Raw genomic sequence first — 121,797 nt, forward strand, 5'->3', positions numbered from 1 at the left:
TACAAGACATCTGCCTCTGAAGGAGGTAGTGCACAGCTGCCGCCACCAAGTATAAACTCCAGTAGTCCTTCGCCAGGAAATAATCCTGGATTTCACTCTAGTGTTACTGTGTTAAAAAGGGCTTTTGAGATTGCTAGCTCGCAAACTCAGGTACGGTTGATTGCTTAAGATGTGCCTATATTTGTTGTATGAGCATGCATGGATTTGCTATTGCTGTCTTTCATGTTTCTGCATCTTTTTAACGCTTTTGCAGCTATTGCATCAGATGTGCATAATTTTTTGCTGCTAATATAGAGAACATTACAGCAATGCATTTAGTATTGACAATACATTTCCACTTTCTAATTACCATTGGCAGGTTGAGCAACCACTTTGTCTGGAATGTATGAGAGTTCTTTCTGATAAGATGGATAAGGAGATTGAAGATGCTAATGCTGATATTAAAGCTTATGAGGCTTGTCTTCAACGTTTGGAGCAGGAACCCTACAACATCCTCAGTGAAACAGATTTTCAGAAGGAGAAACAAAAGGTGGCCATTCCTATTGCATGTGTATGGTTTGATGATAAATTAATTACTGAGGTTACAAGATGCAAAGTTTACTGTTTACTTGATATACTTGGTGCATGCCTCCCACCCACATATAAGAGATCTTTTTTCTTTTAGATAAATGGAATAAACTCCTGGCCTCTGCATCATGAGATGCACGCAGCCATTATTACCATGTTGCAGCACATAGCTGAGAAGCATAAAGCTAAAACATCAAAAGTTTAACAAGCCATACAAGTTTGAAAATCAAATAGCACTTAGACTGTTACTATATTCCACCTACATAAAAGATATCCTGAACACTTAGTAGCAGTATACTAGATCCAATTTGATCCTTTGACCCTGAAGCTATCATATCAAATAGCATGAGATGAGAATGTATATTAGTCCTGTGATCGAAGTGTATAGTAATGCTCAAGCAGCTTTCAGACATATTATGGATCAATCAAACATAAGCTATCAACTATAAATGCGACTCAATTCTGGCACAGAATTTGTAGATCTTGGTTTTCATCCTGAAAAAATGGGAAGACCTGATAACCTTTATTTCTTTCGAAACATCATTACAAGAGTAACAAAGAAAGAATAACATAGAATAGCATTGCTCTTGTTTGTCTCTGAGCTGGAACATGTCCATGTTACCAATACCAACCCTATGACAAAAGTTGCTACTAATATTTATTGGTATGCGTGATACTCTTACAAATTTTATTTGTATTTTGTGTGTTCCACAATTTCAGATTGAGGAAGAAGAAAAGAAACTTATTGCTGCTATTGAAGAAGCTGAGAAGCTATATTCAGAAGTTAGTTCCGAGATGAAAGATCTTGAAATAAAGTCTAAACAATTTGAGGATTTGGAAGAGCGGTTAGTATTTGTTCTTCTTTCCATTTTTCTTTCAGGCATCTTCCTGTTATTATTCTGCCGTCTGTCTACAGGCTGCCCAGTCTTGAATCATTTTTTATTTACTTGGTGCTGATACGAGGCTCTCCACATCATGGACTCGTGGTTATGCTTACAGTGTTTTTTTTTTAATGAGAAACTAAAGAGGAGGGTGCTCTTTTCTGGAGAACAGTATCACAGAGATACAGTTTTGCTACAACAATCACACAAACTTTTTACAAAAACTGTACTATTTGTTTGGCTCCTATTATTTGTAAAGCTTCAAATACTTGATATGCAAAGCTGATGTGTCATATATTTGGATTAGGTATTGGCATGAATTCAATAGCTTTCAGTTTCAGTTGACATCTCACCAGGTATGCTTACTACAGGCCATATGCATACGGGCATCTAGTTGTCAGAATAAAAATACACCAGCTTATTGATGTAATACTTTGAACTTGTGTTCTTGTTGACATCAAAACTTATAATATTTTCCAATGGAATGTACAGACAATCAGACATATAATGATTTTGTGATCATATATTTCTTTCACATCAATAAATTGCTGACAGAAAGCCATGATGTTTATGCCACATGCATACAGTCTAAGTTGTTATATTTCATACTGCCTTCTTGTTTTGAAATACCTTCACAAATTTTTATTCCTTATCTATCTGCATGTTTTTTATGCTTAAATTGTTTGCCAACATTTTTTTTTTTTTTTTGACATTTTCAATTCATTGTCTTCAAATCGCCACCTCACAATTTAGGAAGAAAGAGATGCAGTTTTTGCCAAGATAGAAGTTTCTCAGGTTCATCTGGAACTATTGAAGCGTACAAATGTTCTCAATGATGCATTCTATATTTCACATGATGGAGTAATCGGTACAATAAACAACTTCCGTCTCGGACGTCTTTCTAATGTAGATGTAAGTATGCAAATTGCAAAATGCACAGATACCACATTGATTCACTATATTCAGTCCTTCTCAAAAGAATGTACAGGTCGAGTGGGATGAGATAAATGCTGCTTGGGGTCAGGCTGCACTTCTGTTGCATACAATGGCTCAGTATTTCACCCCGAAATTTCAGTATCCTTGGCACAGAATGATATTTTTCTACTAGAAATTATTTACTGGTCATTCTTTTGAGAAGTGTCCCTGAATTGTGGCTCCCTGGATCAACTAATTCTACGACATGCTTTGGTGCACTTTAGTAGCTTAACCATGTTATCTGTGCTTTCTTTGTTCTTGTTATGTTGCTTTGTATATTCACGATATGTGTTGGCTTGAAGAACTTATGTCCAGCTGCTGTGTTCTCTGTTGTTAGGGGTGTATTACTGGTAATGGTAGCAGTGTAATAGTATGTGTGTGTTAATGGTAGTTGTGTGGTATTGTAGTCTCTGTCTGGGGTTCTGTCTCTTGTACCTCTATTTATACGTATGCTCATTGAACCTCAATACAAACTGTCTCTTGTACCTCTGTATGTAATTATACTCATTGGATCTCGATACAAATTGATCCATCTGTGCAATCTCTCTCTAAACATAACAATCTGACTTTGGTCTGCAAGAGTGGACAACCAGAAAGATCAGTTATTGATTTGCAAGATCAGAAACCATTAGTGCAAATTAAAAGATGGTGCTAGGCGGTGGGTTCAATGCATATTGTAGCCATAGCATCATAGAAGGCCCTTAGGCTTTTTAGTGTATATTCTTGAATTTTCTCTCTCAGCAGCATTAGCATTGTAAGTGCATATACTTGATTGCTAAGTTGCATTTTTTACTTCATTGAAGTTATTATACATATATCATAAACCTTAATACTAAGGACACTACAGTTGTTCGTAAATCAGATGTTTCTATCGAGTTCCTGAACATTTTCCTAGATACCGGATCAAGATTCACCCTATGGGAAGCTATCCAAGAGTCACGGACATCAACAATAATACATATGAACTGTAAGCTTTCTGCTGGAAAACATACTCTGTTTTTTCCCTCATCCAGATGATATATTGTACTTTTGTATTCCTCACTTTTCTAAGGTTCATAATTTTATGTAATTAGCAAACCTTCTTGCCTTAGTAGGACATGTAGGGCATCCCTCATAACATAGGTGAATATGCTTGTTTTTTTTTTATCAAGGCTATATATGAATTATAATGATGCAATCAATTTTTTGGTTTGGTCATAAAATCAATATGAAAAATTTCGGAAAATAACAACGATGTTGTCTGTGGGGTGTTGTATACCTTAAATTTTCAACCGAAAACTCAAAATATGTTAGAAGAAACCGAAAGGTAATATTTTTTCCTCGTAATATATCATTTATCAGAATTTTGCCATCTTTACTCTTTAACATGTAATGAGTTTGAACTTCGAATTTTGTACATAATTAGAGTAGATCTAGAAGTGCATCTATTTTTATTCTCCACGAAATTATTCATGCTGAATCAGTGCCTAAACCTAAAATAATTACATGATTACACCCTGAAATAATGATTGCACTTGATTCCCTTTTACCAAGCATGACACATATATTGCGGTCAAGAAATTGGTTTGAACATGGCTAATAAATCAACAGACTTCGATTGATTAGTTGCCATTTCACTTTCACCAAGCATGCATTATGTGGAGCCGTGCAATTTTGTTTGTATCATAGAGAAGTTATAAAATTATCATTACTATTTGTTCACAGATTGCCTTGTATTGGGCAGTGCAAATTTATCATGCTGGGGATGTTAATAAGCCACACTGTTGATATTCAGGTTTGGTCCTGTGAATTTGTTCTGGAGCACCAGATTTGACAAAGCCATGACATGGTTTCTGACTTGCCTGCAAGAGTTTGCTGAGTTTGCCATAAGTTTGGATAAAGAGAACAATGTTCCACCTGAGAAGTCATTGAAGCTCCCCTATAAGTAAGATTTCTTGCAGCTCTGATGTTCTCGTATTATGTACGTCCATGAATCATGTCATTCTTACATCTGAATTTCATGATTTACGCTTACGATCTTTCTTTTGCAATTTCTCTTAAAGAAATTTTTTTCAACACTGAAGATTTCCATCTGAGGTGAAATTTGGTTTTGGTTGCACTAAAATACTTAAGAATATGATTCCTGTGTTTGATCCTTTAGGGGTTTTTTGGGACAATTGTAAATTTGCCACTGTTTTGAACCGTTATTGCAAACTTGCCACTAAAAAATTACAAAAATGCCACCAAAACTGTCATTCGAGTGGCATTCTTGCAAAAAAATAAAAAACCAGTGGCAAATTTGCAAAAGCCCCGTAGTTTTTTAGTTCCTACTACTATGGTGTAGTGTGCATGCAGGAACTCTAGTATGGTGACAGTATACAGTAAATTGGAAGGTATCTTATTTATTAAATGTTATCTGCACTACCGTCAATTAAAATTACTTCTTTTCACAGGATTGATGGTGACAAAGTAGGGAGCCATACAATCGTCCTAAGTTTTAATAAGAACGAGAACTGGACGAAGGCACTAAAGTACATGCTGTGCAATCTGAAATGGGTTCTCTACTGGTTCATCGGCAATACAAGTTTTGCACCACCCTTGGGGTCACTGCAGACACAATCTGCGAAGAACAAGACCTGATGTTGTGTTCACTTAAATTGTATTTAGTTTAAATACAGGACCAAGTTACTGACCCTAGAAACTGATTCTAGCCATAGTTACAATGACAACATATTTGATGTATTGCCTGGTGCTTGCAATCCGCCGTTGTTCTGTGTGTGCCATTGTGTATGCGAATTCCATTTGCTTGCGCCATTTGTGCAGGCAAATTGGAACGGCAATAAATTTGTAATACTGTGTTGTATCCCCTCCGTGAAGTCCTTAAATTCAATTCAAATTATCATTATTCATGTTGTGGATTAGCTAGACACTTGTCTAAACAGGTTAGGTAGGATTCTTTAGAATCGGTATAAACTTAAGTTATTGTGAAGATCCCATCTATGTACTTCTGTATTTGAGTAGGACTCCTCTCCGCTCTGCTCTTTATAGGGAAGCCTCGTTGTACTAATGCTACACTTGTGTTCTTGTTCTAACTGATTAGATCGTTGTGATTCTTCTTTTTTTAACATTTTCTGTGCTTTAGTGAAAAGTCATTCTCCTAAATTACAATATGTTCGGGTCAAATCCTCACTGATCCAATCAAAGGTTCAGCACGCCCCAGAAGGTCGGACAGCACGAAAAGCAAGTCTCCAGTATGTGGACAGGATTAGGAATGCTGGTATTTAATCAAGATCGATAGATGCTCTCAAATTCTATGGTCCAGAAAGAAGAGGGCAGTAGCACTGTTCGATTTCGATCCATCTTAGATCTTGGCCTTGTTCACCCTGCCGGCTTATGTGACCTCTGCGATGCTATCCAGATTCCACATCTGAAACTGGAAAAATAAACTAGAACATGTGATTTTTCTGATCTAGCAGAGTCTGACTCAGAACAGCACGATACCCTATTTCCTGACACCTCTCCTGCTGTCCTGCCATGTGCCCGTGATCTGCACACAATATTTCTTGTGATCAAACAGCACAGCAAAAAAAGATTGTATAAAAAAAAGGATTGAAAGTGGACAGCACAAGTAATGGTTCCAGGCTCAGGTACAGCACGAGAGCTGAGAGATCAATCAATTAAAAATACCAAATTAGTGGGCTACCAATATCCGTAATCCCTAGGTAAAAAGACAACATTACTAGTCCCATCGAACAGAGAGAAAGGAAGGTAAAAGTAATTGTGATGATCCATATCTGCACAGTTGATGATAGATCATCAACAAAAGTATGGACAAAAGTTACATTTGATGGTCTTCCCTGTTCTGTACAAATGTCTATCCTGTAAACCTGAGGGCACCGATACAAAAAGAAGCCTCCCTAATTTCAGCTACATCTTCTGACAAATTTGGTAAAGTAAGGCTAAGGAAAAGATCTGGACAAAAAAATGGAGCCATGGTACAAAATTTTTGTGGAATTACAACGAGGTGAGCATGTACACACAATGGCGTAACCCATGCATGTTAATCATCGCGAACGATCTCACCCATCATGATCCGGTTACTGTGGACTTTGAAGCCAAGAAGAGAAGGGTCAATCTGCTTTCCTTTCTTTGTTTTCTTCTTCGCACCTTTACCACCCGGGCCCCCGTCTGCAGATTCCGAGGCATCATACTGCATGGGCGGCTTCTTTGTGCTCTTCAACGCTTCGCTGAACGACTGACCAGAGGCATCAAGATTGGTGGTGGTTGATTGCATGCTATACGCCCCCGTCTCTTTGCTGCTCGGAACAGAGGCTTCCATAGCCTTGGCTACTGAGGTGACTACTGATTCCATCTTATTCTCTGCACGGCAAGATTACTGCATCAAATGTCTGATGGAAAGAAGGCATCAAATACAATAGATCAATAGTATGGTTATCAGGATCCTCCGGTTACAACAGAAAGCAGAACACTTCAGGTTGCTTCTGATTGTACAACTACGGCACTAACATGGTGCTCGAGCAAACTACTACATGGATGTAGCTATCAAATCCACATTGAAGTGGTCATCCAGTTTACGCTCTAGATAGTTTATTTTTATCAATTATCAATTGACAGCAAATTCGCCTTGAAGCAGCTTCAGTTAACGTTTAGTAAATGCTCGCAAAGTAAATAATAACCAGACTAAATTTAACAATTTCATTGAACCAAACATGCTTCGAGAAAAAACATACCATCAGAAGATGAAAGGCCTGCCTTCTTCAGCCTAACAGTTGAAGATAAATCCATGGAAACTGCCTGAGATGTAGCAGTATGTTGGCTCGTTGTGCGCTTTAGCAAGGAGTGAGAATTCCCTTTTGAGATGCCAGTATCAGACCTGCAAATGAAACACAAAGCACATCTATATATTATAAACACAGTAGAAAGCGAACTTTGTGCACCTACTCAAGAAAAACTTGGGCATGCAAAAAAAAAGCACTGGTCAATGAAGCAAAATAATTAAAATTCAATGCATATGCCTTGACAAATGCTAAACAGTCACAACTATTGTACAGAAACAACACTTTCCAGAAAGCTAGGTTTATTAGTGATGGCAAATCTCACAAGAATCATAGTACAGACTACAATAAGCCAATGCTGTAAGGTATTACATCAGAACAGAGGATTACGCCAAATAAAATATAAGAATGATAAATTCAAAGGAAAATTAATATAAGTGAATAAGGTCCATTCAAGAAAGATACTATATAACAGGGTGGCGCAGCTATAAGGTTCAGAATAGTTACCAGCTCCTAACAGCTTCTTCAGCAAAATCAGTATCATCTCCAGCCAAGTTCACACTAGAACCCTGCTTTTTCCCCCTGGTCAACTCATTGACACTCCCAACAAATTGATTAGCAGATGCTCTGCCACCCGTAATATCTGAAAATTCTCCCCTTTGAACATCATCTGTTGCAAGAAAATGTTTCTGCTCAAGCATCGATGAAGAGTTTGATCTAAGGTTATATTTCCCACTGTTCTCAATACTATTAAGATTGACTGATCCCTCCTGCGCTGACTCCCCTATTTTTGTAAAAACTGACCTTTCTGCAAGAGACTCCTCCAAAGTCAATCTGTTCACTGGGGATCTCAAAGGGTTCTCTGCAACAGGCTGTGCAAAGTGTACAGAAGGATCTTTACGTCCAAATGATGCGGGCACCGGAACATCAGGAAATCCCAAAGATTGCTGTGATTGAAGGACAAGTTTATTACGGATCATATCACTCAAATCTTGCTCCGTGTTCCTCTCTTTGTTCATAAGTGCTGCCCATGCATGCGGATTGTCAACAGAAAGGTTCATTTCCACATTCCTCCTCTGCTTCTCTGCTTCAATCTGCAACTGGTTAATGCGTGAAGATTCCATCAGACTATTTTGCAATTGTCCATTGGCATCCAACCAGTGCCTTTCTAGCCTTCCTGCATGAGAACCAGAAAGCTGCTCCTGAAACCTATGTTGCTGGGGATGAACCCCTGAAGCAAGCATAGGCATTTGGCCTGAAGAATAAAAATCACCATGTGTTTCCAGTTGACCAAGGCCATGCTGACGTGCTAGGGCATTTATAACATCTGGATTTGGTAAAGGACCACCACCAGGCAAAGAACCAGACCGCTCAAGGGAGTGAATACCTTGACCTCCCCTATGCAAACGCTCGTGCAAGGAGAGGCTCCGGTCAAGATGTTCATGATGTTCGAAGGAAGAAGATCTCTGAAGAGTATCCAGAAGATCAAAACGACCTTGCCTAGAAATGTGGCCTTGATTTGGACTGGTTCCTGAGCAAATAAACTGACCAGCATCGTCCATTGGCCAGACCCCACTTAAGTGCCTTTCTTCCTCCCGGCCTGAATGCTGTCGTAGAGCATTAGCCAATTGTTGTGACTGAAGCTGCTCGTGCTGAAGACCTAAAAGAATTTGCTGCTCTAAAGGAAGCATCTGCCTCTGATTTGAACGTGGGAGAACATCCAACATATCATTGTGATGCTCCCTATGAAGGCCATGCCCAAACTTTGCTTGAATAAGTTGTTCAATTGCTGCATCATGCTGCCTTTGCAAATGGTGGGGTTGGTGATGCAGGTCATTCAATACATGCTCCCGAAGTAAGACTTGATCGACCATGTTATTTGGTCCGAAATTTGAACCCTGCAGCTGTTGTTGCAACAGTTGCTCGAGAATCATCTTTTGCTGCTGCTGTTGCTGCTGCTGCAAAAGTTGGGTTTGCCGTTGCTGCTGCAGCTGCCTTTGGTGCTGCTCTTGTTGGAGCTGTTGACAGCGTTGTTGTTCAAGTTCAAACTGTACTCTCAAAATATGATCCGCATCAGGAAGTGGTTGATTCATAGGCTGTCGGTGTTGGTGCAAAGAATCAAACACCTGCCCTGGAAATGGTCCAGGAAACTCCAAATTGTTACGGGCCATCATTTGCTCCTGCTGCAGCTGCTCCCTTCGAATCTGTTGAAGAAGCAGTTGCTCCTCAAAATTCAAATGATGTTCAGCTTCAACCTGAGGGATTCGGCCTGAAATGTTTGCATCATTCATGTTGTCCAGCTGCCCAAAGTTAGCAGGCCACTCGTCACGCACACCAGAAGCTTCATTCATCCTGCTAAGTGGCCCATGCCTCATGTTTACAGCTGGAATGTCCTTGGGCGCTGTAGGCTTGGGATTTCTCCGCTTATTTACACCAAGTACATTCGATGAGAGAGGTTGCTTTGGGTGCATCCCTTCCAGCTCAGACCAAAGTAAGCCAAGAGGACTCAGATCACTCTCTCTCGGGCCATCATGCTGAGGCAAATTAGCTTCTCCCACCCTAGAACGGGGATCACGTGATGCCAACTGGAAATCTGCACGGTCATTTTCGAGATCCCTTAGGGATTGACCCATGCTGCTATTAGGCCTCCCAGTGTACAACACTTCTGTCATAAACATGAAAAAATGAGCATGTACCTCAAGAAAAACAGAGACAAGACAAATGAGTTAAGAAAAAGACAAGAACTCTTAGAACAAAGAAAAACTAACCTTCAGCATCCTGATTTACTGCTTCAGGAATGTGTTGTCTAATGTTTGCTGAATCCTTTTGTGTTTCAGATGAAGGTAACCAACTAGTTTGAGACTGAACTGATGCTTCCTGCTCACCTCTTTTAGGATCAACTGCATAGCTTTCAGAGTCCCATTTAGATGCTTGATCACTCTTCCCAGAAGAAGCAGAAGTAGGGATTGCAGCTTCAAATTTACTTTGAACAGAATCCAGAGATCCAGCACTTTCATCACAGGGTACAGGCGGGTGTGATTGGGGCTTTCGTCCAAGGTGTGGCATGACTTCAACAAGTGGGCGGAAAGGAGCATCGTCTGGAGCCTGAGATAAACGAACAGGTAACTCCAAACCAAAATATCCATCTTCATACCAGGAGATTATGTCAGCACCCAGAAATGGACCTTGAACACCTCCTTGGGGATCCAGATAATATAACGTCAGCTCCTCTGGGTAACTAACCTGGCCCCTAGCTTTCATATCCATGTCACTGCTTTGGTATGACATAGTGGATTCTGGAGGATGCTCGAAGGGTGGTACATCAAACAGAGTGTTTGAATCGTCAGGTAGCTTAGTGCTAAGATCATGATCAGCACTTGACTTGACTTCATCAGTTTTCAAACCTTCATGAATGCCGGGAATCCCAGATTGATTATCACGGGCATGTTCCTCTATAAATCTCATTGGTGCAGATGTACTAACAGCACTAGAAAACATCCCTTCATCATAGAATGCATCCTTCTCCGAGATTAAAGCAGATCCTTCGTGACCCAACCCACCAAATGCAATAGTGGTTTTAGCCTTGTTGTCATCAACACCACAAGCTGGTTCTGAAACAATAATTGTATTTAGACTATACCCAATGGATAAGAAGAAGCCATGTGATCGATGGTAATATGTGAATTTTTAGATCTACAAAATGATGATCACAAGTAACATCCAAGAATGTAGATATACCTTCAGGATCTTGTGTCCTCTCTTTTTTGTTTCCAGGCGCATTGATTGCTTCGCTGCTAATGATTTTACCTTTCCTAATATCTTCCAGAAGAGCCTATAAAGTATACAGGCGGATAAATATACAGAAAAATAGAGAGGAAAAAACTTACATATGACAAAGAAAATAATCAAGGCATTACCTCTTCAAGAGTATTGGGTGCAACAAAGGCTAGTGGTTTTGCAGAAGTAGAGAGTGTGATGGAAGGAATTTCCTCCAGTTTAAGGTGGGCGTCATCAAAGGATGCCATCATATTTTTTTGCCTGTATATATCCAGAAGCTTCCCTCTTGGGTAGCGAAAAGTAACAGCAGTTTTTGCACATTTTCCGTGCACAGGTGGAGCACCAATTGGTCCTGCAGATGATGGCCGGTTGAAGGATGGAACTAAGTTTGGGTTTCCCCTGCCTCTTCCAGGGGCAAAACCAACATTCGAGTCCTTTACACGACCTTTCTCAGATCCAAAGCCTGGAGCAGCACGGTATGTAGCTGTCCCGACAGAATGACTTTCCTGCCGGTGACGAGGTCTCCATTTATCACGGGAGTCCGACTCAGACAGCAACCTTCCCGTAAATGTCTGTTTTTCAGCATATGTTTCATCCTTTTCTGCGTCAATCTTCTTGTCCGACCTGGAGTCCTTCTCCTTGTCATCAGGCCCCCATCTTGATGACCATTTTCCATCACGCCGTGCTTCATTCCCCAAACTACGGGTGGAACCATCACTCCACCTTTCAGATGTAGGAGGTGCACGTGAATCAATGTTATCCCTTGCAGAAACATTGTCAGATCGGCGATCATTTTTACGATTCTCCAAATCCCGGTCCACTTCCTTCTTGCGCTCCTTCCTCCCAAGTAAGCTTGTCTCTCTTTCCTCTTCAAGCCAACGAAGACCACTGTCAGCATCAAACACATTCCGCCTGCGTTCTTTCTTATCCACAGTTCCTTCCAGCAGCCTCAGCTCCTTTTCAGCAGGTTCAAGGGAGGACCCATGAGGCAATGAAATCTGCAGAGGAGCATCCAGCATCATGAGTAAACACTTCTACCAGCAAGTAATCAACACCCAAGTAGACTCACGCCTCCTAAAAACATTACACTACAGCAAAATGAACGCATAGAGAGGACAGTGATTGCAAACCTTTGCATCAGTCGGTTTAGCATAGAGCCACTGAGGAGACAGAGGAATGCTGTTTTCCAGGTGCTGCGGATCTGCATAGCAAGGTACTTTCAGAGTCAAAGTCTCAGGAAAGCATGCTATGTTACACACGACAAGCCACCCACGCACAACCTCACACTCCTACATACACGCTCGCACAACTTCACACTCCTACCTACACGCACGCACAGGCACACGTGCGCACACGCGAACACACTGCAACCGGCAAATCTTACATACCTATGCGGCACACACTGCAGTAATTCCTCAACTGCTAAAGCACACTATCGGAACTGAAGCAGGAAACAAAAAAACATGTGGTTTTGGGTTAGATAATACGGACCTTTGAAATCGTCGACGAACCCCATGGCGGCGGCGGCGGCGGCCCTGTCCTCCTCGATCCCAAGCGACAGCCCATCTGCGCAACGCAACAACCACACGTCAAATCGAAGGCAGGCACCAATCAATCACAGATCTGAGGTGGGCCGATCCGCGGGAGCGGTAGATCGGATCTCCCGCGGCCCGGGAGCGCAGATCAGGCGGCTCACCTTTCCCGAGCGCCGCGGGTCGATCCAGCTTCCTCTCCGCCATCGGATCCAAGCGTGGTGGGGAGTGAGCTAGGGTTTCGGGTGGGAGCGGGCGCGGCGCGATCCGAGTGACCGAGCTGGGGCGAAGCGGCGGCGGGGAGGGGGACGAGAGCTAGGGTTTTGAGAGCGAGACGTCGAGGTCGCCGGCGAGAGCGGGAGGGAGAGGGCGAGCAGGGGTGGGGGGGGGAGGTTGCCGGGTTGGGTTGGTTTGGAAGGCTTTTTTTTTTCGCTGCTGTTTTCGCGCTGGGGTGTTGTGATTGGGAGGGGCGAACCAGCGAAGGGATAAATCATGCATTTGTTTTATTATTATTACTGAACTCTTTTCTCTCACTCGATTTGTTTATCTCTACTCTTTTCTCTCACTCGATTTGTTTATCTTTTTTTTGGTATGTTTATATTTTATTATGATTCTAAAAATCTTATTTTAGATGATAGATTCTAAAAAGCTAAATTGTAAAAAAAATAGATTATAAAAAACTAAATATTATCTATTAACCTGGATTCTGAATGTCTTAGATGATTGTTTTTTATGTATTATGTCTATAATATTCATAGCTGTTGAACTCGGATATTAGATAGTGCGACGTTGCTCATCACCGTTATGAGCAATGTGATACATCCATATACGCCACGTGATCCAGATTACAAATCAGGCTGAAGGAAATGAAAGATTAAATAAAAAGGTGCATGCATAGCGACGGTGCACTATTGTGCGATCCTGTAATTGGCCTGATCTATCGACGTGACTGCGCATATTGGAATCCTGAACCATCGATGAACCGTTCGGGTGTTCGGCCATTAACGTAGCTAGGGCCCATGATATTATCCATTGCCACATTAGTATATTGATAGAGGGTTAACTTCTATTATAAAGATTCTGAGGGACTTCTTTTTAAGATTCGGTCGGAGATGATCTGAATATATTCGTCAGAGAAATAAATAGGTATGAATGCGATAACCGGTGGGGTGGAATGATCTAGTGCGGAACGAAGTAAATACGCTGGTGTTTAGACAGGTTCGGGCCGTACGGAGGCGTAATACCGTACTCCTGTATGGATACTATAAATGCCTTGAGGATATCCCCAAAGGATATTGCTAGTTACAAGAATATTTGTCTAACTTAGAGCCTGAGGCTCCTTGTTCTTCAGTCTGTGTCTGACTTGTCAAGCTTGCTCAGAGATTTCAAAGCTTCAAAAAAACTTCTCTTTATCCATGCTGCCGGCTGCTTTAAATACCCGCCGGTAGTAGCGTGCCCCGAACGGGAGGGGGTATGAGTTTCAAGACACCATAAATAAAAAGGGCATCATCATAGCCTCTGTGCGAAGTGAACGGGGGTGGAAAATGCGTCCCACGCCAGGTCATCTGTCACCATAAATGCACTGGCAACGGGCGTCGTGGAGAGGGCCCACCGGGCAGCCGCAAAGCGGCCCGGTGTGCCCGTCCTGTCTTGTTCTCCTGCCACAGCAGCGCGACAGACGGAACGCATCGGCCCTTACAACATTATCCCGAGACGGGCCGGATGGCACGTGATGGGACCCGTGCATTTAATGACCCCACGCCCTTCTGCCAGAATGTAGCAGGAACTGACACCGAGCGTGGCAGGAGCAGTTGGAGGTGACAGACCACGCGCGCTCTTTAAATACGGCTTTAGGCCTTTGACTGGCTGACACCTCATTAGTGGGCCCCTCGGGGGCCACTGTCAGGAGGCTCTCTGAGTCGTCAGGAAACCGAGTGCTCAGAGGTCACTGCTCACCTCCCCGAGCACTCTCTCCCGAGAATACACTTTCTTGATCCTCGAGGAACCGAGTGCTCGGGGGTACTGTTCACCTCCCCGAGCACTCTCTCCCGGGCATGCTTGTACGGATCCTCGGGGGACCGAGTGCTCGGGGGCTGCTTCACGCAGCCCCGAGTACTCTCTCCCGGAGCTTCCTTCAGTGGGTCCTCGGGATACTTGGGTGCCCAGGGGGCCACCGCTTGCGGCCCCTCGGGCACATTCCTCCCGGTACTTAGCTTTCCTGATCGTTGGGGGACTCGGGTGCTCGGGGGCCACCGTACACCTTCCCGAGCACTTTCTTCCCGGCACTTAGACTTCACAGATCATCGGGGGACTTGGGTACTCGGGGACCACTGACTGTGGCCCCGAGCGCCCTCTTCCGGGACTTAATCTTTTTTACCTCGCGAAGAAGACTCCGCGGGATGGCATCACGTGGCGGATTGCTGGCCTGGCCTCGGGATTCGGGAACCCCCAGTTCCCGATTCACCGACAGACATGCTGCGTACATATACATCCCATGAGTTTTTTTTTTGTTTCCTAGATCACACTAAATAAAGATAACATCATTAATATGGTTGTACTTTTATCCCTAGAACATATCCTCTAATAAATATCAAAAATAGTAACAATCTACTCTCTCATAAAAAAATGAAGCGTTAGCAAGATTATCGCAAAAGATATCCATGTCTCCATCTCCTAATCCATTGCCACCACCACTTTGAGATAAAGATGATTGACCCTCATTTAGGATATAGTTTACGTCTTGATCACACATCTCAAAGCCTTCATTTATCAAAGCGCTTTCTCAATTGAAGTTGTGAAGAGTCATACATGCAATAATTATTTTTGTTTGCTTATCCATATGATAAATAGGCGAGTCCAATAATATTCTCCACTTCATCTTCAAAACTCCAAATAACTGTTCGATCACGTTACGAAGAGATAAATGCAAATTGTTAAACCTTTTATTCTTACCACTAGACGTGGGTCTTATCAAAATTCCGGTAAATGGTACTTCACTCTTTTGAATGGAGCTAGATACTCCACTCGATTAGGATAACTGGAGTCAACGAGAGAATATTTTGCTAAAAAAGAACATATAACATGGTAAATACTTGACAATGCTATAGTGAAACGAGAGTGGATAATATACAAATATACCTTGTAGTGGATATGGAAACTTGTTATCATATTTACGTAAAGCATCATTGAACATCCTTATATCATGTACCGAGCCCAAACATCCAGCAACAGCAAAGGTGAATCTTATATCGAAGCCACATATTGCCAACATATTCTACATTGAATATCCATAGCGCCCTACATGTACAACCACCCTAAAAGAACATGGCTTAAAGTTATTCCTAGCTCATTGTACAAACATTGTAAAATAGACCCAAGAAGCATGCAACATGGCTTCAATCCCATAACAGCTGAATATTTAACTCCTAGCCAAGGCGCAAACCATTTACAGATTTTACAAGGCTGAATTACACAGCATATCATGGCTATGTCGCATAAGCAATAATACACGGATCAAATTGAGCATATGTTGAGTCTCAGTACGACCATACCTAACACACAACCAGCACTACATAGTCGATGATGGTAGAAATGCTATTTTAGAAAAAAGATGAGGATACAAATGTTATGATTCTAGGATGGGAAAATTGACGCGAGGATGGCATGGTTGAACATGCGAATTAAAACTATCCGTTTGAACTCATATTTTTACGTGCAACACAAAAATTGCATTTTACGTATTTCATATTTGTTTCTCATTGAGGTTATACAGGAAAAAAGACTAATTGCAGAGTATATCAGAAAAGGCTTAACTACTTTAGGTTTGACTATTTTTAAATATAGTTGATGGTGATAGAAATGTTCTTTCAGAAAAGGTAATGATACAGGTGTTGTGATTCCAGGATGGGAAAATTGTTTTGATACAGGTGTTGTGATTCCAGGATGGGAAAATTGTTTTGATACAGGATACTTGATTGAACATGCGAATTAAAACTGTCCGTCTGAACCCATATTTTTAAATACAACACCGAAATTGCATATTACCCATTTCATATTTGTTTCTCATTGAGGTTATACAGGAAAAAAGGCTAAATGCACAGTATATCATAAAAAATGCATAACTACTTTAGGTTCGACTATTTTTTACTTAAATCATCATGTATTTTGCACCTTGTGTGGACTATATCGTCATTCACATACTAGAAATGCGTACATCACTTTAAGATCTTCTCTGTAATTATTGTGATATTCATATATGGTTAGACATAAGTTTTCTTTCAAAGGTCAATAAATCATTACCAACAGCATGAGGTGAGTTTCCGGTAGAGATATTTGTTACAAATGTCCTTTTAAGATGAAGGCACTGGTAAAAGTAAAATCTATCACACAATGCATCTTATTAACTAAAAAACCCATAAGAGCTAACTTTTAGAGAGAAAAAAATGAAGAGGGGTAAATGAGATTGGACATATCATTATTGTTTCTGTCTTCCTTTGTAGGCTAGTTTTTCATTATAGAAAACATTATAGATCCACATTGTCAGAGTACTGAGTAAGGGGATATTCTGACTAATAGATCCTACGAGAAATGTGGCGATCGGCGGGGATTTTTTTTTCCTGAAACCTAGCCTATCGAGCGATTAGACCTTGGCTCGCACGAACAACACAAGTTTTGCACGGCCACCTCCTTGCAATATAATATGGTCCCGTGACCAAACCTTGCTGTTCACGGGACGCCTATACCTAGTATATCTAATCATATTTATTGGTGCCTACTCAAGTATTTTTCATCTCAAAGCATCTCCTTCAGCGAACAAAGTCGTAGCCGGCGCAGATGGGCAACGCCCTGTCTTGTAGCATTAATTGCAATAGAGTGAGGCTCAAGAAGTGCAGGGACGGGACAGCTTGGCAGACGAACCTGAGGCGCACGACGATGGGACAGGCCGGGCGACCAGGGGAGGTAGGTGCGGCGGCGTTCCACAGATGGGACGAACAGGCAGAGCTCTCAAGGCAAGTTGGGTTCACATGTTTATCCATGATAATGATCTAAGAGTAGAATATCTAGTCAGGCATGGGTCTGCTAAACAAAGTTCACTTGTAAGTTCTCATTATTTCTAGTATATAAAGAAAGGAGGACCTGGTTTGTAAGGGGAGAGAGAAATGAGTCTAGAAAACTTATCTATAACCAATTCACAAACACTGATAATAAAATACACATGATGTAAGATTGTTATTCTTAGGGAGATCTGAACCTGGATAATCCCTGTTTTCTTGAGTTCATCACAAACATATGCACACTGCAAGCATCATTCATGCGCCCGATATCAGCAAAGTCTCAGATGCTATCACAACCACAAGATGTAGTGGTTGTAGGCGACCTTATCCTTAGGCAAATTCAGAATAAGGCTAGTTAGAATAAACTCTCCCCCAAGTGGGAAGGGTCCTATATAGTGATCGATGTCACCCGATCTAGTGCGGTCAAGCTAGCTATGGAGAACAGCTGTGAATTACACAACTTCTAGAACATCGTCCTGCTATGCAAGTTCTATGTATAGGGTACTTGAAGATGTGCTTGTTTCTATATTTTGCATAACCTTCTTGACGAGTGTGGAATATAACTTGTAAGTTTTTTTTCCAAAAAAACTAGACTCTCTGTTTTGCAGTATTTCACGACCACTAGCGGACCCCCGTCAGATTGGCTCTCCAACCACTGCACGCGACATTGCTCGACGGCCACTATGGGACCTGGCGACAAGTAAGTTAAAACGACCAGATAGCTGAAGGCTCATGAACGGTGTAAGGTCGCTGCTTGCACAATGTCAAAGGTACAAATAGCTCGGGGCAACGACCACAAGGTCACAAGTCCTCACTCGGGTCGGGCGCTGGTTGCCACTGAAGGACTTGTCGTGCTAAGGATCGTCTCGCACTTCGAAAGTCTAACTAGCAAACAGGGTGAACCAGTCGGAGCCTACTCGCCACGACATCATAGGAAAAACTCTCTAAACACTCCGAACAATAGATAGGACCAGACGGTCGAAAACCCGCAGGGCTCTTGGGTGGTCTTCCAGCCATCGCGAGGCCATTAGAAAGAGCTGGAACATTTTCATTCATGAAAAAGATTGGTTACAGGTGGGTCAATTACATTCGACTGGGATAACTATCTGGCTACATGCTTGTTCTCTCCCTCTCGACCCGGGTGGCTAGAGCCAGGTTGACTGAAAGGTTCCTCCTAACTCTGGTATATCATGAAGATTCACCACCTTCAAAATTTCTGAAGTATGTGTACCCCTACTTGCCCTTGAATAATTCAAGGAACCTATTATACTCTTCCTTGGGGTGGTAGCTGGTCACCTCGGGAATCAGACGATGGCCTACGTAGGGGCCAAGGAGGGTGGTCGGTGCGAAAGACCCTGCCGGAGGTGCTGACTGGTGCCAGCAAACCCAATTGACCCTCCTTCTGCACCTCCTTCGCCTTCTCCTCTTCGTCGATCTTCTCATCTAGAAGGTCACAGTCGATATCCCCCTCGTTGTCGAAGATGTCGATAATCTCGACCAGGGCAACCGCACAGGCTGTAGATCGAGCGAGAGCGACAATAGGAGACCCTCTCTGTAATGAGGGAAGCACGATGGCGGCTGGCTCCAACCCTGCAAGAAGGACTTTGAGATTGTATAACCTCAAGGGCACCATAGCGAGCGGAGCCGGTGTCAAAGGCAACTTGGCCCTTGCCAAATCCTCTAAGATCATCAACACTCCCAGCGAGGAATAGGAGGAGGACGCCATGATCCACAAGAAAGAGTTACCTTATCGCCTTGCAAAAGCTTCGATGGGTGGCCGACTGGGTGAACTCCAGCTTTTATAGTCCGGCCAACCATTGATTCACACCTGAAGTGAAGGGTGGAACTACCATGGGGAATATTCCCGATCCTATCATTTACTACCCTATGGGCTTACGCCTGCTTCCCAGTCAAAAATCGTGCATGTGTGGCTACACCTGGACACCAACATCTGCTTCTTATACCTATATCGTCTTAAACACCTCACTCTCGGAAGTACTGAGAAACCTCAACCAATGCGGCATTTGAAATGTTCAAAATCCAAGGGGGCGTGCATGGGGAGTCAAAATTTACTTGAGCCTAGCGGCAATCAATGTTTCTCTCTCTTTCAGGACGCTTAATCTTCCCACGTGATGTGAAGTTCATAGTCAAAATATGGAAGCTAAACGGCATTGAAGACCACTCTCTGGATGGACTATATACCCACGAAGCCCAAGTGGTGCGACCAGACCTGACCACGGCCACGGAGAAGTTTGGGGGCTCATGTCGGAATATTGAGTAATTGGGCATTCTATTTAACAGGCCCCATAAAGAATGTGACGATCGGTGGGGGATTTTTTTTTTTTAACTCTGGCCTATCGAACGATCAACCCTTATCTCACATGACCAATTCAAGGCTTGCGTGGCTAGCCTCCTTACGATATAATATGGTCCCGCGACCACCCTTTGCTGGTCGCGAGACGCCTATATTTAACATGTCTAATCGCATTTATTGTTGTCTACTCAAGTGTTTTTCTTCTCGAAGCACCCCTTCAGCGAACAAAGTCATGGCCGACGCAGACGGGCAACATCTTGTCCCGTAGCATTAATTGCTACGGAGTAGGGTGTTACGGACCGATTTGCGCCACATACCGGATGAGACAGGATCTGCAGAACGATTTGACAAGTGGGTGATTTTACAGGTAGACTCACGGAGCGCAGGGACAGGATGGCTTGGCAGATGAACTTGTGACGCACAGGGATGGGACAGGCCGGGCAACCAAGGATAGGCCACATCTTTTTGATCGCATGATTTAACCAGCATACTGATTCTGCATCAGAAAGGAGCTGATACATAAAACAACATGAGGTAAATCTCCCGAAGCACGAACAGTCATGACAACAGAAATAAAAAGAGTAAATTTTAAAAACCTACAACTATTTTGACACATAGCTCTCAGGGCAAGTTGGGTTTACTCGGTTCCCCATGATAATGATCTAAGAGTAGAATATCTAGTCAGATATGGGTCTACTAAACATGCCTCACTTGTAAGTTCTTATTCTTTCTAGTATATAAAGAGAGGAGGACCCGGTTTATAAGGGAGGAGATGAATGGATCAAGAAAACTCATTTATAACTAGTTCATAAATACTGATAACAAAATACACATTACATGAGACTGTTATCTTTAGAGAACTTTGAACCTAGATAATCCATGTGTTCTTGAGTTCATCACAAACATATGCACACCACAAGCGTTGTTCACGCATCCATCGACTAGTACATCATAAAATCATTATCAGGGATTAACCCTCGACACACACCATTCTCACGCCGCACCACACACATCTCATTGTTATTAGCTCACTAGTGCCGCCTTTTACACGTAATTATGTTATCAATGTGTCCCCAACAGCCATAGAATTTAACCAATGTGAGATATAATGAAAGTTGGTTAATATCCTAACATATCCAGTTGTACCAAGTGCTATGCAATTCGCGGTAACACATTAAGATTGGTATAAGCGATTTCTGGCCGTGTGTCAAATTGGAGTGCAGTTGGTAGTTTTATATGCTGTAAGGCCATCTCCAGCAGCTACTTCAAATTTTCATTTTTAAAAATACTATTACAGCATCCTCTATCACTATTACAGCATCCCTTATTTTTTTCATCTCCAACAGCTACCTCATTTCCTATCTTTCACTTCTCTTTTTCTCTCTCTGGGCCCGCTGTCAGCCTCTGTGAACAGTGTTGCTACATCACTTCTACAGTACTGCTACAGTACCAGACGCGTTTTTCTGGCTCCGGGTCCACTGTCAGGCCCTGTGAGCAGTGTTGCTACAGTAGTGCGAAATTGCACAGAGTACTGTAGCACGTTGGAGTTGACCTAACACTACTTGACTTTGTGGACCGACCAAGCCTTGTTTGTGAGGGTAACAATAAACCAAATGAGCCATAAGAGTTACATGCTTAAGTGAAAAAAAAAGGAGGTTTTAATGTCCAAAGCGCTCTGGTATGCAAGGAGTTATTTGTATGAATATCTGCCTAAACCAAATAGCAAGTATACCTGGCTATACAAGGAAACATATCAACTGTATTTTAGTTCGTCAATATCTCTTATGACAAGGACAATGGCTTTTGTGTAATCTTTATGCGACTTAACTGGCAACTCTTACGATAAATAATCTTTTTAGTTATCTTAGAGTAACTCTACATCCCCTTAATCTATGAGTTGGTGGAAAGAAAAAACACATCCAAACACAACCAATACGGTACAATGTTGTGTGAGTCATCTTGTAAAACTAAATTTTAGCTTACAAGGTAGTTATTTCGTGAGATAACGATTGTTTTCTCTCTCCGCCACATAACCTAAGAGAATAAGACACGGAATCCTTCTCCTTCTTGGTTGTGGCTACACTTTACCTACTTCTAGCTCATGGAGAGTGAGTATCCCCCACCTCCTATATATATATATATGTATATATGTATATATATATATATATATATATATATATATATATATGTATATATGAGGTGGCACCCATTATAAACACTAGTTATTTATTCTAATAAAGAAAGAAGTTTTCACCAGATTTGTGCTTTTTATTTTTGTATTCTACATTAGGTTTAGGTTGTGCTGGAGAGTTGAAGGAGGGCTCGTAATGCTGATAATTTTATTCAATAAGAAAAAATAGGGAAATGAAACTCCGCAACGTGGGACGCACGTAATTCTAACTCAGTTATTCATCCATGTTTTTTTCACCTAACACTCCAACATGGATCGAGATAAAAAGTGCATACACATCATATTATGAAATTTTCCCTTAAAAAACTGAATAATTACAAGGGCGTTGGGCTGTTCCGGTTCCCCCAATCTCGTGTGGTCTCTGTTTGTTCATCGTTTCTCACTTTTGGAAAGAAAAAAAAAGTTTGTCCAAGAGTGCAATGTGACGAGTCTACTATAGTCAACCCGACAATTAATGAAATATTATCCATACAATAGGGAAATGAAACTCCGCAACATGGTACCTACGTACCTTCTCACTCAGTCATTCATCCATATTTTTTTCACCTAACACTCCAATACAGATCGAGATAAAAAGTGCATACACACCATATTATGAAATTTTCCCTTAAAAACCTGAATAATTACAAGGGCGTTGGGCTGTTCCGGTCCCCCAATCTCGTGTGGTCTCTGTTTGTTCAGCGTTTCTCACTTTTGGAAAGAAAAAAAAAACGTTTGTCCAAGAGTGCAATGTAACGAGTCTACTATAGTCAACCCGATGATTAATGAAATATTATCCATACAATATTGTTCGTTTGTCCCAAATATGCTAAGAAAACAGACCACCACATCAGGAATAACGGTTAGAATATATAAACTTGGCACATTATATTTGTATAGTTTTAAATAAATTTTAAAAGTCTAACTATATAGAGGTAGAATTATATCTTTTAGTCTCACATTGCTGCTAGTGAAGGATAGGAAGAGCAACTTAAAAGAGATTCTCCCTTAGTTAGTATGTATGGATGAGATGGTTAGCAGAACACGCGCGTGCTCGCTGGCCTCAGCTCGCCAAGCCGTGGCTAGGGCGAAGGACGTGCGGCACTTGCATGAATGACCCGTTAAAATAAGGTCTAGTTGTTTCCAGAGGTGCGACTTCTTTTTATAATTTTATACCTTTTGCTATGTAGGTAAACAAGTAAGTATATAAAAATTGTGTCGGTTAAAAGTTTGATCATGATGTGTAACCGAATCCGATCATTGCGCGCTTCAAACCGCACAATCTTCCCTCTATATATATCTAATAGTTGCCGCCACAAAGTGATATACGTAATTAGGGTTTTTGCCAATTTCTCTCTATTGTGCCATCGCATGTAATCTACTCCATCCTGCTACGCCGACGTTCACCTACGAATGGAGAGCGGATTTCCGTAACCCATCACTCTTGAGATCCTACACAGGAGATATCGAATAAGGTTTTTAGGAGTGCTCATTGCGATTACTCATAATCTGCTTACTCTATATCATTGCGATATACTTCTACTACTTCATTATCTTTGTCATCATCTACTACTTTGACATCACGAGAGTCTCTGCATCACACATCGTAATCGGATACGTACATTGCTATCCAGTTGAACCCTACTCGAATAGTAGTCGAATCTAGTTGAGACTCATCGGAGCTAGTCGAGCCCTACTCAAGTGATAGTCGAGATTCGTCGGAGCTAGTCGAAACCTAGTCGATATTAATTATATGCATATGTTCTTGTTATATTATATCATGAATTAAATTAAATCAAACCTGAAAATGCTATTTTTCCAACAATGACATATACAACAAGGCCAAACCAAATACTGCATCACGCTATATATCTACCTATCAAGGATGTTTATGGTGTTTTCTGAGACAAACATATACTTAACAGAGTAAGGCACTGCTACCTTCTAGCAACCGTCTACGAATACAGAACTTGAGGCACTGGATCGCTGAGATTTGACAGCCAGTTAATGGCACGTCTGATTTCCGGTCGGTCCTCGCGATCCAGTTGGACACACCGGAGCCCGACGACCAGCACGCGCTCCATCTGCCTCTTGTCGAAGTCGCCGTTCAGCCGCTCGTCGGCCATCTCGAGGACCGCACCCCTGCGGTCAGATTCCCGGACAGCGTTGACGAGGGTGTTGGAGCCTAGTTCGTCCCACAACACGGCCGGATCCTTGCCGGTGGCGACCTCCAGCAGCAGGACCCCGAAGCTGTACATGTCAGACGCGGTGCTCGCCGTGTTTTTGGTGATGCATTGGGGGTCCATGTAGCCCAAGCTCCCAAACATGATGGTGCCACTCAGGGAGTTCTGTCCGGGGTCGACCTGCCTGACGAGCCCGAAGTCCCCGAGCTTGGCCTCGAAGTCGCCGTCCAGCATCACGTTGCTGGGCTTGATGTCCCGGTGCAGGATGGTGTTCTTGCAGAGGGTGTGGAGGTATTCTATGGCGTAGCCGATGCCGAGCACGATCTTGTACCTCTCCGGCCACGTCAGCAGCCTCACTGACCCGTGGAGGTGCTTGTCGAGGCTCCCGTTCGTCACCAGCTCGTACGCGAGCAGCAGCTTGTCGTTGCCGCCGCCGTCGCACCAGCCGACGAGCTTCACAAGGTTGCGGTGGCTCAGCTGGCCCAAGGTCATGATCTCGGTGACGTAGTCACTCCTGGTTTGCTCCAGCACCAGCGTCAGCTTCTTCACCGCCACCGGCTGCTTGTGTGGATCCAGCTCCCCTCTGTACACTTCCCCGAAGGAGCCCGCGCAGAGCTTCCTGTCCCTGGAGAAGTTTTTGGTCGCCGTGGACAGCTCGTGGTACGTGAATTTCCTTGCAACTGAATTTTCCCGACGAAATAAAATAAAAGGGTTTGAGTTCCGGCGCAGTTAATTACTTTAAATCCAACTCGTTTGAACTTTAAAAAATTATAAAGTAGGATGAATTTACCTGGCAAGGCTATCTCCATTGGGCCACGTCCACGCGTAATAATGATACAAACCAGAGCAACCACTAAACCGGCTAATGATGCAATTGCAACAGCCACCCATATCGCCCATAGTAATTCGGTATTAGATGGATCTGTCAGCGGAACAACAATTAATAGTGGTATTAGACGGCGAGAGATTGACACTTAGTGTCTCGGACACATGACGAATATTGCGAAGACACCACTCGACCGTGATGCTCGAAATTGTAGTAACACTTGGGAGTTCTTAATTACCTGTTGAGCTGAAGGACCAAGAGAGGAGCTGGTGCGACTCGGTGAGAACCCCGGTGGCCGCCGAAAACCCGACGCTCGCATCCTGTGGCACTCCGGCTTCCCTGAAGTCGACTTCCGTTTCGACTTTGTAAACACTCCCGTCGTGCAGCTGAAGTGTAACGGCCATCATCTTCGAGCCCGCGCTGTACGTGATGTTTGCCGACATGGTATCATAGAGGCCCGTGCTCCTCACCCTCTGGAATTTTGTGGAGGTGATGTTGTTGACGTCGATGCCGATGTGGTCAGTGGTGTTCGGAGGGTCATAGCCTTCGTTCCAGTTCGTGTCGAACTCCACGCCGACGGTCTCCGGCGGCTGCGCGTTCGGGTTGTTGGGGTTGTTGAAGAGCCCGAGGAACATGCTGCGCGAGTCCCACGGCAGGGGGGCAGGCCCGATGAAGAACGCCATGCCATCCCCCCGTCGGTTGGTGTCATTGCCGCCGATGGCGAACGAGAACCTCGTGGTGAAGCTGGCTCTCTTGCGGCCGTCCCACAAGCGCACCGGCTGCTGGTGGAACACACGGCCGGTGCTATTGTGCTCGGTTCCGTTTGTAAGATTGATCCTGTCGCCGGCGCGAGAGGAGTCGTTGATGAACTTGAGGTCTGGGCTGTTGAGGTGCTCCGGTTTGGAGAAGTCGTAGTCGAAAGAGAGCGCAGCGGCGTGAAGAGGCATGAGGCAGAGGTAGGCGAGGACGAGCAGGTGGGCTCTTGGATAGGCCGCCATGGCTGCAGCAGGAGAAGATCGAGAGCAATCGCTCGCTTCCAGCTGTTAGCTACTCCACTTAGTTAGGTTTCTAGTGCATGCAAGAGAAGCTAGGGCTGTCCAAGTGTTTATATAGGAGGCCCGTTTCGACAGTACCAGGATGTTGAATAGTGCAAAATGAAACAACTAGGATTTTCGTCAAACTTCCTCAGAAATCGGGCACGTGATTAACTGGTTACGCACATCATCGATCCAGCACGGCCGACTACCGCTTCTCCAGTCAACTCCAGTGACTCGTGTCCACCAGCTGTCCAGTCTCTCCTGAGCCTGAGGCCAGCAGTCCATGCATTACCTTTCAAAATGCAAGTTTGAAAATCAAATGGATCTTAGGCGAAAACGAAAAAAAGGAAAATTGTTGTCCACGAGTAGTGCCCGGTTCTAGTGTGTTTTTTTTAACACAAATATATTCCAACATACATTTAAGAGGGAAGGTAATACATTTAAGGATGCAACTTCTTTTTTTAAATCGTATTCTTCACGCATCTTGATTTTCTGATGAAACCAACCTATGCATTGAAATTTCAAGCTAATACATTAATATATATGACTTAGACATATCCTAGTACCAAAAACAACAATTAAAGATTTAAACTGTTCACATAGTGGACTTGTCAAAAAAAAAAGTCTCCGGTCGTTCCCTTTGTCCAAAAAAGCCTCGCTCTCAGTTGAACGTCCCCAAATGCTGTCCATGTATAGAACAGCGACGAAGGTTCGGCCACGGCGACCGCTTCTAGAATGAGAATAGTTCAACATATTATTAGCCCTGTCTACATCAGGGAAATGTGATGTGCATCATATCAATCATACGGGAAAACTCCGCTTGCAGCCCTTGTCTGCGATTCCTCACACACAAACTCCCGTGTAGCATTTTATCTTATTTTCTCACTCATGAATTCGATTAACCTGCCTATGAATTCTCTTGATAGCTATGGGATCACCTGTCACATTCTGAATTGAATGAAGATCACCAGGTCTTAAAAGATTGCTTGGAGCCCTGGCTACTATGCGATGGATGTGGAACAGGAGGGTTGACCATTGGTGAACCATTAATTCTATGAATTTGTAAAATATATAAGGAATATTTTGATAGATGAATCAAAGGAAAACTTAGAGAGATTTTTATACAGGTTCGAGTCTTTCTTAGGATAATAGTCACATGTCATATTTATCTTGTATTGAACAGAGCATGTTACAAGAATGTGACTAGTTTAGATTCATCTAAACTTAGTCGGCGACTTTCTTGTTTGGCTGGCCCTGGTTGTAATGACTTGTGTCTCTTTTTTCACTCGTCTTCAGTAGGGGCCTTAGACTCTGTGTATATATGGAGGTGTCGTACGTCTTCTGTAGCCTTACTTTTATTCTTAGAGATAAATTTTTCTGTTTACGAGATACATTGGGCTCCTACAGGCAGTTTCTTTTCATCCAGGGAACTCCTTTTCGTAGCACTACATAAGAAACTAGCAAAGGAGACACCACATTAGTGATGGCTCCTCAACACGCGTCACTAATGTTCTATTAGTGATGTGTCCAATAAAGACGCGTCACTAATGTCCTTTCTGATCGGAACCAGATATAGACCCATCACTAATTAGGGATCATTAGTGATGGGTCGTAGCATTACCTGGTACTGATGATAATAGTGATGGGTCAAGTTGTGACCTATCACTAATAACTATCATCAGTGACGGGTCATCCTAGGCTAGTCATTAGTGATGGGTCATCCTAGCTCAGTTATTAGTGACGGGTCGTCCTAAGCCAGACATTAGTGAGGGGTCACAACTTGAGCCGTCAGTAATGATCCACTCATTAGTGACGGGTCATTCTATGTCAGTCATTAGTGATGGGTCAACTTGTAATCCGTCATTAATGATCAACTCCAGTCACTAATGACGTTATTTACAAATATTTTTTATTTTTCTTTTATTTTTCTTTTATTTTTTTCTCACCTCAACAACACTAGAATATAAATCATTGTATATTTTTGCTCAAATTTGATATAAGGTGTGACGGCTATAGACACAAACACGTATTCTGAAAACGATGCAGAAACTTTCAAGGGCGAGAACTCAATCTTCCAAGCTATTTTTGGCCTCGAAACATTCTCCAAATCCAACAATATTGGGGAGAAACGGATGTAACTTTTTTTAGATGTCCGTAGAGTCAAAAACATCAAAATTGGAGTTCATATGCAAAAGTTATACCCGTTTTACCGAATGCACTTCGAGTCACCTATCAAATTATAACCATCGATGAAATTCAGCAAAATTAGTCATTGGTGATGGGTCATAATTATGACGTGTCAGCAAAATTAGTCATTAGTGATGGATCATAGTTATGACATATCACTAATAGCATTCGGCAAAGAAAGTTGAAATGATAAAATATTTGGTTTTTATCACAACTCAGTGATAGCAAAGGTGGTAAGGTGTATACACACGCGAGGAGGAAGTCGCGGGTTCGATTCCTATGGAACGCAAACATTGAAAATAATGTGAAAAAAATGTGACTTCTGAGGCTTATGGGATGAGCCTATATTGGGATGGCTCGGATGAAAAAATATATTTTTTTCATTTTTTTCGTGTCCAAAAAATACGAAAAATGTGCATCGATCATTAGTGACGGGTCAAGATTACAACATATCACTAATGTTTAATCAATAGTGATGTGTCATGGTTACAACCCGTCACTAATGACTGAATATTAGTGACAGATCACTAATGACCTACCATTAGTGACGCGATAAGAGTGACGAGTACGGGACCCGTCACTAATGTCGATTATCACCTGTCACTAATGACTTTTCACGTAGTGTAGGTAAATATATGACCTAGAGTTACAGGAAATCTTGAGGTGTCCGGATATGGTACTTAACCAATAGTCATCGTCAAGGACACAACCTACGTAAAACTCCCTTGTTTTATGTCTTTGTCAAATTGAAAGAGCAATAATGTCATCTAGAGGGGCTAAATATGCGTTTTTTGAAAACTCTGTTTCTTTATTTAATAGTTGGCATAAACTTACAGTGAAAATAAACTAACGGATTTTTCACAAGTGGAAAATCTTAATATGCTAAGCTCAACTGATGCACAATCATCCTAAACAAATGTGAAGATTACAACCATAATGTGACAAAGATTATTTAAATCTAGCAAGATATGCAAGAAATTCTGATTGTAAGGTCCCATCCTACTGATCGGATATTCTGATATTGTTCATCATATGTTACATACGGCTTATCGGAAGTTCCTTTTTATTCTTTAAGCCATATTGAGCACAAATTAATTTGACAAATATATTGCCAATTTCATCCTTTTAAGAGATTTTTTTTTATTGATAAAGGAAGGCTTAGAATGAGTATCTTGGGGATATGATGATGAGTAATAACCCTTCTTACGGCATGTATAGCAAATTTTGCCACTAACCTCTTCACTTGATGAGAACTTACTTGATCTCTTGATGATGAATGGGCTTATTCGTTTATAGACCTCTTTGTCTTGTTGTTTCTTGATTAAGCCTATTTTCTTCTTCTTCAAAGGGCAATTCCGAACATGATGACCCTCTTTCTTGCACTTAAAGCATGTGATTAGTGCGGTGATCTTCTTTTGACCTTGACTCTTCTTCTTGGTATGGTTGAATTTGTTCTTCTTGTAAGAATTGAATCTAAGGCCTACCCGGCAGGTTGTTCCACCGGACAACCTAACCTACTCTAAGGGCCACATGAGGGCGAACCAGCGACAGCGGCGACGGGACCATGATGGTGGGAACAACCGACGACAGCGGGGGAGACAGTACTAGGATTTTATCTTTGCTTTCGTAACATAGATATTTGTTTCATAATACATGTTTGATTCACAAGCTAGTCTTATATATTCAGACGTGTCTACTTTCTACGTACTACATGTGACCGCACACTAATGCCTTTTCAGATTAACGAAACCGTCTTTTATGAGCGATGTGACCGCTTGCTGCGGAAAGGTATCCAATGCATGCATTATCTCTAAATTACATACCTACACTTGGTGCATACACCATCGATCCCTGCTTATAAAAGGCGAGGCCGAGACAATGAGAAGGTTATGACATCACAACACCACTACCATCTGATACCTAATACCAAACCATGGTTGCCTCCTCAAGCAGACATTTCTCGTGGACATCTAAATTATCAATGATAGCCCTACAGACTATGAGACCCAGGCAAAAGGTGACGATGTGTACAAGGAGGAGAACCTGGATAAAGTGCCATCAAAATGGTAGATCATGACATGTTGTCCCTGTTTCACCACGGAGGAATGACGGCGAATGATAAGCTTTGTGACCTCTATGGACCTAAAGACGCACTTGTTAGAGTACCGTCAGAGATATATCAGGGTGTGCAAACTAGCCGACATAGCAAACTGTTTTAACAAGCGAGCACACGATATTATACACCCTCAGCAGTACGAGGAGCACATTACGGTACGTTTATCATTATTACATGCTCTAGTTAATTGTTATGTTGCACTTCTAAGACACGTTTATATTTTTGTATGCTATTTTTGTATACTAGGTATTCCCTCGTGATGAAGAGTTGCCGAACAAACCAATCAAGAACTTTTTTGGACTACATCTACTCTTTGGTGATGGTTGCCTACCCGAACATAACTAGAGATGCAGAGGTGGTGATTCGAGACTTTCATGCTGTTGTGAAAGAGGCGGTGGTTTGAGTTGCCATGAAAGATGTGGTCGTTCGACAATAAACATAAGAGGACATGCTTACCACTTTCGTCACAACCGAAGGAGTTGGTTCCGATGATAATGACTTCGTGCTTACTCCTCAGAAAACTCTATGTCATTGCGAATTCTCTGACGACGGGGCAGATGACTGGGATCCTAACTTTTATTATTTTTCGTATATACCAGCACCACGTAGACCAAAATTCCTAGAATACGATTACCATTGGATGGAACGGGAGGTAATGCACAGACAGGTTCAAGGGCCATTTCGTCTGTAATATTTATGCTACTAAATGTTGTACTTGTTGAATTCAAGGTAGTTATATCATTTTTAATCTATTACCTAAGTTGTATATATATCTTAGATGTAGCCTATATACTATTAGTAATATTCAAATTTCATACTCATCTCATTTACACATTCTATTTAACATTCAGTGTAGTTTTTTATTTCACTTATATGTATTTACAATCTTCACTTTTAACATTTTCTAGAATTTTTGTTATTTTCAACTTAGATAAATTCTGGGATTTTATAATAAAAATGGGCTAACCACCTCTGAGAGGGCGGTGAGGGGCGGGCATATGGAGTGGGCTTGGTATGGATGATAACCGCCCTCTCAAAATGTGGTAAGAAATATCCATACTACTGTGCAACCTTTTTAAAGAACGGTATGAGATAATTTATGTAAATTTTTTCATCAAAAATCTATTTATTTAAATATTAATTTTAGAAAATATAAAAAAACTCGAATCTTGTCTACCGCACTGGATAAGAGAATGGGAGGGAGGTCCCTGCCGATGTTGGAGCTCATTGAGAAGCACAGCCAACCCAACGAGCCCAGCCCATTCAGATCGCAAATGAAACCGGAGCCCAATTAGATAAGGCTCGGCCCATTCAGGAGTTGGCGGGCGGGCGGGCGGGATGCGGAGGCGCGCGCCGCGCTGGGAAATATTTTGGCTCGGCTCGTGGTGGCGGGGGAGGCGGAAAGTTTCGCCCCCCAAATTTTGAACCAACCCGCCCGGCCGCGCCGTTGCCATTTTCGCCTGCCCTGCTGCCCGTACACACCAACAGACCATCAGCCCTGTGGTCCCGCGCAGGCGCCGTTTACCATTTTGCCCCCGTGCCTAGCATTTCCAATGAGGGCCAGTCTGCATCCCATCAATTGGGGCAGGAATCTCGGAATTGGAAACTGATTACACATACGTGTTTGGCTAGCTGGTCCCTAGAATCGAGATCAGACTTTCCATTCTAAATTCCAAGTGAGCTGATCTCTAATACTAGCATATATTACGCTTTGTTTGTTAGAGTTCTAACTGATTCAAGTTTTTTTTGTGGCAAGTGACTTTTTGAAGAAAGTGATTTTGTATCTGAAACTAACTCTCTAGTGATTTTCTAGATTAAACTATATGGAGAAAATTATTCTATGCGGGAAGTGAATCAGGAGAAGCTGCTTTTTTCAGCTGTCCAGCTTTTGGTTTATTTCAGAGAATCACTCATACGGATTCCACTTAAGGAGCTAAAAGCTGTTATTTGGCAAAGCTCCCCTAATTTCAGCTGGAAAGTTGCTCTAATAGCTCTGTCAAACAAACTCTTACTCTTCACACCCCTTCATTTGTCTGGAAATTGAGCTCGCTCCTGACGCCCCTGAACCTTGACGCGTGTGATGGTTCCTCACGAACGACGAGGTCATCACCATTGATGAGTTGAGTTCCTCCCATCCACTTTCATCGACCTCGTGCCTCATCGGCGACTCCGATGCCATGGTCGTCCACAGCCATGGCACCACCCTCCCTATCACTTTCAATTTCATGGTCAGGTACTACAGGCCACTCCTCATTGGGGACCTCCCCGTTGGATGCAACAAGATCTCATCCGTGTTGGTAGGTGTCGCACGCCATGATGGTCCCTATCTTTCTTCTCCTCGATTTGGTTCTATTTGGCTCTTGCTTAAATATGTAGAACCGAAAATAACAACTAGAGAGGGTGAATAGACGTCCTATAAATTTCTTACGAAATAGATGACATACTACTTATTCATCCAACGCACCTCAAAAAACGTACACACGAAAGCATAAACTTTAGAGAGAAAGTGAGAAAAAAAGTTCTAAGTCAACATGACTTCACGGGTGTAATATAAATAATATGCTCTATTCAAGATAATTTCATGTGTCTTTAAGCACAAAAGCTTGAAACTTGAACGAAGAATAAAGTAAAAAAAACAGTCACCAAAAGAAACAGCTCTCCAAGTTGACAGTATAGATACAAGAGAATTCAAGACTCTCTCAAATACATGAGTATATGAACTTTTATGTCTCTATTAACAAGAAGAACAACTTCCTAATATTAAAAAACCATAGTTCAAAGACAAAAACAAAATTCAACAAGAAATTTTTTTAAAAAAAAACTTACAAATTTGTAAGAGAACCAATAGAGATATTAGAGGGAGGGGAATTCAAATATAATGCAAAAACATAAACTTCATTACTCAAATAGGTCGATCCTATTTTAGACGGATTAAAATGATTTCTCTCTCAAAAACTCGCAACTATTATCAGGTCCGGCCCTGACATTTCAATGGCCCGGGGCGAAATTAAAAATGGAGCCCCATTATTAAATATAAATCGTCTAGATCTATTTTTTTCAGTTTTCTTTTAGACTAATATACACAGTATACATATGCATATAGGGCCTCTGAGTTTTGAGGGCCCAGGGCGGCCGCCCCGCTCGACCCCCTAGGGCCAGCCCTGACTATTACATAGGCTAATCACTAATCCTTCTCTCCTATAAACCCTAGCACTAGGCTCTCAAATAGGTGACACAAAGGCTCAAGTGGTTGGTTCAAACTCTTACATAACTCTACCTTTCTATTTATAGGATTAGAAAACTTGACTCATAAATTTTCTAGTTTGTTACTAAAATACCCATCTCTCGTAGTATACTCCTACCTACCACTAAAGGTATTTTGATCCATTTTTTGCTCCGTCGAGCGAACAGTCGTGATGTCTTCACAACTTAGCTTCGTCTCGATGCAAGCTTCGCGATGTTGTCATATACTCCCCCAATCCTTCTACGATTTTGAGATACAACCATTAAACTCTCTGCACGCTTTTTAAAGCATGATTGTCACTTACAAGCGCTTTGATGTCGACACGTGTATTCAATCTTGCGACCCTGACAGCCGGTAAGTCTCTCCCGTTTTTGATCCCTCGGACCATCTTGTCACTTGCGTCGATATCCATTTTGCTTTACTTTGTCAACACACTGTCTTCATCATCCGTTTTATGTTTTGTTTGATCTCCATGTGTACAACTAGGATCACTCTTGACTTCGTACAGCCTCCTTTATCGTCTGATACCAAGCACCCGTTTAGCCATGATTACCTGCTGACGATCGCCAAGTTTCATTCATTATCTGCACACTATAAGACCAACAAACACATTTCTCCAACTCCAACTCTAACTCCAATTAGTTCATAATCAAAATACTAAAAAAACTTAAGCAATCCAAAACTTGACAAAACAAATCAACAATCATGTCAATCACTCATAACATATAAATTAAGATATATTTTAACTTGATTTTTTAAACCAGATCTATCTTCTATCTGGACCTTGAGCTTATTTGAAAGAAGAATTTTTATTCCTATTGCTTCTCTTATGTAGTAATAAGTTGGGGATTTGGGGATTTGGGGATTCATTTCTTCTTAGAATTCCAGATGGGATGCAAACAAGAATATTGAATTTTGTATCCAAGTTCTATTGGTTTTGATTCATCTAGAAATGGAAACATAATCTAGAATTTCAAATTTTTGGCATCCAAACAGGGCCTGGAAGTATTTGCATTGCGATTTGGGTCTTGTCATCTTTTTGCAAGGTGCTAGTACTTCATTTGGGTTCTCACTTGATGAATATTAAAACATAGCTTGCTCGATATCGAAAATCTTCTTTATTATGGATAAATTGGCAAAACTTCACCAAGTTTCTAAGGGAATATCAAATCCCCTTTGGAACTGAAAATTCACACATGATTTTTTGAGGATTCAGATTCCTAATGATTCTTTCTTATAGACCCCTTTGGTTCACAGGAAAGGGAATAACATTTTCATATGATTGCATTCCTATGGCTTAATTTCATAGAAAAGTAAGCAAGAGGCCAGATCTTTTGGATAGTTTCCTGACGAAAAAAAAAACTCTCGCGTGTTGCTCGCTCTCGTTCACGCCGCTTTTGGGTGTTGCAACTGTGTCACTTCATGCTTGTTCTGGAGAAAGAAAATAGATAGAGGAAGTAATAAGAATCGGTACCCCATCCTCATAAAGAACAACAGTGATGCCTACATCTTTAAAACAAAGGAACGAGAATAGCGAAGGCCTCCCTCCTCTTCGGTGCAGGTTCTATCTACTTTGCTTTAAGTCAACTCCAACTGATCCCTTCAAATCGATTGGTATTCCTGTTTGTGCCCTATGTCGATAGAAAAGAATACCAGTAGCTGCTCCAGCAGCTAACGTATCCAGTGGTACAGTGATGCTACATACTTCATATTTGGGGGCTGTTACTATATATTTGGGTTACTCTCTCTCCTCCCCTCATCACTATTCATAGAGATTGACCTGTGGATCTAAATGGAGTAGAAGAGTAATATAAGGTAAAAAATAGAGTAACTGCTGTAGATAAAAAAAATACGAAATACTGTAATAGAATTATAAATGATGAATTTTTAGAGTATCAGTTAGAAATAGACTTAGTTTGGAAAGATTTGCCTTCGGTTGGTATGACGTGTGAAACTATAAATTATTCCTCCCCATCTTCCAATTACCATGCGATCTACTTGCTTTTCCTTTTTCCCTGAGAATGGATAATTTCCTTCGGCAAGATTTCACATTCTACGGGCCTCAAGCATGTTTGACCAAATTAGTATAATTCGTAGAGGATCTGGGAGGAAGTCTTCCCGGGTTCCAAATGGGTCTAAAAACCATATGATCAAAGGACAAAACGGTAAAACGCAAAGCCAATTCCAGCGGGTTGGGCCGCGGACCCAATCCACCCCGCGGGATCCATCCCATCCCATCGCATCGCACGTCACCCATTTATTAGCTCCAATTTCCATTTTCCCGTCCGCTCCGCCTCCCCCGACTTCCTCCTCCACCTCCCCTGCTTCCTGCCCCACGGGCCTAAAACCCTAGCTCCGCCTTCCCCCGATCCTTCCCGCCCATGGCCTCCGACGACGCCAAGCGAGCCTCCTCCGCAGCCGCGGATCCGCCCGCCGACGACGCCAAGGACGCCGACCCCGAGCCCGAGGCGGAGGGCAAGCAGGAGGAGACGCCGCAGCAGCCGGAGAAGAAGCGGGGGCGGCGGAAGAAGGGGGAGGCGGAGAAGAAGACGCCGCCGCCGAAGAAGGTAGCGCCCGTGATTGAGCGGCCGTCCAGGGAGAGGAAGACGGTCGAGAGGTACGCGGAGCTCGCCCCGCGCGTCACGCCCGTCAAGAAGTCCCCCGCTATTCTCCAGGCGAGAAATTCTCCTCTCCTTGCTCGCTCTTGCGCGTTTCGCCCTGATTTGTTGTTTTCGGATGCGATTATTAGTTTTCGAGCGTCGAAAACCTGTGATTTTCGTGCGGGCTAACGCGGTACAATGCTAAAAATAGCTATTTCTGGGATGGTTGAACACCCCTTTTCCATTCTTCTGCCTGCTTCATATTGGAAAGTTTATTCATTTGTTCACGTTAGCTTATCCTTTGTTACTGTCTGTGTTGCAGGGCTCTGGAACGAAGCTGAAGGACATTCCCAATGGTAAATCCAATATATTGTTGTTATCACCAGGTGTCCCTGTTTGCTTGTGGCATTTCATTTTGTGGTGACAGACTGTTTAAGCTCTACCTAGTCCTAGCGATATCTCTGTTTGACTGTGACAGAGTTAATGGTCCGTACACTTAGGAGTAAAAATTGCTTGAAAATGGTGTTGCGGGGTTATGCTTTTGAGAGCACTTCTTTTATGGGTATGACACGATCTGTGGCAAGGTGGAAATTTCTAGACAATAAAGTGGCTTTAATTGGTATTTGATGCTGAAGCCATACCTGTGGAGTTTGGGGATGGATTCACTAAAGATCTGGATGAAAACTGTGATACTGTTCTCCTGTCTGTTTACCTGTTTATCAGCTAGATACATCCAATTTGAGCATGGCTTCTAAGGTAAAAAGCTTATTTGTAGATGCCTCTCTTGCTTGTAATTATGATTACAGCTTAATAAGTGTGTTACATGGACACGGGTGCGGGTGTCGGAGTCCGACTCGTGTCGGGGCGTCCGATTTGGCAAAAAAATTTGGGACACGCCAAATACCACTTGGAATCCGACACGGGTGTCGGAATACGACACGGATACGCAAGTGTTCGACTTGGCAAAAATTTTTGGACACGGGTGTCCGGGTAACATAGCTTAATAAAGGTTTGGTACTAGGAATTTAAACTGGTGTGTGGTGCGGAAACAATAAAAAGGAAACAGATACCTGAGTTACATATCACAAGCTTTAATTCCATGAGTTGGAATGGAGAATGTGCTGCCATTCCCACAGCATGATAATAAAATCTCCTGCTGTAAGCTTAAAAATAATAGAAAATGAACTAATATAGACTGATACAAGCTACTTTGTTTACATCGTGAAGTTGTCAATAATGTTGTTATGAGTTATGTAGGCATCATCCTTGCCTAATTGGGTCTACAGTTCTGTTATGTTACCCAATCATACATTCTAGCATGTCTGACCTGGACCTATTTGCTACAACCTTCCTTTCACATATTCATCTGGTTTGTTTTCTTGACACATAGACCTGGATAGAATAACTATGCTGTGAAATTTAGATTCTTGTTTTATGTCTGGATGTTGGATAGCTTGTCCTACTTTTTTGTAGTGTCTATTCTTCAAGTTGATCCGTTTGCCTCACTAGTGTGATTACTTATTCTCCCGTCATGTTGAAAATCTTTGTTGAATAAATGGAAATAATTATAAACCTCTCTTATATTTTTTTAGCTTATACTTAATTGTCCATCAGATTCTTTTTGGAGTCGACTAAGTCCTACTCCAGAATTTCGAATTAATCATCTGTACTCTTGTTCATGCCATACCAGTTTCCTTCAAACTATCAAAGAGAAAGGCAGATGAGAATCTTCAGAGTCTTCATACTCTAATGTATGGGAGAAAATCGAATGTAAGGCTTCCACAAGTCTTTGTAGCTCTAGTATAATTTGTTTCATGTACTTTGTTAACTGTAACGATTTTCTACAGGTCCACTTTCTGAAGAGAAACTTATCCCAATTTTCTGGGTTTGTTTGGACTGACAATCAAGTAAGTTTTTTGGATGGTACCATCTTATGTGAAACAAGTCATAATTATCCGCATTATGTGTTTAGCTCTATTTTGTAGTGGATCACCTTTGTGTTAACACCTACTGTGCCTGTGAAATTGTAACATACATTGACATACATAAAACACATTGCACCAACATGTTTTATTCTTGATGGTTGCAGTGGTGGTTGTCTCATGCACATTCCATACTAATGTAAAATCAGGACGTTATTGTTGGTATTGTTATAATTCTAGAAAAATTTCTGCTGTTAATTTTTTTATAGATTATTTGGATTTTCTTGTGCTGTTGGTCATGTTTACCATGCTGTATATTGATCAGGAAAAGCATAGGTCCAGGATAAAGGAAAAGCTCGACAAATTTAACAAGGAGAAGTTGCTTGATTTTTGTGAAATACTGGACATTCATGTTTCAAAAGCAACTACAAAGAAGGTTACTTGGCTGAACCTTGTCTTTTAATAATATGAGCAATGAAACCTGTAGTAACAGCTTGCTTTTTGCTGAACTTCAGGAGGAAGTTTCTGCCAAGGTGTTGGAGTTTTTGGAGTCTCCTTGCATTACCAGGGATGTTGTTCTCACTGACAAGAAGGTATAACCTAACAAAGTTGCTATGCATACTATGTTTTCCATGCCATGCATGTACAATTAGGCACATCGCATGAAATTTCTATATGCCTGGGGCCTGCCTGAAGCAATTCGATTATTGGCTCAGTGTTGTCATATGTGTGTTGTGCGGGCAGTGTTGTACACATAGCAGTACTCAACCTCTAATTAGTGCTGAGCTTGCTCTTCTGGAGTTGTTTTAAGAGCCCTTGGAGACTGAAGTGCCATCCCTTTTCACTGCTATTGCAGAAAGGGAAGAAACGAGGGAGGAGATCTAAAGGAAGTGGCCAGGCAACTTCTGAAGGTGCTTCTGCAGAGAAGGTAATGATTTCTGGTGCAGAGCACAGCTTAAAACCAAAACAACCATCTATCTTAGGGATGCATTTTGGGTCAACCCAAAACCCACTAATTAAACTAAAAATGCCCTCCATTGCATACCCACTTGCATCGCTAATCTGTCTATAGCACATTTATTTGTGTCCTGGAGCCAGGTGCTTCATTCTAAATAATCACCACTAGCTCTTTTTTTTTCTTTGATGTTGTTTACGTGTAATTACCATCATGAACTATCTAGAAATTACCATTTTGCCATTGTTTCGTTGCACTTTGAGAACCTATGGAAAATTACCTTGTTGATTGTTTTGGAAAATAAGCTATGGAAATTTAGGGATCCATCCCTGAAAAAATAAGGAAATAGATTCTCATATACTAGTCTGAAAATCTAATAATTTGCCATGCCACCTATACTATCAATGTTGGTTTTTTTCTACCATGGATATTTCCCTTGCTACCCTTTTCAGTTTGGTGCTCAATACTTTGATTGTGTATATTCTTTTGGGGCAATTTGCTGGGTACCATCGCAAAAATCACAAAAGTTGTAAAATACCATCGGTGTGAGGATGACATATGGGCCCAGCCAATGGTATTTTCCAATATGGACACTTCGATGGTATCCACCTAATTTTGCCTATTCTTTTTCCTCTCTTTGAGTACTCCATAGTCTTTGCAACTATCTAGGCAAAGAAATAAGTGCACATAAAATGGGCGATATCTATCTGGTGATTAAAACTGGCACTTGTCCCAACACTCTTTACTGATAGAAATGAAATCCTGATGTCTGCTTTTCTTAATAAACAGAAAAGGAAAAAGAGCCAGAAACAAGCAGCTGAAGCTGAGAAAGAGAATGATGATGAAGACGATGCTGGTCCTGCTGGTTCTGAGGATGAATCTATGGGAGAGGAAGGTGATGGGGATTCTGAAGCAAATGATAATGCCGTGAGTGATGAAGAACTTGACGAGCCTCCAGCAAAGAAAAAGTCAACAGATGTTAAGGAGGCAAAGAAAGAATCTGGGTCTAAGGCAAAAGAAAAGGATGCACCAGAAAAAAAGTCTTCTACTAAACCTGCAAAAGGTGCATCAAAGCCTTTTCAAGACACTAAAGATGAGCCTGATGTAGAGAGCAAAAAGGTTGGCAAGAGAGCCAAGAGTTCAAAGGAAAGTGATGTGCCTGTAGATTCAAATAAGGCCAACAAGGAAGTTTCTAAATCCAAAAAGGATGATGGAAAAGAAGGCCAGAACAATAAGGCACGTGCTAAGGATGGTGCCAAGATATCCAATAAAAATAAAGGTAGAAGATCTATTATACTTACCACAGGCAGTGTCATATTAATTGATCTTGTTGTCCTGGTCCTTCCAAATACATATCTGATTTTGTTTTTGATGAGAATATGCTCATAGCACGGCGGTAGGTCCTCCAGTTGTGAGGCGACCGACCAGGGCTTGAACCCCCGGTTCTCGCAAAAAAGCCCATCTTTGTGTGTCGCTTTCAGTGTGGTCTTGGGCGGCCTTGAAGTTGCTTTCAGTGATGCCTTTGGGTGGCCGGCCTTTGGGGTCTTTTCTCAACCTATAGCTGACAATGCCTTGGACGTCTCTCCCTTAGGGTCGAGTTTTTTTTGGATGCATTGTTATATTATGATCATACTAGTGCAGTTCAAGTTTATTTGTTCTGGTTTATTTAAGAATATGATAAAGTTATTTTTTCTGCTCTCCAGAAATTGATTTCAGTTGAAAGGCTTGTCATCAGTCATCATACATAAGGGTTTATTTAGTGAGATGCCATTTAGTGTTTGTATAATATATCAGATTGTAACGAAGTAAACTGTTGTACGTCTCTTCTCTGCAGAAAAAGGCAAGGGTGGTGCAGATGCTGGGTCTGCCCCAACCACTGAACAGCTGCATGCTGTTGTTAGCAGCATTTTGAAGGAAGTTGACTTCAATACGGTTAGCGTTGGTTATTTTATGCACATGATGCATCGTTTTTCCTTGCTTTGTATGCTGACTCGAATGGTTATATTGTCTTCTGTCTTGTAGGCAACTTTGGCTGATATCCTCCGACAATTAGGTACTCCTTTTAGGTTCTTGCTTAATTTTATTATAGTAGATAATGGAAGAAATTGTCAATGTAAGGACACTATAAACTAGATTTTTTATTTATGAATGTACTGACATGCCTGCTATTACTCTAAATCCAGGGGGGCATTTTAAAATGGACCTCATGGACAGAAAAGCAGAAGTGAAGCGCATCATAGAGGAGGTGATCAATAATATGTCTGACGATGATGAAGGTGATGAGGATAACTCAGAAGATGAAGCAGAAGACAATGGTAAGGTGGAGAATTCGAAGGATGATCCCAAAGGAGGTGAAGAAAAGTAGTTCAGCGAACCAGATGTGATGTGGTCAGATCAGTTTCTTGTGTCAGTATTATGGATGAGAGGACTATATTTCATGCCAGTGTTCCTGTTTGGGAGGTTTGGTTCTGTACAATGGGGCACCGCAACAGTGAATCGGTGACCTGGGTAGTACAAGATTGTTAACCATTTCACAGCCGTACACACCTAGTTGTGCTTGACTTGTTAGTGATCTGTAGTCTAGTTGCTGGTCATGTACAATAGCTGTGCGTTTAATAGCTTTGTTGCTTAGCTAGCCTGACTGTAATATGCAGAATAATTCTTGGGTTTGTTACTTCCATTTCTTTATGTAAAACGCTGTATCCTTCAGAATCATTTCTGCTTCGTCCATTTCTTGTCTGCCTCACCCCATTGCAAGGTTAGCGCTGCTCTTCTCTGATATGCGAGCTGTTCGCTTCTCTTTCCTCAGACATGGATCCATCTCGTAGTCCTTGGACTAACATGTTCTCTCTCGGTCTACCGGTTTTCCAGGTAGTGCTGTGTGCATGGATTCTCGGAGACGCAGAAAAAAGTACAGGTGGAGGCGAGCTACAAATTATCAGTCCTCAGCTATGTTTCATAATAAAATTGCTCGAATATTTTTTCTAGGCAGATAATGCTTGACGCTGCCATCTCTGGAATCTAGAATACCATGTTAGGTGGTCTACCTTCTTTGCTGATTCGTTCAGTTTGCTATCACGCTTGTTCTCGGTTGTCCTCAAGAAAACAAAGCTGCAACTCGCAAATGGCATAGCTGTTCTTGTCTGACATCCTTGTTGTCTCATTTTCACTTTCTATCTTCAAATTCGGGCACAATGTATAATATGACCATGTTGGTCGGTTTAGCTAAGACCATCTTGAATACGGTACGATGTTGCATTGGATAGGCCGTTCCGGTTCTCACCTGCATGGATAACAATATACATGCTGGTTGCGTTTTGTGGTTCACTCAATCCAAATGTCCCAACCAACTCGTGCACACGCAGAAGAAACCCCTGTTCTTATACGCCTCTCCTCTGTGCCAGTTCCCCTCCTGGTTCTTGCTCGCACTCGCACTGCCACCTGTGCTCAGCAGCTGATCCAACTCCAGCAATGGTAACGGGCATCAAATTCTCGTCATTTCTTACATGGAATCACCATGTTTTTGCCTACACGCATACAGGTGCAAGAAACGGGCGCCGTTGAGCTGCGCATCAGGCAGCAAGGGGAGCCGTCGCTGGTGCTGCCTGCAGAGGAGACGCACAAGGGCCTCTACTTCCTCTCCAACCTGGACCAGAACATTGCCGTCATCGTGCAGACTGTGTACTGCTTCAGGGCGGACGACGGCAGCAGCGCCTGCGATGTCCTGAGGGAGTCCCTGGCGAAGGTGCTCGTCCCCTACTACCCGCTCGCTGGACGGCTGACGATCAGCGGCGAGGGGAAGCTGGTTGTGGACTGCACCGGGGAAGGGGCCGTGTTCGTGGAGGCCGAGGCGGACTGCGCCATGGCGGACATCGGCGACGTCACCGAGCCTGACCCCACGGTGCTCGGCAAACTCGTGTACAGCGCCCCCGGCGCCAAGAATATACTCGAGATGCCCCTCCTGGCTGCTCAGGTAACGTACGTTGGCTGGGGCATGCTACGCGCTTGTATGCTGCTGTCTAATTAAGACCCTGTTTAATCTCGTGTTTAGCTCCAGTTTTATTTTAATCTCGTGTTTATTAGTTAATATAAAGTGATTTATATATTTATTTTAGAACTCATTTAAATACCTCTAGTATATCATTAGCTCTAGCTCTATGAACTTTTGAAGTTAGGAATACTCCGTTTCAAAAATCTTAGAGCTGGTGTTCTGACAAACAGGTTGTAAGCATATACTATTTTTTATAACAAGATTAATGATTAGATTAAGCAGTTGCATAGAACACTAGTGTTTTTTTTAAAAAAAAATCTGGATCGAGTTTTGTCCAATTCAATATGCCATCGAATCGAATTGATCGATTCCTTGTGCTGATGATAATCAACAAGGTGACCAAGTTCAAGTGCGGCGGCTTCGTTCTTGGCCTGGCCATCAACCACTGCATGTTCGACGGCGTCGGCGCCATGCAGTTCATCAACTCGTGGGGCGAGACCGCGCGCGGCCTCCCGCTCTCTGTCCCGCCGGCGCTCGACCGCGCCGTCCTCCGCGCGCGCGACCCGCCCCAGGTCGCCTTTCCACACCACGAGTTCGCGCAGATCGCCGACGATGATGACGAGGACTCCCCGCCGCTCCTGCACCGGTCGTTCCGGTTCACGCCGGCGTCCATCGCGCGCGTCAAGGCGCTCGTCGCGCTGGAAGGGGCGCGCGCGTGCACGACGTTCGAGGCGCTGGCCGGGTTCGTATGGAGCGCGCGCACGAGGGCGCTGGGGATGGGGCCCTCGCGGCAGAGCAAGCTCTTGTTCGCCGTGGACGGGAGGCCGAGGTTCTCGCCGCCGCTGCCCGCGGGGTACTTTGGCAACGCCATCGTGCTCACCAGCGCGACGTGCGCGGCGGGGGAGCTGGTGGCGTCGCTGCCGCGGGCCGTGCGGCTCGTGCGCGGCGCTGTGGAGGCCGTGACGGACGCGTACATGCGGTCGGCGGTGGACTACTTCGAGGCGACGCGGGCGCGGCCGTCGCTGGCGTCGACGCTGCTGATCACGGCCTGGTCGCGGCTGCCGTTCCGCGCGGCCGACTTTGGGTGGGGCCCGCCCGAGGCGTACGGCCCAGCGGCGCTCCCCGAGAAAGAAGTGGCACTGTTCCTGTCGTGCGGGGAGGAGGGAGGCGGCGTCCGCGTGCTGCTGGGGCTGCCAGCCGCAGCCATGGCCGAGTTCGAGCGGCTCGTGGAGGCGGTGATGGTGTCCTGAACGACTACGTCCGCATGCATGGTAATGGCATCAAACGAGAGGACATGCGCAAGCTCGCTCTGCAAGGAAACTAAATTTGTGTGATCGAGTATCTATCTATACATTTTCCTCTCTTGATCTATCTCTGTAGCACGAACAAGTTTTATATGTTACCTGCAAAGTATGATGCCTGATGTGATTGCTAAAATGTCGATCGGTTCACAAAGCAAGACGCGACCGATAGAAACTACAGTTAACTGCAACTGGCTAGCTACAGTCCGGATCAGGAGAGCTCAACATTAACCGGGAAATTCAAAGTTTTGGCTCTCAAGTCTGAACTAATTAACTACCATCTTCTGTTACCATTTTTTGATGGAAAATGCTTCACGTACGGTACGGCTGCCTGCCTTTCGACCGGGCATGATCTTCCTCCCGTGGTTCCTTGCCTTGTTTCAGGCAAGTAGATTCGAAGTTATATCATCGTATCATAGAGTGACTATGCGTACTTTATTTTTAGAAGGTTTTTAGAAAGTTATGTCATCGTATGATATAGTGAGTCACATATGATACGGTGAGATTCTCATAAGTTCAACATTGAATTTTGGACCGTTGGAAAGGGATTCACCACATGATACAATGATGCCACTATATGATACTGTGACTAGGAATTCTAGACAAATTCCTCCAACGACTAATTTTTTAGTTAGCTCTATAAATACTCTCATCCACTGCCTATTTAAAGTTGCCTACACACATACCAGAGCGGGTTTGAGTCATATTGGAGTTAAAGTTGAAGATCAACTCAAGTAGCACAATATTAAAAACTTGATTAGTACTGGTTTAGGCCTAATATGATCTAGTTAGATGATTAACCTAGAATTGGATCAAGTATGATGAGGATTTAATAATTAAGTAATTACTAGAAATACTATATATCCGAAGGATGGAGAATCATCGTGCATGTATCTGTTATCTTAGACGGTAGATTTAATAATCACTAAGAGATAAATAAGGCATACACGGATATTTTAGACAGTTTATCATATTATATTCGGAAACTAACTCCGGATTAGAAAAGAACCCTCTAGATATCACAATCCAGAAAAGTTACGCTTGGGATTTTGAGTATAATATGTCTCTCCGACCCAACTATATAACGAGGGAGGAGGTATGTTGAAGGGAGAGAGGGGAAGAGTAGCCAGAAAAGGAATTTTTATAGGACTCTTTACAAAAAGACCTCTGCGAGATCTTAATCCATGCCGTCCTTCCCCTGATCTAATGGTTGGCGCGTGCAAGAGAAAGAAGGATGATGGCACATGTCATGTTGGAAGAGCATGTCTTTTGGAGGACTCGGTCGTATAGAATTTCCTTCCCAGAAAACAAGCTAGAAAGATAGCCAAATATAAGCAAGATGAGGTCAGATAGAAACAAAAATAACCCATTAAGACTCACATCAAATTCAAGCCATGATAAGAATGATCTGGCAAGAGCTTCATTATTTAGAATACAAGAAAACTCACTGAGATTTTTAGTAGTAGATCTAGACACGCCCACATTATAATTATCTTCTCCTGAGATTAATCAAGGAAGCATATGATGTAGGGTTATTAATCTAATGGAGACGCAAACCTTTATACAATCTCGTGCCATATTCTTCTATACTCACAACCGATGACTAGATATCCCTATTTTAAATAAGTATTTGCATAATCGATTTCACCGATCGTCGATAAAGTAAGTGGTAGTGGCGAGTCTTGCGAGACATACCAACCGAGTTTGTGGCGAAGCCGCAAATATCATGAGAGGAAAGCGTGTCGCGTGCCGGAGCGATGAAGTACTACCTTAGTAAACACGACGGTCGACGAGGATATAAAATTATTTATTACATATTCTATAAATACAATATATTTGCAAGGGGTACCTGCACCATATGTATCTTTAGTCGTTCCTGTATGACTCATAACCACCGTAGAGTAAATAAAGCATGCGGATAAATATCGGGTAGGCATCAAGAAAATTATTCCCATATTTTGTAAGATTTTCCTAGATATCTGGGGATCGACAATTCAATAAAGATATGCTGGAAGTGTAACATCCTGTATTTTAGCATATTAATTAACAAAAAAACTCACTGCAAATTAAAAAATTATAATTAAATAAACCAAGAAAAATAAAGGAAATATATATTTAAATATATGTATATACTTATATGTATATATACATATTCAAATGTATTAATTTGGCTAAGTATTCCAAAGTGTACTAAAATTATTTCAAAATTAATCCCTGCATTGGTTTGTGGTATTTATGGTTCTTTGGATGGAGATTTGAAATTGATGTCTCTCAATTTCAAATCTATTCTTAGATTCCCTTTAGCTCAAATCAAATTGAATTCAAATAATTTGAATTCAAATCCTCTCCCAAATATCAAGATCCAAATCCAAATCACAATTCAAACATTCCAAATTGAATTAATTCCAAGTCCAAAGTCAAATCCAAATTCAAATGCCTTTAATTTAAATTTAAACTTAATTTCCTTCCTTTTTCCTTTTCCCTAGGCCGAATCTCCCTCCTCTCTCTGTTCCGGCCCACGTGTAGGCGGCTCGGGATTCCTTTTCTTCCTCCGCTCCCTATTGACATTCCTGGGCCGTGCTGCCCCACTCAGCCCAGCTCGTGCCCATGCCGCGCTCGCGCACGCTCACTAGCCCGCTCGCTGCACCATCCACGTGCTGCCCATCCATCGCTTGCCAGCTCAAGCCGTCTCCCTCCTCCAGTGCAACGCCATGCCGCGCTGTCCCGCACCATTGCTGCGGCCGGCGACTTGCCTCTCTCATGCGCTCCGGCTCTTTCTCCATCTCTCAGCTCTCTCTCTCTCTCTCTCTCTCTCCCGTAGCTCGAGCGTCTGACACCCGCGGCTTTCTCATCACCGCATGTGCGGCCCGGTGCAGGGCCGCCACCCCCGCTAGAAAGATCGTTGGTGCCGTTCTATTCATCGTGGACAACACGATGCATCACACCACCTTACTACTGTTCTGCCTTGCTCTATAAATAGAGTAGCCCAACCTATCTCTCTCTGTTTCCTCACTTCGTCGCCACCATAGCACCGCCACCGTGCCATTGCTAGCAGTTGTGGCTCAGCCATCGCCATTCTGTCCCCCGCGAGCTGCCGAGGAGCACCAGGAGGTCACTGCCGTCCTTGTGTCACCGTCCATCGACCAGAAGCTTGACGAGAGCACGCCCGCATTGGAAATCGAGCCACTTCTCCACCATTGCTCTGTCACTTCACTGGTAGCCATCCTGCCCATCACCATTTTCAAGCTCGGTGAGCAACCCCGCCCACTCGTGCACCCCATAGATAGCATGTCGTTATTCTAGTACTCTCTCTTCACGTGGCCACATGCAGCCGCTTTTTTTCTTTCGCTGCCGTGTCAAAATCTCACTACCAGCATGCACCTGCCCTCTGTGTGTGGTCCAACCATCGTGTCGTATAGCCTAGGAGCGCTAGGCTCTATTTCTTTGTAGGTTGACCGCGTGTAGTATAGGAGAGGTGTTGTCTAGTTTCTCCATGCCACCATTGTCTTCTTCGACCGCTGTTTGTTATTGCTTTGGTCACGGCCTGCCGACAACGAACCCATAGCCGAGTTCCCCATAGCGTGTAGGAGACCTGCATTAGCTTCTCATCGTGGAACTCCAACGGAAACCTGACTCTAGCAAGCTCTCCGGTGAGGCTCCACCGCCAGATCGATCCCCTTCGCTGCTCCGCTGCATCGTGCGCCCGCGCGTGCGTGGCTATGCCACCGGTCACGCCCGTAGCCCAGCTAGATGTGACCAGTGAGGAGAAAGTTTTGATTGAACTGTCTGTTAGCTCGAGCTTAGAGAAGGTGGGGAAGGGGGGTATCACTGCTAGCTCATTTAACCAGCTGATAGTGATGTTACGCTATCACTGCCGGTTGATGGATTAAGCCGACAGTGATAAAAGAGCAGATCATCACTATCAGCTCAATCCATCGATCGATAGTGATGACACTTATCACTGTCGGTTCCTAATGGGCCTATAGTAATGTGGCATATAAAACTAGTTTTGTAGTAGTGTATGAAAAAGCAGGAAACTACTCATTACCATTAGAAGAAACAAAGAAAAAAAATCGAAAAGAGCCGGCAAGAAGCGAAATAAAGTATAACACTATAGACAAAGAGGCTCGTCGGGACCATCTAAACTGAACAAAGCACCAAAACACTGCTCTACTATTGACAGAGCTTAGCGTGTGTCATCGTTGATAAGCTCACCCCTATACGACAAAACAGCTTCGATTTTATCACGACGAGCCTTAAACTTTGCCTCGATATGGTTTCACCTTACACGCACGATCCAAAAAACAAGGCTGCTTCGCGTCATCTTTGCTAAGCTACTTGAGCGTGAACTAGGTAGATCGGTATATCTATCTAGCCTGCGTCTTAGATCGACTTGATGCAGAGAGTCGTGACTTCTTGTAGAACAAGGCTGCTGCTCATGTCATGTGTTAGTGTGCTGCTGGCCTTGTTAATTTTTCTTGTACGCATAAATGCATGGATGTGGAGATAGACGTGGATCTTTCACCACATATACAACCTTTCTTCCTTCCTTCCTTGGATAAGAAATAAATCTCGACGTACACACACTTTTTCTTTTTCTTTTTTTTGCACCAGATCGAGGAAATGTCAGCGAGTAATTTAGTCAGCATTTTTCGTTTCATCTTCTTGAATAAGGACTCGCAGACTGCAGTGCATATACTACTGTAGTCCTTCCTGTATGTGACACTTCTATTCTTCTCTCGTCTCGATCGGTGTATAGTACCAACTTATTCTGCAATATATATATATATATATATATATATATATATATATATATATATATAGGACTATATATATATATAGTCTACAAGTCCTTCGAGAAACGAGCTGCTGACTAATTACGCGCTGTCATTTTCTTTTTCTTGTCCAAAATGTGAAAAGCGCGTCGAGGTACGTTTCTTATCCGAAGAAAGTAACTTGATTTTTACAGGATTGCCTGAAGGGGGAAAGAGCTAGGAAGAAGAAGATCAATTGTGCATTGAAAAGTCGATGGGGCTTAGCGTCTACCTCCACATCCATGCATGCATATGCATACAAGAGAAAGGAGACCAAAAGAAGATGTGATGAACACTGCTCACTCCCGGGATGTCGTCCTTTTCTCTCTTGGTATAAAAGTCATATATTTCATCCCATCGTATCAATTAACACTCAACAGCACATCAATCACTATACAGATTAATTCAATGGCTGTAAAAGTGAATTACACTTCAGGAAAAATCAGATAGCTAGAAATAGGAAATCATTGTAGGGGATAGTATTCTTCATGCATGTAAATATCTAGAGTCGGTTATGAGCTGTAGTTTGTTAAAAAAGATCATTATTCATTATTAGGCGATTGGCGTTTATCATAAGATCGAGCAACATGCATAGTACCATAAAATTATTCGATTCCTATAACTCAACGTCTCAAACTAACTAATTAACTCTCAAACTAGTTAAATACCTGTGTTTTAAAGAAAATACAAACATTCGATAACATCAACCACAAACTTAATATCACTGTTTATTTTGCAAATAGTATTATTGCGTCATTGTTCGTGGTCGCCGCCGCTAGTCGCGGGTAAGCCACACATCGACCGCATGGACCCATGTCGCGGAAGATGCCTCGTGCGGCCTGGCTGCGACATCACTGACATCAGCAGTACAGTTTGTTTCTGCAATTTGCTACGCACACCTAACACTATGCACCAGAACTTCTACGCAGGCTAAAAATTGCTAGTTCACCCACAACACCATGAAGTTTATTTTTCTGCAGAATCTACCATATTTTTTATATGCAAATTTTCTTCATCATATCATCCACTAAATTTGACATTGAGAAGTTTGATGATAAAATCAATTTCTCAATATAGCAGGTTCAAATGAAAACTATTCTCTATATGCTAAACCTACGAGCATGTCAAATGACAAATGAGAGAAATTTGATAAAAAATCTCTCTCCGCCATACAATTCAGTTTGTCTATAGATGTTCTGAATGAATTCATTAACTAGTTGACAGCTACCTCATTATGGACAAAGTTGGAGATATTGTACATGAAGAAAAGTCTAGTCAGTAAATTACGTATCAAAGAGTGTTTGTACATGATTCACATGGTAGAATGTACCTATATTCAGTCCCATCTTAATGAGTTTAATTTTCTCATCATTGATCTTGAGAAGTTAGATATGAAAATTGATGATAAGGATAGGACTATTCTTTTAGTTGTCTCTTTGCTTGCTAACTTTAAACACTTTGAGAAAATTATGCTTTATGGCAATCATGATACCTTTAGTTTTGAGAATGTTAAATCATTATTTATTGTCCAAGGAGAATTTTGATGTTGATTCTCATTCTAAAGTTAATGGTGAGGATTTAATTGTTACATAGAGATAATCGCATAAGACAATTCTTCTATACCAAAGTCTAGATATAATCAAGAGACCATAAATCTAGATTTTTTTTGTCATCACTGTAAGAAAGACAACTGTGATATTTCCCGTGCTTAAAGTCGAAAAGGAAGGAAGGAAGAAGTAAAACTCAAAAAGAAAATATGTCTGATGTTAGGTTTTTGAAAATAAATCTGATGGTGAGGCTCTAATTAGCGCTACTAATATGAGTAATCGAATTGCTTGGATTGCTGATTCAACTTGCACTTTTCATAAATGTCAATATATAGAGTGGTTCTCTACTTATGATCCTGTTGGTAGTGGTGAAGTTGTGATTGATGTCGAATCTCCACTTGAAATTGCTGAAATTTATCTGTTCAAATCAAAACTTATAATGGCACTGTTACAACCCCTATAAATGTTCATCATGTTCCTAAAATAAAAAAATGAATCTTATTTTTTTAGGCACCATAGAATCTTTGAGATATAAATATATTGGTGAAAATGTTCTTAAGATTTTGAAAGACAACCTTATTGTGTTAAAAAAGCTAATAGAATCAATAGTCTTTATCACCCACAAGGATCTACAACTATGATATTGTAGCTAATTCTATTATTGTATCGGATCCTCACATCACCAACCTTTGGCATTGCGCTTGGGTCATATGAGTTAGAAAGGTATGTATTTTCTATGCAAGAAAGGTATTTTAGATAATATTGACAACATTGATTTTTGCGAGCATTGTGTTTTTGGCAATAAAAGAGTGTCAGTTTTAGTACTGTAACTCATCAGACTATAGGAATTCTTAATTATATTCATTTTGATTTTTGAGGACAAGTCTAATTTTCTTTCTCTTGGTGGATGTGAGTACATGATAACATTCGTTAATGATTTTTCTTGAAAGTTTATGTTTATTTCTTGAAACATAAGAATAAAGCTATTTCAGTATTCCGGAAGTGGAAAGCTTTGGTGGAAAATCAAACTGGTAGAAAAATTAAGAAACTTAGAAACGATAATGGATTGAGATTTTATAATGGTGAGTTTGATAAATTTTGTGCTAATCATGATACTGCAAGATATTTGACTATTTTAGTAACTCCTTAGTAAAATAGTGTGGCAGAGTGTATGAATTACACTCTTCTAGAAAGAGTCTACTGCATGCTTCAAATGCAAGCATATGGAATATATGTGCTTTGTGGGCTGAGAATATTTCTATGGCTTGTTATTTGATCAATCACTCTTTAAATTCCGCCATTAATTTTTATATTCCAGAAAAGGTTTGGTCAAATAAACTAGTTGATTATTGCAATTTGAGAATTTTGGTTGTCCTGCTCATGTTCATATTAGTACTGGGAAATTAGAACTTAGAGCAAGAAAATGCATAATTATTGGATTTGGTTCTGATGTCGAAGGATGTTGTTTATGGTGTTCTGATTCTCACAAATTGATCATTAGTCATGATGTTACTTTAATGAAGATGTTTACTCTCAAAGAGTAGTGATAATGTGAGTATTTCATCTACATTTGAATATGAAATTTCTGAAGTTGTTACAAGGAATACAGAATTTGAGGCAGTTTTATCTACCGTTGATAATGATTCTTTAGTTATTCCTACTCCACAACTAATTTCTGATCCATCATGTTTTGACAATAATAATCATTACATTGCTCGAGATAGAACAAGAAGGAATATTCAATTGCATGATTGATATCATGACACTGATGACATGGTCTCCTATGCTCTTCTTGCTGTACAAGATATTTTTGATACTGTTGAACATTCTTTTTATTCTGAAACTATCTCATGTGAAAATTATTCTAAGTGATTGACAACTATGAATGAAGAAATTAAGAGCCTTCATAAAAGTTGTACATGTGACTTGGTTGAGTTTTCAAAAAGTAACAAACCTTTAAAGTGCAAATGGATTTATAATAAGAAGGAAGATATTTCTGGAATTAAACCTACAAGATGGAAAGCTTGTTTAGTGGTAAAAAGTTTGACCAAAGCGAAGGTATCGACCTCAATGAAGTTTTTCTCCCGTTGTATGTCACTCTTCCATTTGGGTGATGGTTGATTTTGTTGGTTCATTTGATTTGGAATTAGAGCTACTTGATATTAAAACTTCTTTCTTATATGCATATTTAGAAGAGGAGATTTTTCATGGACATCTTTTTGTAAGGGTTTTGAGCCAATGTGAGGTTCATTAGATAGTGCCTCAAAGATATAAAAGTCTAATCCTAGTCAGATACATCTATAAATATATGTCTACTATTGTACTTGTACTCTATACTATTATAATAGAGATTTATCTCCCGTGATTTTTATCTCCGTAATGAAGGATTTTTACACATTAAATCCATACCTCCCATATCTATGTTTTTTTTAATAATGAAAGTACAACTTTCGGTCTCTACACCAACAAAAGATGCACACAATCTTTTTTTTAAAATAGTCACTTAAATTCACGTCCAATAAGAATCAAATTTAGATGGTCTAGGAGTACATCCTTGCTAACAGTCTACATCAGCATGCATTAGCTGCAAGCTGCTTGCATCGTCTCCTTATAATCTGATCCTCACCTCAGCAGCTCATTATGCATCAGTAGCAGTTTTGCACTGATCGATCAGTCGTCTTTCTTGGACAAGAAGTGGCCTGTGGCGCCCATATAATTAAGTAAGGCTGCATGGCGACGTCGAGCAAGGGCGCGAGGAGGAGCCTGATATCGAGGACCCTGCACCAGTGCAAGTCCAGGCTGAGCGCTGGCCGCGCTTCGTCCCCGGTTGCGGGGTGCTTCTCGGTGTACGTGGGGCCCGAGCGGGAGCGCATCGTGGTGCGCGTCGAGTGCGCCAATCACCCGCTGTTCCGGCGCCTCCTGGACGACGCCGAGCGCGAGTACGGGTACTCGGCGCAGGGCCCGCTCGCGCTGCCTGGCTGCGACGTCGACGCTTTCCTCGACGTCCTGCGCCAGATGGAGGAGCACGATGGCGCCGACGGCGGCGGCGAGATCCCCGCTGCCGCGTCGTCGCCGATATGCGGCCTGCAAAGCAGCAGCAAGGGCCGAGCGGCGGGGTACCGGATGCTGAGCCCGAGGTCGTCTCCAGTGGTTTGGTCGGAGGAGGTGATCAGGCAGCATGCACTCGATCAACATGCGGCAGCTTATGATTCTAATCATGATTAGTAATTGGTGCTTAATTGATTTGCTCCTATACTGCTGAGTAAACCATCCATAGCCGAGCAAGAGAGAGTGACTCTTTCATTTAAGTTGGAGGTTCCTGCTCTCTCTCTCTCTCTCTCTCTCTCTCTCTCTCTCTCTCTCTCTCTCTCTCTCTCTCTCTCTCTCTCGTATACAGAAGTGTGTGGTGATAATTAGCAATACATGTTTAGTTTAGATCCATAGCTATAGGTTCGTACATATAGTTGAAAGAACTCTGTGTGCTGAATTATACAAAGAGAATCTTCCTGTCATTTTGGGCAGTGTTTTTCGACAAACACAGCACATCTGTACGTAACATATGGTTTATGGTGTAACAAGCTACTGCAGCATGCAGTTACTGATCAAATACGAAGTGCCATCAGTTGTATCAATTGCTAGTCTGCTGCTATGCTAATCTTCTATGCTCACCGGCCTGGAGACTGGAGTGTCCTAATATCTTTTCTGACTATAGCTAGCTAGCTAGCTCCTAATTAACCTAGCAATCAGTCCGTTCGTAAATTATTGAGGTGATTAACGATTGCTCATCAGTATTCAGCGCATTCTGCTGCATGCTGGGTCAGTTTTTTCCAACAGGGCCGGGTCTTTTTCTGCTTTCGTGATCGGATCGACGACTCAGCAATCATGAGGTGCCGATAGAGAGATGCGTTTCGGAACCCTGCTAATCCTCGCAAGCGCTGCGTCCACCGGCGTGACTTCACACAGAAAGATATCCGTGTCATCCTCTTACCCCGCGCGTGGCAAAAAGTTTGCATGAGAAAATTTTGATTCGAAAGTATTCTTAAAAAAGTTAACGAGGAAAATTTAGCTCAAAAGTTTTTAAAATTCTTCTTAAAAGATTTAAGAAAAATTAAAAAAAGTTTGGATAAGATTGCTTTTACGTGAGCCCCACGCAACAGGTCGTGAGCCCGAGTGCATGCTCTAGAAAAGAAAGAATTTCTGTTCAAGCGCGTGGGTTGGGACTCATGATTTGGGACAACACACAGTTGTCTTTCACGTGCCATGGGGCCCACCAAACTTTTCCCTGTTTGAAAAAGTTTTAATACCTTTGTTGTAACTTTTTTTTGCAAAGTTTACAATAAATAAAAGTACTAAAACTTTGTACAAGAATATTTTAATACTTTTGTTGTAAATTTTTTTATAAAACTTGTTTCGTAAAGTCATACATAAAATTAGTTCACTGCAACTTTTTTGGGTTAAGAACCTGAGTTTTAGATAACCTTTTTCATATAAACTTTTTGTTCACTTAATATTGTTGGCTAAAAGTTTCAGCGGTAGAAGTATTGAATGAAACTTTCTACAAATTTTTTTTGAAAGTTATTCACGAAGGTTTTGTAGACACAACTTTTTTTATAAAAGTACTTACAAAGTTATTCACGAAAGTTTTATCGGGTTGCTGTTGGGAGATGCGCGCGGAGCCTATGAGTGCTCGCGCGCGAATTAGTGATGGCTGTGTTTCGTATCTAAGCTCTAAAATAAGAGTTGAAATGTCACTGTGGCGACCGTGTGACCTCCACATCCACGCACATGTATGTCAACGTGCTTGTACTGATCAATTGGTTTGTCATGCCTCGACAACTGTAAAACCCTTACCTGTAATCATATATCATGTAGAAATTAGCTCAACAAGCACACAATTACATATGCATGGTCGCACGTACAGTGAGAAATATAACTCCATAATATATTACGCAAGCACAATCTACTTCAACCGTTTATCATTTTCCCTAATACTCATATATGTATATATCTCTTTGATATAAACCTCAACGTAAATGAGTGCCCTTAAAAAAAACCATAGATTCACATACCACTGTGGAAATTTCCAAACCAGCACCGAGGCTTGTATCCCTAGCAAAAACAGCCACGGAATGAAGATGTAGCATCATTTCATTCACGGGGCCTGCTCAGATTCGGGCCTGGATCCTCTGCTATAATCGTGATTATTGCAGAGAGTTACTGTTTGAACAGTGTAATGTGTCTGATGCTACAGTACCCTGCATCAATTAAGTGCGATTACTGTAGTAAAGTACTGAAGCAACAGTACTTCCGTTCGCCAGATACTGTAGCATTTTCATTGGGTTGCCAGCTTTCGATCCGACGGCTGTAAACATCTCCTAATGTACATTACTGTTGATCATCTGCAGTGCTCCTCCACTGCAGAGGATCCCGATCCCTCAGATTCCTAGGTAGATTTGGACGTGCGTGTTGTCCACCAAAAGTAGCGCGCAAGCTTTGACCCCCCGTCCGATCACAGGATGGGGTCGCCGAAAGGCCAACACGTGCCGGGCATGATGAGCTAGCATTGACCAATTCTAATCAAATCCAAGAATTTTAAGTGGCGTAGCTGCCGCCGCGCAGGAGAATGTCAATTTTTCAACGGATTTGATTGGATGGTCCTGCGCTCGTGTAAGGTTGTCAACGCGTGCAAGCGATGTGCAGCGCAGGAGCCCTTTAGGTTCAACGCATGATTGTGCAACCAACAGAGAGAACGCTGCTGCAATGCAATGGAGAAGAACAGTTGACGGAGGAGGGCCGTTGGATGGTAATCGGATGGCTCATGGTTATCGAGTGTATACAGATGGGAAGAATTAGTCGGTTGAAGTATAGCATGTCCCTTTTCTTTAAGACCGGAGACTATTGGCAAGAGTATTTCTTAGAGGAGAGAGAATGCAAGAAACACATGATAAGAAATAATCCTCATATTGCATAATGTTTATAGTTTGTATCTAGAGAGTTTTGTATGACAAATAAATATCCTTCGCAAAAAAAGTATGATCAATAGATAAATACGATAACATATACCAATTACATTATTTCTTCCCTAACGCATATTTTATTGTTTCTTACCTCTTAGATTTCAAGCCTATCTTGTTTCTTTTATCATTTAATTTTTTATCACATCAGATTACATCCTATATAGACGTGCATTTAATATCTAAGACAAACCAAGTGGGATATTAAAAAAGGCATAAGCCTTATAACCTCAGATCAGGGGATTAACTCCCCAAAAAATCAGAGTGCAAAACCCACACACAAAAGCCACCCGATTCCATTTGGTGTGAATCAAAATGTGGCCTTCGGCCGAAGAGCCGAAGAGTCACACGGGAAGGCAATAATGGATACGAAAGTGTTTGTTTGATTAGCTTGCGTGACAATTTTTTTAAACATTGGACTTGTATTATAGGTCGCTGTCGCCGACTGTGACACTAGACCATGTTGTCGTGGTGGTTCTGGTATTGTGCTATGGCGCTATGCACCTCGAATATAGAAATCTCGTAGTGAGACTGAGATTATGTGTTTGCCTAATCGACAATTATGGAGTCATCTAAGAACGCAAAGAAGTGTTAAGGAAAAAGAAAAGGCAACAGAGCTCACGTAATGCTTCTTTCCCTCGATTCCCAATTATTGGGTTCACTGACTTGCGAGTGTTGTGACGATGAAGCCCTCCGGAATGTGCACATGGACAGACACATCAGGTAGATATCAGGCCCATGAACCTACAGTGTGAAATGAAATATTTTTCTCTCAGATTAGTACTACGGACGGTATTGGTCTGTTGGGTGACATAACTGTGTGTATGTCTAACACTCGACAGCGACGCAACACAATGCACTGTGATATTGGGTAATACAGCTGCTCTATATTGACTAAGAACATCTCAAGAGACTTCTAAAACTCACATTTATATATTGACTAAGAACATATCTAAGAGACTCTCTAAAACTCACATTTATATCCTCATATAAGGAGTCATACTTAAAAAATTCACCCTCTAAATTTTCTGGTTCTTCAATAGATTCTCTATTTATTGCCTCCTATACTCCAACATGCTGGCATTTATCTTTACACCTGAGTCACAACCAGCCCATCTGGCCCATGTGCTATACCCCATTCATCTTTCTCCTCCGCTTCAGTTTCTCACTCCACGGCTTCATTTTCTCATACAATAATAACAGCCGAATAATCTACTCCGTGGCTCGACAACGACAACTTGGACAAAGCTCAGACATAAACAGGTCACAAAAGCCATCGCATCACATAATAGAAAGAACATGGCTCAAAGCCCTCGTTGTCTTGGCCGATCCATCTATGATGATGCCAACCTCATCATCCTTCTTCATATGGCCCGAAGCCGTAGCCTGAAGCCGCGCCGCCCCTACCCAAAGCCGCATCGCCCCCTCTGTGCGCTACCCCAAAGCCGCATCGCGTTGCCGTCACCCCATTGACACCACCACCGTGCCGACCGCAGTTGTGTTGCTATGCTACACCATCACACCACGCCAAAACCCATCAACCAAAACAGTTGTCGTCACCCTCTCTGTATCGAGCAGATCTGGCCCGACCAAGCCCCGCACGCCCCCTTGATGATCCGCAGCCACTTCCCCCCGTCCAAGATCGATCTGCACTTCTCTCCACAGCACGAGAGGGTGACGCGGGACGACATGCTGACATGAGAAGACGAGCATAGGACCAGGATACATGATAGGGAGTGGACTCTCCCATCTCAAAAGTAGGTAAAAATAGTGAGACAGATACAAAGTTTGTTGAAAAATGATTTTGACCTATAAATCTCTAAATTTGACTATAGAGAGCTAAATAAAGAGGCTCTTAGTGATGCTCAAACAAGTGATTTGCGTCGCTCATAGATGGGCATAAAAAGAAATTGCACACAATTTTTAGAAGAAATTGCAGAAACAATAGGTTTGCATTATGATTTAAGCCATGACACCAAACTGTCTGCCTGCATAGATAAGTTATACATTTTCGGACTAGTCAGACATGGAGCACTCTCACAGTGTGTGGGGCTCCACAAAGATTCCTTAAAGCAATGCATTATTGTTCCTATGCTTCGCTTGAAATGAGGCAGAGGCCGCCAGGTTGAAATTGGATGTTGCTTTTGTAGTCAATATTAATTATCAAAGGCAGGCAAGTGCACAAATGCCTAAAGTCTAACAACCAACCTCTGGAATCTGCACAAAACAATGGAGTACCTAATTGCAACTGATACATCCCTACCTCAGTGCAGTAGGCGAAAAACAATGTTGTATCACCAGAATGTGGTAATCTTATTCTGCATGGAAGCGTGACATGCATAATTATTTGGGATACATACGACCAATAGGCACAAAAAATATTGGCACTAGCATAGCAGAGAGGAAAAAGGAAACTAAAAACACAGCAAAAGATTCAAGCATCAGCAGCCACTAAAGTTGCATCTTACACCAAGCAACAGAATTACCCGCTCAAAACATCACAACAACTATGTATTCTTGGATGATCTATCAAATAAATAACACAGCTAATAATAAGTTACAAACATGTCATGCTACGACATTTGCCATGGGCAGTCGAGTTCCATATTCTCTCTAGCTGTCAAAGAATTCTACAGTTTTTACTCTATTACCAGGACCAGAACAACTAGAACGGTCAATTTAACTGTTGAAGCAATTTGCGCTCAGCTGTCAGAATTCCATATTCTCTCTAGCAGTTGAAATCTACTGGTTCTACTCCACAACCAAGACCAGAACAATTAGAACGGTAAATCAACTGTTGCACGCTAAATCTAGCTTACTGACTAAATGTACAACACTACAACAATCTTCTCGGCTCCACAACACCCCTGGTGAGGCATCACCACAATCATATTCTTCAGTAAAACAAAGTCTATGAGACTTACCAATGTAAAGCTCCATGTCGTACAATCCCATGGGCTGGCTGGCGCTACTGATCTGCAGGTAAGGGACTACTATTTCCTGTCTGTTGGTGGGGGTGCTGTGGGGTATGGAGGAGGGCCATAGAACGTTCCCCCTAATCCCTGAAAAGCTGGAGGTGGGTTTGGAGCACCGGGAAAAACCGGTGGCATGTTGGTCATGGTAAAGTTAACCATAGGAGTGTATGATGGAAAAGTGCCAAATGTCATTCCAGTCATTGGACCAGGAGGCCCAACAGGAAAGGGTACAAATGCACCTGCTATAGGTGGTACAGTTGAGATTATTTGGGGTGGCATTGAAGTTGGCGGTGGTGGTGGGATTATTTGGGGTGGCGTTGAAGTTGGCGGTGGCAGTGGGCTAGGCTCTGGAGATGGAGGATACTCAGGTGGCGGTGGTGGTTGAAATGTATCAGGATGTGGGAATGGGGGTGGTGGTGGTGGTGGCTGTGATTGAGGCTGAGAGATATATGTGTCACCCTCTAGCTTCTGCCTCTTATTAACAGAAGAGTACTCTTCGATTTTCTGTGAAATGCTGCCCCCATTGGCTCGTGAAGATAAAACACCACTGAGGATATCTTCTGAAGCAGCACCTGCAGCAAACTTTGTCACAACATTAGCAGCTGTGGCACTGCGCTCATCACCATCTCCCACCTGTGAATACATCACTGCACTTGATTGTCCCTTCTGAAGAGAACCAGCGTTAGCTGAATGTGTGGCACCCGTGACAGGCATTTCAGAGAGACTGGACTTCTTAAGCCCTTGATTAGATGGCTGATGCCTTTCCACATCAATTCCAAGCTCTTGGCAGAGATCATTGGCTTTCTTGTATTGGGATTGAGCTGCCTGATTCATAATGGAAAAACATTAGTAATATAGGAAACATTTCTTTTCCTGCCTCTAAAAGGTTTACAAAAAATTCCATTTTATTATAGGGACTCTACAGTCTCATTCATCCCAATAGATGGCCCCGAGACATATTAGTACACAAGCACATGAGGATGAAGACATGCATTTAAGTATTTCTATGATACAAAAGTTCGATTCCTTGAGATAAAGTGATATCGCTTCATTTAAAAATTGTTTTCTTCATAACGTGTATTGTGGTTAGAAACTCAGCCAAATTTTATTAGAAAAAAAAAAGTCAATGCTGAGCGTAGTAAAATACCTGAAGCTGGCTTCTGACTTGTTCCGCTTTCAGCTCCTGAAAACAAATGAAACATTATAACCACCGAAAGATCCATTTAACAAACACTTGCTCAACCAAATAAAATAGACCTTACGCAACCATTTGCTTTACACACCTGCTCATTCAGTGCCTCCTTCAAATGATAAATCAGAGTGGCCCTGAGTGATTCTGACGTTTTGAGTTGTTCAATGGAGTTTCTGAGAATGTTACGTTGTTCCTGCAGCTCCTCCACAAAGCCAGATTCATTCCTGCTACCTGCCAATATGCAAGAGAAGACACTTAAGCTACAGCAGAGAGAAGACAATCAAAGCTAGCTTATAATTAAACTGCAGCTTTGTATACAACTGGATCTATGAAGGTTGGGCTGGTTTTAGTTGGAAAGGGGGAGCTAATCGACTGGTTGGGTTGTGCCAGGCCTTCTGAATGGGTTGACTGACTTCTACTAAAAGGCCCATAGCCCAACTATGAATATATTATCCATAGCACACTAATTTGCACAAGATATTCAATTTCTCTGCTCCAGATTCTAGTGTGTTGCCCTCCAAAGCCAAGGTTTGCATCCATTGCAGTCACGAAGCTGAGCTTGAAGCTGCTAGTGACAGGCCTATAGATTCACAGTAAGTATGAAAGGGTTGGTCAATAGCATAGCTCTCTTTTTCTCTCATTTGAAAGGAAAGGCTGTGATGCCTCCACCAGCCGCCAGATCTAGTCAAGGCTAAAGAAACTCACCAGTCACCGCTGATGGAGAAATCCAATTGCTACCTCCACTGCCAGAGAAGTCAAGTTCAAGATACTACTGGGGAAGTCCCATTGACACTGACGAAAGATGAGATGTTGAAAGAGGGTAAAACACAATAAGTCTAGTCACTGCACCATCTCTCGCTTGAGATAGGGATGAGGGTTTCAAACATAGGATACATCTCATTGAACAAATCATCTGGGCTCAAAGGTTTGTCAGTTGTAACCCAAGTGTGATGTAAGTGGTTTGCTCATTAGCTAATTCAACCTAGCTACGACATACCTATGCTCAGATTAACACAAACGAGTATGGCTGGATGAAGTTGCAGAGCACCACAAAAGCTCATAGAGGTAGTACTTGCAGACCACCAAAATAAAACTGAAACTTCAGATAATCACTACTATCTGCATACTATGAGCTATATATTAACTACTAAATACTAAACAGGATGTGTGACAATGTCTTTGTGAATATATATCTTACCTAAATAAGAGTTATTTCCATATGCTTCGTTGAGATTGTCAAAAATGCTAAGAGCAGCTTGGCATTTTTGCATCAGATAGTCCTCGTCTATAGGAGCATTCAGCACATGCTTGTAGCTAGAGACAACCTTCTCCAGCAACTCTCCACCAGGTTTTTTCTGTATGTGTGAGACTGTAAAAAATTGTACACCGCAGTACCACCAACACAGATGAATGATGGTATGAACCTCAATCGAGGGTCATGAAAATAGAAATAAATCAAATCAAGTCACTTACCAATTTGTTTCTGAGGTCCTTTAACCTTCTAAAAAAGTCATCCTTAAGACTTTGTCCTTGAATATCAAATATTCTACGATCTTCCCATATGTCAACCTGCAATGTTCAGAGAAAAACCATGAGATCAAATTTACATGAGTACACTATCACTCTCTTGTTTTTGCACCACAAGGCTTCACCAGGGCAGGCACAACACAAAGGAATGGAGAAAGTAGATGGGCACTAATAAAGGCAGCCAAGATTATGTAAAACTGCAATGTTGAAGCAAATTGTCAATGGGTCTCCATATACATCGCCTTGTGTAACTCACAACAAAGCGCGCCCCTGCATGCTTCCCTAGGTGGGATTGCTACGGACAGCAGTGGATATGGTACTTTTACATATGGGATAAACCCATAGCTTCGTATTTTTTTTGAGTTTTTCTTATAATCATTAGGCTTTATTGAAATAAAGTTATTTGTTACTTGCAAGGGTTATTAACAAACCCAGCCAGTTCATGCTCAACTAGACTCTCATACCAAAGAAGGTGGATGCTATTTTGGCCAAGGATTTTCGGCCTATTAGTTTAATTCACAGCTTTGCAAAGCTTGTGACCAAACTTACGGCTAATCGGTTATCCCCATGGCTGCCTTCCTTGATATCCTCTAATCAGAGCGCGTTTGTGCGAGGCCGTTCTATTCATGACAACTTTGTTTTGGTACAGCAGATGGCGAAGATGCTCCACCGCCAAAAAGATCCGTGCATGCTGTTGAAACTTGATATTTCTAAAGCATTTGACTCCGTTTCTTGGTCTTTCCTATTGGAAGTCCTCTCTCATCTGGGCTTTGGCCAGTAGTGGCGCAATTTAGTGTGCAATTTGCTATCTTCTGCGACCACCAGGGTTCTCCTAAATGGCAAGCCAGGAGATGAGATTGTGCATCGCGTGGGCATCGCCAAAGGTGATCCACTGTCTCCTATGCTCTTTATTCTCATCATGGATGTTCTAAATGCCTTAATTGCCAAAGCCAATGAAGAGGGCCTGCTGCAGCCGCTGACTACTAGGGGATTGGGTCATCGAGTATCTCTCTATGCTGACGATGTCATTCTTTTCATTCGGCCAAGTCCCGGTGAGCTGAAATTGATCATGGATATTCTCACTCTTTTTGCGGAAGCTTTGGGGTTAAAAACAAAACCTGCAGAAGTGTTCAATCTCTCCTATTCAATGCAGCGGCAATGATTTGGAGGTCTCTCAAGCGGCTCTGCAGTGTGACATTGCCAACTTTCCTTGCAAATATCTAGGCTTGCCTCTCTCGATTACATTACGAAGGCTGATGTGTTGCCGCTGATTGATAAAGTGGCGGACAAACTACCAGGGTGGAAAGCATCGCTTTTGACGAGGCCTGGTCGAGCAACTCTTGTGCAGGCGGTTTTGACTTCAATTCCTATATACTAACTAATTGCTATGGATCTCCCTAAATGGGCTCTGAAAGCCATTGATAAAAAACGTCAAGCATTTCTCTGGAAGGGCCGCAAGGAGGTCAATGGCGGCCATTGCCTTGTCCCTTGGGACAAAATTTGCAGGCTGTTGGAGCTTGGTGGGTTAGAAATTCACAACTTGAAAATACTTGGTTGGGCTCTGCGAATGAGGTGGCTTTGGCTTCAGAAAACCCAACTTGATCCGCCTTAGCAAGGATTGCAGCTACCTGTCCATAGCAACTCAGCAACATTTTTTGCAATCTCGGTTACCACACAAATTGGTAATGGTCTCAAATCTTTTCTGGTCGGATAGGTGGCTACATGGGCGTTCTATTGTGGAGCTTGCTCCATCCTTGATCGCTACAATTCCAAAGCGTGCTCTCAGGCGGAGAACGGTTGATGAAGCCCTTGAGGACCGATGTTGGGTTGGGTCCGGGACGCTCAGGGGGGCTTTTGGTGCCCGTCCTCATCGAGTTTATACACCTGTGGGAATTACTTGATGATGTGGTGTTACTACCTCAGGAGCAAGATCAATACTTTTAGATTCATTCTGCCTCCAGACAATTCTCCACCAAGTCTGCTTATAAAATGCTTTTTACTCGATCCACCACGTTGCAAGTTCTTTCTCTAGTTGGCCACCCGGAATAGATGTTGGACATCAGATCGACTTCAGCGTCGAAACCTTCCCCATACGAAATCATGTCCTTTGTGTGACCAAGCAGATGAAACGATATAGCATATCCTAACAAACTGTGTTTTCGCCGGCGAGTTTTGGTTCCATCTCCTTCATCGTGTTGGCCTGTAGGAGCTTGCACCAACCCAGCACAATATTGTTTTTGCTGATTGGTGGAGGGAGGTGTCAGGTAAAGTAGACAATTCTTACTAGAAGGGGTTGAATTCTCTAATCATGTTGGGCGCTTGGTGCTTGTGGAAACTCCAGAATGACTGCGTTTTTAGTGGAGCAACGCCACGGATTGAGGTTGCTTTACAAAAGGTTTCAGATGAAGCCAATCTGTGGTGTATGGTTAGGACATCGGGTCTGAGTGCTCTGTGGCCTGCTTAACTGGTTGTTTTGGTCGGGTCAAGTTTAACTTTTTAGTGGCGAGTGCCATGTTTTTGCTTGAGGGTGGGTTTTTGTTGTTTCTTCATGCCTTTCCCTCTTAGGGAGGTACTTGTATTCGAACTCTTTTCTTCTTAATACAAAGATACGTAGCTCTCGTGCGTGTTCGACAAAAAAAATGCTCAACTAGAACCACGTTCAAGCTTAAATGTCGACTCAAGCTTGTGCTTGGAAGTCAACACCCAAAAACATCACCAAGAAGGTCAACACCCAAAAACATCACCAAGCATATGAAAAGGAAAATGAATCCCATTTTACGGATTCCTGCAGTTTTGGTTTTCCTAAGGACGCATTTGTTCACGTGATTCACCTGTCCGACAATGATCGATTGTTCCTATTCCTCGTTCCATTTCCCCGAAGCAACTATTGCCAAAAGAGGGTGGGGATCCTAGATAAGAGCCCATGGAAGTATGTAATGCGATACCCTCCACTACAAAGGCACATCCCTTTTTTCCTGTACGTGATTGCAGTTTCTCCTCATGTGAATTGCTTGTTGATGTTTTTCTCTGCACACATTATGAAACAGATGTGGAAATTTATAAGACTTCAAAACGGATCCACATTTTCTCGAATTTATTTGGAATTTACATACAGAAAGTTGTGTGCTTCATAAATAGAAAGTTGCTCGATGTGAGATGAAAGTTCCTACAACTTTGATGAGTATGCAAGAATATGAATTTTTTTTACAACTAAAATGTAGTCATAGAGTTTCAATTTCTTTTAGATGCCTTATAAGAGGGGGGGGGGGAATAGATTTCGCTCCAAGGGGACCAAGAATAGATCTACGGTCATTGGAGACAAGGGATCAACCCATTGCGGGGTTGAATTTGGAGAACTTGTTGGATGGGGCGAACTAAGGGAGAGAAAACGAGTATGATTTGGGAAGGCCGAAGGGTTATCGGACAGCCATAAAACCGGCTCTCACCAAAGATAAAAATAGATATCGCCGGAAAGTGTAAAAAGAAACTTATTTAAGTAGGTGCTGGCATGTATGTAAAAGAGTTGGATTTTCAAGGGGGTGATCATGTTTAAGTGCAAGGAAACAAAATTCTCAAGGGATTGTGATATGAGAGATGGATGGATAATATAGAAGACCTAGTAACATGGAAAATTAACTATTCAATCATTTATTTAGGATTGCAACACTCGAAAAAGTCAACAGATATTAGTTTATGTTTCAAATGGAGATGCAGTGAAGAACAAGTACTAAACGGTCATGTTGTACATACATTTTGAAAGCTTAAAAAGATATAGATGACACTGTTGAAAGCTAGTAAAAATATAGATACTGATAGATACCAATGCGAACAAATTTTCATCTCGTCCTGACTAGAACAAGAGAAAACATGAGTTGCTACGGAGTGAGTTGAGGCGAATCTGTTTGCCAACTAAACCTGTAGTTCTTCAACAAAAAAAAAACAGTTATTCAACTCCGAAAGAATAGATATGAGGGCCCAAATCCACTCAAGACCTAGTACATATTAGAGATGGAGATAGCGAAGGAACCGGGAAAGAAGTCTCCTTAGTCCTTCCACAACTGATGCAAATAGTGCCCATACCGAAGATGGTCATACCATCATTATTCGCCACGGTCGTCAAAACGAAGTTACAGCTACATAAGAATTATTGCCTTGATTATGATGTCCATGCTGCCAAAGTCATTTGTGGAATCAGAATCCACAAAAGCAAGACATATGTGACCATAGATTGGTACCATAAGATGATTGCCGATGCTACTCTTGGTCAAAGCATAGCTATTAAGATTGGACTGGGTTGACGGTTTGACCGGAAAAATCCGGAACCAAAGCCACCGCCAGTAGACCGCCTATGCTATTGAACCGCATTAAAACTAGTGAAACCGATTGGATCGCCTGATTTTGTTGAAAACCTTATGGAAAAACCCAACCATTGGAAGTTGTACCTTGCATGTGGGCATGGAGGCGCTAAGTGCAATACGTAGTTGGAATAAAAAATGGTTGGTCTTGGGGTTCGAAGTCCAAACACGACCGCACCCTTGGAGGCATGACTCCCTACCATTGCACCACATGCTTCTTTGCTGAGTTTTATATGAAACTTAATATCTTTAATCCGTTTTGAGATGGTAGTCCAACCGGTTGAACCAAGCAAACCGTGAACCGCAGCTTGTCCGGTTCAAAGTTTGGTCCAGCTTCAATACCTATGGGTCAAAGTGTGCAGGTTCATCTGATGAGGATATACAACGCTAATCTATCCGTCATGTTCATGAAGTTGTGCGCACGTGTACAGAGGATTCAAGGCCAACAATATTGATATTTAGAAAGGAAATCAAGTCTTCTTTCCAACATATCAAACTGTACAAGATTTGGAGGTTCCTACCAAGAGTTATGGCGGTTTCATTGGATGTTGCGCAGGCTGTCATGGCAACGCGCCGGGATTGCTAAACGTGGAAAGTCCAAGGCTTACAAGGCATTATTTGAAGATATCTAGCTGTTCTACGGACTTCTAAATATTTAGCAGACTTACTTTTCGTGATTGACACGGATTCAAGTTGTTCCTAACACGGAGTTTGAATATTAGGAAAGTTTGAATTCAATTCGGATTGATCTCGTCACAACAAGCAAACCTGGATTAAAAAGTCCATATCTCTCACGTACGAAGTCCGATTCGAACGTGTGAGTACCCGTTGGAAAGCTTATTTGATGGCCCACACAATGGATTTAGTCCCACCTTTCGGTTGCACTGCAATATCAAAGAGAAACCAACGACAGAAGTTTAGTCTTTAATTATTCGAGTCTAAGTCGTGTAATGAGTTTGTTTCCTATTTTAGGTGTATTAGGAGTCTGTATAAGTTGGAGGTACGCGTCCATGTAACTCAAACTTGAAATTATGAATATATTTTAGCTACAAGCTACTCGCATGATGAGGGTCTCATGCTCGTTCTTCCTATGATTAGGCGTAGCCAACATAGAGGGGAATAGGGTGTTCCAATCAAGATCGTGCTTCCTTTTCCACTAGGAATTGAGGGTTCGGTAGTTATCTTTGAGAGTGAGATTTGATGAATCCATAGAGGTGCAAGTCCCTGCAATGGCAGCGGGTGAACATCTATGATTTGTCCTTGTTTATCTTCGGTGATCCTACATCGAGAAGATTTGTCGTCCCTTCCGCATCATACGGTTCCTCCCATATCATATGGTTTCAGATTGCTAGGTTGACTTGGTAGGATCTTGCAAACTTGGTCTGCATTTGGATTTCAATTTCAGATTGATGTTGGTCATACACTAATGGTTTAGGCCTAGGGTTGGATGATTCCCATCAGGTTCTATCGATTATTGGTGTTGATTCACATTAGATGGAGTTATCTCTCTATTGTAAATCAAGTTTGTAGTTATGAGTTATCTCGTTGAGTCTGTATTTTTTTGTGTGTGCGCATATCCATGTTGGGATGGCAGCACGGTTAGTCACAATTATGAGTTCTTCAGTGTCGTCATCAACTCCGCCATCGACCCAAAGCTTCAACCACCAGCACGAGTCGAGGACGACATGTTGTGAAGAAAGGGAGAATGATGAGGATATACAACGCTACTCTGATTGTCATGTTCATGAAGTTGTGTGCACATGTACAGAGGATTTCAAGGTCAACAATATTAATATTTGGAAAGGAAATCAAGTCTTCTTTCCAACAGATCAACAATATTGAATCCATAGGGGAAGTTTGTTACTAGTCCTAGAACACCATCATGGTCATCCATCACCATCAACCTGATTAAGTGCTTGCACCTATGCCCGCATACAAAGGTAAGGTCACAATAAAAACAAACAACCTTGTAACTGATCGGGCAATCTTAGTCGGCAATAGGCGGCGAAAAGCACACGCAATAGACAACAAAGCTTGCTTTTGAGTAGCGTAGATGTTTGCGACCCTTCAAGACGCAATACAAGCATCACTAGCACCAAGATGTTGGACGTTTGAAGAAAGGCTAGGTATCACATCTTGACATCCAATAGCAATCCAAACAACCCATAAATTACTTGCTACTGGGTCAAGATAAACCAAAAATGGAAGATCAAAGCGCGAAGTGTTTTGTGTACTCAAAACCTTCATATCAAGGTGCATTAATTTGCCCAAGGTGTGAATGTGCACCGGTGTCCAAATTGCATTTGGCGATACTCCCTTGAAGAAGTGGTATGTCGAGCCTCCCTCATGACATGGCTTCATCATACCACTTATGAGCAACGCCAGGGTCCTGTGGTATTTAAGCATGCCAAAGCTCTTCTTCAAAGGTGTGTTGTGTGTGAAAGAATCTCGATGAGCCATCTCAATTGACCTTCTTTACCAACAAGTGGGTAGAGATAGCGTGATCAAGTGCTACTACCAAATAAAATTAGTGATGTCCTTGACAGTCGGTGTCTATGGAACAACGCCCAACACCATTACGTGAGCCTCTACTTGCCTTAAGTAGCTATTGGAATATGTTGTGGCTACGAGACCATACAGTGAGTGTTGACCTCTGAGTACGACCAAAATGTGTAGAGTTTGGGGAGAGTGAGGGTGGAGAAAATGGAATGTATTCAATATGAGTATCAATCTCGTACATGGGCCTATGGATAGGTATTTATACTCATACCTCCCCTAGCAGATTACACAAATGCCCCTAGAAAAGGGGTGCGATGAGTGTCGAAGTAGTAACTTGCCACCCAGATATTACAGTTGTGCCCCTACTTGTGAGCGGCCCTAGACTAGGGGCGTCGGCAAACATTGTAACCCATGCAGGCTACCTACCCCCACACTTGGTTGACTTCATCCGGTCAATGTCTTGGGCCCCATCTCTGTAATTCTCGACGTAATTGGAGGGAACCCAGGAATGCTTCGAGTGGGTCCCACGAGCAAGGCCGAAGGCTCATACTTGGTTGACTTTATTCGGTCAATGTCTTGGGCCCATCTCTGTGATTCTCGACGTAATTGGAGGGAACCTAGGAATGCTTTGGATGGGTCCCACGAGCAAGGCCGAAAGCTTTCTGCTCTTGGGATTCTCCTCTTGGGTTGCCTTCGGCACACGTGGGGGCTTTGGTAAGGTCGTTCACTACAGAGGTTTCCCGCCATCCTTCGGTGCTTCAGCCTTTGGATCGCATTCAATGTCACCCCAAGCCTTCTCAAGCTATGCCTTTGGGTTACCTTCAACGCACCTCCGAGGCTCCGAAGGTCTTCTCAGGCAACGTCTTCGAGCCACCTTCGGCAAATTTTCGAAGGTCTTCTTGTGTTTCACCTTTGGTTCATCTCTGGTACTCTTCCGAAGGTGGTGGGGCTCCTTATGGATGATGACTCATCTTCTTCGCTCAGGCCATCGGGGGCGAGGTAGATTATCAACAAAGTAAGATTTTTTTTATATGTATCCCTATGTCATTGTGAGCCACGAGGAGTAAACTTATCTTGCAATTGGCTTTGATAAGGTCTTCCATCTTTTCGGCAAGGGAGGCTACAAGATCGAAACCATGGAACATGATAGTTTATACCAAGATGTTGTCAATCAAAGTGTTGGATGACAAACACAAGTTGCAACTTGCAAGGGTGGCTAACCACTTGGCAATCCAACCGGTCGTCCACAAGCGATCTTGATCTCTTGTGGCTAATTTCGCAAGTGAATAAACAAGAGAGGAACCAGAACATTTTCTTATTGTTTGATCTGTCCTCCCTAGTACAATGTTATATAATAGCAAAGCAAACAAACATGGAAATACTATATATGGAAACTTTGATATGTGATCCGGGAGTTTATGAAACAAACAGAAGGGATAAGAAACTATGGAATAGGTAGCTAATCTTTTGTTAATATGAATGAGCCCCAGATACTTTCGAACTATAGATTGGACCCCCAGAAAGAGTCCCTAATAGTACCCCTCTTGTTTACTTAGACTTCAGCTTAGCAAATGGTGATTGCCTATGGCATGCATATTAGTTCCATGCACCAATTAATCACAGGATACTAAAATTAACAATCTAGCAACCAGTTCCCTAAGGTAAACACACAAGTAACATGAAATAGTTATGAACAAATTCGTTATGCAATGAAAATTAAAACACAAATCTGAAGGAACATGAGCAATTAGGTGCTTCCATGAATATAAATATCAAGAATATATTCTACATACCAATCTTTTTACAACATTCCGCCCAAAATCATCGCCGTTGGTGAAGACTTCATTCAAGGCAGCAGGGATGACCCTTATGAATTCAGTTATATATCCACTACCTTCCTTTCTGCTATTCTGCATAATGTCATTTGCAAGGTACAACAAAGATACCCTCCTCTCACAAGGAGCTGAGCGAAACTCGCAGTCCCATGTTTCAACAACTTGTCGGCAGTAACGATGATGAAAGACACACCAATGTGACAAAGCTTTTCTTTTTGTTAAGCATGATATTATGTGAGTGAGTAAAATAATGTAGCACAGGAGGAAATAATCACACAGCAAAAGCAGCAGAGTAAGCTGTCCTTGTACGCAGATCAGGAAGCCGTGTACTGGAGCAAGGGCCAATGAATGACTAGCATAATGCTATTAACTGATCATAGTGATGACTGATGAATGACGGCCATCTACCGAATGAATAAATTGCATTACAACAGTTCTCTGGAATGGTAAGATTAACAACACTAACCTTTTATAGTTTTATGTAAGCTGTGAGACATGACTATGCACTTAGCAAACCTTATAAGCCAATGAATTTTGAAATTAAGTCATCTGAGAAGTTATGATGAATATTATTAGTTGGTTCTGTTTGTGTATTGTCCTGAGAGTAAATAGAAAATGTCTAATCCGCCCTCTTCATTCTGAACAACAGTTAGGTCACACCGCCACAGTTACACTGAAGCACATGAAGAAAAAAAGCACTAAGTTAATTGTGATGGATAAAATTTGCAGGACCACGCCTTGAAACTATCAATAAGGATACTCTCTATACTCTGTTGTGAGCTGTTAAGCTTTGCAAGTTTCTGAGCCAAGATCTGCTTGTTGAAACCCGCGCTCATTTTATTTCTCTGGCTTGCAAACCTGCAGAAATAACATTAAGCAAGTACATGTTACGAGGGAGCCACAGTCCACAAAGTACTACGTACTGAAATAATGTGTGGAAGACAACGAGCATGGAAAAGGTGGACAGGTAAAAATTCTGAGAACACCCTTGTACTTGATGAGACACTACATGATCAAAAATATTATGAATATCTTCACTTGGAAACCGTACCATAGACTGGCAAATATATTACTTAAAGTCCATGTTTGTCATTCCTAAGATTGCAATTGCACATGATATACAGTTTACCATATGCCGTTAAAAAGGAAAGGAGAGAATCCACAGAGAGGCACCTGGAATCCACTTTAAAACTGTTTCCTAACTCAACAAACTAGCATTGGTTGCCACACACAGAGACTCTTACTCGGCCTTTCCAAAAGAGGGGCAACATAAATCCGACCTTTTTGCTAAGGTCGTACTAGCATCTCCAGATGTGATGCAGAACAAAGCAAGCGGTAAATGAGAGCTACCTCTCCTTACCGGCCATCATCAGGAGGGGCTGCAGCAAAAGGCTGCCGGCATGGATAGCTGCAGGCTGTAGCACTGTCACAATCCGAGCAACTCCTGACGGGCCTCGATGCCCAACCAAACCTTGCAGGCACGGTTATCACCGAGGAAACGCACAGCAGCACAGGTGTATGTATGTATACGACATTGACGCAAACAACATCACCAGCAAACCAGAGAAAAACAATCCGCCGCTCAAAACTAATGGCAACCCTTCGCGACTCCGAATCAATTCCGGTTTCCAACCATCCCCAGCGCTGCAACTATCGAATCGGGGGAAATTTTCCATGCTTGAGCATGAGCACCCCCGAAAAAAATCATCTCGCCCGCTCGTACCATGAAAGCAATAAAAATAGTGAAACCCACCAGCGACTCCTAGAATCCCAGAGCCCGCGAAAAACCTTAGAAACGCAGCGGCAGAGCGAGCTCCGAGCTAGATCAAAAGTAGCGCAAGAGGAGAGAGGGGGGGAGGGGGCGAGAGAGAGATCCCTGACCTTGGTACGCCGGGCAGGTGTGCCGAATTCGAGGGCGCCGCCTAGGGAGCACGCATTGGAGGGAATTCTAGGGTTTAATCAGGGATTTGGGGGGAGGAATTTGCAGAGGGGTGGGGGGAGGAGACGTTACTGCTCGCTGCAGCTGCTGCCTGGCTGTGACCCGGCAGCGGCGACGAGGTGCGCGGGGAACGTGAGCTGGATGACGACGCGAGATGACGTGATCTGCCCTCCCCTCCCCTTCCCTGGTCTCGTCTGGTCGGTCAATCTCTCTAGTCTCTACCCTCCAGGTTCCAGCCGTCCGCGCTTTAGTTATTACTGCTCCTATCGGGCGTCACCGTATGAAACATGGGGTTTGCACCCGCCGGTTCGCTACTGCTATTGTGTGCCGTTGCGCGCGCAGGGTGGGGCCCGCTTGTCACTATTACTTGTACAAAACCAAAGTCATGAGTAATGCTATCCAAGTGAGCTGTCGGGTCGGTCCGATACGGGTCCAACTAGATATGATCTGGTTACAGCCTAGTTAGATAGTCGCATTAAGTTTCACGAGCTGGATCGCGACCTGAGTTCACGGCACGGTCTGTCAACCATCATGTTGTGCCATACCTAGGTCGGCTTGGGCACGATTGCGGCATGACGGCTCAGTCGGTCCGGCAGCACGGCGTGGTCCGGTGGTACGGCACGGCACGGCATGGCCTGACGGTATGGAGGCACGGTAGCGCATGGCCGACATGTCAGGCATGGAGGAGGGCAAAAATAGAAAAAATCAAAAATGATAGTTACAAAATTAGAAAAATAAAAATAGAAAATAGATAAAAATAAGTTTTATTGATTAGTTGCCTTGTTAAAAATATTTCTATAAGAAGGAAAAAAGAGTACAACATATACTTCAAAAATTACATAGTTTAAATAGACATCCCAGAATTTTGTTTGCAATATTTAATATGTTTCCTCAAGCGTCCTATTCCATCTGTAAACCTAGCACATATTTCACTACTCATATATTATACTTGGAAAATCTTATATATTCTCCGTTAATTTCTCTAAAGATATTTTCAAAATATTACCACATAAATAATCATGTATATGAGTTCTCGGCGTTTTGATATATGAATAAAAAGATGGAATTGTTTTGTTGAGAAAGAGATATGGGTGGGCAGGTGACCGGTAGGATCATTGGAAATTTAGGGATTAGGATGACGGCTACCGGCTATTTATAGGCTAAGAGAGAGGTGAGTAGTGACGGTCGCTTTCGAAAATAATAAAGAAATTAGAAATAATATGGACATGTAATTAATTCTAAAAATGAACTTTATTGATAGATTGTCTCATTAAAAACCTTTCTAGCAAAAAAAGAGAGTACAATTTAGCTCAAAACATTAAAAATTACACGTTCTCATCAATATCTAGATACAAATTTTTAAATGAATCTTCAAGCTCAGTGTTTTCTGCAGTGTGTTGCATTCGCGCTTAGCTTGTTCCCAATCTTTTACGATGTTAAGTATTTCTATCATATTACTTGTGAGACTTATTTTTATCTCTTCGATTATCCTTCCAGTAATACTGAAGACAACCTCTGAAGAAAATATAGATACGAGGATCGTTAACAAATCTCGAGGCAAACTTCAGAATACTTTGTTTCATATTTACTATAAACATCGAATAACTTAGAACAAACATTAGTATAATAAGTAAAATAATCATGGCCAAGAATATCACTAGAATTGTAAGAACTATAGAAAACCGCAATATTTACTCTAAATCTAAAATAAAGGCAAATGTATACAATAAAGAAATTTCTCTTCAATATTTTAAAAATTTAGATTTTATAGGAACTACAAAATCTCTTAGAATATTGTCATTTTTATAGGAGTTTAAATGAGTAGCAATTTTAACAATATTATGCACTACTAAATAAGATGTTGGATAATAAACTCATAACAAACTCACAATTGAATCATAAAAAAAAAATCAAGAAACTCAAATATCCTTTCGGCAACATACCAATACACTTATGTGAGTAAAGTTTGACCCCATATTGATAGTAGTGTGTATGAATAAATACATCAAATATGCTCTTATATAGTAGAATATTTTTGAGCATCAAGAAAGTAGAGTTTTATCTTATCGGAATGTCCAAAGCAAACTTATATAGACGTACACCAATTGCAATACAATATTATTTATATGCTGCAATTCGTTGGTTAGAGGAATTCATAAAATATATTGTTGTATGAAAATCATTTAGGTATTGCTCCAACCTCTTCAAACCAAAATTTACTATAAGATTGATAATATGATAAGTACGATATTGATATAATAAAAAAGATTTAGCATATGTACTAAACAACAGTGTAAGAATATTCATTGCTCTGGAGTTTGTGACGGCATCATCTAACATGATAGAAAATATTTTATTTGTTAGCCCAATGTCTTCAACTACTTGAGATATTTTTTTCAGCAATATTTTCACTGTTATGCGCATTATCAATTAACCGGAAACATATTATTCTCTTTTTTTTAGTTTCCAATTATTATTAACAAAATGAGCAACCACGCTAAGATAATTCTCTCTTGCCCTACCTGTCCATATGTCTGAGGTCAAAGTAACTGAAAATATACATATTTGTAACATTTCTTTAAGCTTGCTACGACATGCACTGTAGTATTTTACCATATCTCTAGTAGTTGTCAGTCTAGAAACATACGTGGACTTAGTATTATGAGCTTCCTTAATGTAATCTTCAAATACAACAAACTCACCAATGTTGAATGGTAGATTCGCTCTCACAATAAAGTGGCATAGCTCTTTTCAAGTATTGGCGGAGTCATACTCCCAATGACAAACAGAACCGTTGGGATTGTACTACAGTATTATCTGTTTCATGACTGTTCCACTCTTTCACTTGCAAGTTGCAGTGTACCTTTTTAAGTGTCTCGTTCCACCTGAAGATTTTGCAGATAATTCATGTTTACAAATATAACACCTAGCATACTTGACACTTACCTCGTCTTCCTCTTTGTAGATTCTTTGGAAGTCTTGCCAAACTTCAGAAGCAGTGGCTCTTGATCTTTTAGAGTCGGTGCTTGCTGACATGTGTGCACTTATAGAGCCTAACAATAGAGGTGTTGTTGCATGTGAGACAGATGGAGGTTCACCATCGGGTCCTTCTTCATCTACAGCACTGCTATCAAAGGGTCAGTAGTCCCTTGAGAGTCCTTAAAAAAAATTAACGTACCATGATCATAATCGATGAACGTATCATGATCATGATCATCGGCGTCCATGATCAATATCGAATAGCACTACAAAATAATTCAAATATTCATAGTTATAAATAATCAAATAATCAAATAAAGATTGGAAGAAACAAGAAAGAACAACAATACAAAAACATCACCAAGATTTCTTCAAGATAGCAGGATAATGGTGTTGAAATTTCTCAGATTTTTTGCAACAATTCAAACTAATTTTGCCAAATTTCATAAATTCTCAAGAACTTTGAGACAAGAATGAGAGAGAAAATGATGTTGCTGGTGTAGAATGGAATGGCAGGGTGGTGCTTTATTTATAGATGAAAAATGATGATTTTTTTTAGGCGCAACAGTCACAAAACGGCTACAAAATTAAAAAATCAGGTTAACGAGTTAAACAGGTCGGGTGTAGCCCATTCAACCCGTTAATCAGGCGTGCCCCGCATGCTTTGTGTGCCGCCCATGCTCTGGCCGTGCTGGCTCTACGCTCAATGGCTAGCGTGGGCCATTAGCGTGTCGGACGTGCCGTGCAGGCCAAGCCGGCTGTGCCGCCACATGCCATGTCACCTGTTGGCATGACGTGCTGGGTCGGGCTAGTCGTGCCGTCGCGTGCCTAGCCGGGCCGCAGGGGCCTGTCGTGTCATGCTGGGTCGGACCAGTCGTGTCGCTGCGTGCTTAGTCAGGTCACTGTTGTGTCGTGCTATGCTGGGCCAGTCGTGCCGCCACGTGCCTTCGTGCCGACTCGGCGTGCCACGTACTCGTCCCAGGCACGACCTATCACACCGTGTCGTGCCTATAGTGACGGGCCTCGAGCTGGCCCAATAGGCACGACCCATTTGATCAGATCTAGTCATGAGGAAAAACCTAGTTAAAGGAGAAAAATAAATGGTACAATAGTTATGAGAAAAAAATATAACTAATCTTCCATTCCGAACGATGAACTATTTGATGTGTTTAACAAATTATCATACACCTTTAAGATGTCTTTATATTCATTCCATTGTATTTTAGCAGGTCAACCAATAACTTCTTTATTAGTTCGTGCACATCCTATAAGTGCATTATATTTTATTGTAATTATTAAAAAAGTAGATAATTATATGATCAATTGCTTAATATAAACTACAATACTGTTGAGAACACTCATAGTGCAAATCAATGGTTGTACTTATTTACCATTCCACATGCACACGAAGTTCATAATGAAAAAACTGAAGTCGAGTATGTAGAAGAACAAATTGTAACATCTACATGGATAGTTGACCGAACCGATGTTTAAAAAATTTACCAATCTTTTATCTTTGAAACACAAATTGGTACTATACGACGCCAATCATATATGTCGTCAATCCAGAGGTTTGCTACTTATAAAACTAGATTAATTTATTGAAAATTTTGAGAGTTTTCAACAGATAGTGCACTATATGTTCATATATTCTAAACCAATCCGGTACATGCAGTGAGTCTAATACCGATACAGTTCTAACTACCACGTCGAATGCAAATAACATAAAATACCCATCGTGATATATCGGCAATAGAATCTGCAAGCAATAGTCACTATCGTTAGGAAAAACTAAACCACGACACACCTCTGTTATATCGTGTTATAACTTTTGATAGTCACTATCGTTTGATATGCCATGCTATAACTTTTAATAATGTACAACTCAATATGTTCTCGATCCCTTCTAAAGATTTCAGCATCAGGGCTTATATCAGTTCTTTCTAATCCCAAAAGAATCCATTATGTGACATGCATACATGTAGAAGTTTAATTATTACGGTATTAAAAAAGTGTATCATAGCTAGCTATGTCAGTACGATCTTTTCACGGCATCATCAATTCGCATCGCAACGAATGAATACCTTAATATAATCAATCCTAGCTAACCAGGTATCAAAGCATACTTTATAAGATTAGTAGATCGATTTATTTACCTATTCAGGTTTGTTCAATCTTGGCTTTGGCTAGTTGGCTTCTTGCGCACTTGCAGTCACCCATGTGCACGTGCTAATTGGCTATCGATGAAGCCCGTGCGGGCTTGTGGCTGTGCCCGTGGCTTGCTTCTTACAGTTTTGCAGTTGGAGAGAGACGCGATCTGGGCGGCCGACAGCGGCGCGAGCGCGACGCGATCGCAAAGACACGCTCGAGAAACGCGATCACACGATCTGGCAGGGCAGCGGCGGGCGGCAGGATCACCAATTCACGATGCATGTCATTGTGCCAGTTTTATGGTCGATGGGCTGCTGGGCTGCCTGGCTTATTGGGCTAGATACTGCCTGCCTGTACGTCAGTTAATTGCATGGAGATACGTCGGGTGTTTGAACAAGAAACAATCCAGACTTTATCTACCGTAACGTGTTTGGACTCGCTCTATCTCCTGCAAACCAGCCTAAGCACGAGCAAAACAATTTGCGTACGTCAAATCGAGAGAGTCAGCAGGTCTAGGACATTTTCTTTTACCGATAAAAAAGATTATAGAAGAAAATTAATTGGATTTATAAGATAAGTGTCGTACTATTAAGAGGTATTGATGTGTGTTTATGTGAGACATATAAAGTGTCACAATTGTTCAAACTTGCATTTTATATAGAGTGAAAAATTTAGCTTGAGAGAAACCAAAGAAAGACAGCCTTTTAATGTTTTTGAGTTGTAGTGATCTAACCGCCGGAACGACCGGTCTGGCCGCTATATAGAAAAGGATGTTCTTTTCAAGTTTCAAGTGTCGCAGTCTGACCGAAGGACCTTGCCGGTCTGACTATTGTATAATCATGTTTGAGATGTGTTCGGACCTCAGTCCTGATCTGATTGTGACGCGACCTGGTCTGACCACCAAGGAACAGAGGGGTTCAAACCCTGTGCTCTGGCTAGCGGTCCTAGCGATGCTTCTGTGTCATGCTGCTACTGCTGGTGGTAGAGGGATTGTCTTCAGGGGTGATCTGCAAACCATTTTGTGGCGAGATCGATATCATCATGGCTGGCTAGTTCAAGATCCTGCATTTTCTCAAATGACCTAGCCATGTTCTCATCATTTCTATCTAGGTCAATGATGTTATCACGGACTCTTGACTATACATAGATTCATCGTCACGCACAAACTCGTGCTCGGATGTATCTTCTTCTTCTTCAGAGTTACCTTCATACAACTCATCATCCTGTTCTGCTCCCAGAATTGGTGGAGGTGGCGGTGGCACTGCAACTGGTGCTGGTACAACCCTACCTGGTACAATTGCATTGGTGACTCCTGGAGGAATGAGGGGAACCCCGAGTAACTTCAAGCATTTGATGTTGTCAATCGGGGCAGGTGAAAGGTTTTATTCCTTCTAGTTAGTTTGTGGTGAGGTCCACTGTGAATCTTGTGATAAGATAAGTAGGTTTTATTGAGCTCCTTGACATAATACTCAGAGGTCTCTATCAGTGCTCTAGTAGTCTCCTCTATACATTTTTCTACAACTGCTGCTTGCTCTCGAACCTGTTGTAGCTACATCCTCGGGGCTCCCTCTCTAGTTTCAGACTCTTCAACTCTCCGAATGCAGGCAACCCACTCAAAGTTAATAACAAGACATGACTTTAACAAGCTAGGTCATAACTATCTCAATATTTTAAATTATAGTTAATAACTTAAGCATACATATGACTATAGTTTAAAACAAGGCTCTACTTTTTGTGTTTGAAAACATGGGTGCAATATGATTAACAATGTAGGAATTACCTTTGTTGAAGTCATCACCCACTCCTTCTTTAAACTCTGGGTCCTCTGGATCCTCGAACGCTCCTTCCTCTAGCGTATACAACCAACAACAAAAAGCGCACACAATCAATCAATAATTAATTGCTAAAAACAAATTATATTACAAAATTATGAAATTGATAATGTTGGGTAGATCTCAAATTTAGATGAATATTGGTGGGAGAATTGTCGAAAACGGAGTTAGGATGGAGGAGAAACGGGCTTCGAAAGTCTTGTGGGAGATTAAATTAGAAAAAGAATAAGAAATATTTCTAGAATATTCCTCAGCTCGGCTGGGTTCATGGCTTGGCTCGACTTAGGTGAAGTGGCTCAGCTCGGGGTGAATTTTGGCTTGGCTCACTTAAGTGGCTCACCTTGGGTTTTGGCTCACGGCTCGGCTTGAGTGGCTCAGCTCGGTGTCTTTAGAAGGCAGCTTGGCTCAGTAAATAGGGCGGCTCGGCTCGGGCTTTGGCCCGGCTCAACTAATAAGGAGAGGAGCGTCGGTTCTGTGGCTCAGAACAAATCGAGAGGGAGGGAGAGAGAAGAACAGAGAGGAAGAAGAAGACGGGGATGATGGCGAGCTGGGGTTGGAATAGCTCCGGTGACTAGCAAAACAAAGCGAGGTTGGCCTGATATACACCATGGTGGAGGTATCGAAGGGGTGGGTAAGGTATGTGGCTCGGATTTTGGGATTTTGGGCGAGAGGGACGGCAGTGGAGCTTACCGACGGTGGCAGCACTCTGGCCTTGTGTGGTGGCGCAGTGGGAAAGGGAGGTTCCAAGTGATGGTGTTGTTCGGTGGAGTGAGTGATGTGGTGCGGTAAAGGAGAGGGAGCTCAGCCCATTTTATAGGCGGTCGGGGGAGCTCGGCGAGGACGACAGGTATGGTGCTGGGACGTGGGTGGCTTGGCGCCGAAGTGGTCCAGCCAGGATTCGCGCAACATATGTATTGCATCCCACGAGACAAGACGACACGACGACAGCGAGGAAGGGTTACAGTGGCGAGGTAAGGTGGTGATGCAAGCGGCGATGAAGATGGTGGTGACGTTGGCAACGAAGTGGCGGAAAGGGGGCAAGGACGGGGTAACGTCGGTGGTTGTGAGGTCATGGTGATTGCAAGGACGATGAGAGAGAGATGAAGAAAAGTTTTTTTTTCTAGGAAGGACTAGGTGTGCCATCGTCGGTGGAGTGTGTCTAGGTGGCTACCCAATTGGATTCATTTTTGTTAGGTCGTTGTTGCTCGCGTCGTGAGGCCACCGCTGCTTGCGTCGTGAGGCCTCTGCCTCCTGCGTCATGCAGGCCATCGTCGCTTGCGCTGTGCAGGCCACCGCCGCCCGATCAACCGAGCTATGTTGGCAAGCTTGCAAGCCCTCACGAGCTGGCTCAAGCCAGCAAACGAGTCGAGTCGGGCTGGGCTCAGCTCAGCTCGTTTCTAGCCCTAGCGTTAGGGCATGTTTGGTTGGGCTAAGATTTTTTTTTAAAAAAATTGTTGTTGAAAAATTGTTTATAGAAAATCACACCCATTCACACCCATATGTATGCTTGAACATTGTGAGTCTAGCGACACACCACATTATGGCGATCAGCAGCCCATGGGCATCCTCAAGTTACCGATGTTTAGGAAGTAGAAGAAACAACGCATGCTGTGAAGGTGACGTTGTCGACACATGAGACCTTGTGGTGGCAAACCTTCTCGAGCTTTTCCTTGTCCTAGTCCATCACCTCGAAGCTACGTATGCCTTGGTGATCCAGCCGTTGAGAGTGGCGAGCGTGCAAGATCGATGCCGAGCGTGAGCACATGCACTTGAGTTGCCAGTTGCTAGGATGCACCATCATCAACCACATCTCCACTTCTCTCATCAACCATCAAAATGGGTTCCCTTTGTCACGTTAATGGTTCGCCCCTCCTCGTCGCTGGCTGTTGACGGAGCTCGTCCGCTACTAGAATACACCATCCTTCATTGCACATCCTCATGTAGATAAGTTTCCTCTTGAAATATCAGTGTAGGAGCTCGCCCGCTGTAAGAACAAACCATCCTCCAACGCATCTCCTTGAGTAGATGGATTTCCCCTCCTTGTTGTCGATTTATCGTTGCTTGGGCCACACTCCCTTTGTCGCGTAGACTGTTTCCCCCCCCCCCCCCCCTCCTCGACTCCAGGCCTGACGCTTCCGACTGGTCCATGGGACTAACCGTCCGACTAATCGATCTTACCGCCGCTGTTAGTCTGTAAATGATCCTTCCAGAAAGGAAAAAAAAAGACCCAAGCCTAGCTTAGCAATGATAACAAGAACAAGAGAGCAAGAGAGCCGAACGTGACGACAAATCGCTCGCGCCTTCCTTCATATCAGCCGCAACCACCAGCGAGAGTTTTAGCAGCTGACCCCACGCCACAGCAACGCAATGGCCGGCGGCGACCGCGGCTCGTCCGAGGCCGAGGCGGAGCTCCGCCGGGGCTTCGAGACCCTCGCCGTGTCGCGGCCGGACCCCTCCGCCATGGTCTACGAGATCCGCCTCAACCGCCCCGCCCAGCGCAACGCGCTCAGCCCGGCGGCCTTCGCGGAGATCCCCCGCGCCATGGCGCTCCTCGACCGCCTCCCCTCCGCGCGCGCCGTCGTGCTCTCCGCCGCGGGCCCCCACTTCTGCTCGGGCATCGAGCTCGGGGGCCCCGGGAATCCGCTCGCCGCCGACTCCAAGGGCGCCGACCCCGCGGCCGCGGCCGAGGGCCTTCGCCGCAAGATCCTCGAGATGCAGGCGGCGCTGACGGCGCTCGAGCAGTGCCGGAAGCCGGTCATCGCGGCCGTGCACGGCGCCTGCGTCGGCGGCGGCGTCGACATCGTCGCCGCCTGCGACATACGGTACTGCTCCAGGGACGCCACGTTCGTGGTCAAGGAGGTGGACATGGCCATCGTCGCCGATCTCGGCACGCTGCAGCGCCTCCCGCGGATCATTGGGTACGGCAACGCTGCCGAACTCGCGCTCACCGGGCGCAAGATCACCGCCATGGAGGCCAAGGAGATGGGGCTGGTGAGCAGGGTGTTCAATTCCAAAGAAGAATTGGATGCCGGCGTTGCAAAGATCGCCAAAGGTATAAAGATCTCTATCTGTTCTTACTTTAGATACAAGTTATTATGGTTGTTGTCGTGCTACTCCTGTTAAAATGTGTTAGATGTACTATACAATTCGAACTGACTGTTATGAAGCTCTAAACTTTACTAGGAGTTGAAATGCATTTGGATCCTTATGTAGTCCATCATGTGTATAGAACTGACAGCAACAAACTACAAAAGACCAAAAAAGGGTATCTAACGGTGCTTTGTTGACATATCTTTTATTTTTGTGCTCTAGTAGATGTACCTAGGATTGACAGCCCTTTTGACAACTTTTGTAGCATCGGTACGTCACATTGAATATAATCGCTGACTTCCTGGTATAATCATGTGATTTAGCTTTAACTAGGTTTCTAGGACTTTCATGCCCCTGGAATTCATATAGGTCCATCTCTAGTCCCATTCTCTGCCTCCTTGAATTTGTATTAGTGTGTCGAAGGGGCACCCATGTGGCCTAGTGGTTGTGGTGGTTCAGTGATTGCGGCCATAAATTGAGGAGCTCATTCCCCTTCTATAATGCGAAGATATATAGTTCTTCTACTTATTCTCGGTTTTGTGTTAGTATGTTTTTTTTTTGTGTATTAGTGGTTTTTTTAGTTCATCTTACTTAGCTTAAACTGCAAATTGTCTTGAGCTCACTCATGCATGACCAGTTATTCTCTTGATAAGTTTGGACTGAATTTGGTTGATCATTTCAGAAATAACTGAGAAGTCAGCATGGGCTGTGATGGGAACCAAGGCTGTTTTGCTGAGAAGCAGGGATGTGACAGTAGAACAGGGCCTGGAGCATGTGGCGACATGGAATGCGGCGATGCTAAGATCTAATGATCTGAAGGAGGCCATCAGAGCCTTCCTGGAGAAGCGGAAGCCTGTGTTCTCCAAGCTGTAATGATCAAACACCAAACTTTCACAGGAGAACAGTGCTATGTATTTGAGGTGAAAAGAATAAGTGAAGTGTTAGAAGTAGACAAGAAGTACCATCTGTGGTAGCAATTGGCAAAGCATCCATTCTTGTCGATGGAGCTTACGTTGTTGGGGATTAAGTTGAATTGAATTTGTTTTCGTTGATATATGTCAGATGACCCCTGGGTGTTCTTGCTTTGTTACCTGTTCCAGCTTGTACGCACCAGTCCTTTGTTCTGCACGGTATATGAAAATGAATCTCCCAATTCGCTCAATCCTTCAGTACTTCAGGTCGGTCGCTGGGACGATCGTTCTTTGCTATTTTGTCATTTCCAGCACTACAAAAAGGATGTTAGTCTGAACCTTTAACTGCTGTAAGTGTATACTGAAGCAATATTATCTGACAAGCGTAATACACTGATGTTCTCAAGTTATTTTATCAGAAACTTTTGAGCAGAAACAAGACTGCAGCATATTAACTCAAGAGATGGGTGCTCAGATGGAGCGATGTTCATTTCCTGCAAAGGTTAAATATTGTTCACAACCATTAACATCCAAAGCCAAGCAACTCAATTGTTTTAGGTTTACCGCTCCAATTATATACTGACGCAATCATATGCTGCAAAACCGGAGACGTCACAAACCAACTGCTTCAAACAACATACAGGAAAGATATCTCAAACTAAGAGAAAGGTGAAAGAAAATGCGAAAACAACCACCGCACAGGTCATGGGCCTAATAACATTAATGACCTCAAATCTCAACCAAACAACAAATCAGAAACAAGCTGGCACTAACATCCCTGAGTTTCTCACTATAGCCGTTTACAGGGTCATTGCCATCATCGACCTGCTTCGACTCCCCAGCTTGTCCGCCCAGGGTTCAACACTGAGGAGCCTTGCTCTTCTAAGCCTCCAACTGCAAGGGCGTCACGACTGAGATCTGGAGATGCACTACAAAACCTGCCATCCTTGTCTTCCAACAAGTTGCTCAGACCTGCACCTAAATCACCAATCTCAGCTGCCATCCGTGGCTCATCCCAAGCCACTGGTTTTCTACCCATCTCGATGTCACCGATAGCTCTCCCCATGTTTGGACTCATGAAACCATTCGTTGGGCGAGGCCTCAGACAATGCTCCTGTTGAACTCTGGCACGGAAGTGGTTCTTGGAAGGAGGGATGGGTGTAAAGAAGATCTCTTTGATGTTTTCTACAACTCCCCTGTTATATGGGTTGGCTCGTTGGTCATAGCGATACCTGAAGTTCTCATATGTTGTCTACAAAAGTAGAGGGGCAATTGATTAGCAAGTGAGAGAATATACCCACCATGCAAGACCAGGAATATATCCTTCTAGGAAACAATCTTTACCTGATTTGTGCTCATGAGATACAAGTGGAACACAGAGAGGCCACCAACAAACCAAACCGCAATGAATGTGTAGACGATTAGAGCAATAGATGCAGGGCTCTTTGCCATTGCCTTCCAAATTGTTATCTGCTCTGCATTTCTGATCTTAACAATGCACACCCAGCAGAACCCGAAGACATAAAGGCAGAGCAGAGTTGTTGAGAACACAAACATATAAAAGAACCTGTAATTCCTCTGCACAAAAATAAGAAATCTTGTTATGTGTTTGAAAGTCTTTCACAATCCATCAATTTAAGCAGGAGTCTAGGCATTCTAAACAGCAGATGTGCTCTATATTTTCACAAGATGAGGCAATAGAGGAACCTTTCAGGTTTAATCAAAGTATCAAATGAAGAGACAGAAATAGATGCAAGACTTACATGAAAGTGCTAGGCAAAAGATTGTACATGAACAGTAAGGAATGCAGACAAATCAATGTAAAAGAGAAGGACAGGCTTTCTGAGTCACATGCATTTAGTTTATGAACTTACAAGTCCTATGCATTGTCCAACCCATGGGCAGTGATGGTCAAAACGTTCCACGCAATTGTTGCAGATAGAGCAATGGGAGCAACGAGGAGGCCTGTACAACATGCAGGTGTCACAGTATTTTGTCTTCACAGTGATTCCATTGACAACGACATCCTTCACTCGGGGCAAACGCAAAGGTGGAGTCTGGTTAGCCCCAGTCTCTGCATTGCCATCAAAACCTTCAGGTTCTGGAGGATGTGCATTGCGAGGTATGATACCAGGATCTCTCCCAGAAGTTAGAAGCAGAAGACTCAGATCCTGAAAAAAAAAATACGCTTAGCGCTAAAGGATGTCAAGTTAAAAGGATACAACAAGGGGAATAATCCCCCTTTCTTGATATTAAAAACTCAGTTACATTTATATAATCAGGAATCACTTTTACATTTAACACATACACTTAATAAAGGAAGAATATCGCAGTTTGATACTATTAGGAGCAATTGAATATGACAGTTCACAAGTATATATAGTGAGTCGCTTGCCTAATTAACATGCAACGTATAATAAATGCAAATTCGAAATTGGACATTTCCTATTTCTAATCGTATGTTGATTGTAACGAACTGAATCCACATAATCATGCAACCACCAGTATAGGTTCACAATACGCACATCATTTGAAAAACTGAAGCTGTCAGCTGACTTAAGACTGAGACTACTATTCCAATATATTATGTAGTAGCACACAGCTAAGGAAATCAATGAAGGTGGTGATTTGAAAAAAGGCTAAGATTAATACTCACATATGCTGTGAATAAAACCGCTGCAACCATAACTGGCAATCCCAGACCATAAGAGAAATTATTCATCAACTCCCTTGCAACGAATGCACAAAAGATAGATACTGGCGCGATAATGAGGAACATGGTGACAAACAAGGATCTAGCATCAGGACCAAATACAAATCTCCCTTGAAGGAAAAATACCTGCAAAAGTATGAAAGCTACTGTTAATCACACTTTCCACTTCTGTCATCACAAAAACAGTTTGAAGATCTCATAGGAAAGAACTTCTCTCAAGCTATATAGGTACCATTGCCAACTTTGTGTATGCATACCTCACTCAAGAAAGAAGAAGGAAAAATTCATTCTGAGTTGTAATAAACATTCGGTCGAAGGATCATTAATGCACTAGTATTCAATCCTAACACTCAGGTCTCTTGTCCTGGCCGAGACCACGGGAACCAAACCTGTCCCGGAACCTACATTCCCAAGTACAAAATCATAAAAAATAAGGGGAAAATTGACAGATCATTTTTTCGGAGCAATAATGACCAATCGAATTTACCAAGCTCAGCAAAGGAATCCTAGCATCCTAGTGTCGGTCCCTAGAAAGAAGCAGTCAATTTGAGTCACCACCTCAAGAACGCGCAGATCCACACATGCAACAAAGAAACGAGGGGAGGAAAGGCGTCGAGGGGAAGAGAGAGGAGAGGCATTGCGCTCACGTTGCTCCCCTTCCAGGCCTGGTACACCAACGGCGCCTCCCGGCCAGCGCCGGCGCTCGCTCCGTTCATCCCCGCCGCCCTCTCAGCCACGAAGCGCCGTCGAGATCACGGCCCAGATCACTACATAGCCGGCGGCGTAGCCACCTCCCTTTCTCCTCCCCCCGCCTCCGGGGATCACCGCAGGTGACGTCAGCTCGCAATGCCGCCCCCGCCGCCGCGCCGCCGCCGACGTCGGAAGCCAAGACACGGGCGACGGGGCGAGAGAAGGTGGAGATCAAACCAAATGAAAGGGCCTTCCTCCGGCTGGGGACGTGTAGTAATATTTCGTGGTCCTTTCTTTTGCACAAACACCCTCCAAGTTTTTCAGAATTTCGCTCCCCGTACGCAGCAGAGCTCCGCCATTTGCAGATTAGGTAGCTTCTCCACTTTCTCGAGTGGATTTGTGTTAACTTTCTATAAAGAAAAGTTGCTTGATTGGGGTTAGTGCAGCTGGCAGGAGATTTTGGGGCAAGTGGGTGAACAATGTTTATTTTAGTTTTGGGCAAAGCTAGCGTCCGGAACTCTGATATATCTAATGTTACAACTGTATGTCGTAACATCAAATACTAACGTGTGTAATATTTGAATCAATGTTCGTAAAAAAAAACACCAAAAAAAACATAGATCCGGATCAAAAAATTATCCATTTAAGATAATTCCTATATTCCGAGATGTAACATACGAAAATAACTTATACAACAAAATTTCATAATGTCTGAAATATTCAATTTGAACGTCTGAAATATTAAAGATGCAAAAATATAGGAATTAACTTGAATGGATAATTTTTTAGGGTCCAGATCTGTACACAAGAGATTCCGATATGCAACATTCTCGAAGAACTTCTGCAACAAATTTTCATAACGTCTGAAATATCAAATTTAAACTTCTGAAACATTGGATATAGGAATTAACTCGAATATATAATTTTTTCAGATCCGGATCTATATACAAGAGATTCATAGGATGCAACATACGGAAATAACTACGGCAACAAATTTTCATAACGTTTGAAACATTAAATTTGAAAATATGAAACATTGGATATGCGAAAATATTTTTGGGCCGGCCCAATAATACTGTGGGCTGAGCGGGCCGTTCGTCCGATTCATCGGACCTGTGAAGGGAGCATTTCCGTTTAGTTTTAGATTATGAGCATCTAATTTATATTGTATAATCTGTGTAAGTTTTTTCTCACTAGATTGTGGATTGTGAGATTTTATATTATAACTTAGTTTATAAATTATGAGAATTAATTTTTATATTATGATTGTTTGTTTTTGTTTTTGGCTAGAATACATAATCAAAATAAAAAATGAGCATAGCCTTAAAATATTCGTTTGAGATTTGTGACAAATAATTTTATCTTCAAACGGTCGTGCATTAACAAGTTGTTGTTTGGTTCAACAGTTCAGCTTCAACTGTAATGTTGTTATGGTACAAGTGACTGACAGGTCGAACAAAAAACAAATGTCCATTTCTTCTGCATGTATCAAAACTGAAGAACTTCGAAGTGGGATCGATTTTCGCCGGTGCAATAATTTAGAGTTGAAGGCTGGATAAAAAGGAAAATAATTTGTCCTGAAGGGATGGACTGGAAGATCCCGATTCCCAGGCATACAAAAGTGGCACCAACTAAAAGCATCTCCAACGCAGTTGCTAAATCTAGCTCTCTATATTTTCGTATATAGAGAATCTCTAAAAGACTCATTTTCTATTTCTCCACACGCTCTAATCGTCTCTCTAAATTTTTACTCCTAAATTACACTCATATATATTTTATTAATATCCTATAAATAAAAATATTTACAATGGCTATATTTCTAACTTCTAAATTTTGTATATTTGAATTTTGTTTGAATTCAAATTGATTTAAAAGAAAAATATCACATGAAATACATAAAAATGCATATAAATGTAGCATTACAAAGGAACTTATTTTTTTACAATATAACCTAGGGCTGTAAATAATTTTATAAATTATTCCATCATATAAGAAGAATATTAGTAAATTTTCTCATATTTTTAGAAAATTATTTGAGGTCCTAACAATTGTTAGAAGTTATAAAAGTAGTCTTTTTTAATAATTTTAGTTAAAATTCTACACTGGCTTTTTAAGTGAATCTAATTAAAATTGTCTGCATGTGAATTATGGAACACGTAAAAAAAATTAGGATTTTTAGAGTGACAGAATATCACTATTTTAAATAAGAAGGGAGAAATTAAAGACCACCTACATGTGCATGGATAGCAAGCCTCTCCCACTCTCGAAATGTGGCGAGCCAAGACAGACGTATAGTGAGTGCCAAAAGTAGCGAGACTGGTTGGAGAGCTGGTTTTCCTCTAGCTAAGCAAATTTGGCGATAGCGAGCTATTTACCGAGTTAGTTGGAGTTGCTCTAAGTATGTTATCGTTGTCATATTTGCTATCATGAACCCTGTTTTCGGGGGTGTCTTTTGTAATTGAACCTTTTTTTCCCTATAATCGTGGTTCTCCTGTGGTGTTTGAGAAAAAAAAGGACTCAGTTTGCACAAAAATGATGCTCCATGTGATCGTCGAATGCAGAAGTAGAGAAGACTTGTTCAAGAGCGATGAAGTCATCAATCAGCATGCAAAATGTGGAAATAACAATTTGCTCAGGGACAAATAATGTTTCTCAACAAACCGATGACCGGTCCAGTCGGTATGGCATGGTAGTTGCTTTTAGGTGATGTTGTGCGGAATTGTGTATGAATTTGTCTCCGTTACTTCCCCTAAGAAAATTTCTATCTACTACTATGTTTCAGAGCGGGTCTGAGATCAAGTGCATGCATTAGGAAAATTTAAGTCTTCATGGTTGAAGAAGAAATGAAAAGCAAAAGTCTTGCCTAAGAGAGGTAGTGGTAAAAGCAAAACGAAATCAGAAGAGGAGGAAGAAAAAGGCAAGACGGCAACCGACCATAGGGTGTGAAATGTAAACCCATGCTGAAAGGTGGTGAAGGAAGGAGAAAGTGTGGCAGTCATAGGATTTTCCAATCATTTCACTATTCCATAGTACGTATATTCGTATAGTACTTACAGTTGTATCATCTTGATTCCATGATCCGTATATCTGTATAACCATGAACTCTTGACCAACCTATGCCTGGAATTGTATCAGGAAATGTCGGCCCAATGTGGAAGCAGGGCCCATGTGCTTTTCTGTTGGCAAGAGCGCATGCATGATTAAAAGGAAAAAATCTAATTTACCTCCCTCAACTCTTCCCGTGGTATGTTTTTCCCCCTCAACCTCAAAAATCAGATTTCTTTGCTCCCGCAACTATTGAAACCAGTCGTTTTGACTCCTCGCTACGGTTTTTAGAGCAGTTTTGTCTGATGTGTCACCTGCCCCTACTGACTCAACATTGGTGTCTGGTTATAAAGCAGCAAAGGAGGCGGAAAGAGAGCAGAGATGATAAGTGTTGGTGGGAATAGAGGAGAGTGATGGGAGATCTTGGTGCGAAAGGAGATGGCCCGTTCATGGAGCTCCAACTCATCGGCCTCTTCTCGTCGTACCGTTGAGGGTTGTAGATTGGTGACGTCCCTTGGAGTACGAGCCATCGGTAATGTGCGGCTACAGAAGGAAGGCGATGATGTGGATCTCCTGGAGCGACGTCAACCCCGCGCAGAGGTACCTTAAGTGCTGGCTTGCGTGGGTGAGTCCAATCCGTTGTGTTTCATGATGTTCTTTTGTTCCTTGTCTGTCCGATTGAGTTCATGCCTTAGCAATTATAGGAGGATGGATGCAATTTCTTTCGCCAGTACGATGGAGCCACAACTCCCTTCTTGAGGCAGGTGCTAGTCGATTTGTGCAACATGGTGTGGACACTGCGGAAGGAAAAGGATGGACTCTTTGAATCTTTGGTCGATCCGATGACGAAAATGGATGAGCAGAGAAGAGTGGTGGATGCAACCAGTAATGTTGCTAGACAGAAGGAAGAAGAAAATATTGTACTCAGAGCTAGGATCCATAGGTTAGAGCATGAGAGGTGTTTGTTGATTGTTGCGTTTGTTGTATGTGCTGTTGTTGTGGTAGTCATGATATTGCACAAATGAATGAATTTGTGGCAATGTATCCTCTGAACCAGATACAATGAATGCTGACTGTGCACTTGTTTCCAATGAATTAGGATAAGAAATGTATGATCAGTGCGCACTTGTTAGTTCACAAATGGATTGAAATAGATAGACCTTTAGTCAGGCATTACCACAAAATTCATAAATGGATTGAAATACATATCCTTTAGTGAGGTATTACAACACAGTTCACAAATTGATTGAAGTACATAGCCTTAGTGAGACATTACAACATAATTTACAAATTGATTGAAATGGGGGCATTACAACACATGTCACAATTTTGCAGACTCCCATGGAGGAAGCATAAGGAGTGGCCCAGTTCTGATCTTGTTTGGCTGATGCCCAACTGGCTCATGAGCTGAAACTTGAACACTTGCTTTGCCAAAATTGATCTTGATGGTTACACAAGAATTAGCTTGTGACATGGGAACAAGGGCATTTAGGCTCATAGAATTGAGCCATAAGTTCTTGTTGCAACCTTAGTTGTAGCACTACTGAGCACCATCTTCTTAGTTGACTGTACTAAAAAAAACCCATAATGAATAAGTTGTTAGACAGAAATTGATCAAAGTGACAACAATTACCTGTTTCCTAGAAGTACTGGTTTTTGTAGATTACAAACTTGTAGTTGAACTTGCCTTCCTCTTATTTGTGTTGGTTGAGCTTTATTGTGTATTTGATAGAAGTATCATAGTATTTGGAGTAGCTATTGAATTAGCTGGTGTGGCACTTTCAGAAGCACCACTACTCCTCTTCTCACATGTTGATCTATTGTGACCAATACATTTACATTTTCTACATCTGGTAATTGTTCCTACCTTTAACATTTTGGTGGCTTTAGGACCCTCACCTTGTTCACTTCTCCTCCCTTTCTTAGGCCTACCTGGCATCCTTACATACCAAAGAGCTTTGAGTGATTCCCTATCAGATATTGGCCAACTATTCATGCCCTCTATAGGTTGTAGGCAGTGACTATAAGTGTTGAGGAATGCCTCTACCGAATAACAGTTGATAACATAATAATACAGGTTGTAGGCAGTGACTATAAGTGCCGAAGAAGAAGCCTCGGCTGACCTTTTTCCTTTTGGTCGATCCAACCCTTTTTCCTCACCCCTGCCACCGAGTCGGCCCAACGCCTGGCTCCCTTCTCCTTATCCTCTCCAGCACCCGCCTGCCCTAGGGGCCCCGCCCTGTGCTTCTTCCTCGCTGCTCGCCCTTATCGCCTAGCCACGTCGCCAGCCAAGCACTGCTCCCGGTGCGCCGCATCGCGCCCGAGCCGCGCCATTGCGCTTCAATCGCGACGCCCTACCCCTGGGCCCAAGGATGCCTAAGCGCGTTGCTTCCCAGGTTCAGGTGCGTCGTCCACCTCTCCTCTGACCTAGCCAATGCGTTGCACCACCCGAGCCCAAGGGCGTTATCCTGGCTCCGCCTGAGTGCGCCGCCTTGGCTCTGCATGTGTCACACCCTCTCTGGGCTCGCTCGTGCTTATCTCTTCTCCATCTCAATCCCTTCCCCCAAATCTGAACGGCCTCGATCTGATTTCTCCTTTGACGGAACCCTGGGCTATGCCTATATAAGGAGGAGGGAGGGTGCCCGAGGGGAGGAATTTTTGGAGAGCCACGGAAGCTCTGTCTCACCACATAGCCGTCGCCGCCCCCTGAGCTCGCAGCCCAACCAAAGTTCATAGTCGCTGATCTGTCACCGTCGTCACCATGATTCCAACCCCAGGTGAGGCCCGGATATAGTCCCCTCCTCCCTTCTACTCTCTATTATGCCGGCCTTCGTGACGTGGTGCTACTGCCTTCACTCTGTGATCGGCCTTCATGCCGTAGATGCTTGAGCTCAGAACGTGTGCTATAAGAAGCTCTGGGTTCCAGTCGTGTGCTGTCGAAGTGTTGTACTCTAGCCATGTGCTAGTGAAGTCCGGGCTCTGGCCATGAGTCGCGATAGCCCAGCCATCGTGCATGTGTCCTGCTAGATGCCACAGTGGCCAATTGTTGCACCATGCACAACCTGACCCCTTGTTCGCCCTTGGATAGTAAAGTAAACTCGGGGAGCCTCTGACAGTGCCGCTATCGTGCCGTGAAGCTTGCATAAGTGCTTGTCGTTGTGCCTTGCTGGCCTGACTGTCGTGCTGTCTCTCTGTCTGTGCGTGCCATCATGCCGCCTATTCTCGTCATTGTGTCTAGTTGGTGGCCTGACTATCGCATGCTCTGTCTATGTGGTGTTCTGGGTGTCGTTGTGCTTGATCCTGAAGTTCGGCTACTGTCTCATTAGTCTTTCTTCTCTCTCTATTGCAGACTAGCAGGTCGTGGAAGCCATGCTATGGCCTTACGCCATTGATGCCCGTGCTCCAGGTGTCACCATTGAAGCCTTCGTGCTCTGGTCTGTCGTCGTAGCCTGTGTTGTGGTTGTGACATTGAAGTCACGCATCTCGGCTGCCATGTCTTGGTCGTTGTCCTGATCATGGATGGTATACGTGTGTCTGTTTGCCATTGGGATGATCAATCTCTCTCTGTTGATGCTATGAGATAAGTGCTCAATGTATCCATTGTCAGTTCAGTATGGTGGTGACCACAGGTTGTGGTGGTTCTATTGGCTATAGTTGACTATCGGTTGTTTATGCTAATGGTAAGCTTGTGGCCCTTGCCAGTCTTATATTTGGTAAAGGCCTCTTTTGGATAGCATATGTTACTATTCTTAAGCTGGGCTTCTTCCTGTGAGCTTCCTTTGTTGGCCCTCAATGATGAATGCCCTATTGCATGTCACTTGTTGCTGAAAGCTTGTCTGTCCAGAATTATACGTGAGAGATGATTTATATCTTCCATGGTATTTGTGGCTCATTGGTGATTACACTATTTATGTGGTTGTCCGATAACGCTTATTTCATAAAAGATGTGCCTTTGCGGCAAGAGCCTTCGTGGCCCACTATAGTGATCACCCTCGCCTTTGTGGCTTTTGCCTTTGTGGCACGCCGCATGTTGCCTTTGGTTGGCCGATGAGGATACGTCCGAGGCCCCGAAGAGGGGGTTAGTGAGTTAAGCACGGCGTCAGACTCCTGGTTGGGCCTAAGCTACTGCTTTTGGTAAAAGCTATGTGTCGTGTTGCGCTCCTAATCCACCTCTTTATACATACACACTATTCTAAGGCCCATGCGAGGCCGAAGATGACCTGGGATGCATAAATAATCCAAAAAGGCTCATGCTAGACTGGTATCCTATTTCTTTAATGCTTTTATTTAACGCTTACTTTGCTTGATCTTTGTTGCGTGTGACTACAACCTTACAGACTCGGAGACGACCTCGATATGACAGCCACCAACTCAGCTTAATCGGAGGTAGCCCGAAGTCAGGCGTAATTAATCGGAGTCGCTTCACGAAGCCTTAGGAACCAAGATGAAGAAATCACTAGATCATGAAGATAGTTAGATAGCGCATGTATTATGGAGTAACATGTATAATAAGAGAAACTATACTTTATGAATTTAATATGAACGAGTAAAGTTTATATGTTTCCAATTATATATTCTCCCATCTTTCATATACTTTGTATATTGGCACGCCCGTAATATTACATTCAGAGTTATAATACAACTTGACGCGAGTTTCTCTCAAATGCGTGAAACACAGAGTTGTATCCTCAACATACACATCTGTGACCCCCTCCCTTCTATAGTGCAGTTAGACATATACCGACATATCTTATCATCATGCAAAACACACAGTCCAGCTGCAAAGGTCTTTACCAGGGAAGCACCAATGCAGCTGGTAGTTGTCTTCAACTTTGCAGTGGTCTTTTCAGTGACCAAAAATGTCAGGCAGGGAGACCTTATCTTGATCTATATAGGACATTGTCTCCCTCCACAATAATAGACTTTCCTCCCATTGCATATGAACTCTCCCATGAAGTGAAATCTAACTGCTAGCGTGTCGAGAACATCCATGCTTCTATCCTACAACCAAATAAAAACAATGCATCACTTTCTACCCGAATAAACAACTGTATCACTAAATCCCCAAATAAACTAATGTTGTAGCAATAATAGATTACTCGATCATGTGCACAACTTTACCTAAACTAATGCACTAGATCCAACAGGCCCGCATAAACAAATAAACAAGTTAGGTTCTAATAACATGGCAGGAGATACTTAAATCAGCTCCAGCAATCGCTCGTGCACCCAAATTGTCCTCCAATCCACCTTAATCGGCCTCCATGAAGCTGACGCAGTCCAGCTTCATGCCGCCTCCGAGAGCTAGGGTTCGCGATTCAAAATGGGGAATGGGAGTTTGGGAACAAGAAAACGGATGCAGCCTGTGGATTTTTAATCTACATGGCCGACTCAGCCGGGGCAGGTGACACATCAGACGAAACCACTCTAAAAACCGCCATAGGGGCTCAAAGCGACTAGTTTCGATAGTTACGAGAGCAAAAAAAAAATCGGTTTTCGAGTTTAGGGAAAAAAAAAGAGACCACGAGAAGAGTTGAGGGAGGTAAATTGGACTTCTTCCTGATTGAAAACAAACACGTTCGGATGGAGAAGGGAGCTTTTGTGGAGAAAAAAGTCTATTTTGCCTCCCTTAACTATTGCTCGAGTCTATTTTTCCCCTTCAACCATAAAATCAGATATTGTTGCTCTCTCAACTATCTAAACTAGATTTTGCCCTCTCCCCACGTGGTTTTGACCCTGGTTTTGTACTATGTGGCTCACGTGTGGCAGTGACCGCTCACATGTCAGATGACAAATGACATGAGTACGGGGGCGATGGGCACGGGCCCGGGAGCACCGTGAAACAAGTGCATGTGCTCGCATGCTAGCGACCTAGCTCCTATGCACCACGCGCACGATGGTTGAGCAATGGCTCGGATGGTCGCGTGAGCGGCCGACGGTGGTCGGCGGCGATGACACACTTGTTTCGGCCACCGGTGGCCATTCGGCAAGGGAAGGCACTCGGGCTCAATTGCTCCGGGTTAGGGCATCTCTAGGGCAAGGAAACACACAAGGAGGTGGGAAGAGCACGCATGGTTGCCGGAGATGTGCCAACGATGATGCACAGAGGCAAAGAGAGAGGTGGCTCGATGTGGGAGCTATTCGGTGAGCTAGGGCTCAAATTGAAGATACAAGGAGCGAGGTAGAGTCTACTAGATGGTGTATTTAGAGTGGATTGGAGAAAGAAAGGCCAGCGGTGGCTAACGGCGATAGCAAAGCCCGTCAGGTGTCCAACTTGGTCGTGGCAAAGGAAACAGATCGAGTTCAATTCGGCTTGGTTCAAGCTAAAGCTAGATGTTGTGGTGCGCGAATTAGTGGCTCGAGGATCAATGCTTGCTGAGGTTGAGCTCACAGCGGTGCGCGATCGGCATCGAAGGGGGTGACATGGTGCCGACGTAGCTCGATGAACGAGGGTGTAAATTGGAGATGTGGCAAGCTAGATAGAGCCTATGAAATGGTGGAGAAGATGGGAATTGGATGGAGCCCTTACCGATGAGAAGAAATCAGGCTCGGCAGCGGCGGCCCCATTTGGCCATCTCGGCTTCGACTAAAATTAGGCTTGGGGAAGGGAAAAAAAATGGGACCTGTGAGTTACTAGGAGCATGGCAGTGTGCTCAGTTAGGGCAACGGAGCATCAGGGAGGGAGTGGCTATGGTGGTCGGAGGTGGAGATGAAGAAGCAGGGGCAGAGGTTGTGGCAGGTGATGTCGATGGAGGCGTCAAGCAGGCCCATGATGTGTGCGCTGCCCTGGCGGAGGGAGGGGAAGTTGAGGAGAACGGAGGCATACAACGAGGAGGAGGGTGACTGAGGCAGTAACTGCAAGAAGGAGGTGACGGTGCCCCTATGGATCCACGTCGTCTTTTCTCTCTTCCCGCCACGTCGATTTTACGTCGCATTGCCGCTATCAAGTTGCCCTATAACTTCACCATCGCCTGCTGACTGCTCTAGCACCCTCGCTCCCCAGCTATCGGAGCGTCATTGCCATTGAAGTTCCTAGGTCGTCACCACCCTCACTCATCGAGAGCCACCTCGCCCCCTCTCCGGCCTCCCTGTTGCTTGAGGTGAGATCCTCGTCCGGCCCTAAAGCTCCCCGCCACTCGTTGTTGAGTTTTGACACCGGCGACGAGGTCTTCACAACTCCGGTGACGTTGTCGTCGTGCCCGAGCCCCTCCGCAGTCTCAGTGGTCGCCGTAGGCCGCCATCAATCCGATCTGTTAGATCAAAAACCCGTGGCTAAGATTAGATCTAGAACTTACCCTTTCAACAACCAATCAGGAGCCACAATGTGTCTTTCATAATCCTAGTCAATAGGTTACCCAGTCATTATCTACCTCGATCCAACGTGGCTATCACGTGTCAACCATCTCAGTCTCAAAACCCAATCAATATTACATAGTTGTCGCCACATAGAATGTAACCACTACACACACCAATTAAGGAGGTAAATTGCATTGATTTAAATAGTTGGAAGATGTAAGATATTTGGTTTTGCGGTTCAAGAGACAAATAGACTCGAACAGTAATTGAGAGAGGCAATATGAACTTTTTCTTTTTTGGATGTACCGGCCGATAGATGGGCTAAGGTGATCTGGCCCAACAAACATCAACGTGATGTTGGGCCGGTAAGAAACTCTTGCTCAGTTCAAAGCCTGAAAAAAAAAATGCTACTTTCAGATTGGAGATACATCCTGTGAAGAAAAAAAAAGCTGGAGATACAAACTTTGGTATCAGAAATTCAGAATGCGTGTTGTAGAAAAATAAAATCATAATGGAAAGTTCACTTTGGAGCTGTTTTTATCTTTTATGGGAGATGCAACAAAATAGCTTTAGAGATTATTTGGCATAGCTGAAACTTTAGAAATTATTAGAGCTAGATATTCATAGCTCTAAAAGTTCTTGGAGCTAGAGCCAGGATATCCGTGGTGTTTGAGTAAACCACCTTCTCTATTTTAGACTAAAAATATAAATTTACATCACTTTATTTTAGCCTATAAATTGTAAATTTAATATGGAGCTCGGAGCTACAGTCCTACTAAACAAAGCTTTAGCTTTACTCATAGAGTAATAATTTTGTTTTCGAGTACGGGATACCTATTTCCATTAAGAGATTAACCCAAATCATCAGTACGACTTTAGTTTTACAACTCCAGAAGCAGACATAGAAAGCATATCAAATATACCTTCTCTGACAGATGAAGTAAACATGCATCTCCCGTCCTACGTAAACAATAGAAAGTGTTGCTACTTACTTAGAGAGGGAGACGGATCTCACGTTCATTCTGTATTAGAAAGCGGTGCCCGAGACGGTCTTGACTGCGAAAGACTCTTTTTTCTGTAACGACACATATCAATTTTTTCTCTTCTCTTTAATCTAGTTATTAAATTATAAAACAAACGATGTGAATAAGATCTCGTGAATTTCTTTCATGACAGTATCTATAAAATCGGCTTCCTTAGACATGCAAATAGGTGACTCAGGTCACCGGCGCGGCACCGGAGGCAAGAGGAATTCTACAAGCAAACTGAGGCATCTCGTTTCGGAAAGGCCATGGTGGATAGATGCGTGCGCCCCACACGAATGTCTCTGCGCGGCAGTCGGCTTGCCGGAGGGTGACGGGAGCACGCAAATCCCACACGCAGAGCAGGGCACGTCTGTTACACTAAGGTTGGAGAGGGTCCTCCCTTTCATGATCTCTAGCTTCCGCTTAAGAACCGGCTTCCCGGAAAGAAAATGCGCCTAACACGAATCCTCGCCGGCCGGCAAAGCCGGCACTTCCGGCGACGTGCGCTCGTGGGCACTCCATTGCTGCTGGCACTTGCCGGTACGGCACCGGAGCAGTAGTTCGTTCACAAGAGAGGATTCGCGATTAATGGGATGGACGCTCCAGCGCGGCGGTGCGGTGCATGTGATGGAAGTGCAGGATCGAGGAGCCGTGAACACGACTCGGCAGAGTTGCTTGGGATGTGTTTAGTGGTAAAAGACACGTTGTATGGTATAGTTTGGCTGGGTGGAATCAGGTTAGGTGAGTCATATAGTTTTTAAAAATAGTATTTAGTTAACTGCATAAGTAGATGTGATAATAAATACAGTGAACCTATAAAGATATTTATTATCTGTATAAACGGATATAATGATCATGCGAGACGAGACTAATGAGTAGGTTATACTGATATTGTAGCCCATATAATTTGCATTCGACTAATCTGAATATGAGTGAAGTTCGATTTGAACATATCATTATATCTATAATGACTCATACATATTGTATACATCATACAAGCAATATAACAGACTTTTACATAAAAATATAAAAAAAATATAAATTTCTCATAAATACAATCTCGGATGTAACAAACCAAACATACCCTTCCTTGCCGGGCAGGGTCGACCAGGTATCGGCGTCAGATCGTCCGTGCACGAACCTCGGCACCGTGCCCGCTGTGCAGGGCCCCGTCCTTGTCGCTGCAAATGCAAAAGCAGAGGCAGAGGCATGCATGCATGCATGCATCTGACTCCGAAAGGCCCTGCAAGGCGTGCCCCAAAGCGGCCGCTGCATTGCGTGGCGTGGCGTGGCACTGCAGCAGCAAAGCCAAACCATTGGGTGGTGCTAGTGCCACTTGAGTCTCCGTTGCCCTTGTCTCAGGGGCTGTTTAGTTCTGGTCTAAAAAGTAAATTAAAATTTGGTCATATTTTAAAATTTTAGTTTTTATTTAGATCAATATCAAAATTTGGTCTTGTTCCCAAAAATTTGGTTGGCCTAAATTTTTTTATAGCAAAGATAGGTAATATTTTTGTGTTCAAAATGATCACTGATTTTTGACTGATCAAAATTTTAGTTTAGTCTCAAAACAAATATTACTTGATATGTCTTAATTTTAATATGACTTTAACTTTAATATAATCAAATTTTAGTTTAGCTTCCTAGGTGAGAACCATGCAGCGGCTCAGTTCACGCCTTCACAAACCGGCACCTGTTTTCTCCTCCCCTTCGTCCTTGTTTCGTACTCCTCTGCCTAACGAACAGCATACCCTCCTTCTTCTCAGATCAAAGCAACCGCTGTTTCCACTGACGGACGCCTGATAAGCCGAGCACGGTGGAGAAATCTGTCACAAAATGCTCGTCGCCCAAGTCAAACACGCGTGACATGGGAATGTGAACAGGTAACACTTGTCTTGGAGACCAAAGACGCCGACTTTTCCTTACGGCACCTGCCTTGTTCGTTTCTACCGCACGACAGATGGCAGTGACTTTTTTAGTCCTTGTTGGAAGCGGTGTGTTAAATTAGGACGTAAATGTGGGAAATCAAGGCAGGTGCGTAAGGTTAACAAGTGAGCAGAGGAGGCAGCTAATATACGGCTGGTGGCCATAACGTGGAAGCATCTCCTCCTTCCTCTTCCTTCTCCCTCCTCTTGAGAAAGACCAAGAAAGCGATCGAGAAAGACGAGAGGGAATTTAAGTAAGGCAAAGGAAAAGAGGCAAGGGAAGCCAAGAAAGTAACCGCGAGCACGAGAGAGATTATTCCACTGAACCACCCAGAGACGCAGATGCCTTCCTTGTTCATGGGCGAAACGACTCTTATCTCTGCGAGCTTGAGAATTCACCAGACAAGGCACTGCACAGTGTCCTCCTGCCATACGAGTCATGACATGGGCATGGCCGCTAGCTACCCACGGGAGATGGGACTATCTCTTACTCATTTCGTTTCATAATATTTGTTTATAACCATCATTACATATAAACCATAAAATACTGAAATCGAGTGAAAAAATATAGTGAGATAATCATGCTACCCCTAATGAATGAAAAGATAAGAGCAAGCAATTCACCTATATCGGAGTAAATGCATATATGTACTTAAGGGCATAACAGAAAAATAGATCATAAAACATCCTTGATTATCGCAATAGACAAATAATTTGAGACAGATACTTTCGAGATTATAGATAAATATTACAAAATAGATGGAGTATTTGATACATGCATGCATGCGTGCTCTCATGAGACTCAAAATAAAAAGAAAAAGCTTGATAAAAAAAGAAAGATAAGAGCCTCTGACTTCACATATTTGGAGTTATCGGGACTTCACTTAAAATAAAAAAATATATTATATAATTAATTAAAAAATATTGTATAACTGACTAAGAAAACATTAAACTAATTATGAAACTAGAAAATATTACATAACTTAAAACAAACGTTGAACTTCAGTAAAATTAAGATTCAATATTAAACGTCCATCGTAGATTGAATTACTCGAAGTCATAAAAGAGGTAAAGTCAGAGAATGGGAAGGGATGAATGCGCTAGTAGCGCGATGATCTGCTCGTTGGTGAGCAAGTGATCGGTCGGGAGTTCGACTTTTGGCCTCGCATAATTTATTTTTTGGGACAGCATCGAATGCCTATGAACCACAATAAGAGGATGATGTGTAAGTTGCTTACGGAGCTTGGGACTTCGTAGACTTTTTCAACAGACATGTGTATAATTTATAGATTTAACATACGTTGAATCTTAAGAAAAATGGGAAAGAGGGGAGGAGAGGCAATGGAGGTTGAGTGCACTTGACGCCACTGCCCTATAAAACAAGCGACCGCCCCCTTTCTCGCTCCTCCACACGAACGAGCGACTCCAAGGAACCCGCTCCAACTCCAATCACGCATCCATCCGTTCGTCACCAGCACCAATCCACCTGACATGTAAGCACCCAACCACCCCAGAAGCCAATCGGTCCCGGCTGCTCGGCCGGTTGGATCTTGGATCTCTCGTGCGGGGGAGCGGTGGCGCAGCCGACGATGGAGGGGCGGCTGCGGCAGGCGGGCCTGCCCATCGGCTTCCGGTTCCGCCCCACCGACGAGGAGCTGCTGCTGCACTACCTCCGCCGCAAGGCGCTCTCCTGCCCACTCCCCGCCGACATCATCCCCGTCGCCGACCTCGCCCGCCTCCACCCATGGGACCTCGTCCCAGGTAACCAATCACTTTCTTGCCACACGTGGCTTGATTCCACGCGCACGTGCCTTTGCATTGACATTGATCTGAGCAAATTGTCGGGGCGCGGTGCAGGCGATGCCGACTGGGAGCGGTTCTTCTTCCACCTGCCGGCGACGAGGTGCTGGCGCAGGGGCGGCGGGGCGACCAGGGCGGCTGGCACCGGTGTCTGGAGGGCGTCCGGGAAGGAGAAGCTCGTCGTCTCGCCGCGCTGCAAGCGCCCCATCGGCGCCAAGCGGACGCTCGTCTTCTGCCACCGTGGCAAGCGCACCGAGTGGGCCATGCACGAGTACCGCCTCCTCCCCGCCGGCCTCAACCTACACGGTTGCAACGCCAGCAACCCGCCGCCCCATGTAAGTGCACGAATTCCCTGCAGCATGATTCAGATGGTAACTTCCGAATTGCAACGGCTAATTGCTCTTTCGTGGTGAATTGCGTGCGTGATTCAGGTGAGTTGCTACGACGCGGCGCCTGAAGTCAAGGACTGGGTGGTCTGTCGCATATTCAAGAGGACAAAGCCGGCTCACCGCGGCCGTTTCCGCGGCAGGGAGGATGCAGGGGAGAGTCCCTCATCGTCGGCGTCGTCATGCGTGACCGGTGACCAGGAGGACGAAGAAGAAGATAGCGGCAGCGGCGGCAATAGCAGCAGCTGCAGTGTCGGCTCTAATTGAGAGTAGTAGAGTTAACTAGGCCGTTAATTATTGGCGGCATGTTCTAATGGATGCCCTTCTTTACCCTGCTAATGTCGTAGAATCCTCAGTACCTTAGTAAGAGAGAGAGGGGAAAAAAAGATCGAGCTCAAACAAAAGGGCTAATCGCTTTGCTATGTTCGAGCTCATTGCGAATCCAGAGTGTTTATTAGCGAATAATTAATCGTGTTCTTTTGCCAGTTAATCATCATGTCCTTTTGCCTGCGTGCTCCCAGAGATTCAGTTCAGTGTGTAAATCTTTCTGCCAGCTGCTTCCTCTTCCAATCCAAGGAGAGATTGGGGTGAAATGTAGAACAAAAATTAGTCTCATATGCATGCTTTCTCTACAGTCCTTAGTATTTTGCTCCTTCTTTAAAAATTTCCTCCCGTCAGCAAACACTTGCGCCAAGTGCTAACTAAGCACGACTCCAAATAAGCCTAGGCAAGTTAAGCTCCACAAGGAACTGATGCCATGCATAGCTTCAGTGCAAGGAACAGCAAGACAGAGCATATATACAAAGCAAGAATCAGGCACAAAAAGGTAGCAGGATAAAGATGAGCAGAGAGAGAAAGGCAGTGCAGAAAGGGCAATGCATTTAGAAGGAGATGATAAGGTTTGTGATACTGTCACTGATTGGCAAGAGGTTAGAGGAGAGATACCTTTCTTGAGGGGCCCTTAGTGGGAATAAGAATAAGAAGTTGCTGCTGCTGGCAAGATGAAGAGGAATAGGAATAGGGATGCGAACAATCTTCTTGCAATCTGGTTCGCTGGCCTCTCCGGTCTGGACCAGCTGCGCTTTGAATCATATCGAAGGGAATAATTGTTCGAGCAGGACGAAAGATTTGGAGAATTTTTCGCGCACTGAAGCAACTGATTCACAGACACGGTCACTGTCTCTAACTAATAGCTAGAGGAAGATGCTTAAGCTTCACAAGTGACGATCCGATTACTGCTTCATTTGCGGCTAGGGCTGCAAGGAGAGAGCCATGTGGTTTCGAGATCAGGGAGCTGTTCTTGTGATGAAATGTTGAGATCAGGGAGCTGTTATTGTGATACCGACCAGCATCTGAAATTGACTCGCGTGGTCAGTATTAGTAGACAGCATCTCAGGTTTTTCTTCGCTAGAAGCGAGGCCGCGAGAACGACAGATAAGGCATCATGCATCCCTGTAGAATCCTCCTTCTGTCGGTAAGTTTGCCGCTGCTCTGTCTTTGCGATCGGCATCATGCATCCCTGTAGAAGCAGATACCGCACCTGCTAGAGCAGCGATGGGGCTGAGTCCGATCGGTAAATGCACAGTTGCTCTGGATAGAGGATCCCTTGGAGTTGGCCTAAAGAGAGAACTTGGACAGCTCAACGCCTCACCCCAGACATATCGATGTCCCCTGTTGGTCTCACCCATGATTTTTCTTGCAGGAATTGGTTGGAACTTGAGCCGTGGACATGTCACGGTTTGACTTGCACCGCAGGCAATACCGTGGATTACGACTGTGGATTACGGATTTTTTTTAGGTAGATGATAGTAACTGAACATGGTCGAGTCAAGTCATTAACAATCAATCGGTCAGCTCATACTGAATGGAGAGTCAAAGCCAGCCGTACTGAATGGAGAGTAATAGAAGAGGATAGCTCATCGCTCGTGCTAGCTGCTGCCTGCTGGTGCTGCCGCGGCACAGGAGGTTGCCAATAATGCAAGACAGCCCACAGCTCGAGCTGAGACCCAGACTGAGACTGAGACTCAGACTCAGACTGACCCTAAGTTTGGATAGTCTTGTTTTTCAACTTTTTTTTAAAAAAAAGTCCTAAGCTATCAAACAACTTAGATTCTAGCTTCGGTTTTGGTTGGTTTTGATGGGCTAAGAAAACAGTTGTGATTAAAATAAATTAAAAGTTGAAAAGTAAATTCTCGCTAACTTTTGAATGTTCTAAATTCAATAGGTACAGTTATCTACGCGACTAGTCAAAAGCTCATATCGAAGAGACTGAGAATGGGGAGGCTTTTTTTTCAAACCGCAAGAAGGGAGGGACGAAGAGACAGCGGCAATCACACTGCAGAGATCGCCGTCAACCACTCCCATTCTCCACGGCTCCCCGATTCAATGCGGCCATGCGCGGGAGAGGAGGACGCAAAGCAGCGGGAGGGGTGGTTGGATTGGATGGCCGGAGCAGGAGGGTACAGTGCATTGCATGCGTGCACTGCACACACTCGCTGCTCGCTCGTGGCTTGCCTGCCTGCGATCGTAACCGTCTGATTGGCGAAGCCTTGTTGGGGTGACGCCCTCACGCAATCGGATGACTCGTACGCAATTTGTTGGGGGTGACTCGTACCATGAAGGCAGTGCATAGTTAGCACTGCAAGGAAGCTTGGAATGGAATGGGAATGATCTCGGATTGGTTTGATTTAGCTTGACGCACACACTTGGGCTACCTCGGGGTAACAGTACCTTGGCAAGGTTGGCATGCAGCTGGAGTGCCTCGAAAGTCGAATAGGCAACATGATGGAATTATGACTGCATGCCAATACTGAGCACAGGTAGGTAAAATATTGAATGAAATGCATGAAATCTGTGAAGGTTAGACTATCTTTATCCATATTCTTTTTATTTTATTCCTTTCTTGATTTTTTTTCTTTCTCATTCACATGCCTTTTATTTTCTCTTATCTTCAACAGTTTTTTTTTTAAAAAAATTCATGAAGAAAAATAAAAGAGAATCTTAGAGCGAAGGGAATGAAAGATAGAATCATTTTGTGTAAGAAAATGTGAAAGTAAGCTGTTGGAGCGTTGAAGAAAACGAGAATAACTTCATAAAGAGAATGGAACTCGCCAAAGAAAACCATTAAAGATAGTCTTACCAAATTCAAGGACTAGTAACCAATGTTCTATATGTACTTAATGCAAGTTAGTCTAGTATAGTTGTATAATGAATTGGTATGAGTTCACTGTACATCTGGCATATTTTATCGTGATTCGTTCGGTCACCACCTAGTTCTAGTTAATTAGACAGACCCTTCCCTCACTCACCACCAGTACATCTGGCATATTTTATCAGGCATTGTTCAGATTTCACAAGTTGCGATTGGTGCCCAAGCATTTACACGCAAGCATCGCCGTGAGATTATGGGTTACGAAAAACTATAATCCAAGTCATTTTAGGTCATAAGTACCATCCTGGGTCACGTACTCACGTAAGAACCACATCACCAAACTCGTGTTCATAGGTGGGGGGGGGGGGAGAAAAGATACGGAAGCTGCTGAATCTCCCATGCAGCCCAGTGTTTTCGTGTTAATTTCTTGGAGTACATGGATCCTGAATCACAAATGTTCCGAAATCTGAATGGAACAGGTGGCACTGCCATAAGCATCGATTGACCTAAACATCAACAATAACTCCAGGGCCTCGCTGCTTCCAACCACTACAGGGTCGATCGGCCGGCCGGCCCGTTACTGCTACACTAATCACTTTGCAGTCACAAAAATGGTCTCATCATTAGGTAGGTGATACGGCATCTTTGTTACTGCTAATCACTTTGCAGTCACAAAAATGCTCTCATCATTAGGTAGGTGATACGGCATCCAGTGCCACCTAATATGCCATCGACACTGGCTAGTTCCTTTTAGAACCGGACAGTTTTAATTAAGCATCTCTGCACGGTGGTCGCTTGTGCGTCATCGTTGCTTGCATGCGTGGATAGGTCATTAGCAGAGCGGCGGCCGGCTGCCTGATTAATCATTAACCAACCTCAACCCAGAGTCCCAGACGAGAAGGAGCCAAGAGTCCGGGCCGGCGCACGTGGGCATGTCCCGTGCATGCGATGGCACGCTGCCCCAGGACGCGCCGACTGAAAGTTTCTTGCCGCCGTCGTCGCTTGAGGAGCTCTCGCCGTCGTCGCTTGAGGAGCTCTCACCGGTGCAGTGCAGAGCAGTGCGGTGCTACAGACTACACACAGAGACAGTAGTATTTTTAAGAAGATCGACAAAATCATCTGAGATTCCGTAAACAACAAACACATCGTAGTCTCGTTATAGCAAAATTAAATATAAGAATAAATTCCAATGAAGCGCGAGTTCGATCTAGGAAACGAACCGAGTGGCAGCACTCACACCTAGAGCCGCTAGCCAACCCAGCACTGGCTCGTCCTCCCCAGCTAAAAGATTTGATCTTTGGAGAGAGATTTGATCTTGGGAGAGAGCTCACGGCACTCCCACACCTCGCTCCTCTCTCTCTTTTCCAAGACCGGGGAGAGCGATAGTACTAGCACTCCTAGTCCTAAATTGCAGTCGCAGCAGCAGTTGTGTCAGTCATGGTTGCTTGCGCCCTTTTCCAAGACCAAATCCATCCATCCGTCCGTCGTCCATCTCATCAAATGTCAAACCACAACTCGGTCGGTCCCTTTCGTCCCCAGCCCCACGACGAGAGCGAGACTCCCAACAAGTCCATGGATTCTGGCCTGGTTTCTCCTTGCAAGTCATCATGATGCCATCGATGGACCATGGCGTGCCGCAAGAGATGCTATAAGTTTTAAGGGTCGTGAAGGAGACAAGGACACAGGTGCACTGTACCGCATGCGCTTGCTCTTTAGCTTCCTTCCACCAAGGCACCAACCACCACGACGGCATCTCCCTGAAAAAAAGAAAAAGAAATCTCCCCGATACAAACACAGCGGTTTAATTCGTAGTGCATGCTATATTGCTATTTACAACGTCGAATTAGCTCTAATTTTCTGACGATGCTCGATCAAAGCCATTTTCATCGGCAAAGATAAGCCACATTCATGCAGTTGGTTTCGCTGCTTGTCATGCACTTAGACTGTGTTTGGTTACATGTTTAGAACCGATCCTGCATAAAGTATTGAACAATACGTGATACATATATTTTTTAGATCAGACCCCTTAATCTGACTTTCTTTGAAGGTCTTTTACAGGAGAATGGTGCGGGAGGGGGAAACGAAGCCCTCGGGATAGCTCCCACCTTGGGAGCCTACCACCAGACACCTTATTTGTCCACTTGATACATGTGTTTAGTTAATTGAATGATCCATGGTCCCAAATAAGATCTTATATAGATTCTAAACATATTCTCTTTATCACATGCTGAACTGGCTCTTACTCCAAAATCGATCGCGCTAAGAGCCCGTGCAAGCCGTCAGGACGATCCGTCTAGATCTAGTGCGAACGTACTTGTAAGTTGAAATTTCACTTTATTTAAAATATTGGTTTTCTATTGCTTTAAAAATCCTAAATTTTAAATGTTTTATAATTTTTATATAACTTATTTTAATTAGATTCATCCAAAAAGTATACGTAGAATTGAAACTAAAATTCTTTAAAAAGCTAATTTTATAGCTTCTAATAAGTATTAGAGCCCCAAATAAATTCCTAAAAATCTAAAAAAATTCACTAATATTCTTCTTATATGATGGGCTAATTTTTAAAAAAATTTATATCCCTAGTTTATTTGGTAAAAAAATACGTTCCTTTATAATACTCTATTTATATGTATTTTTATCATTCTATACAGTATATCCAGAACTAACTCATTCAGGCAATCAAACAGAATCTTGTATTAAGTCATTCTATTCTTATACAACTAACTAAACACATTCTCATACTATTATATATAACCAACTAAACAACTTACTTGTATCATCTCATCCAGAAGTATCCTACCCAATCTCATCATATCCAAGACGATCTCATCTCATTCAATTTCGTTTAACCAATCAAACGCTTCCTTAGCTGTTATCTGATTGATCTGGATGGTTTATTTTATTTGTCATCCAAATAGTGGAGACACTACTACAAGTTCTTCCTATGAACAACACAATGATTTGCAAGACCACAGCATATCAAGCTAGTACCCCAGTGCACGTTACCATGCATGGACAAGATCGAAAATTTGCATCGATAGCCCAATGATAGACAAGTTGGGTTCTCTGAATGCCACCTGTACGTGTCCTGGTCCATTTGTTTATATATATATAAGAAGGGCCATTTGTTAATTATCAGTCAAATGATCAGATGCAAAAGAAATAAGTCGAGAAAACTCAACTTGAGTGTCCTTTCCAAGCAAGCCTCTCAACTTTTATGCTAGCTTGTGCAACTTGTCAGCTCAAGCCACTCCAAGCCACCGAACTCTAATTTGTTGTTGTTGCTTGCTGACCTGACCCTGCCTGGCTCTCTCTCTCTGCATGAGTGAGCAATGCCTGTTGAGGCACATGAGAGAGTGAGCATTTCAAGTGCAGGCATTGCCATGTGGTGGAGCCCATGGACTAGTGGAGGAGGAACAAAGGGAAAAGGAATTAGTGGAGTGGAAGAAGAGACTTCCTTTGGAATAGCTCTAGGATGCTGCTGCAACGACTGAACCACTTCCTGTATTAATCCATCCATTAGTGCCAGCATTTGTAGGGTTTAGCTTCTCTCCATTGGAATCCAAAACAAGCCAAGAGACAAAGGGAAGATCAAAGATGAGAGGACTCTCTCTCCTCCTCTGCACTGCCCAATGGTGATGGTCTGCTGGTGAACACCAAGGAGACACATGAAAGCAACACAACGGCACGGCCATGGCTAATAACTCTCCTCTCTCTCCCTGTTCAGAACGGTGCAAGGTAGCAGGAGGCACAGAAGAAGAAGGGTGTGCCAATGGCAGTTCCCTGCAAGCATCTGGTTACTGCAGCAGCAATGCCTGAAGAAGGAATGGATGCCTCCTGTTCTTAAAACAAAAAAACTTCATCTGAAGAAGAAAAACTTCACGTCTTCACCAGCAGGTCTTGTTTTCAAGATAGATGCGCGGCTAGAAACTTTATCATGTGCTAGTACTAGTTCTTCACCAAACCTTTGACTACTGTCTAGGTTAATGCGCAGCCTGGGAGCAGTTGAGCTGACCTGGATGTAGCTCGAAAATTGGTTCGGGAAAATTCACCTTGTGGAATTAGAGATATGAAAATATTGAGCTATGTAACCGACCATGCAAGTACCGGCTATTGAGAAATAGGGAGATGCTGTATTTTAGGTGTCTGAAAATAGCCTTTTGTTTCAAATGGTGAATCTAGCCCGCCTGATCCCGATCCAATGGATCTCACGCTTTCTTCTTCCTCTAGCCAAGGTACACACTCTCTCTTCTCCATCACGCTAGCGCACGCTCCCTGCCCTGCCCACTACCAGACGCTCTCTTGCTACCGGATCCGCAACTATCGCCCGCTGCCACTCTAACCAGACTTATCTTTGACTCCCTGCCGCCGGCACCGCCCACGGCCGTTCCCTACCCCCTCGTCCACATCCTCTGCCTAGCCTGTCTGCCTTCCCTTGGAGCTTCTTCTAAGACCAAGCCCAAGGGAGTCCCTTCACGGGCAGATTCCCGTCGTGAAGGGATTCTCGTTCCCTTCAGCGCTCCCAACGGTTTCCCTTCACGGTTCCCTTCACGACGAGATTCCCAGGGTCATTTCCTTCAGGACGGGATTCTCTCTCTGTTCCCTTCACGATTCCCCTCGAAAAGAAACTGTTGGAGATAAGAGAAAATAAAGAGAATGAGAACGAGGAAGGGAATCGGGAAGGAAACGAAATGAAGGAAACGAAATGAAGGAAAAATGATTGAAGATAGTCTAAGTCTAAAATTTATGGAATCCACCCAAACCCGAACACTAAAAACCACCCATCTTGCCTAACTCGGACCGGAGGTGAATACCGTCTGAAATTATTTTATTTTCAGCATCTGAATATTAGAAAGCGTGTGATAGTTAGGACATGTCAGAATGCAGATTAAAGTCTGGTTTGCTCTACTAACCACCATCAGAGTCTTGAAGAATTAGGACGTCTACGGTTGGGGGCCCAAAAGCAAACTACTAGGCACAGCCATGTGGGCCTGCATCTTGTCCTGAAGCGAAAGGGTCACGGCCGGTCGAGCCCAACAAAGCCCATTGTGATCCCAAAAGAAAAAACAAAGCCCATGCGTGGAAGCCCTCTGCCAGATGGGACCCATCTGTCAGCACACCCCAGCCAGCCAAATTTGGGCTCCGCTCCGAGGAACCCGCGCCGCCGCTCGCCGGCCGCAACGGTGCAAACCGCCTCGCGCGCGTCTCCTTACTAAGGCCGCTGCGCGACGCGGTAGACGAGGCCATCCATCATTTCATGCTCCGGTTCCCCCACCCGCGCGCGCTCTCCCTCCCCTTCCATGGGGTGCGCGGCGTCGAGCGACAGGGCTGAGCGGCGGCGGCGAGGGCGGGCGCTGGGGTACAGCGAGGCGTCCACCACAGGGCTGCTGGCGGTTCGGCAGCAAGGCCAGGAGGCGGGGTCTGTGACAGCGGCCGCAGGAAGGAGGCGAGGGTGCAAGGTGGTGCCGGAGCCCAAGGAGGAGGAACCGGCACCGGCGCTGACGATGCCCGGCTCTCCCAGCTTCAGGTACTACTGCCAGAAGACGGCGGCCGTAGACGCTTTGGTTGCCGACGCCGACGCCGACGGCAACGATAGCGACGGCTCCGTCAGAATCACGGGTAGCTAGCGACTCTTCCCCTCCTTCCTTTCCTTCTGCAACAGGTCTCTTGAGCTGCATCGACTAACACTGACACTTGATCATGTCCTTTTCTTTTCCTGATTCCTGTGGAATTGAACTGTTTCGTGTGAAATTCTTGTCACCACCCTTCTCCCTATCTGCAGAGACGTCTCAGGCGCCGAAGACGAACCAACTCACGGTGAAAGGCACCACAAAGAAACACACGGTTATCGAGGTAGTTCCACCATTGATGCATGAGATGAGCTCCTGATGATACATTAGCAAATCAAGCATTACACTTGGTAATCATCTCCTAACGGCAGATGCACGAACATGCAGGTGTCCAAACCTAAAGAGGCAACCAGGTGGCTAAGGTTCAGGGGCTTGGCGATTGTCGCGGCTGCTTGGTACAACCTGTTCAGCCGCCACAGCAGCAAAACGGCTTCGCCGCCTCCGGCTGCCGCGGCCGCAAAATCTCATCCTCCCTGCCCTGCTCCAGCCCCTGCTGCTCCTACAAGATCCCATCCCTGACCAGGCAGCGCTCTGTGGGATCTTTTACATATTACTACGTCTCAGCTTGTAAAAACATGGCTGATTCAGTCATCGTTTATGATGCTAGCTTTGCATCATTTGCTGTTTTTAATCTTGGTTGTTGCTTGTAAGCTAACCCTGTAATTGAGAAATTGATTCTGTAAATGATGTAAGGGGCATCAGCACCGGACTGCTCCTGTTGACCATTAGAAGGCAATGCAAATTAGTTTTCAAAAAGAGAGCAACAATACTAATTTGGAAGCTGTTCTTCAAGTCTTCCGCAATGTGATTTCCTCTCTCTTTCTGAATTCTAGAGGATTGTTTAGAGGAAACACTTGCCCAAGATAAAGATAATGTCCAATTACTTTCAGTATCTCCTTCCCTTTTTTTTCCTCAGATCTGATTACGAATCAATGGTAGAATGCATAAATTAAAGCTACAAAATCGCCTAAAGATGTTCTTACCTGACTCTGTTTTAGTGATGAGATTTTGTCAACTAGCTACTATACATGAACTTGTTATTCACAACTCTCCTTTATTATATTCTCCAACTATACAAGTATTACCTATCAATTGCGTATGGAAAATCAGCAGCTACTAGGATGTAAGGAAAAAGAAAAAAGAGGAGAAAGGAACACGATTAGTTCGTCATTTGACTGCACCTACTACCGGTTTTCCTTTGCCTCTGAATTGTTCCCTGTTCTTTCTTCTCACCTCCATTGGATGGCCAAGCGAGTAAGGTCGGAATGCACTGATGAGAATGGTGGAAGGTGCCATATTGAGGCCTGGCTTCGCCTTGTGCATCCCCTTCTTCGGGCTATTCAGGTAAGATTTCATATGACCAAATATAAGGTTCGGCATTTTCTTTAGCTCAACAACTGATGACGTGAAGAATTCTTGGGTGGTTCCATCAGCCAAGGAATCTAAACTATAACCAATCGACGCATCCAGATGGGGTGGAGGAAATCTCTCAAGTTTGGTTGTGCTCGTGCTCGTCACCAGTCTTGGTACCTGAAGATGAAATTAACAAATTTCACCATTTATTCATGGTTTCTATGTTTAAATAGTTGCTCGAATATAGCTTTTGACAAAACATCGAACACCAGAGGACACAGGACGATAGAAATATTGATGTAAACATTGCCAGGGCTGGTGGCAATTCGAGCATGATGCTGTTGAGGCTTGAAACAGAACATTACCTTTGGATTTCCTTGCGGCTTGTTATTGACATCTGGAGTAAATACTCTGCGCCCAGGATTTTGTGATGTGTGCTTTCGGGTCGTATGACGTTCTACTGACCCATTAACCCTTGACTTCCTGAAAAATAAACACATGTTGAAGCTTTCTATCAACAACAAAAAAAAATCTGAAATAAGTTGCAAAAAGTGGCTGGCGCCACACCTTTTATGCTTCTCATACTTCAACTTCACGTCTCTTTCTTTGCATGGTGGATACCGCGGAAGGCTCGATGGTTCACAGGCGTACGGTTCTGTCCTGAAGAACTGAATCCACAGTAAACGATAAGTACAGTTGAACAGAGGACCACTTTTTTGGGTCCTTATTGAAAAAAATCTATGTCACATCAATGCCAACTGAACTTAATCTATGCATCGCCCTCGCCCCCCCCCCCCCCCCCAAAAAAAAAAACGTATGCAATCATGGTCAGATGCTGATTATTCCTTTGCATACTGTCTGCCCACAATTTATCTTTTCTTTTTACCTTCTCTTTTGTATTTGTTCCATGTAGCAGTTTTACAGACAGAGATTGATTTCTAGAAGTTCATTTTAGAAGCGTTGAGGGTGACAGGGTAGTATTAACCTCACTGTTGAGAGCGTCAGTTGCGGTGCCTCTCATATCTGGGTCAATTGATAGGAGAGTCTCGAGAAGTGATAGGGTAGCTGGTGGCACATCTTTAAATTTTTCAGCTATGCACCGTTCATACGGCTTGAATGTAGGCTGAGGGAACTTCATTTTCTTCCAGTAATACTCTGATGGAGTACCACACAACTTGAAAATCTTGTGCAGTTGTTCCACCTAAACAAACCACTCGTCAATAGCTAAATCAAGCGATTTTGTTACACTATTTATGTAACATTGATATTTCAACTGGCCCAAACCAAGTACCTCTGTTCTTCCGGGGAATATAGGTTCGCCGAGAAGCAGTTCTGCCAATATGCAACCCACGCTCCAAAGATCAACACCGACACCATAGTGAGTGGCACCTAATAAGAGCTCAGGTGGACGATACCAAAGCGTGATCACTTGGCTCGTCATCGGCCGCATGTTGTCAGGATCATAAGAGGTGGCAAGTCCAAAGTCAGCTATCTTAAGAACTCCATCATTGCTGACAAGTAGGTTCGAGCTCTTGATGTCACGGTGCAGAACGCCATTGTTATGACAGTGTTCAATCCCGGAAAGCAACTGTTTCATGTAGCACTTCACCTGCAGACAAGTAATTAGACACCATGAATACACACACAATTGAATCAGCCATGCATTTGTCAGTAACAGTGTAGCTGGAAAACATCTCCTGGCTGGGCCCTCCCTTTTCTGAAAAAGAAAGTAATAGACAACCATTGACAATTGTAGATGCCAGTGTGTCAATTTTATCGAACAAGATTGACCAATTTCCATTTAGTCCAAACGGCAATACAGAGTGTTACAGAATAGAGAGAGTTTCAGAGATAAATGCCAGTGAGTTGATTGCAGCTAATGTTGACAGTTGAAATGTCTGTAGTTCATTGAAGGGATTTCTGGTAAGCAATGTAAGGCGTGCAATGCCTGTCTCTGTCAATTGGACTGGAGCCTGTGTTCAAACCTAGTTATACTCTGCAGTCTCTGCTTACTTAGTCTAATAGACTTACAGGTCCACATCATTGTGTGGTTCGGTCTGATGGATTTGCTTCTTTGCAAAAGGCTAAGGCGAAATTCCACTGCCAATAATCAGTCAATGATGCTTCTTCTAGAACCAAAGAAAGAAGTAACATAAAGCACGGACTATTCAGGGTTCCAAATAGAAGATTTGACTGACAATGATAAGCTGCCAACATTGCTAATGTTTTTATTATTTTTTTGTGCTGTATGTGCGATCTTCTATATGGAAAACGCTTTATGCTCCCCTGAAAAGAATTTTGCCATATCTCAGAGCAAATGAAAATTTAGGATGACCCATGTTAAGCCATTAGTACTCCATTTTCGATGAGAGATCATCCCTAATAACTGACTATCAGGAGAGTAAAAGATTAGTTTAACTCTCCATATCATCAATCAGAATTCAAGAATCCTAGGTAATATCTAATTTCTCAATTATCGAACCCCTTCAAACTAAAAAAAAAGACCACTAAAATTCTCATTCCTTCCAATATAACAAAAATGTCAAGTTTTGTCGTGCATAAATTTAAGACATTATGTTTTTTGATAATGGAAGTATAACTTCTGGCCTCTGCACCAACGGAGATGCACACAACCATTTTTGTTTTTGAAAAAATAGGCAATCAAATCGGCGTCTGTGAGGAGTCGAATTTGGGTGGTCTACGTGTACATCAACACCCTCAACCAACCAAGCTACTCCATCTCAACTAATTAAGAGCCGGCTTCGATGTTAATAAAAAATGTAAGACATGTGATGCACCACCACTAATAATTACAATTCATATTGCTTGTCACACTCAAGTTCAACTTTGAAAACTGCTAATTTCCAGGAACAAGATCAAGTATAGCTGGCTACCAATGATGTTCATACACTTCATTGCTTCATGGGAATAGTATGTAGCAAACGCAGTGACCATACCTGAGGCAAGGACAAGCGACCGCCGGAGGCAGATGCGCAGGCGGCGAGGCCAGTGAGGTCATGGTCCATGTACTCGAAGACGAGGTAGAGGGACGGCGCGGTGTTGAGGCGGGAGGTGACGAGGCCTTCGAGGCGGACGACGTTGGGGTGGTCACCGAGGCGACGGATCAGGGCGATCTCCCGCGCCATGAACCGGGCGCTCTCGGCCTCGCCGACGCCATCCACCCTCACCTTCTTCAGCGCCACCACGCGGCCGCTCTCCACGTCAATTGCCTTGTACACGTTGCTGTATGTGCCCGAACCAATCTGCGCGCCCATAGCAAAAAGATCACAACTTTTTCAAAAAAAAATAAAATCTGCTCCAATTGGACGAGATAAACAAGCATATTTAGATGATTTCTCTTCACTGATTCATTGACTTGGTTAAAAACACACTAAAAATTCACTTCAACTGGGTATCATTGAAAAGGCCAGAGAGGATAACATTAACAGGTAACCAATACGAACACTGTAAGTTGACTTTTCCATTTGCACTTGCGAATAACGAATTCTTGTGTCACTGGCAGCGTATAAAGTATGAACATAAATGAAGAAGTTGGGGGCGGTTTCTTAATATCAAGAAAGCTGGGGATTTGTCCATCTCTGCTTATTTTAAGCACTCTGTTCTAGGAATTTGGAGCTTGTTTATGTGTTGAAATCATCATTCGTTTTCTTTTCTCTCTTGATGCCTACAAATCTAAGGAAAAAAATCCATTGTTCTCTTCAACTCAGAACAAAGAAAAGAAATGATTTTTTTCGTGTAGGTACTACGTCAACTCAATTGCGATGACCAGAAAAGGCAAGAACTCAAATTACTCGCCGATTTTGGCAACCAACGATCGCGTACGACAAGCACGAACGAACAAATCGAAGTAACGGGGAGGAAAGGTAAGTTGAAATCTTTCCCCAACAACCCCCCGTTTCCATGGAAAGGCCAAACTTTACGGTAATTAACTACCGAGCAAGGACGGGCGCACGGCGGAATCGTCCTCACCTTCTCGAGCTTGTGGAAGGCGTCGGCGCAGCGGGGCGCCCAGCCCCGGAGCGCGTCGCCGGCGGCTTCGGAGAGCCAGAGCGGCCACCCGGACGCGTCCTTCTTAACGGCCGCGATGTGCTCCGGCTGCGGCGCCTTGAGCCGCACCTCCTCGCCTCCTCCCGCGGTGGTCGTGGTGGCGGCACCGGCGGGGAAGAAGAGGGAGGACCCGGGGACGGTGGCGAGCTTACCGAGCAGGCAACCCATGGCGGCGGCGCGTCATGTGTCTCGGGCGCGGTCACCGGCAGCGGTCGGAGGCAATTGCGAGGAAACGAAGGCAGGACGCGGGAAGTTGAGGGAGGGAATGGGAGATTCTCAACTCTAGTGCGAGTCTTCTGTTACGACGGTTCGGCGCTTTGGACTTTGGACTAATTTTACAGTGTATCTTGATTTCTTTTTTTTATACAATAAGGACCTAACGTGATTTATATGTATATTTATATATATATATACACACGTTAAATAAGAGATTAGAAAACACGAGACCTCTACACATATGTATACCCTAGCGTAAGGCAGACTAATCCAAAGTATTAATGAGAAATACCCGAATATGACATGCAAGTATTCATCATAGGGATCCAACTTTAATGGGTAGGTTGGGCAATAGCCAGCACTACCGCAGAGCCAGAAGCACGTTCGCCATCTTGATTTCTTGGGTAAAATGTAAAACTTTTTTTTTTCTAACATAAAGCCAAGTATTTTAGCATCTACTTAAAAAGAGGTGGTTACCCGGGTTCAAGCTTAGGTGAGTGCGGTGTGTGCTCAACGACACCCTCTAGCAACCGAGCAAGAAATTATGAATTATCGTGCTTATTCTAAGCTATGCATGATTTATTACCCATTCTATGCAACTTTTAAACTTTATAAATACAATTTTATGAACTAATACATCTAGGAGGGTTGTTTATGGAACTATATTTAGGATAAGGCATAATAAAATAATCCGCTTGTTTTAACCCTTTTTGTATCTCCACAATAATTAGGGTTCGAAGTTTAGAGTTGATGAGGAGGAGGGGGACCCATCTGTTTGACAAGAAAGGTTCCCTTGAATTAAGCAAGGGGTTCACACTTGACAGGCAAGTGCTGGCAAATCAAAAAGTCATTTTACCCAAAAGTTTGAAATCATGCAATTAACATTCCTTTTACTTCATTTACCGGCTCGTCGGGTTTTGAAACAAACTATGTAACAATGAATGGTTATACTCCCTCTGATTGCAAATATAGGTTATTTTAAACTTGTGCATAAGAATTAAGAACGTAGATTAAATGACCTTGTTGCCCTCCATTTATTCTGTATTGAAAAAGATAACTCATTCATTTGTGAGAGTGATAGTATTTATTAAACAAGAGTAAGACGGGAACAAAAGAGAAAAAAATACATAGAAGTTCGAAAATAACTTATATTTAGAGAATAGTTGAGTAGGCTAAAACGACCTATATTTACAACCATAGGAAGTATGTATCTCTAAATGCAGAGGCTGATATAGCATTTATTTCATATTAAAAAAACATTCCTTGTAGGGGGAGAAGGAGAATTCAGTTCATACTATAGTAACCCGTAGTGCAATTAAAGTTCATATTTTATACCTCATGTATATGAAGTCAGAAGTTCGCGGTGATTTTTCCCTGTCTTAAATTTAAAACACTCCTATATGCCGACCGCTATCGTATTATGTGATCCTCCATACAATTAAGTTTGCAAATAGATGTGAGCAGTGACGGATCTAGGGTTGTAGACAAGGGTGATCTAATTTAATATAATTTAACATGTTAACATAATTAAGTTTAAAATTTACTTAAAAAACTTACACATCTAAGTAGATCTTAGACCGGTGCAAATTCTTAAAAGTAGTTAATGACCTATCGTGCCACCTTGCTGGATACTAGATGCGAGCCTCCTTCGGATACCTGGACTCTGGACCCAATTTTCATGCACGATCGACTTGCTGCATGCATGTATAGTAGCAATCAGAGGAGGAAACGAGATAAAAGTAGCAGTTGTGAGTAACGGTGATATATAAGAAAATGTGAATAAGTATACTTATAAACAAATGGTTTTAAAAAATTTACAAGATAAATTTATCTTAATTTATATCTATATATTATTTAGATTTATCTAATGTGTCTACTCTACTGTTTAGGGAATTGCAACCTATTTTAGTAAGATAAATTGAAAGTATGTAAATACAGAAACGTAAATAAGATAGAGAGACAAACTCGATATAAGATAATTTTATCCTGTGGTATAGGTGGCATACAAGCCACTCCTAATCCACGTTGGAGCTCTACAAACGATATGCTCCTGATTGTCAAGTTTCTTCCAATTACGGCTTTTGAGATACCAAGTCATCAAAATAAGATTTCAAGCACGATGAGCACCAAGCCAACAAGATGAGATCTCACCACTAACCTCTCTTCCGATCACTTGTGCACCATCTTCACTTTAAAGCTTTAGTCACAGAGAAAAGGGCATCCACATCCCCCGCACAATCTTCTTATCGCCGCTCCACACTAAGTCAGATGGTCAATAAGTTACTGGCGAGTCACAGAGACTCCAAGGCTTCAGTGTACCTTTCGGTACACTGTTAGATCACTCCTTGATCCACTCTCTAAGTTGCAGCACCTAGCAACTCTTCTCTCTAGATCTATAAGTACTAATCACTCTCTAATATTGTACTAATTATCTAGAATTATCACGTTTAGCACTTTGATGGTTTGAATGTCTTCTCAAATGTGTATGAGGTTATTTGGACTCTAACACATTCAAATGGTTGAGTGAGTGGGTATTTATAGCCTCAAACTCGCTAAACGGCTCAATTTTACTGTGAATATTGAATGATATAGTGACAACAGTAGTACAAATATCGGACCATCCGGTGTGTACAACCTCAGAAACTAGCCGTTAGAATCCACTTAGAACCACTTCTGAACATCGAATTATCCGGTATATACTTTATCTCTATCACTGGACTATCCAGTGTGTATATTTGAGTCTGACCGATTCAACTTCTTCACTATTCAACTATCCGGTATATTAATCTTCAGTCTTCAACAGTTGCAGAGCTTCTATTAAATATTATGGTGTACACTGATTCTAATCACCGGACCCTCTGATGAGTACAATCTCATTTCAGCTCAGTTTTACATCCTTCTAAAAATGCTCCTGTGTATACACTTATGGTATCACCGAATTATCCGATGTAGTCATTTTTTCTGTTACTTCTCCAATTCAATCAAACTTTCTCTCGGCTTCAGTGACTTGTTCATATATCTTATCCATAAGACCTACTAATCATATATTTTTTATAAACATATTAGTCCAAATAACTATATTATTATTAATTATTAAATTATAATCATAATTTAATAGGATTAAAGAGACTATACAGCATTTCTTTCTCCCTTTAACCGCAGCGATGATCTTGTGATTTCCTTGATCCTGATGTGTCGGAATCACCGGGGTACATACATGATTAGTTGATTACAGATCTAGCTCGGGGACTGCGTGTGCTTGGTGTCATTCATCAAGGCAGCCAGAGCTTGACAGTTACACCACACCTGCTCTAGCCAGCCTAGTGAGTGGGCAGCCAAACTTTTTTAGGTCTGCCGGACGATTCAGCAGCTGCTGCTGGTGGACTGGTGGTGATATCAAAGGGAAATCATTCTTCAGTTACTAACAGTAGTGCTCTGCTCACTCACACACCAACCAGAGTCCAGGCTTGCATCTTTCTGCATCGATCAGCTTTGGTATTAGGTCTGAACTGCCGGCTCCTCCTTTGGTTGAAACAGCTGAACATTCAGATAAGATTGTTCATGGCCTACCTAACCATCCCATTGTGCATGCAGCAGCTTTGCTTACCTGCGAATAGTTTAGATGCCTGTCGTCTGTCGATCACATCATCAGACGGTTGTTAACGAGTTGCCATCGATTTGCGTCCGTGCCACGAATTTTCGGCCCAACTAACCTAAACGGCATCTGCATTCTTCAGTGACACTAGCGCAGCAGCAGAGTACGGCGTTGTTATGCATGCACCAGTACTTAGACCATGCTTTTTTGGCATGGCGTTTTTCAAAGTTGCTTTTGATTATCTTTTGACGTGACTGAAATATATAATATGTGTAATATCTCTTATAACATTATTTTTCAAAAGCTGAAAAATTTCTTTCATATCAGTTTTCAGCTTCTTAGTAAAGACAATATTTGCTTCTTAGAATCCATTTCTACAAGTTGATTATTTGGCTTAGAAATAAAAGCAAGAGAAAACCCAAATAAACCGGGCTTAGTGCCTAACAGTGAAACGAAAAAAACCAGCCGTGGTCCCAAAAAGCAATGCAACAGCATCTGCCGGTTCCCTCGATCGGTGTTAACGAAGGCATTAGAATCCTAATCGGTACGTGGTCGCATCACATGTAGAACAGTTAAGTCGCTATCTAATTGCAATTAGAGCTTAATTAAGTCATACTTCTTAAATTTTAAATGCTTAAAATTTAGGAAGTGGGATTAGGCGACGGATCCCCGTGGCGGGGTTAGAGATTTCGAGATTTATGTTCTTCCATGACTACCGGACTTAGAGGACATCAGGGAAAGCAAGCCGGCCTGATGGAGGAGACGGGTGATAACCGATGGGTGGGACAGGGCAGGGGCGGGGGTGAGCGGTTAGCGAGAGGGAGGTGATAGCCGTGG

At 43.1% G+C, this 121,797-nt stretch overlaps 12 protein-coding genes across 18 annotated transcripts in view; 7 read left to right on the forward strand and 5 right to left on the reverse strand.

Moving 5' to 3' along the window:
- LOC133927653 (beclin-1-like protein) overlaps positions 1-5,311 on the forward strand; it is a 6,547-nt gene extending 1,236 nt beyond the window's left edge. The window contains exons 2-10 of one of the 2 annotated variants that reach the window (XM_062374098.1): positions 1-150; positions 359-529; positions 1,288-1,412; positions 1,756-1,804; positions 2,202-2,360; positions 2,428-2,522; positions 3,319-3,390; positions 4,198-4,347; positions 4,856-5,311. The exon at positions 1-150 is cut by the window's left edge and continues 209 nt beyond it. In XM_062374098.1, the coding sequence (XP_062230082.1) occupies positions 1-150; positions 359-529; positions 1,288-1,412; positions 1,756-1,804; positions 2,202-2,360; positions 2,428-2,522; positions 3,319-3,390; positions 4,198-4,347; positions 4,856-5,042 (1,158 nt within the window). In that variant the 3' untranslated portion in view covers positions 5,043-5,311. The remainder of the gene's footprint in view (positions 151-358; positions 530-1,287; positions 1,413-1,755; positions 1,805-2,201; positions 2,361-2,427; positions 2,523-3,318; positions 3,391-4,197; positions 4,348-4,855) is intronic. The other variant, XM_062374101.1, reaches the window with a different exon arrangement.
- An 860-nt stretch (positions 5,312-6,171) lies between these two features.
- LOC133927641 (protein ESSENTIAL FOR POTEXVIRUS ACCUMULATION 1-like) lies at positions 6,172-12,918 on the reverse strand. Of its 2 annotated transcripts, none has more exons than XM_062374091.1 (9): positions 12,672-12,918; positions 12,467-12,541; positions 12,106-12,176; positions 11,116-11,973; positions 10,937-11,030; positions 9,967-10,809; positions 7,706-9,860; positions 7,154-7,296; positions 6,172-6,782 (listed from the first exon to the last, which is right to left on the reverse strand). In XM_062374091.1, exons 1-9 carry the CDS (start codon positions 12,712-12,714, stop codon positions 6,463-6,465), a joined length of 4,602 nt encoding a protein of 1,533 aa, XP_062230075.1. In that variant the 5' UTR covers positions 12,715-12,918; the 3' UTR covers positions 6,172-6,462. The 2 variants fall into 2 exon arrangements, with proteins under 2 accessions (XP_062230075.1, XP_062230071.1); XM_062374087.1 differs by having other exon boundaries at positions 7,706-9,863.
- Positions 12,919-23,840: 10,922 nt separating this feature from the next.
- LOC133927669 (L-type lectin-domain containing receptor kinase IX.2-like) lies at positions 23,841-26,121 on the reverse strand. The gene is made up of 3 exons (XM_062374109.1): positions 25,293-26,121; positions 25,019-25,150; positions 23,841-24,908 (listed from the first exon to the last, which is right to left on the reverse strand). Exons 1-3 carry the CDS (start codon positions 26,050-26,052, stop codon positions 24,001-24,003), a joined length of 1,800 nt encoding a protein of 599 aa, XP_062230093.1. The 5' UTR covers positions 26,053-26,121; the 3' UTR covers positions 23,841-24,000.
- A 9,789-nt stretch (positions 26,122-35,910) lies between these two features.
- Positions 35,911-41,845, forward strand: LOC133927705 (DEK domain-containing chromatin-associated protein 1-like). The gene is made up of 11 exons (XM_062374132.1): positions 35,911-36,313; positions 36,561-36,594; positions 37,929-38,008; positions 38,086-38,145; positions 38,486-38,596; positions 38,676-38,753; positions 39,017-39,088; positions 39,905-40,394; positions 40,950-41,047; positions 41,138-41,168; positions 41,299-41,845. The coding sequence occupies exons 1-11, from the start codon at positions 36,020-36,022 to the stop codon at positions 41,478-41,480; spliced, it is 1,530 nt and encodes a 509-aa protein (XP_062230116.1). The 5' UTR covers positions 35,911-36,019; the 3' UTR covers positions 41,481-41,845.
- Positions 41,846-42,388: 543 nt separating this feature from the next.
- LOC133927715 (omega-hydroxypalmitate O-feruloyl transferase-like) lies at positions 42,389-44,526 on the forward strand. The gene is made up of 3 exons (XM_062374137.1): positions 42,389-42,589; positions 42,657-43,088; positions 43,502-44,526. Exons 1-3 carry the CDS (start codon positions 42,419-42,421, stop codon positions 44,354-44,356), a joined length of 1,458 nt encoding a protein of 485 aa, XP_062230121.1. The 5' UTR covers positions 42,389-42,418; the 3' UTR covers positions 44,357-44,526.
- An 8,900-nt stretch (positions 44,527-53,426) lies between these two features.
- LOC133890936 (auxin-responsive protein SAUR50-like) lies at positions 53,427-54,376 on the forward strand. The gene has a single exon (XM_062331585.1). The coding sequence runs from the start codon at positions 53,499-53,501 to the stop codon at positions 53,991-53,993; it is 495 nt and encodes a 164-aa protein (XP_062187569.1). The 5' UTR covers positions 53,427-53,498; the 3' UTR covers positions 53,994-54,376.
- Positions 54,377-58,781: 4,405 nt separating this feature from the next.
- LOC133927680 (formin-like protein 3) lies at positions 58,782-73,331 on the reverse strand. 3 transcript variants are annotated; one of them, XR_009911351.1, is made up of 9 exons: positions 73,047-73,331; positions 71,926-72,023; positions 71,124-71,371; positions 62,423-62,518; positions 62,148-62,304; positions 61,041-61,180; positions 60,905-60,940; positions 59,707-60,582; positions 58,782-58,999 (listed from the first exon to the last, which is right to left on the reverse strand). XR_009911351.1 is itself a non-coding variant. In XM_062374114.1 (8 exons), exons 2-8 carry the CDS (start codon positions 71,999-72,001, stop codon positions 59,776-59,778), a joined length of 1,560 nt encoding a protein of 519 aa, XP_062230098.1. In that variant the 5' UTR covers positions 72,002-72,023; positions 73,047-73,331; the 3' UTR covers positions 59,280-59,775. The 3 variants fall into 3 exon arrangements, 2 of the variants coding, with proteins under 2 accessions (XP_062230098.1, XP_062230103.1); XM_062374114.1 differs by lacking the exon at positions 58,782-58,999 and having other exon boundaries at positions 59,280-60,582; XM_062374119.1 differs by lacking the exon at positions 58,782-58,999 and adding an exon at positions 67,600-67,715 and having other exon boundaries at positions 59,280-60,582; positions 71,124-72,023; positions 73,047-73,330.
- Positions 73,332-82,311: 8,980 nt separating this feature from the next.
- On the forward strand, positions 82,312-84,241 carry LOC133927697 (delta(3,5)-Delta(2,4)-dienoyl-CoA isomerase, peroxisomal-like). The gene is made up of 2 exons (XM_062374125.1): positions 82,312-83,118; positions 83,839-84,241. Exons 1-2 carry the CDS (start codon positions 82,434-82,436, stop codon positions 84,027-84,029), a joined length of 876 nt encoding a protein of 291 aa, XP_062230109.1. The 5' UTR covers positions 82,312-82,433; the 3' UTR covers positions 84,030-84,241.
- A 290-nt stretch (positions 84,242-84,531) lies between these two features.
- LOC133927726 (probable protein S-acyltransferase 7) lies at positions 84,532-87,731 on the reverse strand. 2 transcript variants are annotated; one of them, XM_062374147.1, is made up of 6 exons: positions 87,268-87,395; positions 87,038-87,181; positions 86,724-86,906; positions 85,942-86,238; positions 85,412-85,645; positions 84,532-85,319 (listed from the first exon to the last, which is right to left on the reverse strand). In XM_062374147.1, the coding sequence occupies exons 3-6, from the start codon at positions 86,844-86,846 to the stop codon at positions 84,885-84,887; spliced, it is 1,089 nt and encodes a 362-aa protein (XP_062230131.1). In that variant the 5' UTR covers positions 86,847-86,906; positions 87,038-87,181; positions 87,268-87,395; the 3' UTR covers positions 84,532-84,884. The 2 variants fall into 2 exon arrangements, with proteins under 2 accessions (XP_062230131.1, XP_062230127.1); XM_062374143.1 differs by lacking the exons at positions 87,038-87,181; positions 87,268-87,395 and adding an exon at positions 87,428-87,731.
- A 14,375-nt stretch (positions 87,732-102,106) lies between these two features.
- On the forward strand, positions 102,107-103,472 carry LOC133927743 (NAC domain-containing protein 83-like). Its single transcript, XM_062374153.1, has 3 exons — positions 102,107-102,519; positions 102,616-102,893; positions 102,990-103,472. The coding sequence occupies exons 1-3, from the start codon at positions 102,348-102,350 to the stop codon at positions 103,209-103,211; spliced, it is 672 nt and encodes a 223-aa protein (XP_062230137.1). The 5' UTR covers positions 102,107-102,347; the 3' UTR covers positions 103,212-103,472.
- Positions 103,473-111,207: 7,735 nt separating this feature from the next.
- On the forward strand, positions 111,208-112,498 carry LOC133927768 (uncharacterized). The gene is made up of 3 exons (XM_062374168.1): positions 111,208-111,717; positions 111,881-111,951; positions 112,056-112,498. Exons 1-3 carry the CDS (start codon positions 111,399-111,401, stop codon positions 112,245-112,247), a joined length of 582 nt encoding a protein of 193 aa, XP_062230152.1. The 5' UTR covers positions 111,208-111,398; the 3' UTR covers positions 112,248-112,498.
- A 220-nt stretch (positions 112,499-112,718) lies between these two features.
- LOC133927752 (probable serine/threonine-protein kinase At1g54610) lies at positions 112,719-117,506 on the reverse strand. 2 transcript variants are annotated; one of them, XM_062374158.1, is made up of 7 exons: positions 117,072-117,506; positions 116,039-116,344; positions 114,373-114,798; positions 114,067-114,282; positions 113,649-113,749; positions 113,447-113,564; positions 112,719-113,258 (listed from the first exon to the last, which is right to left on the reverse strand). In XM_062374158.1, exons 1-7 carry the CDS (start codon positions 117,315-117,317, stop codon positions 112,896-112,898), a joined length of 1,776 nt encoding a protein of 591 aa, XP_062230142.1. In that variant the 5' UTR covers positions 117,318-117,506; the 3' UTR covers positions 112,719-112,895. The 2 variants fall into 2 exon arrangements, with proteins under 2 accessions (XP_062230142.1, XP_062230146.1); XM_062374162.1 differs by having other exon boundaries at positions 114,373-114,690; positions 117,072-117,503.
- Positions 117,507-121,797: the final 4,291 nt, after the last annotated feature.

Source organism: Phragmites australis, chromosome 1, assembly GCF_958298935.1.
Source record: "Phragmites australis chromosome 1, lpPhrAust1.1, whole genome shotgun sequence".
Lineage (NCBI taxonomy): Eukaryota > Viridiplantae > Streptophyta > Magnoliopsida > Poales > Poaceae > Phragmites > Phragmites australis.

Coding starts and splice junctions, on each gene's coding strand:
- LOC133927641 (XM_062374087.1), bottom strand. CDS start 12,714: ATGGCGGAGAGGAAGCTGGATCGACCCGCGGCGCTCGGGAAAG. Junction 9,864..9,966: donor AGTAAATCAGGATGCTGAAG/GTTAGTTTTTCT, acceptor TGTTTATGACAG/AAGTGTTGTACACTGGGAGG. Junction 6,783..7,153: donor AGGCCTTTCATCTTCTGATG/GTATGTTTTTTC, acceptor CTTGCCGTGCAG/AGAATAAGATGGAATCAGTA.
- LOC133927669 (XM_062374109.1), bottom strand. CDS start 26,052: ATGGCGGCCTATCCAAGAGCCCACCTGCTCGTCCTCGCCTACCTCTGC. Junction 25,151..25,292: donor TTGGTCCTTCAGCTCAACAG/GTAATTAAGAAC, acceptor TTCCGCTGACAG/ATCCATCTAATACCGAATTA. Junction 24,909..25,018: donor AATGGAGATAGCCTTGCCAG/GTAAATTCATCC, acceptor GGGAAAATTCAG/TTGCAAGGAAATTCACGTAC.
- LOC133927705 (XM_062374132.1), top strand. CDS start 36,020: ATGGCCTCCGACGACGCCAAGCGAGCCTCCTCCGCAGCCGCGGATCCG. Junction 38,146..38,485: donor TTGTTTGGACTGACAATCAA/GTAAGTTTTTTG, acceptor TATATTGATCAG/GAAAAGCATAGGTCCAGGAT. Junction 38,754..39,016: donor TTGTTCTCACTGACAAGAAG/GTATAACCTAAC, acceptor CTGCTATTGCAG/AAAGGGAAGAAACGAGGGAG.
- LOC133927715 (XM_062374137.1), top strand. CDS start 42,419: ATGCTGGTTGCGTTTTGTGGTTCACTCAATCCAAATGTCCCAACCAAC. Junction 42,590..42,656: donor CTGATCCAACTCCAGCAATG/GTAACGGGCATC, acceptor ACACGCATACAG/GTGCAAGAAACGGGCGCCGT. Junction 43,089..43,501: donor TGCCCCTCCTGGCTGCTCAG/GTAACGTACGTT, acceptor ATAATCAACAAG/GTGACCAAGTTCAAGTGCGG.
- LOC133890936 (XM_062331585.1), top strand. CDS start 53,499: ATGGCGACGTCGAGCAAGGGCGCGAGGAGGAGCCTGATATCGAGGACC.
- LOC133927680 (XM_062374114.1), bottom strand. CDS start 72,001: ATGAGCGCGGGTTTCAACAAGCAGATCTTGGCTCAGAAACTTGCAAAG. Junction 71,372..71,925: donor CTCACAACAGAGTATAGAGA/GTATCCTTATTG, acceptor CAAAAAGAAAAG/CTTTGTCACATTGGTGTGTC. Junction 62,305..62,422: donor AGGACCTCAGAAACAAATTG/GTAAGTGACTTG, acceptor TCACACATACAG/AAAAAACCTGGTGGAGAGTT.
- LOC133927697 (XM_062374125.1), top strand. CDS start 82,434: ATGGCCGGCGGCGACCGCGGCTCGTCCGAGGCCGAGGCGGAGCTCCGC. Junction 83,119..83,838: donor CGTTGCAAAGATCGCCAAAG/GTATAAAGATCT, acceptor TGATCATTTCAG/AAATAACTGAGAAGTCAGCA.
- LOC133927726 (XM_062374143.1), bottom strand. CDS start 87,496: ATGAACGGAGCGAGCGCCGGCGCTGGCCGGGAGGCGCCGTTGGTGTAC. Junction 86,239..86,723: donor CGGTTTTATTCACAGCATAT/GTGAGTATTAAT, acceptor TTTTTTTTTCAG/GATCTGAGTCTTCTGCTTCT. Junction 85,320..85,411: donor ATCTCATGAGCACAAATCAG/GTAAAGATTGTT, acceptor CTACTTTTGTAG/ACAACATATGAGAACTTCAG.
- LOC133927743 (XM_062374153.1), top strand. CDS start 102,348: ATGGAGGGGCGGCTGCGGCAGGCGGGCCTGCCCATCGGCTTCCGGTTC. Junction 102,520..102,615: donor CCCATGGGACCTCGTCCCAG/GTAACCAATCAC, acceptor GGCGCGGTGCAG/GCGATGCCGACTGGGAGCGG. Junction 102,894..102,989: donor CCAGCAACCCGCCGCCCCAT/GTAAGTGCACGA, acceptor TGCGTGATTCAG/GTGAGTTGCTACGACGCGGC.
- LOC133927768 (XM_062374168.1), top strand. CDS start 111,399: ATGGGGTGCGCGGCGTCGAGCGACAGGGCTGAGCGGCGGCGGCGAGGG. Junction 111,718..111,880: donor CGGCTCCGTCAGAATCACGG/GTAGCTAGCGAC, acceptor CCCTATCTGCAG/AGACGTCTCAGGCGCCGAAG. Junction 111,952..112,055: donor AGAAACACACGGTTATCGAG/GTAGTTCCACCA, acceptor ACGAACATGCAG/GTGTCCAAACCTAAAGAGGC.
- LOC133927752 (XM_062374158.1), bottom strand. CDS start 117,317: ATGGGTTGCCTGCTCGGTAAGCTCGCCACCGTCCCCGGGTCCTCCCTC. Junction 113,750..114,066: donor CTGACGCTCTCAACAGTGAG/GTTAATACTACC, acceptor CTGTGGATTCAG/TTCTTCAGGACAGAACCGTA. Junction 113,259..113,446: donor AGCCGCAAGGAAATCCAAAG/GTAATGTTCTGT, acceptor TTTCATCTTCAG/GTACCAAGACTGGTGACGAG.